This window comes from Elgaria multicarinata, chromosome 4 (genome assembly GCF_023053635.1).
Source record: "Elgaria multicarinata webbii isolate HBS135686 ecotype San Diego chromosome 4, rElgMul1.1.pri, whole genome shotgun sequence".
NCBI classification, from domain to species: Eukaryota; Metazoa; Chordata; class Lepidosauria; order Squamata; family Anguidae; genus Elgaria; species Elgaria multicarinata.
The window spans coordinates 80,866,257-80,981,288 of NC_086174.1; the positions used below are offsets into that span (position 1 = coordinate 80,866,257).

Sequence of the window (115,032 nt, forward strand, 5' to 3'; positions counted from 1 at the left end):
AACATCAAATCTGCCAGCACACAAACCATGATCTTTGGTCACTAGGAGAATGTGATCTGCCTCTCTTATCAGCACCTAGTAAATATTGGTTTGGGGAGTACTGTATGGATTTGAACACCAGTGTGTTATTATTGAAATGTATCAATTTTGGGGTACCTGTAAGATCAAGGGGTCCTCAATGTTTAGGGACCCATGGGCACATCTGGGACTTGGAGAGTTTGCTGTGGGCAGCAAAATGACTCCCATGAAGGATGTGGCTAGTCCCATAACGGCTGCTGTGGGGGCCTGGTGGTTATTCAAAAGTGGTGGGAATGAGCAATGGCAAGGCTAGAGGTTGGGAGGTAGGAGAAATAGCAAGATAAAGGGTTGCGTGTGGAGAAAGAACGAGGCTGGAAGCTGGGAGTGGAGAGAAACAGCAAGATAATGGGGCAAGTAGAAGAGAAACAGCAAGGCTAGGAAGCAAGCAAAAGAAGAAGGCTAGGAATGGGGAAGGGAGAGAAATAGTGAGGAAAGGGGTTGGGTAGAGAGAAATAGCAACGTTAGAGGCTGGTAATGGGGGTGGGGGGGGAGAGATCAAAGGGATGGGTTGGGCCAGGAAGTAACTCTCCTTCTCTTCCTGCCTGCTGAACAGCTGATCAGCAACAACGTCAGCAACAAGGTCAGAATCTGGCACAAAAAGGGTGTGTGTGTGTGTGTGTGTGTGTGTGTGTGTGTGTTTATTACAATTATTTTTTGAAAGAAGGGGAGAGCTTGTGGGCCCCATTGGAGGCCCCATGGGTCCCATACAAGGGCTTTCTCCTTTGTGGGGTTCAGTTGCATAAACACACACCTGGAATCCTAAAGGAGAAAGCAGATGGGGGGATTTTGAGTGGGGGGCATGGTCAGGAGGGGGAAAGTGAAGCGCCCCAAGATTGCTTTTCATTTAAAACGGACAAATGTTGAAGCTTTTTTACAAATATAGGCATGTAATGTGCAGTTTGCCCATGGTGTCAAGATATCATAAATTCTCTAGCTGCCATTGGCTCAGTGGCTCTCTGATGTGTTTTGCAGTCCTAGTGCCAGGTAGCTGACTGTTTCCTGGGAATGGGGCAACCTTCGAATCTGAATGCCAATATCTTTGATTAACGATTGCTAAATTAAATGGTATAAAGCACAATCCAGAGCAGAGTTAAGTGAGCTTCAGCATGATAGGCACAATTAAGTGACAACAGCCACAATTAAGAGCTCTTCCCAGACTGTGACTAAAGTATTCCACATACATACACACTATTCTGAAGGCATTCTTTTGAGCCAGGTATGCCAGATACAAAACTACTTAAGGTGCAATCCCATATATGTTTACACAGAAAAATAGGCCTACTATAACTCCCAGCATACCCCAGACAGGATAAGTACCATTATGAAGACATCTGGGTGCCTGGTTCAAGTTCATAAGTTAATGTATTCAACTCAGCAATTTCCACTTTTGTGTTCCAGCTTTTTGCAGTGTAGGTTGTTCCACAGAACTGTGTGGTCAGTGATAACAGAGCACCAAACATTTTTTCTTGGATGGGCTCAGACTCTCAATATGCAAAAAAAGAGAGAGAGACTTATTACCATATGGCATTTCCAGAACGTTTGTCATCTGGCCGTATTTTACTGTACTTGTGCATTGTGGGTGGGAAGCAATTTGTGTGAATAAGAATAAATCTGGGATTCCAACTTTAATACATTTTCTCCCATCTGGAACCACTACTAGGGTTATATGATGTTCCTAGAAGATGCCAGATAGCTCATAATTTATGCACACTTCATCACTTACTCAGTTGTATTCACACCTTTTGGATTGTGAATCTCCTTTTCCACTATGTGTTATACTTGCAATTTTGCTTCTCTTCTTCTGAGAGAAATTGCTTTAAACATTTTTGTCATCGTTTGGAAGGATCTTTGGCTTTTATGGTTGTTGTCCTCCCTCCCCTGAAAAAAAATATATGCCTGCATGTTCTTATTTTTAAAAAATATTGAGAAACACTTGCAATGTGAGTGTTGTGAAAATCCATTAAAATCCATTATTATTATTATTAGTATCATCATCATCATCATCATCATCATCATCATATTTCTGATTTTGGGGAAACCCATACTATCTCCCACATTGATATTCACTGAAGTTGATGTGTAGCAAATGGGCATAAGGTTCTAGCTTCATTGCTAGAAAAACAGATGCTGAAGTTCCTGTCTTTCTAGAAACACCACAGTCTCATCTGAAAACCCTTAACTCAAATCTCTGATATGTGGTGAGGAATATGCATTTTACCCATGCTCAGGAGCACTGCTATCTGTTCTTCATCTCTTCAAGGGTTAAGGTCAGGGCCAGCTCAAAATGTTTTGCCGCCTAAGGGAAAGGACAAGATCCCCCCCCACACACACACACCACAAATTCCACATACAGAATCCAACCAGACATTAAACTTTACTTCAGCACTAGTGACAGGATAGCATCTTCAGGCAGAAGACTTATAGAGGTGATGCAAGACAAATTGTGTGGTACATAGAGCATTGTCCTCCAACAGAGGGGAATGGCAGGGGAACTACCAATGCTGCCTTCCAGCTTCTGCCACCTGAGGCAGTTGCATCACTTTGCCTAATGACAGGACCAGCCCTGGTTAAGGTTTGGCATTGATAATAGATTCCACAGTTGAGTCCAGGAGACATTGCCAAAAATTAAGCCCTGGGAAATATTTGTCCCTCTCTGAACAGTTTTCACAAAGGCAAACTATAAATGTATCAAGTTTTGATTTCCTAGCCCTTAGAAGGAAGATAGCATTACGGTTGTGTGTTCCACACTGAAAATCCGAGCGTCTGATGGTGCTCTGATGGAGCTTGAAACTTTTGGTGTGATTAGGGGACATTTTTTAAAGTGTTGGATACCCATGGTGGTTGTTCAGAGCAACATCCTGTTTTCAGAAAATCACTCCATTATAGGCTATGGCAATTAACCAAAATGTTTACAGCTCTGTCATTTTTAAAGACAAGGAGATGAAACTTGGCACCATGATAGCTCTTAGGGAGGGATATAGACATGCCATATTTGAAGCAGTTCCCTTTATCCCTTGATTTTTAAGGATTTTTTAAATGTTTGACAGCTCAACTTTCAAAAGTTTGACAGTCAGCTGTTCTACTAGCCTATGGCAATTAGCAAAATGCTTACATTTTTGTCATTTTTAAAGATAAAGAGATGAACCTTGGCAGCATGATAGCTCTTAAGTAGGCCTTTAGGCATGCCAAGATTGAAGCAGATCCCTTCATCCCTTGATTTTTTAGGGATTTTTTCTTAAAAAAAACCCTCCTCATCCCCACCCCAAAATACACACACACCACACATCCAAAACTGCACAGGACATTTTATCCTTTACTTTGCTGATGCACAGTTGTGCATCTCCAGTTTATAAAAATAGAGGTCTGTTGTGTCCCCTGACCATTTGCTCTAATGGGGTGAAATGGGGGTGGGGTGTTCTCCCTATGTCAAACAAAATCCTTAAAAATCAAGGCGTAAAGGGATCTGCTTCAAACTTTGCATGTGTATTTTCCTCCTTAAGAGCTATCATGGCACTAAGTTTCATCTCTATATCTTTAAAAATGACAGAGCTGTAAGCATTTTGGTTAATTGCTATGGCTTATAATGAAGCGGTTATCCAAAAACAGGATGGAACTTCGTCAGATAATCCAACAGAACAAAGCAAGAAGAGCCGCTTCAAAATCAGAGTGAAGAACACAGTCAGCTGAGCTGAGCTCCGAATTTCGGAGCAAAGCAGAGCCGCTCTCCACATCCCTAGTTAGCATCATATATAAGTAAGTAACTGTTACCCTATAAACAATTTATTATTACCCTGTGATAATGGTAAAATGTTTCTCTTTGCCTACAATCACTTATTTCATATCTCCTCAGTTCCTGCCATCTGTTCTGCTGGGGCTTTTACACACACCTGTGATTTGTTAGGCACAGTGAAAAATCTCATTGCTGCTAGGCCTCAGTGCAGACTGATAGCACATTCCCAGCAGTGAACGGATGAAGCTGAGCTAAAGCAGGCTGCCCTGAGAGAGAATTCATTTAACATCAAATTGATTGTCACAGTCTGTATGAGAAAGGATCCGGTAAGCTGACAAAGCTGCTATTGAATGAAGCTCTTTGTGTATAGAACTCAGAAATGGAAAAAAATAAAATAAAAATAAAACGGATAAACTTTCTGAATAAACATCCCCTCTTGCTTTTAAATTTATCCCTGGCCGACCAAGTCAAGATGCAGCAAGGAAATGTAATTAGCAGGCTGAGATAATCATGACCTTCCAGTACCTTGCCTCTCCGGGCAAGGCCAGCTAGGACAAATTCAGACATAATTAGAGCAGCCTTACACTGCCAGATGTAAGGTGAAGTTTAATCTACTCTCTCCCATGTACATGTGGCATTCTGTATATCAGCATAACACCCAAAGGAAGCCAAACTCATGCGGCTGGCATAATAGATACTCTGGTGGAGAATGCGTCATTTAGATCATGTATGCTGATGGCAGCATTTGAGCAGATCATGATACAACACAGGGCTCCCCAACCTTTTTCGACCTGTGGGCACATTTGGGAATTTGAGAAACTGCTGTGGGCAGCACCACAAAATGGCTTCCATGGAGAAATGGCTGCTGTAAGAGCTTGGCTAGTCAAAAGTGAGGTAAAGAGGGGAGGGAAACAGTGAGACTAGAGGCTGGGAGGGAGGGGAAAATAGCAAAGCAAAGGGGTAGAGAGGAGAGAAAGAGCAAGACTAAAGACTGGGAGAGAGAATACAGCAAGCGAAAGAGGTGAGGAGAAAAATAGCAAAGCTAGAAACCGGGAGAGAGGAGGAAACAGCAAGGCAAAGGGGTTGAGGGGAGGGGAGGAGCAATGATAGGGAGAGAAAGAAGGCTATTATAACATATTCCAAGGTTTTAACTGATTTTTTTTTGAAGGGTCAGGAAGCAGAGAGCTTTGTGCCACATCAGGTACTCTTGATGTAACACAATTCCCATTGGGCTATTTTGTGGCTTGCTGGGATTGCTTCTTGGATCCTTGACTTCAGCTTGAATCAGCAGCAAAACCTGTTCTCTTTTTTTAGGAAGGGGGAGAAAGGGCAAACACCCTCCCCAGGATAAAATAATTGGTTTTCTGACAATCTTCAAAGATTATCTCAATTTTCAGGGGCTTTTTTCATCCTACCCCCTAAAACCAATGAAAACATCTGGGCTGAATATTTCAAAACAAGACACATATGCACTTCAAACATCACTGTTTTAATTGGTACCCATTAAAGCTATTGATATGTGAAGTGACCATTAGGATATTCTTCATTTCCATGATGGATGGAAACTTCCTTTTCAGAGATGGAAAGCTTGGAAGCCAAATTTTGCACCATGTTCCTGACTCCCATTGTGCTGTATACATGTGGACATTTGGCCTATGCAAAATTCTCCTTATATTCTCAGTATGTGGCCCCTTCGAGTAGAATAGAATAACAAAAATAGCATAAATAAATTTTAAAAACCAAAAAAAAAAAAAAAAAAAGAATAGAAAAGCAGACAAATTAAATATTTCATACAAGTGTGAGGGTGCTTCCAGACAGAGAAATCTTATCTCTCACAATCAAAAGACATTGTGATATTCTGATTTCTTGCTTAAAGGATTAAATGGGGTAAGGGAAATGACAGAAGAAGCAATGAGAAAATATGGGAGGGATGTAAGTTGAAGATGACACCATGTGGGCCCCACGTAAAATTCTGTGAATGAGGCAGGGCAAAGACACTATAAAACCCTCATCTGGAAGCATCCTGAATTATATTAGCAGTGGTCAATGTGGCATTTTGAAAGTACCCACTGTTTCTCAAAATGAGCAGATGTTGCAATCCTGACCTCATTATAACATGCATTTGTACTGTAGGAGGTATTTGTGATCACACAATTCCTAAATAGCAGCCCTACATCCTCTTTGGGCTAAGGCCGTATTTCACCAGCATTGTAAAAACAGGAAGAGCAAGAGTCCTGTATTTCCCTCATGGCAGCTCTTCCCTCCAACTTCCTCTCCAATGACCCCTCCAGAGATGGTTGTTTCCAGGTCTCACAACTCTGGAAATTCCCTCAGACACCTCTTCCTCATTGTGAGAACACTAGAGGAGTCGTTCTTTCAGTACAGCACCACACCCTAGTTTACTTCTTTCTGTGTGTTGACAGTGTAGCAACGTGTACCGATCTTGCAACTGACAGCTAAGTTTGGCTGTTTTGAATTCGTTAGCATTTAAAGTGATGGATGGAGAAGGTATACTTGCAAAATTCTGGGAACTCCTACTTGTGCTTTGGACTTAGACATGCTCATCAGCAGGGAACAGGTTGAAAGAACAACATTTCTAAGATTGTTTTTAATGATGTATTTTAATAGCTTTTGCGTAAGCAAAATTCTGTGCACTGTAAACTTTATCTCATTTGTCTTCACAGCAGCCCTCTGAGGTAGGTTATTTAGGGTAGATATGCATGTGAGCCAGCCCTAGTTTGTGAATGTAAGCAGGAGTGGGAAACCCACTGGATGTTGTTGGACTACAATTCCCATTATCTCTGCCCATTAAGTCATGCTAGCTATGAATGATGGGAATTGGAAACCAACAATGTATGGAGGGCCAAAGGTTGTCCATCCTTGTTTAATTAGTCATGCATATGGACTCTTGCATGGATAATCTAACATACTAGGACAGTAGCAACTACTTCTATCATCAGGTGTTTGAGCTTTCAGAGTTACCCTGTTCAAGTTCTGTGCCAAGAATGCTCCATGCTACTTTAAGAATATTGTTCAGTAGGCCTCCTTTTCCAAAGTATTGGAGATTCTGGGGAGCATTTAGAGAGTGATAGTGGAGGAAAGTGCATTGGAGATTTATAGGCTCTTTGTAATGATCTACTTACACATGTACAAGTTGAGCAAGTATGAAGAAAGCACATATGTCAGCAATGCTAGTCCCAAAGGAGCACCAGCAGCATGGAAGCCGAAATCATCCTCCAAAGACGTAGGCGTCAGTTTCTTTGCATATGTCATCAGAAAAACTGGTTTCTTCAACGCACCACAATGCTACAGGGCTATGAAAAACTGCACCTGCTGAATTCCCTCTTCTGCACAACTCTTAAAACTACAGAAGGTTGTCCATGATAAATACAGTTCCTCCTTTTGGACTTTTTTTTTAAGCTACACTAAAAACTATACCAAATATACAAAATGATACCTAGCTGCACACTGAAAGAAAAGAAAAGAAAGAAAAGGAAAGGTGGATATCAAACACTGAGTTGGTTTGCACATAATGCTAACCCATAGTTTATTTAATCCATGGTTAACTCATGGTTTGTTATCCAACCCAGGGTTTCACTAGCAGTTGATTGAACAAACCACAGTTTGTTTTCTCAGTCCCTGGGTTGCTTGCTTGCTTCCTTCCTTCCTCCTTCTCCGGCTTACTCCATGTATCCCAAATGCCTTTGCAATACTGTAGTACTGGCATGTAGACAGCTAGTTGTGTGTTTGTTTGTTTTTTACCACTCTTGCCCACTGCCTCTGTAGCCTGGTGAAACAGCTCATGAACACTCTCAATTTTGGGTTCACACATAACAACAACCCATGGTAAGCAACCCAGAGTTTAAACTCCAAAATAAATCATGGGTTCTCTTTATTGCCCAATTCACATGTAATGCTGAATTCTTGGTTTGTTTAACACAGGAGCAAGTGACCACTGCATACTGCCCACTTGCCACTTCCACTTTCCACTTATAATGACATCCAAACCTGGAACTCTGGGTTGTTTAGAGGTTAAACAATCCAGAGTTAACCCAACAATTACCCATGCTTTGTTGTTGGGTTAACTCTGGGTTATTTAACCCCTAATGCCCAGGGCACTCCTGGGCAGTTTGGGAAAGTGGAAGAGTTCACTGTTACATGCAAACTGGGTTATTTAAGAAAGCTTACTCAAAGCAGAAGCAATGACCACATGGGTGGCAGCGCACTCACTTGGTGCCTGGGGCCCAGCAATTCCTAAGTTACCCAGAAATTAGGCGTTATTTGTGAATCATGGTTTGCGAGTGCAGCAGGGTTTGCACAACATGATAACTCAGAATGCAACAACTCATACCATGGGTTAACATTATGTGTAAAACTGTGGGTTTTATCCAACGGTGGATTAGCCTTCACACAAGGTGTTTCCACTCATGCAAAGGAGGGCACTCAAGTCTCCCTACTGACCACAGCTCTCCAGGACATGTCCCATTCTGTTCTGGAGGTTTTTTAGTGAGGGCAGGAGGCTGGGTAGGAAGCATCAGTGAAAATTGGGCACCCCAACTTGCGGGAGTGGAAGCACTTAGGAAAAACCACCACTGGAGACAACCCTGGGTATTGATTTTATTCAGAACAGGTCCAGTGGGATACAAATTGTTCCTCCTCTATATACACTACACCAAGAACTTCACTCTTGTGTCCCCCACCGCAAAAAGTGGGAGGGGGACACTTTGAGATGTCTAACTGGCACAGTGTAATAGACAGGTCAGTTGTACAAGATAAAAAAAATTAAAGGAATGACGCTTCTACTGGGAAAGGAGAAAAACAGATATTTTCTTTTACTTTAAAAATGAAACAGCCATGCCAATTGAACCCCCACAAAATTTCCATTTCATTCTGAGCAACAATGGAGACCCCAATTTTGAGCTCTCTTTATCAGGGAAGACTAATCTTCCTAGCAGGAGCAACCAAGGCCTAATCTATACCAAGCAGGATATTGCACTATGAAAGTGGGATGAAAGCGGTAGATGGTGTGTATCAATGAGCTCCAACAGTTGTCAGTGCACTTCAATGCCACTATAAAGCAGTAGTGTGGCTCCTGCCTTTTATATACCGCTTTCATAGTGCAATATCCTGCTTGGTGTAGATGAGGCCCAAGTGATTGTGCTTTACTGGGACAAACTTCATATGCGAGATTAGCAAGGTGCTTGTCTTGCTTTCCATTTGTATGACAGCCCCTATTTGCCTGATTGGGAACCAGACAGCAGAGGCTATAAAGACACCAGTGAAACCCCAAACAGCAGGATTTAGCAGAACATCTGCAACCACTTTAATTATTGACCATGTTGGTATTTTTGGCAAAAGGCCTCAACCTTCACATTTCAAGAGGGTTATCCCAAATCTCAGATTTCATCAAATTACTTCGTAATGGGGAGGCTGGAGAAGCACTTCCTATTTACTGTATTTGGCTGGGATTGCCCTTAGGGATGGGTGTCTCCAAAGGTTTGCTGTGTACACTCATGAAATCTGGGAACAGGTGTAGAATTTGGCATTCGAAGAACAAATCTTTCTTTTTCTTTTTCAAGCTGCAAAGAAGGTGAAACACATCAGTTTCGAGGTGAAGTCTGAAGAAGCCGCTTTCAGTTTTTCTTCATCACTAAATCTATCTAAAGCAGCCTTCCCCAACCTAGTGCCCTCTACATGTGCTGAACTACAACCCCCAGCATCCACAGCCAGCATCAGGGTTGCTGGGAGTTGTAGTCCAGGTCATCTGCAGGGCACCAGATTGGGAAAGCCTAGCTAAAGTGTGATGGGGTTGCTGCAATGTGTAGTGTGTGTGTGTGTGTGTGTGTGAGTGAGAGAGAGAGAGAGAGAGAGAGAGAGAGAGAGAGTAACTGACAATGGGATTCTCCTTCCTGACTTTGCCCAGAACTGATTAGGGTTGCGACACGTGTAGGAATTGAGGGAGGGAGGTTGTGTAGCTGCACATCATCAGTGATGTCATAGGCTTTATCCAATAGGTGCCTGTGACACCCTGTGTAACTACTACCCTGTGGGCAAATCACAGTGGCTTTGCTAGCTTGAGAGAGAATCACATTCTCCAAGCAGGGAAAAGGTAATACCTTCAAAACACAGACTTTAGGAACCTTCCAAAGAATTATGCATTTAAACCCTAAAATAAGATTATCTCAAAAGGCCCAGAGTATGCGGAGACAGGCTGTGATTACTCACTGCAGAGGAGAAAGCCCTCTGCACATGCTTAGAGGGTCTGCATTTCATTATTCTTAATCTTATTATTGACTGATTCCCAGTGCTGAAAAGAATATCCTTGCCAGAAATTAAGCCCTGCAGATTAGACATCAGATTTATTAAATAGTTCTTTCCCTATGCCATCCTTGCAGAAAATGTGATGGCTTTACCATGTTTTCCTTAAAACATCATGTATACTACTAATAGTCATCTGACCCCATTACATTTGATCTTGTCACACCACACAAAACTCCCTCTTGGGGAAAAGTAGGTATTGAATTTCTAGATGTGTGCATTTATTGCTGCGTTACTATCATATATTGGGCTTTTGAGAGCATATAGCAAATTCCCCCAGTTGCTCCTGCCTTCCCCTTTTGTCTTTCTTGAGATGGCTCTGTTGTAATGCAAGACCTGTCAGTGTCATTTTCCCTTGGGAAGCATATTGTCGTGTGCTCCTTCTGTGCCCTGAGCTTTCCCTCCATCCTTTGCACTTATTTCTGCTCTGCTGCTGCTTCCTGTGCATCTCTCTCTCTCTCTCTCTCTCTCTCTCTCTCTCTCTCTCTCTCTCTCTCTCTCTCTCTCTCTCTCTCTCTCTCTGTGCTGTTGCTGCTGCTGCTGCTGCTGATCTGCATTTCCCTCTGGAACTTGCACTGTCAAACCATCCCTCATCTCAAGCAGCAGTGAATCACACCATCACCTGAAGAGGAGCAAAAGGAATTAGCCTGCTTGGTTTAGGAAGCGAGATCCTTCCCTGCCTCCACCCCACCCCCGTCCGCCCCTCACTCACTCTCCCACTCCCCGAAATTGAGCTCTGCTAACTGCCACTGGGTTTTAGAGCAGCTCCGTGGATGGGTGCAGGGAATGGTTTTTTAAGCACAACTGAACAGGAGAGAGACTGCTGCTGCTGCTGCTGCTGCTGCTGTAGCCAGTGCAGCAGGATTAGTGTGTGAGGGCAACATCGCCTGAGCAGAGCCTGCGCTTCCCGTGCCCTACTCGGTCTTCTTCATTCACCCGTCTCCAAAAGGGACACTGAGGAAACCAGATGGACTCCTAACCAAGCAAATCCTGTCCTGGATCTATCGCTGCTTACGCCTCCCTCGAGGAAAATGGTCAACAAAGACATGAATGGCTTTCCAGTCAAGAAGTGTTCTGCTTTCCAGTTCTTTAAGAAGAGGGTAAGGATGCTCTAAGCACAGGCTACTTCTATTGTTGGGATTATATATATATATATATATATATATATATATATATATATATATATTGTTTACTGCACTACTGAAAAAGAGATGCATGTGCATTTGTATGTTTGTTGGTTTGAGAACTAAGCACCAGTGTCAATAGCATGAAATTTACACTAGAAATTTAAGAGTGCACTAAGGGATATTGCAACTGTACTGGTTTCAAGTGTGTGGTGTGTGTGTGTGGTGGGAGTTTACGGCATTACGTAAGTACTGAATGCATTTATATCATTCATTGCTATCCCATGGACCTTTATCTGGAAAGCTTGCGATCTAGAGAAAGATAGCTGAAAAAGTGGTATGTGTTTGCACGAGAAGGGATGACAACGTGATCTGTGAGGGTTTTTTATGTTTAGGTTCTGGTTTCAAGAGCTCAATGGAGCTTCCATATTCAAAGGCAGTGTACTTGCAGATACTAAATGCAGTGGGGATACACAACAGGAGACAGTTCTTGCACTGCTTGTGATCTTTCCAGAGGCATCTGGCTGTCCACTACTGGAAACAGTGAACTAGATAAAAACTGAACTACGTAAGGCTTTGTTCTGATCAAGCAGGACTTTTCTTACAGTCTTATGTTCTACATGTACTATTATTAACTCTCTTTGGCCAATCTATCCATTTTTCTCTACTCCCTCTCTGTTGCCTGTCTGAACAACGGGAATGCTCTGTGACCTACTTCAGTTCCTCTTTCTGTAAAATGGGAGTGTGAATCTCCTTAAACATGGATAATTAATAAAGAGGGACAAGGGTAATATTGGAGAAAGCGATGCACAGAATATTGATATAAAATTTAAAAAATGAGACATGAATACCAGCAGGATCACAAGTTTCCAGATCCATTACCCTGTCTCTCACTCCATCTTACAGTGTGGCCAGTTCTCAGCCCACTCATTTACACCTACAAAATTGCTGCATTATATCGCCTCCATTCATCGCCTTGTACTCAGCTATTTGCAGGCTCAGCAGAACTGTGGCACTGCCTAAAATCTACCCAGTAACCACCATCTATATCCAATAGCAATCCCAGCTGCTGAGGCAGAAAAGAAGAATCGGAGGCAGTCGTTTGCTTTGAAAGACAATGATAGATGTACTGAAATCCTTGGGTTCTCCTCAGCTGTGTTTGCTCGATTTGATGTGTCAGAAATAAGTGTTATTTGTTTTAGATGAGAAGGAAGGCTGCGTGATGTGCTGCATGGCTGATTATACCTATATGAAAGTCTCGGGGTCTATGGGGGCATGTGCACCATTATCCACATATGGTGCCTTATTTGTGATTTCACAACATCCAGTTTCACTTAGGCATCCTGCATCCTACTGAATATTGCTAATAGACAAGCAATATCTCTCCCCCCACCCCACCCCGGGGATGGTGATACAAAGATTCAGGACAAATAGGGGTGAAAGTGTTTTTCAGCCAAGAAGGATGGAGTAGCTTCTACCTAATCCCTTGATGTAAGGATTTTTCTTTTTCTGAATGATTAGGACCACAGATTCCATTTAATGAATGTAGTAAAACCAGGCAGACTGTGCTGTTCATTCATTCACCTATTCCCATTCACCTTCTGTCTGCCATATATGGAGGAGACTGTCACTTCATTTAACCCAGTCAAATGCAGAGAACCTCTGTTCAGACACCAGAGCTCAGCTCCTTATAATTCGCATGGCATAAATTAGGACTGCATTACAACAGTCTCAATGGAGATAGTTCACTATCGATAAAGTAGGTATCTCCCCCCACCCACCCACACCACCATAGCCTTATATATTGAGGTTTTCCATCCTAAACACTGCAATCTTATGCATGCCTACTCAGAAAGGATGTTTAATAATGTTTACTTCCAGCTAAGTATTTATAGGATTTTGACCCTAGTTAAGAGTAAGGCTGCAATCCAAATCACCCTTACCTGGGAGTAAGTCCCATTGAAGTCAACAGGGCTTACCTTTAAGGAGACATGAATAGAGTTGTGCTGTAAGTTCTGAGTAAATTTGCAAGGATTGGGCTGCATATCTTGTACAACTTTCAGGACAGAGATTGAATTATACCACTGGCATGGAGAAGAGGAAATGTAACTAGTTTATCTTTGGGGGGAATTGCTTTGAATAATTTGCTTCATTTTATACATTTCGATTCCCCGAGGTCTTCTGTGATCCAAACCTATGTCTCAGATCCCATGTGACTATTCCTATAAATTATAAATAGGGTTATCTTCTAGGCATACTGGTCAAAGGCACAAAATTCTTTGCATTAAAGATGGGGCTGGGTGATTGCCTTATTGTGGATGGCCTTTCTATAGGTATTATGCAGCATAAAAAGTAACCACAAGACATTATTTTAAAATGCAACCTTATTGCTCTTGAATCCAAGAGTAGGTCTTTGAACCATGCCATTGCTATAGTTGTATGACACTGAAATCTCTTTATTCCTCCCATTGATATTAGAAATGGCATCCTGACTATCAAATGTCTCAAAAAGAAAATTTTCATTCCATTGTGATCATAACTTCTTCCTAATCTATCTCATCAATCTCTGCAGTCTAGTAGTATAGTTGATAATGGAAAGGTTACACAGCCACCATCTTTTATTTGTACAATTGTACCTTGTATTGAATTCAGTTCTAAATTAAATTCCATTTGGAGAAAGTTTTGCCATTAAAACAAGCCTCTAAGGAACACTTATAGCTGCAGTCTGTGCCAAAACACAGAGACAGGAAAATCATCTCATGATGATTTGCCTCTTATGCCTTGCCTGTCTAGAAGTCATTTCCCTGGGTACCCATCTGGATAAATGTATTCTATGTGAATGGTTAGGCATGGGTGAGACTCACAAACAGATTTATGAAATCCAGAGTCCATTTGGGAAGTCCATATTTCAAGGGTACGTTGATGAATCTGATCCACCGAGGCTTCCCCCATTGACTGATTGCTGCTTGGAGTAGGGATAATAGACATTGAGATTGTGGCATAGTGTGGAAGGATATATACTCCCTTAGAGTGACCATATGAAAAGGAGGGCAGGGCTCCTGTATATTTAACAGTTGTATAGAAAAGGGAATTTTTCAGCAGGTGTCATTTGTATGCATGCAACACCTGGTGAAATTCCCTCTTGAGAACATAAGAAGAGCCATGCTGGATCAGACCAAGGGTCCATCTAGTCCAGCACTCTGTTCACACAGTGGCCAACCAGCCATCAGCCGGGGACCAACAAAGCAGGACTTGGTGTAATAGCACCCTCCCACCCATGTTCCCCAGCAACTCTTCATCACAAGTTAAAGCTGCAGGAGCCCTGCCCTCTTTTGTATGTGGTCAAGAGGACAGGGCTCCTGCAGTTTTAACTGTTGTGATGAACCAGGAATTTCACCAGATGCTGCATGCATATGACACTTGCTGAAATTCCCTTTTCTAGTCATCTGTTAAAGATACAGGAGCCCTGTTCTCCTTTCCATATGGTCACCCTATACTCCCTCCCCATCTGCCATCCATGGTCCTAACCTAGCTCAGGTGGCTTATTTTAAAATGTGAAAAAGCAGAAGGAACTGAGCATCCAAAGTAGATCACAAAGGAGAGAACACACATTTGCGGGATCCAAAATAGGTTTTATTAGCAAGAAGCCCAACGCGTTTTGGCCTGTCCCTTATTTTGATGCCTTCTTCCAGTGGTAGAGAAAAGTGTTTCTCCCAGTAAAAAGGTTATCTCCTGTATTAATCTACTGGTGGCTCAATGGTATGTTGATGAGTCTGATCCCCTGGGGCTTCTCCCATTGACTGATGGTTGCTTGGAGTGGGGATGATAGTCATTGAGATTGTGGCGTGGTGTGGTAGGATGAACCCCACCCCCAATCCTACATGCCATGGTCCCAACCAAGCTCAGGGGAGGCTGTGGTGGCTATTTTTTAAATGTGCACATCTTTATATTATGTCAGTGTTCCTTTGCCATTGACATAATACACAGATTTCCAACCTCTGTACTGGCAGAGCCCACAGTGTGTGTGTGTTTGTGTGTGTGTGTGTGTGTGTGTGTGTGTGTGTGTGTGTGATATTGCCACATAATCCAACCATTTATTGTTGACCAGTTTCTATAATGACATTTCCAACACCTAGCAATACGAACTTCACAGTTATAGAAGACATGTCCTAGGGCACTCTACAAACATTTGATGAAGGTATTAAAGAGAAATATTTGTTTAAAGTTGCTGGAGATTGGATATCCACAGTGTGTGTGTGTGTGTGTGTGTGTGTGAGAGAGAGAGAGAGAGAGATGTTATATATTGTTTTATAATAGGGGGTTATGAAGCCCAACCACATATTCTGTGTTTTTCCTAGATATGATCTCTTTCACACAAGTTCACTCAGTGTGATATCCAATCTCCAGTGTCTTTAAAGATATATTTCTCTTTGATATTTTCATCAATTATCGACAGAGTATCAAAGGACATGTCTTCCATAACTGTGAACTTCCTATTGCTAGGTGTAGCAAATGCTATTATAGATGCTGGCCAACAGTAAATGGGTTGGATTGTGTGGGAAGACACACTCCCCCTTTCCTGTATATAGCATAATATATGTGGGTGTAGTTGGATCAAGATTAAATCATCTTTTCTGTATGGGATCACAAGAGGCATTTACCAATTTGCATCAGGCTTCCAATGTTACCTGGGAAGAGAACTGGCTGAATTGAGTTGCTTACCTTCATAGGGATCTGCCCCAACTTTGCGTTCTAATTATTTCTGTTAGTATGCTCTGTGAGAGTGTATATGTGCAAATTATAGCTAGAGGGACTTTTTTCCCTTTTTGTTTTTGCAGTGACTGATCACTGAGACAATATTGCTGTTTTCTACCATGGATTTCCAAACTGCAAGCACTTTGCTTATTGCTTGAGGTTCTTCTGGTGCGACACAGGCAGGATTAGCACACTATTGCAGCATGTGCCCAGACGCACAGCTTCCTGGCATGCTAACGCTGCACATATAGGAGCCAGCCACCTGCTTTAACTGTGATGTCAGCTGCATGTAACTTTGCATGGTTAGGTGACTTCTATATACTCTGCATCCATTTAAATCAAGCATTGATAAAAATCGTTTTCTATTTGTCCTTTCTTCTTGAGAAGGTTTTCAATCTATAGAAGAAATTAACTTAGTATTCAAGGTAAACAATGAAACTGACTCCAGAAAACAGAATAACTTTTTTAAAAAGGAAATGAACGTGTTCTAGTTCTTCTCTCTTAAACCCATATTCATAAGAGCACAAAAGCAATAACACATAATTCATTATTTATGTGCACCCTGAAGCAATAACCTGGAATGCATTCCATGCGCATTCTTGCATTCCAAGGGTTGCCCTCTTTTTCTGAAGTGCATGTCTTAGTATGAAAACAGGATGCAAAGGGGGGCTGTTTTTGTGTAATAAATAATAGTTGCAGTGAGATTCACCAGTATCAACTTGCTAATGGCCCCATTTCAGAAGGTGTGAGTACTTATGCAATGCCAGGTGGTAGTATTAGACACACTATTTTTTCCTCTTTACTATAGTAAGGTGGTGATTTCTTAGAGTTTTTAAAGTTATAATTTCCTATATCTGATATAGTTATATTTTATTTATAGCAGGTGTGGCATATCATATGATGTGGTATAGATATATTCCTTTATTACCTAGCAATTTGGGGAACGCAGAAAGAAAATGAAACATAATTAAACTTTCATGGTACATTAACAGCCTGATTGGCAAAGATGCTGGGGATCATGAGTGGGAGGGTGCTGTTGCACCGTGTCCTGCTTGTGGGATCCTTGTCAACAGCTAGTCAGCCACTGTGTGAACAGAGTGCTAGACTAAATGGGCCCTTGGTCTGATCCAGCATGGCTCTTCTTATGTTATGTCCTAATCCAAGAATTGTTGAATTTTGGACCCAGGGGTGAAATCTGCCCCACCTGGGGTCCCAATCTGGCCTTCCAGGGGTACATATATGGCCAACACCCCCTCCCTGGTCCTGCTCCTTTCCCACAGCTGCTGATTGTCTAGTGATTTCCTGACTTTTGTGAAGCTTTTCCGTCATTCTAAAAGTATGAGATGCCTCTCCTAATGCTTAGTTACTGGCAGTAAGAGGTTTAAGATAAAATATTCTGGTATTTTTGGTCATGCCTGTTTTGCCTTTGCCTGCTTGAGCCTTCAGCCCTGCCCACTACTTGAATATGGCCTCCAAGAGCCTCTCTGAAATTAAATTTAGCCCTTGAAGTGAAAGACGTTTGACACCCCTTGTCCAAATCTGAGACACATGTAGTTAATTGTGGTGAGGCATTGTGTTCTGCACATGTTCAAATTCTCCTTCTCTTTCATCATCATAAGAAGAAGTTACGGATTTGCAGTCTTACTGGATCATACCTGGTCTCATATATCTGTTTCCAAAAGTGGCCAGCCAATGCGTCTGAGTGCTCACAAACAGAGCATGGCAATGTTGGCCTTTCCCTGTTGTTTGTCCCCAGCACATGGGATTTAGGGGAACATTGCCTCTGAACATGGAGGTTCTGATCCAATTAGCTTCCCTGGCTCATAGCTGTCGATAGATCTCTCTTCTGTGTGTCTTATCCTTTTAGGAAACACACCTCAGAACTGACCTCATGCACTGAAAACCATTTCTGGGGCTGGCCTTCTTGCCTCAAATTGCACCCACCATGCAAGTCAGAGGGGCTGAATGGCATGCAACAGCAGCACACATGGAACGAAAGGCTAAGCCCAAGGACTTGCTCAAAGGAAGAAAGCTGCTCCGTCCAAGAGTGCAGAATTATTTTCCTGATTTCTAATTGCATATTAGAACCCTGTAACAGTATTTAAGAAACATTTAGCACAGTCTGTATGTAGTTAAGGAGCATTTCTGGCATAATTCATCTGAAAGATGCTTTACGCTCTGCTTCTTGCAACATTACTTTACAGAGCCAGGAATAGATCCAAGAAACTGCTGCAAACTAGACTCTTTAGGATGATAATGGCTTTTCCCTTGGGAGAAGGAGGGGGAAAGTGTGAAAATGCCAGCTAGATCTGGGACAGTTGCCTATTTTTAAAAAACTGTCTCGAGCTATAAAAAATAAGTGGAGGCACTTTCCCCCTTTTAGTCCTAGCAAGTAGCATTTAAAAAAGATTTCTCAAGAATAGGACTCTGATGGGCTGCAGCCCAAATAAGATGCAAATGTCTTTCCTATCATGCTTCCCTCCTGTTATTGGGCAACAGAATAATTGAAGTTTAATTGCTTCTAGTAAAAGAAATACAGGTGTTCAGCATCTCTTTGGCTCAGGCTTAGAGTGCTTTTATCTATTGCATTCAGCAGAGCAGACATCTGGGCATTCCAAGTGCTCAGCAGATGAGGAAGAGGACGGGGCGAAATGAGACATGCCCCTGAGAAACTGATAATGCACAACATTGGACAATTTCATGCAAGTTTATTTAAAAAAAAAGTCTAGTGCTATTTTTTATGCTTTGTTTAAGTAAAACTTAGTCAAATGATGGATGGGCTCTTCAAACTCTCAAATGACACAAATGTAGGGGGAAACTGCAAACACTGTATTTTAGCAATATTTCTTTTGCACTGAAGGCCACATTGGAAATAGATTCATCACTGTGGATTTGTATGCTTTTCTTACGGGCACTTAACGTAATTTGTGTTGCCAGACCACCATACCAGATCACAAAATCCAGTTCAGTGATATTGTTATCCAAAGGGGCCGGGGAGAGAAGACCCTGAGTTACAGTGCAACCCTATACATGTCTACTCAGAAGTAAACCCCACTGAGTTCATTGAGACTTGCTCCCAAGTAAGTGGGTATAGGATCTTAGCTGTAAATAAATAATAAATATATAGAACTCAAAACAACTGAATATCCAGTGAGTTGGGGTTACCCTGTTCCTGATTTTGGTTCTAGGATCCCCTCCCCAACCACATTTTCAAACTCATCTCTGCACTGGTTTGCACACTGCCAGTGCCCAGCTGCTAATTAGCCATGCAGGAGGCCACGGAAGCAAGCTTTGGGGTTGTGCAGCCTCGACCGTCCTCAAAATAGCCTGTCAGGAGATCCAAGATGTGCAGATGGTGATGCTAACAGGGGCTCTGCAAGCACACACTTAAGTGCCGAAGACTCTCCTCATAATTCATTTGAACGTTTGCAATGGATGAGCAAGCTTGAGCTTTTTCTTGGCCCCACCATATGGACACCTTGTCTGACCAGGATATCTTTGGCATATAAAGTGTTCTGCCTAAGCATGGTTAATAAAGTAGTGAATCATAGCTAGATCAAGTATGCTTTCCTTTGCTCATGCCAAGGAGCCCTACCCCTCCCTCTTTTTTATTATTAACACATTTTAGCCTAATCTACACCGGCCAGTTATCCCGGGATCAGCTCGAAGTCATCCCTGTGCGTCCACAGGGGATCCTGCGGTCCAGGCCCGGTGCTGCCATAGAGGCAACTCAGGCGGCCGCCTAGAGCGCCAAGCAAACTCCTAGAGTGGCTTCCAGGTGTGCTGTTCCAAAGCCGCCCCCCCAGCCTCCGCCCAACCCCAGCGTCCTGGCTCCTTCGAAGCCAGGATGCTGGGGTTGGAGGCGGAGGCTTCAGTATGGTGCGCCAGGAAGCCACTTCCAGGCGCGCCGCTTCAAATCCTCTGCCCCGCCCCCCAACCCCAGGGTCCTGGCTTCAAAGCCGGGAGCGGGAGGGAGCGGGCGAGCAAGGGGGGAGCCGTAGCGGTGAGCGAGCGGGGGTGGGGGGCGAGCGATGGGGGGAGCCGGAGGGTGTGAGCGAGGGGGAGCGGCGAGCAAGGGGGGCAGCGGGCAAGCGGGCGGGTGGGCGACCGGGGGAGGAGGAGTGAGTGAGCGAGCGAGCTGGTGGGCAGGCGAGTGAGGGGGCGGTGAGTGAGCGAGCGGGGGCGGCGGCTTCAGAACGCGCCTGCCTAGGGTGCAATATAGTCTGGCGCGGCCCTGCTGGGGTCAACTGGGGACGACCTTTATCCCAATTTTTCCCATGGTCCTGGGACAAACCCGAGGACTGCAGGTAGTGTTGAGTGCGCTCCCAGATCTTCCCTCCCTCCCATGAGTAGCGGGGCTCTTCAAACGAGCATGGAGCTATGTGGGAGGGCTCTGTGCCCATCGAGGGGAGGGGAGTTTCGCCATCCCTGGGATGGCTTTCGGCAGTTTTGGTGCTGAGTTTTTCTATTTATTTTTTCCAAAATATTACTTACTTTTGGCACATAATCACGCCCATACAACTGTGCAATGTCTCTTCTTTTTTTTAAAAAAACCACTGTGCCAGAATGTCCCTGCCTTTGAAAACGGTCCGGAAACCTCAACTGGTACAAAACAGGGCAGCACGGTTACTAAGAGGGACTGGCCGAAGAGACCACATCACGCCAGTCCTTTTCCAGCTTCATTGGCTGCCAGTCCAGGTCCGGGCCCGATTCAAAGTGCTGGTATTAACGTTTAAAGCCCTAAACGGCTTGGGGCCAGGCTATCTGAAGGAATGCCTCCTCCCGTATGTACCTGCCTGGACCCTAAGGTCATCCTCAGGGGTCCTTCTCTGCGAGCCCCTGCCAAAGGAAGTGAGGCAGGTGGCTACCAGGAGCAGGGCCTTCTCTGCTGTGGCTCCCCAGCTGTGGAATGAGCTCCCTAAGGAGGTTCGCTTGGCACCTACATTATATGCTTTTAGATGCCAGGTGAAGACCTTTTTATTCTCCCAGAATTTTAACAGTCTATAAATAAATTTTAACTTGGTGTTTTAAATTTGTAATTTTGCATTGCTGCTGTTTTTATCTGGTTGAGCTTTTATATTGTATTTTATATTATGGTTTTGTACTGTTGTTTTATACTTCGAATGTTTTTAATTTTTGTGAACAGCCCAGAGAGCTCTGGCTATTGGGCAGTATAGAAATGCAATAAATAAATAAATAAATAAATAAATAAATAAATAAATAAATAAATTTTAGATGCAGGGAGATGATCCTGGAAGCAGGTAAGCCTGGGATCCTCCCCCCACCATCCTGGAAGGCCTCTTGGTGTAGATGATGCCTTTGTTACCAGTAGCTGGGATTGCTGTGGAATAAGTTTCTGTTGGTGCTGAGTTGTTTAATGTGTTGGGTTTCAGAGTCCACCTCTGTCTTGTACTTGGTCTTTGTGGCAGGTTACTTGTCCTTTGGCTTGCCTCCAACTGCAGCCATTTTGTGGTGGTGCCCACAACAGTTTCTCAAATTGCCGAATATGCCCATGGCCCCCAAAAGTTGCCTACTCCTGAGCTAGATGGACCATTTCCCACCTGCTAGACCAAGTCAGTGTCATCCATATATTTTGAGGTATTACTACAATCTGTTTTTCAATAATAACAGCAATCCAGGAAAACATGCTGGACCATTAAAGCTGAAATCTGGGATTTCACTTACCTGGGATTGAGCCCCACTGAACCAAATAAGATAAGCAGACATGCACAGGTTCATGCTATTAGCAAATAAATTAAGTGCGGCAATGAAGATTATCGTTTGGTTGCTTGCTGAAGGGGAAAAATAAAACCATGAAGAAGGTTATTTTGAAACCAGGCAGAGGAGAATGTTGCAGAAAGAAAAAAATGGAGCGATCGTCATACCACCTACTCCCTCTTTTCATCTAATGTTAACAACATGTTCTCTTTTTATTCCTTTGCCTTTGTTGGGCCTTCTGGAGTGTGGTACTTTTGTAAGTTTCCAGCATATGCAGGTAGTGTGGCACATAGAGGTGAAAGGCAGAGGTCAAGATTTATTTGGCCATCTTCCAAGCATCATATGGAAAGGAGGCTGTGTCTGGCTGGGCCTATTGATGGCATTGGGGTCGTACAGTTTTCTTGGGCGTTTTGATGATATTTCCTGCCTACTTGCTTGGGATCTACCTGAACAGCATTGCTGTGGCTGGGAAGGAATCTCCTTTCCACCAGTACCCCTCACCTCTATCAGATTGGTTGATAATACTGAGAGTTTGTATATTTGCCTTTCCCTTATGGAATGTGGAATAGCCAACATTCCCAGAGCTGCACCCACATGGCAGCTCCCATATCAGCCTGGACATGGCGCCCAAAGGTAGAAATTCAAGAATCTCAATTGTCCTCACCTCCAGGTCTAATTTGCTTCTCAGTACGTGACTATATGTGCATATATTCTTCCCCTACCAACTGAAGAGAGTCCTTAGTGCCACTGATTAAGTGGACTTAATCTGTAAAAGGTTATGCCTAGCCTTCCCCAAGCTGGTGCCTTCCAGATGTTTTGGATGACAGCTCCCATCATTCCCGGCCATTGACCATGCTGGCTGGAGCTGAAGACCATCTGCAGGGCATCAGCTCGGGGAAAACTGGTTTATGCCATGATAAATGTGCTATGAGATTAAGGTGCTATGAGATTCTTGGTTGTTTTTGCTGCAACAGGCTGACACAGCTAACCCCCTGGATGGTGTTAACTTTACTTCACCCTTCAATTCACAGACAATTCCCCCACCTCTCCCCTCTCTGCCAAACAACTGCTTAGTTCTGTTCAGACTCCCTAACCACAGCTACACTTGTACAACCCTGGCTGCTGTCTATGCATACGTTTGGATCAGGGCTGCACTGTTTATCCCACCCTTCATAGCTAATGAATTACTTGGGCCACCTTCTAACCAAGTTTAAGTGCTTTTCAGTGCCATTGGGTTTCAATGGCCTGATCTATACCAAGCAGAATATAGCACTATGAAAAAGGCAGGAGCTGCACTACTGCTTTATAGCAGTATTGAACTGCACTGACAACTGTTGGGGCCCATTGACACATACCATATAGTGTTTTTTAAGTGCTATATCCTGCTTGGTGTAGATCTGATGAATGGGAGAGATCTGAGCACATTCCATTGAAACTGGGGAGGCCTCAAGTGCTTAACTTTGGCTGGATCATACTCTTAATGTGTTGGTGTTAGGCGGAGTTTCAGAATGAGACAGATCACATTTACTTTTACTGGAGACATCCATGAATAAATACTCTGAGATATCTGCTTGCCTTTGATGATGAATCAGTTCAAAGGGAATCCATAAAGAGCATCTCATGAATGCTGACGAGTGTCTAGAGGGCAAGTGTGGTGGAGAAAAGTCGGAGCCAGCCCAGCTTGAAGTCCAGGATTCCCTAATGAACCTTTTCAGGAAGTTATGCACATCTTTGACTTTGAATGCAGAAATTCTGATGACTACCTTTCAGTAAATAAGCATGCGGTCCCACAAGGAATCTCTCTCACTCTTGCTCTAACTCTCCTCCTCCTGACTAGATTTCAAGCAGTGACAGTATTTCAAAAGCAATCAATATATTTGAAATTCCTCGCTATTTCTTCCATAAACATGCACCTCCCTAATGACACTAGTCTGAATTAATTTCCTCAGGTGCTCCCTTTTAAACTGCATCCAAGCCTGATCAAAACGGAAAGGGAAAGCAACTTCTGTAACTCCTTGCTCCCCCTCCCTTCCTTCTCTGAGCCCTACTAAACATGTACACGATCAGTTTTCTCTTTTAGGACGGCTTCATATTTTTACTTTCTTAGGTGTCAAGCATCTGTCCAGGTGTGTTTTTCTAAGGACGTATGCTTCAACCAGAGATAGCCACTAATCAGTCGGTTCATGTGTTTATCCAGTAATCTTGTCCCCACAGGAACATGAAGCGAATGAATAGTTTTCCCTCAAGGCCCATGCAAGGATAACAGTGTTCCCTTTGGTGCTCACCCCTAGGCGAGAGCTCAGAGGCATTGCTACAAGGATATTCAGTTTCATGGTAATTTTAAAGAACCTTGGATTGCAAGTGTTGACATTCTTTCCCTCAATTTAAGGCCTTCAGTCTATCCCAGTGTTTATAAGCTCCCATAGTGTGCACTCAAGTATGGTTTATTATTCCTACTCTTTCTCAGCAAAATGTTACTCCACTTCCCTCATAACTAAAAAGTAAGGCATATTTACACAGTGGAGCAGTATTTGTACATTTGTACATATATGAAGCAGCTTTACTGAGAGCCAAACCACTCTTGACCACTTCTTGACAGGTCTCACCAGCATTGATATTCCAAGGACTTGGGCAAAGACCTTTCCCAGCCCTGCTGCCTGAAACTCTATCTCTAACTGGAGATGCCAGAAATTGGACCTGGGACCTTCTTCAGGCAAAACATGTGGTCTGCAGCTAAGCTACAATGACCCGTCTTCTTCTTGCCCCCCTCAAAGTTGTGGAATGGTTTCCTCCTTGGGATGGGTAATGGGCTTGCCTCGTTCTGATTTTCCAATCATGGGACCCCAGGTATTGCTGGACTGCAGCTCCTATCATTCCCCCCACGCACAGGGCATGCTGGCTGGGGATGATGGAGATTTCAGGCCAACACCTTCTGGGGAATCAAGGTTGGGAAAGGCTGATAGATCCAACTTCTTACCCTTTTCTAAGAAGAAAAGGGGAACATTACTCATCCACACCTCAGAGGACAGTAAAGCGAATCCTCCACTCACAGACACCTCTATTATTATTTTCTTTTTGAAGACCTTTTTATTTTCTCAGTATTTTAACACTTAATTTTAACTTAAATTTAAATTTTACTGTTCTAACTCTGTATTTTAATCTTATATCGATTTTTGCTGCGTGGTTTTATCCTGGTTGTGCTTTTATACTGTATTTTGTATTTGTGTTTTTAAATTGTTGGTTGTTTTATTATGGTTTTAATTTTTGTGAACCACCCAGAGAGCTTCAGCTATTGGGCGGTATAAAAATGAAATAAATAAATAAATAAAATTCTTTTTGAGAAAGCGATTTCCTAACCAAAGGAATCTAATTGTAGCAGATCTAGATACAGCGTATGAGCAACCAAGCCAAATGCATTGCAACAACCATATATTGTGACATGTTAGGTGGTTAACAATTCTCCGATTTTTGCACGATGGGGTAGGCTGTATAACAGATTTATTGAACCTTTCATGAGTTGCCTTACAAGGCTGGTAGACAGAATCAACACTCAAAAGTACACACAAAATCCCCCACCCCACCCTCATGCTGCCTGTTTAATGTAAGAAATAGGGGCTTCAGATCAGCTGTTACAAGGTCAGTTTCCTGTGGAGGAAAGAGCGCCAGGGACTTCTGATGCTTTTCTAAGAGTCTATTTGTTTACGGATCTCAAAAAGTAGTTGGCCTTCACACATATAAATCCATCAACACCGGTTCAGGTTATTGTTTACTATGCTGGATCATAACCCAGGCTGAGTATGGATGCAGCTAAATGACCTTGGGTTGATGGTTATTCATTGATGCTGTGGTTTGTATGTTCTGGCATGCACTGAAATCTTCACACAGCCTTCAAGAGACATCTTTTTTGTGGTTTTGTTTTATGTTTATGGAATTCTGTATTCATGGCTTGACATTTATAGAATTCTGGATGGGTTATGGTGGGAAAACAAACCCACCAATGGAGGAATTCAGGGTGCAGGGGACAGGTAAGGTTATTTTTGCCATCAGCTGAAAACTGATCATATGATTATTAGCCCTAATATGAAAATACAATAACGCCCATTGCAATCTTTAAAACAAAAAGGATGAAGCCCTATGCAGACGTTCTTAAAGTGAGCACAGTTCACAAAGGCTCAACGCATTGGATCTGTATTCTGCCAGGATAAGCCTCCCATATATAATGGGGTTGGATCCAGATTTATGCTGTATCAATAGTGCTAGCAGAAGTGGCCATCCCTATGCTCTCCTTCCCATGGCAGTCCTCCCTCTGACCCCTGAAAATGCTATGCAGAGAGTCAGGAAACTGGATCCCCCCCAAAAAAAAAAATCAGGCAGAGGCACATTCTGCAAGCAGAGCCCTTCATCTTGTGGCAAGGTCCCTCTTGTGGAAAGATCTCACGGAAGTCAGATCCTGGATCCCATCCAATGTGTGGATGTCAGGGGCTAAGGCCTTCAACTGTGATCCCAGTCTTCACACACACACACACACACACACACTGATTGTACCTGTTCTATGATCTTCATAAAACAGGGGGAAATCACGTTTCCCTACCGTCACTTCTCCGCCTTTGCTTCTGTCACGCAATACTTCCTCTTAACTGTGAAGAAAGAGGAAGTAAACAATGACCACGTGGCCCATTCAGGGTCGTTTTTATCGTGCCACTTCTCTTGCACACAGTAAGAGATTGCGGCAAGTTCCATTTAAAACAATAAATCAGACTTCCCATGGTCTTTTGTCATGGGAAGAAGGCCAGAAAGAGTGGGAGATGCATGGGAGGCAGACGGCATCGTGAATAGGACCGATGAAAATCCATGAGTGCCCAGTAACGAGGGTGCTATAAAATGTTTATCTGATAATCTGCTATGAATATCTGCACAGGATTTAAGTCAACACAGTTATATGCTCGTGTGGTTGTATCCTGAGGGTGTATCCATAACCAGACCATGTGTGGGAAAGCAGTGTGTGTGGGGTGTGTGTGTAAATTATTTAATGAGGGGGTGTGGCTTAGTGATAGAGCCCGTGGTTTGCATGCAGAAGGTCCCAGGCTCAATCCCCAGCATCTCCAGGTGGGGCAGGAAAAATTGCTGCCTGAAACCCTGAAGAGCTGCTGCCAGTCAGTGTCGACAATACTGGGCTAGATGGACTGATGATCTGACATTATAAGGCAGCTTCCTCTCTTCCTCTAATATTTGATTGCCAAGAAAGGGGAGCTGGCTGAGATGGCTGAGGAACTAGAGAGGAAAATGTTCAGAATTACAAACAGTCTCGATTCCTACCATGTTTCAGGCTGTGCAGTGCGCATGATGATCCACTTGTACAATGTCACTGCAAGGTTCTATTGTTTCACGCATCATGGTTGCTTTTCAAGGAATGTTTTTGACACTTCTGGTTCAAAGCTACAGTACCAGACTGGGAGCTTCGAAAATTGTGGCCTGGCGTGATAAGTGATCTACTCAGGAACATCACTTCATCTGCCTGTATGATCATAGCTGACTCCAATCCAGAATGTAACACTAGTCGATCAGAACCATATTGAATAGCAGAGGAATAAGCTTGGGAGATCTCCATAAATCATTCCCAGCAGCCTACTTGCCAAACCTTGAGAGCTGCTAGAATGGATTGAATTGCAACAGGAATTTCCTCTATACCTCTACTTCCATATGAATCCAGATGTTCACTAAGGCTGCCTGTCATGAGCACGCATACATACACACACATACACACACACACTTGGAAGTAAGTCCCATGGAAATCAGTGGGACCTATTTCTAAGTAGAAGTACATAGGTTTGGGAGGAGGGGTGCCTAAATTAACCCTTTGATATCAGTTGGATTTAAATAGCATGTGTGCAGATTGCATGTCAGATGGTGCACCTTGTGTGGTTTTAATTTACACACTCCTCTTACTTTAGTACAAGATAGGCAGCTTTTTTCTGTCAAAGGCCACATTCCCTCCAAGGTAATCTATCAAGGGATCGCTGGCTGTATTTGCTCCACCATAAATGTATGTATGTTACTGCCAGATTAATGTATGAACGGCTCACTGGACTATTGTTGAATTGTACAGATATTGTTCATAATATGATTTGTATTCATGATTTGTGCTGTGGAATGTGCTAAATATTTTTTTTTATTTTTTTTAAAGGGGGATTACTCTTACCAAAGGCCTGAACTGGATGAACACCGCCGTGGGTGGGGTGGATTGAAACTAGGCTGAGGGCCCCATAATTGCCCACCCCTGTTTTAGGACTAAGCAGGAAGTGAAGATATAAGCATGCATGAAAACTCTTCCCCCCTCCCCCACCACTGCAGTGTTTTAAGAGTACTATTTTGTGTGGGACATCCCCATAAAGGCATCCCCAAAGAGCTGGTTCACTCTGCTAAGAAAACATTTGCCTAAAACCGGTAGAAAAGTGTCAGCAGGGTCCTCAGGGGGGAAATGGGAATCTCCACTCATTATTATTTTGGACCTGCTTTTTATCTTGTAGTTTGTACATTTCATCTTGACAGTGGCTCACTGGTGAGTAACGTCACTGGTTATGTTCCCCTTGGGGTTGTGTGGGATGGCTACACTTTTAATAACTAGGCTTGCAGCTTTGATTTATTGTGTTGTTGAACGCTTCCTTTAATGCTTTTAGTGCTGGTTCCTCCTTGAGTCTCTAGTTTATACACTCCATCCTTCCTCTAATCCTCTCAGGGGGGAAATATTTCTGCGTTTGGCTTTCTTTCTGGCAGTTGGATTTGCTCATCTTGTCCACCTTTTACTTCAGCTCACAACCAGATTACTGAAGCAGCAAAAATGGCCTCGAGGACGCCGTTGATTGAAATTAACTTCGGAGTTGGCTGCGGATTATTGGCTCTTATCATCTCTCCGCCGAGCTCCCAATTTTGGGCTGCTTGCCTGAGGCGGATGGAGGTAATGATCCATGGTGATTTACCAACACTGCCTGTAATGACAGCCATTGCAGAGGTTTAGGTTAATCGGCATTTTTTCAAGGAAACAAAGTAACACCTGAGCTCACTCATCAGGTGGCCTCACAAGAAAACATCTCATCATGTTTTTGATTGTGAGGTAGTTTTTCAAATAACCTTGCAGTGGATACCACCATGCATTTTGTCCTTTGAATAATCAAACTCAAGACCCTGTTCATGTGACATATCGATAGGCATGAGGATATGGAGAGAAGAGGGGGCCGTGGCCACTGCGTTTACACAAAGGTCGGAGAAGCCATGTATATGCAGGTTTTTTGCGTGTAGGGTCTCTTCCTGTGATCAGAAACCCTGCTTTTTTTAAGTCTCTCAATTGGGCACGCAGAGCCTAAAATGTTAGATACACAAAAGGCCTGTTCAGACAACACGCTAAGCCATGGTTAGGCTGCTAACCCTTTTTACAGCAAATGGTTAGTGAGTGTGTTTAAACCATAGTTATGTAGCCACCATGGTTAGGAATGGTTGACATGACACGGTGAGTCATAATGTTTAGCTCAAAATGCTTAACCACTGTAGCTCAGCGTCTCATCGAACAGGGTCATAGGCTCTGTACACACCTTTGCATGATCAAGGGCAGTAGCAGAAGGTGCAATCCTGTCACAGCCTCCACACATTCCTATCCATGCATAAGTCACATGAGTAGGGCTATTTTCATAAGTTAAGTCAAGACCTCTAGATACAGCAGGGCCACTTACACATAGCCAAAAATGGGGAAATGCATCACCAAAAGCTCAGCCCTGCTGACAAGGGATAGACACATGACCGGGCCTGGCCTGGCCTGCCTGTTAACTGCAGGGCCTTATATTACATGCTCCTATTTCCACTTGAGCCTGGAAAGAGCTCTGAGGCCTGAGCACATAGAGGCCAGAGTTTACTAGATTAGATTGTAGCCTCAACCACTGAAGTTCCTGGAATCCCTGGCAGTTACTCAAGAGTTGGTGGCAGCATCCCTGGGCAGCTGGCCATCCCCACCATTAGGGAGAGTAAAGCACCCGCCTCAGGCAGCAAATTTTTGGTGTCATGAAAACACAGCAAATTTTTATTCATTTATTTTTCTTATAGTTTTACTGCCAGGGACTGGGAGAGGTGCTTGTGGATGTTCTGCCTCAGGTGCCAAAATAACTTGGTTGGCTTTGGATACTATGTACTTTGCTTGGGGGCAGGGTATGTGTGTGCCATTTGCTGCTCTGCCTCAGGCAGCAAAACATCAGGCACTACTAGATCTAGTTGCTCTTTTAATTTACTACAATGTCTCCATCATAGCATCACTCCAGGCCCTTGTGGGAAATTAAAATGATGCCCCCCCAACCACCCAACACTGCTTGGAGCATGGGTGCTAGGTAAACCTCACCATGGGCCACAAAGAGAGGTGCTCCTCCAGTTCATGTGGTCCTACCATATGACCACTTTGCCCAGGACCCGTGTCAGAGGTCAGCATGGTTGGGCACCTGCTGACAACACTGGGGCTCAGAAAGGCCTATCATGAAAGCTGCTGCCCCCACCAGGGCTCCTATCCAACACTGCTGCTACACCGACAGGGGCATTCACACTATGGTGGCAGCCATGCACTGTCACCACAATGAATCACTCACATTACCCCCTAACCCTGAACGTGTTTCCCCAGTGTGTGGCATGGGGCAGCGCTTCTGAGTAGGAACTCATCCATGCCTTGGTTCTGACCTGTGGCAGCCGGCCACCACCTTAGATTGGCCAAAGCATAATGCTAATGTGACAGTTGTGCATTGTATTTTGGGAAATCTAAAATGGCAGCCAGCTGCTGCAGAACAGAGTCAGGTTAAGGACTGGATCCGAAACACAGATTGGCCTCCATTCAAAAGTGACACCTCCCTCTGTGGAAATGCATCTGGTGCCCTTAGTCTGTATACCTATCACATGACCACTATCAACAGCAGATCACTCAGAAGCTGGACAAATTCCTACCTGTACATTGGACATGGGTGGCCACTTACACATTGTTCCAAAAGTCAGTCAGTCAGTTTATTGTGTTACAAGCAGTTAGCCATTATACACAAGTTATAAAAGAGAACAGTTTACAATAAAAATAATTGAGCATCATAAAAGGGGTCACTACCCAAACCCTTCATGCATTGTGTAGAACGTATCTGCATAGACTTAGCTAAAAATTTCGACACTCTAAAAGAAACATTTTTTTTTCATCTGATAACAAATGACAAACTTTAGCATGTGATGAGGAGCCCTTCAGCGATTTTAGCAAAGGAAAAATGTATATATTTCTAAGATCATTATACATAGGACATTCAAGCAAAACATGAATTAAGTCTTCAATAGAGACTGTGTTACATCCACATACTCTATCTTTACTTGGTAATCTCTTGTATCGTCCTAGCTGAACTGCTAAAGGGAGAACATTTAGTCTTGACTGTGTAAAGATTATCCTCAATTTAATGTTGGGTATATCCACCAGATAACTTGGTAGAGATAAATAAAATGGCGTGAAAGAATTATAGAAAGGGTTAGCTTTACAGGACTTAAGCTCTTCTGACTGAGACTGCATCTCTATATCCTTTAATCTTTGCAATAGCAGGGTTTTAGCTTTATCATGGCCCTGGGATAAGAGAAAGGGTACTGAAAATCCCAGATTCATTACAACACCTTGCATTCTATGCATCCATGAGTCTGAGCCCTCCTTGGCCAATGTCATCAGAAGAATCTCTGACAATGGTTGGAAGATGGATTTTAACCAAAAGAGCAGGGCTAATCTAAGAGCTTCTGCTCTATCGTTCAAAAGAGGAAATGCACCACCAAAAAAGATAACAAAGGGGTCATGGATTTGCAAAAAAATTGCATATTTATATAATTTATATTTGAACATGCACATTTAGAAATAATGACTACCATTTAAATGCAGTACCTCTCTCCACAGTGAGAGAAGACTCCCCATTAGACGGGAAGACTGTGAGCAGTGATCTGTGTGCCTGTTCCTTAGATTACTCTCCAGGTGTTGCTGAATATGGATGGGCAACTTCAAAGCCCCTGGGATCTACCACCTTATGGTTCTTTATCTTTAAACCATATTCGGCCTGGACAGCCCTTTTGGAGAACTGGTTTGGCACAAGCTCTCCTGTCGCCTGAGGCATGAGAGGGTATGTGCTGCCACTGCCACTTCCCACCCCCACCCCTTCCCGCTGCCACATCACATCTCGTTTCCTTACCTCGGCGTGCCCCCCTCCCCACAGTTCTTCCTCTTCCCTCAGCATGTACACCACCCCTTGCCTTTACCACTGCCGCCATGTTGGCTCTTTGGCGAGCCTGCCTTGGTCGCCATCTTCCTATTGCAAATGCCACAGTGGGAGAGGGGCTAGAGGGGCTCTCTGGAGCACCCGCTGGAGGTGGAAGCAGGGTGGGATGGTGCAATTTGCCACTCATCTCACTCTGTCACCTGAGAACGGCCCTGCCAGAAAACCTCTCAGGGATTGCATTACAGTGGTGGGTGGTGCAACAAGTGTGGGGCCGAAACACAAAAGATACCAACGTATTTTAGCTGAAAGCACTTACTACAAGTGCATAAGTCTTAGGAGAGGCGTTTCAACCTTTTAGAATGGCAGGGAGAATTCACAAAAGCTGGAAGACCACCAAATGATTGGTGGGTGAGAGGAAGGTGGTATGGCTAGGGAAAAGGGGACATGGCCTTCTGGGGAAACCCAGAGGGTTGGATTGGGGCCACAGGATGGCAGAATTTGGTTCTGTGGCCCCGAAATTTAGGATGACTTCAAATAAAGGACTCTCCACTGTAACGTAGAATACATCCCACCCCCCCATGTACACTTGCCACAATAAAATAAGCTGATATCATCCTATGAATGTGCCGCTTCCAGGGGGGAATGCAGATAAACCTTCTTTCAATATAATGGGAGCGTATCGCATTGAGAAATCCTAACAGACAAAAGCAGGCCTCAGGCAAGGCCCTGGTGGCATGCCCATGAAAACAAGTCCCTCCTGGAGAGTGTTTTAATTGCACTTGCCAAATTATGTTATATAGCATCTGTTATTAGCCCCAATGCACTGCCTGCCCTGTTAACACTCTCCTTTCTGAAAATCATGTCAGTTCTAAGGGAAAGTGAGCCATTTTGTTCTTCTAGGTCACACTAACCCAAAGTAAAAATAAAATATAAATCTGTCACATAAGCATGAGGCCATGTAGATGGCAATGTGAAATCCTAGATGATTTGCTACCTGGAGGCCTCTAAAACTGAGAGTCCTCTGTTATGTAATGGCACATATTTTTAGTCTAATTAAGGTTGTACCCTGTTGGCATGCTGGGTTGGCATGGGGAGGAGGTTGTTTACCAAAAAAGGCTTTGGAATTCTCTCGCACATATTAAAAAAACAACCCTGGGCAAATGAAGTAAGGAAGTCAAAACAAGTAACCTCAGACATAGACTTCTCAATGCTCAGACAGGAGATGAGGGAGGCTCCAGACCTGAGATTCCAGCTAGTGAATCACTAGACTTCATCTTTGGTTTCCAAAACAAGGATTTTATTGCATTGGTTCTAGTGGGGTTCTATTAGATTTTTATTTTAAGAACAACAACACCCAAACTCTGGGCAATATGTTCCTTGCAGTTTGTAACCATATGCTTGGGGAAATTCCAACCTGGGAAGATACAATGAAGTGTAAACTTCTCAGGCAAAAACAAATAAGTAAATAAAGTGTCACTGCCTGTGTGATGGCGCTGTGAATTGAACTTAGTGGAAGTTGGGTTTTGATGTTTCTGTGCCTTCTGCTAATTTTTTCCAGGTTTTTTTTCCTTTTCCTTTTTTTTTTTAGTTTTTTAGATGAGCGTGGAATCCTGTAGAATCGCTTAGTCATTTCCATGCTAGCAAACTGTATGACAAGGGTCTTGATTCACCAGTCAGCCTTTCCCAGCAGTCCAGTGGGGGATCTTGGGAGTTGAGGTGGATCTGGAGTTTGTCCTTAAGCAAGAGTGCATGTTCAAGACTACTTAATGCAGATTAGTTAAGCCTAACTCAGGGGTGCAGAACCTCTTTCAGACTGAGGGCCAAATTCCTTTATTTATTTATTTATTTATTTATTTGTAGCACTTATATACCATTCTACTTCTAAACAGATTCTGGAGCGGTGAACAATAAATGATAAAAAGATAAAAGAAATAAAACACCATATTGTTGCAAACCATCCAGAGAGTTTTGCCTATTGGGTGGAAGAAAAATGAAATAAATAAATAAATAAATCTTATTTTAAAACAGAGTGCCAATAAAAACTGTGGATGGTCAGTCAAGGAAGGCTTCCTGGAATGAAGATGTTTTCAAGAGGCACCGGAAACAACACAGTGTTGGCACCTGCCTAATCTCCAGGGGCAGGGAGTTCCAGAGAAAGGGGGCCACCACACTGAAGGCTCTTCTCCGAGTGGACTCCAATCAAGCCCTAGGTCCATGCCTTCTGAATGATGACCTCAGTCTGATAACCTCAGCGACTGGGAAGGTTGATAGGGGAGAATGTGGTCTTTCAGAGAAGCTTCATTCCTGTGGTGGGCAGAGCCAGAGGCAAAAAGGTTGAGGCCAGAAGCACAAGGGGTGAGCCCAAAATACCCCCCAAAATTAGCTCTTACCACCAACAACTAAACTTCAGGAGAGGCATTTCAACCTTTTATAATGGGGAGGGGGATGATGCACAAAATCCAGGAAATTAAACAATTGTTGGGGGGGAGCCCAGGGGAAGGGGGCAGTGCCATTCCCTTGCTTTTCCATTCCTGGTAGGCAGCAAAAAATAAGTTTTATTGAGCCCTTAGAGAGCTGCCACACGTGGCTACATTCAGCTTGGTGGGTCACGAGTGGTGCAGGCCTGGCTTATGGCCTATTACACTGCCATTATATAAAAAACAGAGGGCAAAGCTGCCTGGGGACTGCTTGGGATGACACGGGATTTTGCTCATTATGCCTGCATTGTATCGAGCACAAAGGCATTTTTAAAGCTCCCATCAGGAAGAGATTATGCTTCTGTTATGTACAGTACCGTGTTTGGCTTCCCGTGCACATAATGCATACTGAGAGAGCTGTGTAGTACATCAAAACAGACAGTGATTCAGTGGAAACAGTGCCTGCCCACCACTAACACCACTCTTGTTTCATCCTTATTTGTTCATTTGCTTAGACAAGAGTCCTCTTCTCTTCATTTGGAGAAGTATGGGGAAAATAAGGTACTTAAGACAAATAAGCAGTTCAGGAAGGCGGTTTGTAATTCCAGTGGTACTTAAAAGTACTTAACAGGTTCAATTGAGCCTGTTCAGGCAACACACTAAGCCATGGTTTTGCAGCAAATGGTCAATGAGCATGTTTAAACCATGGTTACATAGCCACCCCAGTTAGGAATAGTTCACACGACACACTAAGCCATAATGTTTAGCTCAAAATACTTAACCAACATGGCTTAGCATGTCATCTGAACGGGGTCATTGCATCCATGACATTTTTATTCGGGGTAAGGCACCTGGTTCTTCTCTCAACAATTTTATCTGTACAACAACCCTTTGAGATAGGTTAGTTAGCTTCAGAACAGGATTTGAGTCAAGCCTAGTCAGACACTCTATGCCAGATGTGGGAAATCAGATGATTTGGACTATAATCCCCATCATCCCTTATGGTTTGTCATGCTGGCTGGGACTGATGTGAGTTGTAATCCAAAATATCTGGAAGGCACCTCTTTTCTAAGTACCATACCACACTGGCTTGCACAGAAGTTGGACTTCCCAGCTCAACAAAGCACTTAAGCCTACTACATCTACACACTTTTACTTAGAAAATCCACTCTTCTTTCTTTGAAAAACTTAAGTATATGTTTAATGTCATTCATATGTTTAAAGGTGAATGATACCTCAGAATATCAATTACTCCCTTGCTTTCACCTGGAGGAGCATGCAGGGTTACTGGCATGGAGGTTGAATGGAACCCTCCTATACTGCTTCAATCTGCATGAGGAATCAGGGCTGGTCCAAGACATTTTGCTGCCTGAGGTGAAGAACAAAATGCCATGTACAGTAGCTGACTGGACAGGCAGTTTAATATTACTTCAATGTTAACCAGGATGCAATGCTTGCACTTTTTGATTAGCAAGGAGGTTGGCCTCATCTGCTGCCCCCACCCCTCAGAATTTCCTGTTCCCTCTGAGTTTAGCTGCAATTTTCATAGTAGCTGTGGGAATAGGAGGGAGGATGAATTTTCCCAGTAAAGATATATTGTTCCTTGTTGTCAGGCAAAGTATTTTGGGGTGTCTTGGCCCTGAATGGTCAATTAAGACCGATTAGCTTTACAAAAGACCTTCTCCTGGTGGTGCTGAAAACTGGAAGAACTGGTTTGTTGATATGGATCAACAGAGCTGCCTACATTTTTGGACTCTACTTGAGGGTGTGACCAAGGGATACACCTGCACTTCAAAATTTACCACTGGATAGGACAGCATCCTCTACTGACTGACTAGCCTAAGGGGTGCAGGAAAGCCACGTGGTGCATGCACATGGCTCAGTCGTTTAACACCTCACTCTAACACCTCACTCCTCATTCTCCACCTGAGATGCTTGCCTCACTCTGCCTAATGGTAGAGCCAGCTCTGAGAGCACTGGACACCCAGAAAAGGACTCTATGGCTGAGTTGAGATGACATATTAGGCAACAGAGGGGGGAATCACACTCACAGTGCATTCTTTTTCCTGTACACTTCACACGACATGTGGGTCCTTAGCCCTAATAGTTGGAAGGCATTGTGCAGTGATTCCCACTTTTCTTACTTAATGTATTTTCTGCTGTCAGAAAAAAGGCAGAAGGAGTGGTGGGAAAACACAGGATGGCTACAAATAGAAGACAACTATGTCTGGGCACCAACACAAACACCATAACATGAATGGGGCAGACCAATGGCATGATGAAACCTCCATCACAAAGTACCCTCAGTGAACTTTGAAGGTCTGAAACTGGATCACCCCATTTCTAGTCTGGCAAGTTAACCACTACATCTCACTTCCCTTTCCTCTGTTAAAGTCAACATTGGAGTAGCGGCTCAATCCACAGAACCTCACATATTGCAGCAGGCTACATGTGGTTCACTGCAGACAAGGTTCCCTGTCCTTTCCCCTGTGGAACAGACAGCTAGTACTGGGTTGAGGAGTGGAGGAGAAAGTCAAAACGTCCTGAGAGACATTGGGTTGACTCAATCTCAAGGCCCAAAGAGACACACTGACCTCTATTATTTAGTCTCATGCCATTTGGGGGTGGCACGCTCTGTGAGATTATTTCCGAGAGTGAGCAAACTATTTGGGTGATCCATTTTCTCTCTAAAATAATAAGTGACTATTAAGCAAAACGGCATACTGTACAGTTTGGAATGAAACAGTCGCCTGTTGTTATCTGGCAAACTTGTTTTCTCACAGTGTTGCATTTCCAGTGGGGCAAAACAGAATGAAATGTCAGGGAGACACAACAGAAACCGCCATCGTGCGGGCATTAATCGGCCTGTTTAATTAGCCAGCCGTGCACAGCTTGGACAATGTATCTTTCATTCAAGCAATCTTTTTCATAGTCCTTTAAAGTGGATTTCATGACAGCTACCCTCAAGGTGTCTGCGAGATTGTTTCCATGGGCACAGCATACAATGCACACCTTTACATTTGCAAAATAGTCGAGGTGCGATTAGATAATGCCATGGGAAGGAGAGAAACGGATCGGATGTACTGAACTAGACTGGAAGGGACGGGGGAAACATTTGATATCACCGAGACACAGAATACACATCAGCAGGCCTGGATCGCAAATAAGCTATTAGTTACTGTCTGGAGGGGAAATGCATATTCATGTCGGGGGATGGTGCGTAGTAGCGTAAGAAGTGGATGATTGAGAGCGATGAAAATAAATGGGGTGAGACAAACAGAAACATGAATCAGCAATGAGAGTTTTTAGAGCCTCGAAGTCAACTTGACGCTGGTGTTCCCAGAGGCATCGCGAAAGTGGTTCAACGAATTCTTGATGGCCAGGAAAACAAATTGGAAGCGGTTATGAAACTGTCTCGAGCAAAGCAGCCAAGAGTATTTGCATGCCTGGGGCTGTGCCAAGAGTCACCGCAATCTGGCTTCCTAGAGTGGGAGGTTCGCTTTCATTTTCATTTCTAAGTAATCTGTTTTAATATTCAAAGGCTAAATTCTTCAAGCACATTTGGTTGCCAATGTGGAGAGGGGGGAAATACAAATGCCTTTGAGGTAGTCCTGTGGTCATAAAATGTTGCCGCCACCCCCCTCCCAAATTCCTTGGACCTGAACAATCTTTTGTCCTCAAAGTCCCACGCTTCTACACCAAGCAGTATATAGCAAAATGAAAGCGGTATAAAAAAAGGCAGAAGACACACCAAGCAGGATATAATGGTATGAAAGCAGTATATTGTATGTGTCAATGGGCCCCAATGGTTGTCAATGCACTTCAGTACCGCTTTAAGCAGTAGTGTGGCTCCTGCCTTTTATATACTGCTTTCATACCACTTTCATAGCGTTATGTCCTGCTTGGTGTAGATCTGGCCTAATTGCACCATTCAGTTGTTCTCTGGATGCATGTGCAGAGGGGAACAGAGCCATATCTGCTCATGTTCTAGTCTATTCCAGAGGTAGTCACCCCAGTGCCCTCCCAATGTTTTGGATAACTTCCATTATCTCTGCCTATGCTGGTTGGGGCTGATGGGAATTGTAGTCCAAAATATCGGGTTGCCTGCCCCATTGTTATCGCTCACGTGGAATTCTGATTGCGTCTTTTTGTTCACCTGTCTTTCCCGTGCTTCAAGAAGACTATTCATTTGATGATGATGCCTCCTCCTCCTCCTACCTGCCATATTAATCCAATTAAAAATGTCATCATCACTTCTTTTTTGATGGGGAAAAAGGGTTTTGTAGTGTTTTTAAACACTTACAAAACTGTTCAGAGAGGGGAGGAAGTTAGTTTTGTAACTGACACAAGGGCCGGCCAATCTGTATTTTCTGCCAAAACCCATAAGAATGGACTCTCCTGGATCCCAATCTAGATGCAAAGGTTGCATATGTGTCTCAAGGGCAGTGGCTTTCATTGCACTGTGGAAGCTGTGCACATCTAGAGGCAGCCTAGGTGGAGCTGACCACCCTCAGATTGTAGAAACGGGACTAGATGGACCATTGCTCTGATCTAGCTGTTGTTACAAAGCACGTAACAGTGCAATACTATACATGGCTACTCAGAAGTAAGTTCCATTGAGTTCAACGGGTGGGTTGGTATAGGTGATTGGGGTATAGGATTGAAGCCTATGGAAGCAATCCTACAAACACTCACCTAGGCATAAGTCTCATTGAATTCAGTGGGGCTAACTTTTGAGGAGACACACAAACATAGCACTGTCAGAGGTTGTCAATACTAAGGAAAATGGCTCATACAGAATATATATAGAAGAACATCACTTTAGGTCTTTAATGATCCTTCACTTCAGCACACTGGAATACTATGGGTTGGATCCAGATGTACTCAAAGTAGACCCATTGAAATCAATAGGCTTAAGTTAGTCAATTCAGTTCCCATCTATTTCAGTGGGCCTACTCTGACTAAATATGGATTCGCCTGTATATATATAGATATAGATATAGAGAGAGAACTTTGAGAAGAAGTTCAACCAACTATTAAAATGATGATGATGATGATGATGATGATGAAGTACTTAACAATTATTATCTCATTTGCCTTCATACAACAGCCCTCTGGGTTAATCTAGACTGAGGCAGTGATGTCTCCAAAGCTACCCAGTCAGCTGATGTTTGATCCCAGCAGGGTTGTGCAAAGTGGGTCTTCTCTGCCTTGAAATTTGAACTGGAGAGGTGATTCTCTGCCTCGATTTCAGAACACCCCCTCCCCCTCTCTCCACCTTGTCAAATTACCCATCAAAGAACAATTCAGTATTCGGGTAACTGGTATTAACTGAAATGCTTACAGCTCCCTCAGGAGGGCTTTAGGCCTGCCAAGATTTAATCAGTTCCGTTCATGCTTTGATTTTTTTTTAGGAATTTTTAAATTGAAATTAGCAAAATGCTTACATCTACGTAATCTCTTTGTAGATAAAGAGATTAAACATGGCAAGCTCTTAAGGCAGGCTTTAGTCGTGCCCACTTCGAATCAGATCCATTGATTTTTTAGGAACTTTTAATAAAAAAATTCCCCACTCCAGCCTTCTCCAACCTGGTGCCCTCCAGATCTATTGAACCGAGCCCCCACCCCTGCACCCAGCCACTGAAATAGTCTGCATGTGCCTGACTCAGGTGTAGAAGCTTTCTCAGGCCTTAGCTAGACCAGGCTTTATCACGGGGTGAACTCCAGGATCGTCCCTGTGCGTCCACATGATGCACAGGGGATCCCAGGATCAGGGAGGGATCATCCCTCCCTTGCCCCGGGATAGAGCCCTCCACTTCAGGCCTACTTTTTCTGCAGTCTCAGTCTCGTGTGGCCCGTTGCCGCGGGTTGACCCAGCTCTGCACCCATGGGGGTAGGGTGAAGGGAGCGGGGTAATTAAGTTAATTTTTTTTAAAAAGACCTACTTTTAGTGCAGGAGCGTTCGTGCACTGCGTCTCCATTAAAAATAAAAAATGGCGGGCGCAACGCCTTTCTTCCTGACGGCATTGCACTTCACATGTAAATGGAGGAGGGATCTCACTTTAATCGCAACAAGAGATCTTCCCTCCTCCATCCTGGATTATCAGGTAGGTCTAGCTAAGGCCTCACTCACCATGCCAGCCAGCCAGCCAGCCCAGCAACACTTTCACACTGTGGAAATGTGGATGATTGACTTCTATGAGTCCTAGCAGAAACACGCTCCCACCCACCCCCACCCATGGCCAGAATCAGCAGCAAGTTAGTGTTTCCCACTCCCCCAAACACTGCGATTAGAGAAGAACATGGTCAGGGACAGTGTTGTGGCTATTCCAAATTGGTTAGCCACTGAAGTCAATATCAAACACACACACACACACACACACACACACACACACACACACGGATAATTCCGGAGACTTTAGAAACTCTGACTGGGCACCTCTCCACTCTGATATTAATCGCTGGGTTTGGAAGTGGCCAATCTTTGCTCTGAAAGATCGAATGCTCCATGGATTTTCGCGGTTACCAGATAATTCCGGGGCAGAGTGCACACCCCTAGAGCCCAGGTCTCTCACAACCAAATCCAACAGTCTGTATGGCATTACACCAACACAATTCCAGATACAGGTCAGGTATATATCACATGGAAACCACAGGCAACCAGGAAGGATGTGCCTTGCAAAATATTAACACTAGCACTATATTGCACTAGTGAAAACTACCAGTTACCCCAGAAAACCCATTACACCAGCAAGCACTATTGGCATTGTGTTAGAGGTTGTTGACGCTATTGTAACAAAATTTACATTCATGGTAGTTTTGCATTGGATCCTGCTCTATGTGTTTGCAAGTGTCACATGGTAGATGTCTGCAACCAACTATTTGGCTGATAAATTCCATCCTGATCCTATGCATGTTTGCTTTGAACTGAGGTTCAGTGAAGCTCACGTCCAACTGAGTGTGCATAGGATTGCAGTTTTCAGAATACACTCATAGCAATTACTTTCATTGACCAACCAATTTTTTCTGTTGATTGTTTGAATATCATAACATAGTTCACATCTGCAACATTGCTCTCGGGTTTTGTGAATGAGATGGATTTATGAATTAAGGCATAAAGGCTGGAATGAAACCCTAAGTGTGCTGAACTGTCAAATGCCATTGGTCAATACATGAAAAAGCTTTATCTGTTTACTATTGTATAACAGGAAAAGCCATGAATAGGGGGAAAAATAATCCTGTGACAACTCATCAAATCTCCTGTAATCACACTTTTGGCAATGTTCTGGTCTAAGGAATTAATGTGGCTGAATAGCATGTGTTGTTTTTTTGTTTTGTTTTGTTTTGTTTTTAAATACAGACAAAACCTCTGAAGAAACCTGAGAAAAACAGCCTTGCTAAATAAGGGGTGGGGGAGAGCCCAAGTTAACATTTTGCAAAAGCATGAACATCTTTTATTAAGATGAAATGGCACACCTGGCTTTTGGGCAATTGAGAATGTTTGTGATTGTTGCTGTTCTAATTTGGGTTGGGATTAATAATGAAGGACTCTCCAACCCAGCCAGGACAGATCAGATATTCATCTTAACTGAAACATACCTAAACTATTTGTACTTGCGTCTCCTGGCATAGCTAGCCAGAATGGCCCTTTTAAAGAAATATATATGTGCTCTGGTTCGGTGCCCAACCTGTAGTGCTTCTAGCTTTCGCATGATGGAATGCATTTCCATCAAACCTAGGAAGTAAAAAAGGTAATTCAGAAATGAAAGAGGATGTGTTTTTTATGTTTATGTATAAAAACAAACAAAATCAAGGTGTTCCATCTCTTTTGCAACACACGGAAGCATTTGTGTATCTCAGGAATTCTGCAATGGTTTGTCAGAAGCTCTTATAAGTGGGGCCCAGCCTGCATGTAGGATGATCATATGGAAAGGAGGACAGGGCTCCTGTATCTTTAACAGTTGTATAGAAAAGGGAATTTCAGTAGGTGCCATTTGAATGCATGCAGCACCTGGTAAAATTCCCTCTTCATCATAACAGTTAAAGCTTCAGGAGCCCTGCCCTCTTTTGTACCTTTTGTAGCCTACCTGACACTTTGAACAGCTTGACAACTTTGATCTGCTTGATCCGTTCTGCCTTGCCAAATGTTATGTTGTCCCTTTGATCACAGATAACTATGCTGATTTTGATATTTTGCCTTCATAATTGCTTGCAACTCAACCCACATTGGTTGTCATATCATGAAAGTGCTGGGTCAGGTGCCTGGTCCCTGAGCATTGACAAGGCTAAGCTTTACCGGTGGCAGATGTCTAGAAAGGAGAGGTGGACCATCTACTTTTGCTTCCCTAGACTTTTACCACTGGTAGAGCCTAGCCTTGCTTCATGATAGGACAGCCAAGTATGAGTTGAGTTGCAAGCAGGAAATATTGTCCAATGCCTGCATTACCACAAACCAAATGCTTCTTCATAGATCTACTCAGCTTCCATCTTCAATATGACAGATTAGTTCAATGTCAGCAAAACCAGAAGTTGCTAGGACTTCCTAATAGGAAATTGATTCCCACCTTTCTCATGACCACCATGAAGTATCTTGTAAGAATTAACCTCTTGTAGTTGGGTTTTTTCCCCACTGGGTTGATGCAGTAAGAGTAGTACTTGCAGTGATCACTTCAGCAGTAAAGTCTTCTCAGATTTGGATTAAGCATGCCTCCGACCTCAACCGTCTTCTCTTGGCATTGATGCAGCAGGGAAATAAGCCAGTCAGTACTTCTTGAGCTTTGTCTACATTTAAAATATTTTTGGTCAAATCTCAAACTTAAATTATACCTCCTTTTTCCACTCAGTGTTCCAATGATAATAGGTGGATGTTTTTGCTGAATTGTTTCAGATAACTATAGTACAAGGTAGATTTCATTTCTAAAAGCTGAACAGGCTGCTGAGAAGTATATCAAGTAGTCATTAACTCTGCTGTCTTAAATGTAAGAACTTGAAAAGTTGGCTCAGTTTCCAAGAACATTTGGCCAAATTCAGCCTTGGGTGAATTGACTTTAAGACCCTTTTTGTGGGTTATGGGGTTCATTTGGAGTGGCTCACAGGACTGAAACCTAAACTACATCTACTAAACGAACAAACCACATAGGGCTTGGCTGAACACATGTGAACCTGACCCTTGCCTAACCAAACACTATCAATTCGGGTTTAGTTGATTCCAGCAGTAGGGCAGGCAAATCTACATCAGCTGGACATGATGTACGTTTCTTCAGAGTTTTGGAACCAACTGTGTTTGCACATATTTCCTAAGGTCATCAAGTTTCCCATTCATGCTTGCCTTCTTAATCCATCCAGTTGCAAAAAGTTGGCAATGGTCATTTTATTCCTCTGTTTTTGTGTCACAGGTTAAAAATAACTAACAAATCCAATTTTTTAAACAGAAAGAATGACATGTTTAAGATGAGACATCAGAAACAACCAAAAGTGACTAACACCGACCAATTCTTGGAGTAAGAGGCCTAACTTTTAGGTATAGAATTAGTTTGAACCCTGCAGGAGAATTCAACAGCTATTTTTCTTTTTCTAAGTATCAGATGAATTTAATGGAATTCTGCATCACTTACTCCAAGCCCCCTGGACATTCGTATGCAGCAGTGTGGTGGGAGGACAGGTGGGTTTTTTTGGATTGGAGTCAGTTGAGTGGTAGAGGGGCTGACATCTTAGATGTCCCAAAATGCAATGCCCAGTGTGTGAGAGGGCTGCACTGCTGTCAGAAGGCCAAAGTTGCTGATGCAAATTATTATTATTATTATTATTATTTATTTATATAGCACCATCAATGTACATGGTGCTGTACAGATTACACAGTAAATAGCAAGACCCTGCCGCATAGGCTTACAATCTAATAAAATTGTAGTAAACAATAAGGAGGGAAAGAGAATGCAAACAGGCACAGGGAAGTGTAAACAGGCACTGGGTAGGGTGAAGCTAAACAGTATAGAGTCAGAACAAACTCAATATTTAAAAGCTATAGGGAACAGAGAAGTTTTTAGCTGAGTTTTAAAAGCTGTGATTGAGTTTGTAGTTCTCAAGTGTTCTGGAAGAGCGTTCCAGGCGTAAGGTGCAGCAGAAGAAAAAGGACGAAGCCGAGTAAGGGAAGTAGAGGTCCTTGGGCAGGCGAGAAGCATGGCATCAGAGGAGCCAGACAAGGGCAGAGTAGCAAGTGTTGGCCCCCTGCATAGGGCAGCCACTTGGGCATCGCGAGAAAAGAGAGTACCAATTTGCATAAAATGTGCAGATGCAAATTTAGATGTTGTTGTTGTTGTTGTTGAAATAGGAATGCATCTCAGTATAGTGTAGAAGACTATGATCGGGTGACCTATGTACCTTGTCCAGTCTGCTCTCCAGCTGCTGTTAATGAGCAATGTCAAGGCCCAGCTCTTCCTTCTGATGCTTCTTTATCTTTAAACTGGTCTTGGACTGGACAACCCTTCAAACAAGATGCCTTCAAAACAGAAGATCATCCTCTGTAAAAGAGGATACGTGTCCACCCAGTTGTCCCTGTATGCTGTGTGCTGAAATGAAGTATTGCATGTTGTTTGTTTATACAATTATTATTTTGTAAACCGCCCAGAGAGCTCCGGCTATTGGGCAGTATAGAAATGTAATAAATAAATAAATAAATAAATAAATAAATAAATAATTTTTCCTGTCCTTCAGCTCCCAAAGCCCCCCTCCCAGTATCTTATGTTGCCCACTGGGTTTCCAATGGCAACCCAGCTTTACCCAACTACTTAGGGAAGCGAGACATTATTCTTTGGCTCATCCTATGTTGTTTTTTGTGTTTCTATCAGAAGCAGAGGCAGTCTAGTTCAGCCTTCTTTAACCTGGTGATCTCCAGATGTTTTGGATTTCAGTGCCCAGCAGCCCCATCCAGTATGGCCAATACCCATAAATGCTGGAAGTGTGGTCTAAAACATCTGGAGGACACCAAGTTGGAGAAAGCTGGTATAGCTGCTGGACCATGAGAAGCCGATATGCTGGAGTAAGGAATGAGCTCACACATATGTTTTTTTCTTGGATTGGCTAGAGTTCTGATGGCCAAGTCTGAGAAACTCTGATTCCAATAATTCACATCTTCAAATAGACCCTGAAAGCCATAATGGAAATGTGTAAGAGCATGGCTAGTAAATGTCATCAGGATAAACTTTCCACTGTGCTGTGATGCAGATTTAATAAGACTTAGATGTACTCCATCACTGAAAAACTGAAGAGACATTGATACACATAATTCAGTGCCTTTGATAATATGACTGGGTTGGAAAATAAAGTGTGTGTGTTCAGCCAAATAAATATTATTTGTCAAGATACCAAGCTTTGGTAAATAGGTCAAACATATACACATTTATGATTTCACTCTTAATAATGAGCTTAACAATCAGAGACTCCATTATTTTTGGCAAAATAAATGTCATAAAAGCCTACCAAATTATTTTTCTTAAAAAATCAAAATAAAAAATCAGTGTGCAGTTCTTAAACCAAAAGCAAAAAAAAAAAAAAAAAACCACTCTGGATGCAATCTCCACGCCACTCCAAGCATCAAGAGAGCAGTGAAAAACAGACTTTGTACCCTATTAAGGAATGTAAGAATTATAAAAACAGAAGGAGATAGATCAAAAACACATTTGGGTTTTGCATCATGGAAAAATTGGTATTCATTGGTATTCTGTCGTGTGTGTGTGTGTGTGTGTGTGTGTGTGTGTGTGTGTGTGTGTTTTAAATCCTGTGCTTTATTGGAAAAGCACAGATATTATGTGAGTCATGTACCCATATGCAAGAGCTCTGGGCTCACACAGGACACAAAAAGACTGAGGTCTCAATGCAAGATCAAAAGAGTCCAGTTTTAAACTAATCAACAGAAATTTCCTGGAGGAGGAGAAAAACACACAGAGAAAAAGCCTTTCAAATGACAGGCATATGCTGCTGGGGAATGAGTCCGTTTATTTGTTTTGTGTCCATAGAGAGGTATGTTTATGTGATTTCCAAAAGACCAGCACAACACCAAAAATTTGGAGTTAGCAACTCGTCAGAGTCACCATTGGAACCTTGCTTCATTGTATTTGTTTACCATGCATCCTTGGCAACCAGTTACCAGGCTGTACGCACATGGCTGCTACAATAGGCACAATGATTCATGAAACAGTTAATTTCTTCTTTCATACTATGAGCCTGCTATAATAGGTACAACAAGCCGTTCCAATTTACACCATGTGCAGTACAGGAAGTTGCATGAGGTATGGCTCAAGCCATCCTGAGTTACTGAAACTAATTGCATGCTTCTCTCAGTCATCAGCTCAGAGGCTATATGAGATGTCTTAAGATTGGTCCCAGTTTATAGCCATATCCAACTGCCCATTATATTCTTTTTTTAATGGTCACAGTGTGTATGTTAAAAAGAGATTTGGTGTTTTCAGTGGAGATGTTTCAGTGGCCTTCTGAATCAGAAAGACAATAGAAAGCATGAGTACTATATGCATATGGATCTTGTGTCGGCAGGCTCTGTGTCTTATTTATTACATTTATATCCCACCTTTTTTCCTCCAAGGAACCCAAGGCGGCATACATAATCCTCCTCCCCTCAATGTTATCCTCACAACAACAACCCTGTGAGGTATGTTGGGCTGAGAGTCTGTGACTGGCCCAAAGTCACCCAGTGGGTTTCCATGGTTTGATGGGGACTAGAACCCAGATCTCCTGACTCCCAGTCCAATGCCTTAGCCACTACACCACAGTCTACACCACACTACACCACACTTCGCTTCAGCCATCAGTCTTCAAGCCCCTGGTCATAACTCCTCCTATTGAGTAGGATGCCAGGAAGAGCTATACACATCAGGCAGTATCGGTGCTTCATCCCAGTGAGTTCTATGGGACAAAACAAATGAGCTCTTAGAGAGGCCAAAATCCCAGCCCTTTCTCCAGAAACTCAGTATGTGCAGTGTCAGCTGCCCTCCTAGCACTCCTGGGGAAAATAGCAGCTGAGGGGGAGGGGGCGGGCAACCCTGTTCATGTTGGCCAAAGTGTGGAAGGAAAGCTCAGACAGTGGTCCTGACCTTGATCAGAGGCCTCCCTATGGCAAATGCACATTTAATATAGAGTGGCGTTTGGCTGAGTCAATGCACCATTTTATTGCCTCAGTGATAAATTACTGGCCCCTCTGGAGGAAAATAAATCAGTGGATGTCTGGGCCCACTCAGTGGGATTAAGCCAGTTTAAAGGTAAGAACACTGATGAAGTAGTTTATAGGTCCCAAAGGATGGGAACGATGCAACTTGCAGTCCAACACATCTGGAGGGCACCAGGTTGGGGAAGGCTGTTGGAATCCAACCATCAGTACTGCCAAGAGTGGTGGCTCAACATAATGGAAAGGCCTGAGCATGAACATGTGCAATTGAACATGAAAGTGGTTATTTTGTGAGCAGAATGAGAATAAAATGTGTTGATTCCAAATAGGAGTGCATATGATATCGAATACGTCCCAAAGTACAATACTTTAGTGAAGTCCAGTGTTGGGAGGACTTATTCATTCTCCCTTTCTCTCATTTCAACTTAACTTTCCGGCTGTTGATTTTACATTTTCTCTGAGATGGAGTCCAAATGTTGCTCATGATATTCTACTTGTGTTTTAAATGAAATAGAGCTGATATCATAAAATGCCCAAGGCAGGTGTAAATCGCGGGTCTGTTTTATGCTGACAGGTACGAAGGTGGATCAAGAGCCCCATGGTCAGCATGGAAAAACATCAGACAAGCAGCCTCAAATACCCGGGATCCACTGTGATGCATATACCTCAAGGGGAGCCTGACATTGAGGCTCCATTATGCCAGATGTGCTTCAGTGACCACACTTTTCAAAGAGGGATTGTCCCACCGGACACAGAGTCATGTTCCTGGGAAGGCCACAGGAGCTGCAATGTAAGCAAGACGCTTTCTCGCATGTATTTACAATAGGGGTGTTGAACGTCTTTCAGTCCCATTGGAGAAGCTGTTGGGGGCTGCATTGTAGCAGTGGAGGGGGCTGAAGGCAAAAGGAGTGGAGGCCAAAATGCACCCAACACCAGGATATTTAAGCTTAAAGCTTTTACTGACAGTCACTAAGCCTTGGAGAGACATCTTAGAATGGAGATGAAAATAGGCAAAAACTGGGAAAGCACCAAACTAGGGGTGATTGGTGGAAGGTGGTGGGCCAGGAGAAGGAAGCCATGTGGGTAAACCCAGGGGGCAGACTGGACTCCACTATGTGGCCTGCAGGCCTGAGTTTCAACTCCCCTGATATACACCATGCTTAGATCTCCACTGCATGACCAAAGACATTAAAGAAATCACACACTAGATTTCTATGGGAACGGGGCTAAGTAGCAAGTGCCCTGTGTTCCACCATCTCATATAGAGTGGTGCCTTTCCATGTCGTATTAATTTGGAAGGGATCAGAGGTCAGTGGTAGAAGTAGTGGAGGTTGGTGGTTCGGTGGGGGTGTGAATTCATTACAAGTTTCAGTCAGAACCAGCTAGAGCTCTAAATGAGTTGTGCAAGGTGTTGAACCCTAACCCCAAAATAGGTTTAGAACCTTGGATGGCTCCTTTAAAGTTCTGGCTGGTTGAATGAATTCACAGCCCCACTGGAATCAGCGCCATCAGCCTCCACTCGGCAGAGCACAGGTTTGGCACACAGAAGGTCCCAGGATCAGTGCCATGCATCTCTAGCAAAAAGGGACAGGTAGCGGATGAAGGAAAAACACCTGCCCTGGAGCGTTGCTGACAGTCAAAACATGCAATACTAAGCTAGGTGGACATAGGGATCCTTTCTACACCTAAGGATTATCCCAGGAAAATGAAGAGATCGTCCCTGCCTGCTCCCGGGATCCCCTGTGTGTCATTTGCATGCACAGGGATGATCCTGGGATGATCCCTGGGAAAAAGACAGGTGTAGAAATGGCCATAGTCTAGGGTGACCATATGAAAAGGAGGACAGGGCTCCTATATCTTTAACAGAAGTATTGAAAAGGAAATTTCAGCAGGTGTCCTGGTGAAATTCCCTCTTCATCACAACAGTTAAAGCTGCAGGTGCCCCGCCCTCTTTTAAATCTGGTCACTCTAGTATAGCTCCTGCAGCTTTAACTGTGGTGATGAAGAGGGAATTTCACCAGGTTCTCCATATATACAAATGACACCTGCTGAAATTCCCTTTTCTATTCAACTGTTAAAGATACAGGAGCCCTGTTCTCCTTTTCATATGGTCACCGTACCGTAATCTGACCTGGTTTAAGGCAGTTTCTTGCTTTCCTAATGGACAGCACTGAAAGCAAACTCAACAGACCCATTCGTCCTTCTTGCTCTTATTTTGTGGGTTCTCCAGGATTATTTTCCATGGCAACTTTACACATATGGTGGGGACCTTGTGGCAATCCTCTATCCCAGGGAATTGTGGGCCATCCCCTGTTCTTGGCATGAGAATACAGCCATCAAATTGAAAAAGCAGAGAGTGCCATCCTCACAGCACCATTAATGGCTAAAACTGACCTGATAGTGTGCCTGATAGCATGACCCAGCCTTTCCCAAACTGGACTACAAACTGCCCCCAGCCAGTGTAACTGCTGTGCTGTCAGGGAATGATGGAGGTTGTAGTCCTACACATCAGTAGGGCTGCAAGTTGAAGCAGGCCAGTAGACCCCCATTGAGGCAAAGCACATGTGAACTGTGAAACCTGATCTGTGCCTGACTGGAGGCCATTGAGAGCCTCATATAAACTGCTTGGAGTTTTGTTTTAAAAAGAGAGGTGGTATTAAGGCTGAAATCCTGTTTATACTTACCTCCATGAGACTTTCTTCTGAGTGAGATGCATAGGATGATGCTGTAAAATAAGTAAAATATTTATTTTAATAATATGTTAGTAGGTCAGTCCAAATGGAATGTTTTTTTCTTAAAGACTTCCAAACCCATATAGTAAACGCAGCCAGATTACTAAAAAATGTACCTGCTTCTGGACTGTGGATTTTGGATTCCAAACAAATCCACATTGTGAAGAAACGTTCAAGCCAAGATGGGCTGACAAATTCTGTTGTGAGGGGCTTTTCTTTTCCCCCCTGAAGAGTGGAGGGAGGTGCCTAATGATGCCATGGAAGGAGAAGAAAGAGCACGAAAGGAATAAAAATATTGGCTCTAATAAAATATAGTTATTCTGCAGGAGCTGGGCTCCAACGATTATTCCCCCCCCCTCAAATATTAACTTTTAACAAAATAATTAAACAAATAAAAGATGCTTGTGTCAATTATTATGCCAGCTGCAAATCTTAAGCATTCTTGGGCAAGCTACATGAAAGGGCCTCAAGAACTGATTTTCATTACGCTTTGCACATTCATATGGAAAAGATTTAGCTGAGTGCAATTTTCTCCTCAGCCCTCTTTCCCATGGCTGGAGGCAGCCAAGAGATGTTTAGTCAGCAGAAGGAGGCACAAAGAAGAAATGACATTTTCTAATCTTGCCACAGTTTGGAAGGGCCACTTAGGATGACCGAGCGTGCATACGCAGGACTGAAAGTGCATTGGGTTTGCTCATGGATGATCAGAAGCAGGCAGAGCCTAGATACCCAGAGACTAGTATTCAGACCTTAAGGCAGCCTTCCCCAACCTGCTGCTCTCCAGAAGGCCTGGACTATAACTCCCATCATCTCCAGCTAGCATGGCCAGTGACCATGCTAGATGGGGGGGTTGATGGGGGTTGCAGTCCGACAGATTGGGAGATTCTGAGAGGCTGTACTAAGGACTCAAGCCCTCTGCATGCAGTTATCCAGAAGTATGGGAACCACTGACCCCAGACACAATCCTGCACCGCACAGGTGTGTGTGGATTCAGTTAAGTAAGTGTGTGGGTGCAGCTAGTTGCATGGCTGTATCACCCCTGGGGATGTCAGGGGAATCTGGTTTGTGAGTGGAGCTCAGTGAAATTTTGCCAGCTCGCCCCACCCCCCACCCTGGATGCGAGCTCGCGGATCCCTGAGTTGGCTCGACTTGGTGTGGTTTCAGGCAAGTCAGGCAAGCTTGTGGTTTCCCGCTTTTGTGTGTGTGTGCAAATTCCGATTTGCGCAAATTCACAGTGGGGAATATTAGATCAAAATTGCAACTTCCACAAAATCACCACCATAAATAGTGCAATATCCGCAAAATTGCAGGCATAATTGGTCCCTTACGTCTGCATTTTTACACAGATGGTATTATTAATGGCTGCAATTTTGCACAAATTGTGTTTTCTGTCAATATTCCTAACTGCAAATTTGCACAAAGTGTACACAAAAAATAAAAGCTGCGGGCTCTTGCCGCATGCATGCAGACTGTCTGGTGGCTCATCCTGCATGTATGTTGGGATCAGGCAGCCAGCAGGAGTTCAGTGGGCGAGCAGAGCACAAACAGGACTCAGGGGAGTTCACCCATCCCTAATTCCCTAATCATCACCTTGGAGGAAGGGAGAATTCTGATCAAATGGAAATAAACCACACAATCAACCCCAGTGTGTGTGCAAGTGTGTGTAAACATGTATCTATGTGTGCACACATGTATGTATATGTATAAGTATGTATATGTATTGGGAGAGTCTACTTGGATGAGACAGTTCAGTAACTAGTACTGCCCATAAGGTTGGAATATTCACACATACTCGCCAGTGACATGGGATTATATCATGGGAAAATGGCTCTCCTGCTTCTGCGTATCTTTATTAAGAGGGGCATAATTTCCCTAAGATTTGCAGCACCAGCAAACAATTTTTGGTGTGAGGCAGGTTACCACAGTTGTGGTATCAATGTGATATCATAAAGACTGGCAGTATGAGGTCATTCATAGAGCATTCAATGAAGGCATTTAAGGATGGCTGTTTCTGACAGTTCCTTGAATCTTCATTGCTGCATGCAAATATTTGCAAACATTACCCATAAGCATAAATTAAGTGCATATGAAGCAGTCTGGAGAATCCTGATTATGCCACAACAAGGCATGAATAAAAGACATGAATGAATGTTTCAGGGCAGTGTTTATACAAGCGTCCTTACGGGGCTGAAACATACTCTGTCAGTAAGTCTGCTCTGTGCCATCAGCCACAGAGCACTAATGTTTCAGACCATCCTCACCTCCAACCCATCTGCAGTGCACGGTGTGGGCAGGAGTGGTCATAGGACCAACGAATCAATCCATGAGTAAAGCCGCTGTGAAATTGTGCCTTCTATGGCATGCCACATCGCCTTTGCTTTTGCTAGTTTAGCCCTACATTACTGAAAATGGGGGATGGGAGGTACCTATGCCGACACATCCCCCTAACAGGCTAAAAGGATTATTTATTTATTTACAATATTTATATAACACAACCCATTGAGGAATTTCGGAGGGGTGGACAAATCGAATCACTTTAAATGTTCCTTTTTTATTATTATTTAACTTCATGTGAACATTGCCAATTAAAGTGTGTGCTGCATTACTCCATGCTAATAAGCTTACTTTCAAAACAAAGCCAATGACACATTATGTAACAGGTGTAACTGTAAATCACCCAGTTTTGAAAGAGTTTGCAAAACAAGTTTGGAGACCAGTTTTGCTTTCAGTTGAATGTGGATCTCCCTCCCTCTCTCTCTCTCTCTCTCTCTCTCTCTCTCTCTCTCTCTCTCTCTCAAAACTGGCTGTTCAACTCTTGAACTAGCATGGGAATGTTTAAGCCTTTCAGTAAAACATACTTTACTGTCATGTTTGTTTGTTTGCATGCTTGCTTGCTTGCTCACTCAATATGATTGGTAAAAGTACAACAGTTTAAAGTAATGCTAGGAAGAAGTGGGGGAAGGCAATCTCATGATCTTTAAGTCTTTGAGGTAAATTTACTGAAATACTTCAATCACGAACCCTACACATTTTCCCCATAGATTCAAAACTTCTCTCACACTACCAACAGCTAGCGAACGCTGTCCATTTCTCTCCAAATAGCTTAATAGCACAATCCTATGCATTTTTAGGAGGATATAATTCCCACTGTGTTCAATGGGGCTAACTCCCTAGTAAGAGTTTTAGCCTAAGTTGGTCCCATTTATTCACAGTTATGGTGTCATTCAAAAGCAGCTGGCATAGATGCAAATCAATATTCTTTAGTGGAGCCAAACATTGCCTAGGGAAAGTGGGATCAAATGTTCCTTCACTGCTGTCAGTTATGTAGCCCAACAGCTCTATATGGTGGCCTTCCCCAACTTGGTGCCCTCCCAATGGATTGGACTTCAAGTTCTATTAGCCCCAACCAGCCTGGCCAATGGTTAAGAATGCTGTGAGTTGTAATCCAAAATGTTTGGAGAGCTCCAGGTTGGGAAGACTGTGCTGACATCCCAGGCCATGACTTCGGAGAAGCCGAACCAATGGCAACTAGGAAGCACATGTCTTAGACAATTGATTCACTTGCAAAAAAAAAAAAAAAATGGCGCCATTCAGAAGACACTTTAAACCACGGCTTTAACCACCTTAGTTAAGCCTGAAAGCCAGGCTGTGTTCAGAAGGCACCTTAAAACGTGGCTTAAACCACGGTGAATAAGGCTTCTTGCTTTAGTCACCATAGCTAAATCTATGGTTTAAGATGTCTTCTGAACTCAGCCCAGCTTTCTGGCTTAATCATGGTTTAAGGTGTCTTCTGAACAGGGCCACTGTGACATCAGAGGGCAAGTTGCAGATTCAAAATGTAGCTGAGCACATTATGCACAAATGCATGATGTAACTTACTGTAACCTGGTGCCTTTTTTTTCTAGGCCAAAAAGCCACTTTAGGTGAGGCTATTGAGAATGAAGCATCAGTGAGAGGGGGAACTTCATTCTTTCCCTACTAACTGCTTTTCCTTTTCTCAATTTTCCCCTTCCAAAGAGACCCTCCAACCTAAGACAAGGTCATAAGGCATCTTGCTGCCACCTCCCATTATCTGCCACCTCACTCTGTCTAATGGTAGGGCTGGCTCTAAACATTGTACATTCATTTGGACTTGCTACAAGTGCATTATGCGATTAACAAAAGTCCAGTTGTGTGTGCTGTTCAGACAAAGTAGTACTTTGTCCATCTTCTGTGCAAAGCTCTGTTCAGGCAATAAGCCCAAGCAGGATAAATGAAGCTGCATGTATTGGCCCTTCCTCCAATGTCCTTGGGTTCCCTGTTCCCGACCTTGTCAGGTTGAGTGCCAAGGTCTGGGGGATGGAGGTTCTACTCATATTCACTGAAATGCGCATAGAACTGTCCACATGATGGGGACTACTACTTGCTGCACAGAACTAAAGAGCTCCAAATTGTAAAAGGCAGCGCCCTAGAACTAGAATCTATTGGGATTGGGTTCTAATTGAATGTTTTGAAAGGGCACTAAAAAGCATAGCTAGCCAAAAGCAAATTTATGATTATATATACAAATAATAATACCAGAAATAAACTAGATGTTAAAGGATATCTGATATTTTCATGTCAATACACTTAATTACATAGCCCGTGTGACGGTGATTTAGGATTTCCAGATTGGGCTTTTAGATATTAGATTCAGTTTGATCTATGAATCTAGGTAGAACAATACTATGGTTTTAAACACAGACATCTTTCAAGTACTAGAAACCTGGCCACCTCAGTAATTTCACAAATTTGCACATAGCTCTTTCTCTTCTTCATATCCTCCACATCTGTCCATTGTACTTCCCTGCTCCCAGTAAACAGATTAAGGGTGCAATACTAAGCATATTCAGATAGGAAAAAAGTCCTGCAATTACCACCATACCCAGCATGGCTGGTTGGAGGGATGCTGGGAGTTGTAGGGCTTTTTTCTGTCTAAACATGCATAGGCTTGCACACAAAGTGTGCTTCGGCAATTGTTAAAAATGTAACAAATAAATAAATAAATAAACCATTTGCTCAAAGCCAGAAGCTGTCATTCCATAACCAAAGTGATCTTTAAATAGCTAAATGTGCTGTTAGATAAGCGGTTAGAATATGGGTCTTTCAATGTTCTTCAATTTTAAATGCAAGAGCAGCTGGCTTCTTAACATTTTCAGTTTATCGGGGTTAGTGAAAGCCTCTAAATCACTCTTAGAGTTGTCAAGCCAACATTCTGAAATGGAAAATTCAGTTTTGCAGCCATCGCTTTGGGCTAATTCCTAAATAGTCACTTCTCAACAATCAGACCGACTGTTGATATAAATATTTACTAACATGTTTTCAATGGAATCTAGGGCTGCTCATGTATATGCCTCTGGGATGTGTAAAGGGGGCAGGGTCCCATTTACATAAATGAGCATGTTTTTTAACTGACTTACTATCACTTACCCTACAGTAATCCTTCTGAAGTGAGCTTTTCTTTTGCTCTTAAGTAAGTGCTTGTTTACAAAATTCATTGCTCTGGTGTAGCATCTCCTAGACCCAGTATATCCATTTCAGTCTCTGGTTTGATCACATTTTCAGGGCTGAATCAGAAGTCAAACTGAACTGAAAGAGTCAATATTTCTGGCAAGGTCAAGGGCTTTTTACTCACCTCTCTTTGAGCCCTAGATAACAGATAAGCAATAGCAGGTTTCTCTTAACCTTATCTCTACTGATTTGAGGCTACAGTTCTGCAGTGACACACAGAATTGCCCATGCAAGGAGTGTGTGATTGAAACACTCTGCAATTGCTTGTCCATGTAGATAGGGCCATTGTAACGTCAGGATAACAACTCTGAGATAACAACCTCCGACTCATGATTGCATGAGCCTTCTGTTCCTAAGATGTTCCTGGGTTGTAACTATTGTTTCTAAGGATAAGAAGAAGGAAAAATAGGGTGATCATTTGGGGCTGCCATTCCCATTGTGTCTTTTGGACACTCCACATATTACTTTTTAAAGAAGTGCACCATATATGTTTAAAGTGAACAGATAAAAAAGTGAACCATGAATGTGACAAACATCTGTTCACAAGCATATTATTATAAAAACATACATAGGGGACCTGGGATTGGAATCCTGCTGAGTGCATATTTTGTGGCAAGGCCAGGTACATTACGACATAATGTACATCATGGTCCTTTATGTAGGTTTTTGTGAGCATCTGCTTGTGTATCCGTGTGTGTACAAACTTGGTTAAAACATTGTTTATTTGTTCAGTTAAAGCACTTCTAATGCTCTTTTCCACAATTGCTGTAGACACTGACAACAACATTTCATGCAATGAACTAAACTAAAAATAAACACTAAAACTGTGAAGATTAAAATCTACCACAGCAACACCATCAAAGCCAAAACACATGCCACTCTTTCTCATTCCACAAAGCTGGGGCAGCCACTAAGAAAGCCCTGTTCCTTACCATTAAAACTGTTATTTCCCTAAAGGAGAGTAGTTAGAGCATGTGCTTAATTAAGATCTTGTGGATAAGTTAAGGAGAAAGCACTCTCTAAGATGTGTTGGTCCCAGGCTATGGTGTTCTTTAATACTGAGAACCAGCACTTTAAAATTGAACCTTGAAGCTCACTGACAACCAATGTAAATATCTCAGAACCAAGTGAATATGCTCTTTCCTGCCAACATCTACGAAGAGGTGGGTTCTGACATTCTGCACTAGTTGCAGCTTGTGAATCATCTTCAAGGATGGTCCCATGGATAGTGCACGGCAGTAGCCAACCCTTAAGGTAGCAAAACATACATAACATTTTTAAGGTCTCTCCAAAGGGAGCACATCTGGCATATCAGATATAACCTTCAAGTTATCTGATGGAATGTCTCATCCCTTAATGTCCTACTTAATGCCTGAGGCCTTCCTCCAGGTACCTCTAACAAATGAGGCAAGATGGGTGGCTTCAAGAAAGATGACCTTTTCAGTGGTGGCATGCTCTTTATGGAACGATCTCTCAAAGAAGCTTGCCTGGACATCAGTGTTATGGTCTTTCTGGTGCCAGGTGAAAATCTTTTATTCTCTCAGCATTTTAAGATCTGCTTTTAATACTTTTAATATTTTATTCTGCTGCTAGTTTTGTTTTGTTTTTATGTGCTGAGACGGTTTTATTCTTTGCCGCTGGTTTTATCTCAGTTTTATTCTGGACTGTTTATTTATTTTATTTTTACATTTGTATTTTATGTTCTTAATGTATTGTAAACTGCCCAGAGGACTTTGGTTTTTGGGTGGTTTAAAAGTACAACAAATAAATAATAAAATAAACAGATAAAAACATTGCTGGCCACTGCTGCCACCTTCTTCTCCAATGCCAGTAGCAGCAGATCCAGGAAGATGCCCAAACTAAGTACCAGTTCTGACAGAGCAACACATTCACCATGAATAGCAGGTAGATTAATGGGCTCAAGTTACAGGAAGCCAGATTCCGGCTGGACATCAGGAAAAACTTCCTGACTGTTAGAGCAGTACAACAATGGAACCAGCTACCTAGGGAGTTCATGGGCTCTCCCACACTAGAGGCATTCAAGACACAGCTGGACAGCCATCTATCAGGTGTGCTTTAAGATAGATTCCTACAATGAGCAGAGGGTTGGACTTGATGGCCTTAAATGGCCCTTCCAGCTCTGCTATTCTATTATTCTATGAGATTGTATATATCCCTAGCCATACTGGAGATGTATTGCCTTAGGGTTCTTAAGAAGAATGAAAAGAGTTTTTTTTTTCCTTTGTTGGATCAAAGTAGCTGGGAAAGAATCAGCTGTGAGAGCAAAATGTTTGTTCTGAGGACTAAATCAAAATAAAGTGTCTGCTTTCATGGTATTATAATAGATTGATATAGGGTTACTATGGATAATATTTATTTAGATGCGTCAGATATACTGAGTACAAAAGAGCTGCTCAAATGGGAATGGCAAAGAACAGCCTGCAAATGGGCAGGCTGAAATTATGTGTAATTCCGATGAATAACATAAAACTGTGCAGCACCCAGCTGGTGCTCCTCCTCTCCCTGTTTCCCCCCTCTCCCCAATTCTAGATGACGGAACAAATGTCACACCATGGACAGATTATCAATTGGTTGCATGAGTCAGATCTAAGACATGATAGGTCAGTCACCTACTGTGAAAATAAGCAGTGATGCGTTCGTAAACCAAATCTGAATCTGTTCAAGTGTTCTAAGGCATCGAGGCACAAGTAAATACCAATGGCATAGGGTGGATTGCTACCTCCATTCAAATGGAAAAGTCAAGGGGGCAACACTAATTTGGATAGGCAAAAATGAGCATATGGAAGTTAAGGGCATTGCTAAGGAATAATGCTGACTTGATACAAACACACCAGAAGTACCACCACTCCCACTAACATATGGGTATGTTGCAGATGGATTTTTGTGTGTGTTATTTCTACATGGCACTAAGGGACATATACAAGACTATGGGCAATGTCCAATGAGGACATTGCACTTAGGCAATTGACATAGTACTAGTGTAAGCAACCTCTTGTGCAGCATCAATGGTGTAAGCTGACACAATGGGTTTTCCAGAGAAACTTGTGCTGCCATCTTATGTTATTGGCATAAGGCCACTTACGTTAGCACTACTTTAGTTGTGTAAGTGCAGTGGCCCCGTTGGATACTGTCCCTTGCCTTTATTGTGGATTAATTTGATCAGAATAACTACTTTTCTGTTTCTCTCCTACTCTCAGGCCTTAGCTAGACCTAAGGTTTATCCCGGGATCATCCCGGAGTCATCCCTGTTCATGTAAATGACACACAGGGGATTCCGGGAGCAGGCAGGGATGACCCCAGGATGATCCCAGGATAAACCTTAGGTCTAGCTAAGGCCCCAGTCACTAGTACACAAACACACAAAACCATTTCAAATTCACGAAGGAGAAAGCTTCTAATTGGAATTACAGGAGACCGTTGCTGAATGGGATTAATGTCTGCATAACTATTGTAGAAGGATCTTGGCCATCGGGATTGAGATGGCCAGATAAGATATTACTAAATTAAGTTCGGTATGGAACCTCCGTTTTCATTCTGCTTTCAGCTATCTCAGAAAATCAATGTTTTGTCAGTGTTAAAGGATCATAGTGTAGAAGCCGCCTATGTCAGTGTTTCTCAATCATTTTGAAGCTGGGTGCAGGAAGCTGTGAATCAGGACAAACATTAATGGTTGTTTTTACAGGAGTTTTGCCCTTTCTCACACCTCTGCAAGCCCCAGTCTGTTGTCTGGTGTTGAGCCAAAGGACAATTCCTGATCATGAGCTCAGGGGTGGTGGTGGTGGATACGTGGGGGAACCTCAGCTGCTATTGTTCTTCCAATAGCAGAAACCGAGCATTTGAGACCCCTTCACAGTTTGAAAAATGATATCTACATTATGTTCAATACACATAGGTTGAAATGAAAACCTTCTGCTCATATATTTTGTGCCCCTGGCCAAGTTCTTCATCATTTAATTTCTTTGTGATTTACAAATTTAGCACATTTGATTTTTAAAAAATTAACACATTTTTCCTGTGAACGTATTATTTCCAGTTTCCCAGTTAGCATAGAGGAACTGTGATTACTAAATACAGGCCTCTTTCATAATATAATGTATTCCGTAAATCCTATTAGATTATTAGGTAACATAGTACAGATTGCCCAACCCAGTCATTTGAATGCTATTCTTTCTTAGTGCCTTTTTGTAATCTGGTATACTTGATCTAAATTAAATTATGTGGTTCCTACTTCCTCATATAGTTTTGGTGATGGAATAATCAATGAAGTATATCTAACAGATGCTAAGAAGTACATTAATATATTGAGGGGATCCCTGAAACTCTAGGAAAAACACCCCGGTTTTAAGGAGTGTATTTGCAGTATAGAATTTTGCATCTGTTTCATTAACACTTTTTGGTATAAACAAACCTATTGCCCATGTTCGCAATACACAGTCACATGTACTTAGGTGCCATTGAAATCAGTGGGGTTTAAGTATGCCTATTTCTGTACTCGATTGAAACTGTTGTGTTTAGAAGCAATTTTAGACATCAGCAGCTATGGGCATCTTCCTGCTCAGATTTCAAATCTTTCATGGAACTATTACCCAGGGGACGTGCAGGACAAGTGATTTGTGAACTCATGAAATATAATTCAGTCCAATGCTATCTCAGCAATGAATTCGTAGCACTGGCTACTAACTCTCTGGCCCCCACTGCACAATATGTGGAGCTGCTTTTAAAGATGGTTTAGACCTTTCAAGTGATGCATAATGCGGGGCCTGAGCACTGTTAAGTGCTAGGCAATCAGATCATATGACAGCTGTATTGTACCAGCTACGCCATTAGGCAATGTGTTTCTGGGACCAATTTAAAGTAATAGCCTTGGTTTTTAAAGGCCTAAATACTTTGAGTCCAGGTACTAGAAGGAGCACCTTTACCCATTCCATCCTCCTCATACTCTGAGATCAACATTGGAGGCCTTGCTTTTCTGCCCACCTGTCAAAATAATTAAGATGATGGACACAAAGGATAGAGCCTTCTTGGTAATATCCCAGTCCCCACCCCCACCCCATTTGTGGAACTCTGTTCCAATAGATGTCCACCAGGCCCCATCATTGTAAGCCTTCAGGTGGGCCCTAAAGACTTATTCATTTATCTTAGCATATAATTGACTCAGGTCTTTATTTGGCGTCAACATGTATATACTGTAGTATTATCAGGTTTTAATTGTCAATTTTTATTTTTGTCATTGTTTTTATCATTGTTTTGTGAGATTAAATTCCGTATGCTGCTGTGGGAGGGTTTCCACTAAAATGTAGCTAATCAGTCTTTTACATACATACATACATACATACATACATACATACATACATAAAATGGAGATCATAATGCAAGGCTATGCTTACATCGTTGTTCCATGAATCCCTCTATGTGAAGTCCTGAGTTTTAGAGAAAGCAATTTAGAAATGTTATTTAGTGTTTTGGAAGTTTCTGTGTGGAATGTTTTCATTTCATGTGCCACTTATCTCATCAGAAATGCTTTTCTGAATTGCATAAGGCTATTTGGAGTTCTCTCTCTCTCTCTCTCCCTCTCCCTCTCCCCAGCTTTCTCTCTTTGGCCTTAGCTAGACCAGCCTTTATCACAGGGCGAACCCTGGAATCATCCCTGTGCATCCAGATGACGCACAGGGGATCTCGGGATCAGGGAGGGATCATCCTTCCCTGGCCTCAGGAGACAGCCCTACTTTGGGCCCACTTTTTCTGTGGTCCCGCGGCTTGAGCCGGCTCTGCACAATTACTCGCATGGAGCCGGGAGCTGTGCCCATCGGGGCTAGGGTACGGGGAGTGGGGAAATCATTTTTTTAAAAAAACTAGCTTCAGTCGCTCGAGCGCTTGTGTGCTGCCGGCCCTTTAAAAATACAAAAAATGGCGGGTGTGATGCCTCTCTTCTTGAGGTCGTCGCGCCTCACATGTAAACTGGGGCGAGATCTCACGTTATTCACAATGCGAGGTCTCCCCTCCTTTCCCCAGGACTTTACAGTAGGTCTAGCTAAGGTCTTTCTCTCTCTCTCTTTTTTTTGTGTGTGTGTGTGGACATTTCATGCCAAAATGTCAAAGTGAAATGAGATCCTGATTCATTTGCTGTCATGAGGTTTTAAAGAAATAAATGATCATAGTTAAGTTGTGTAAATGTAAGCACTGTTGCTGTAGTTCTTGCTAAATGAATTGCTAAATGAGTTACAACAGGAAGCAACAGAGAGGTTATTTACATGTAAACTAAGCATCAGTGTAACTGGAAACTGGTGAATAGCCGATACTGACAGTCCCTATTTTTTGGTAGCTGTCAGTAGCAGCTGTCTTTGCTCTTATTTTGCTTTTAAAGACATGTTTCAAAGAATACACACACACACACATGCCACACTCACCTGTGCTCTAGAGGTGTCATTCTTCATATTTCAGTCCTCCTTCTTTGGCTCTCTGGTAGTTAAATCTCTGAGTGGACTGGAGGCATTTCAACTGTGATACACATGCATGTACATACATGTATGTGTTACATGTACACTAAGGCACCTTATAATGCACAGCCTCCTATGCTACATTTTTCTGCTGGAAACTGTAAGAATATATTATAGGACCAGTTATCGCCAAGTAAAGTAATACAGTTCAGAATGTAGCCAAATGTATAATGGGGCTGGGGTCTTCAGGCAGCGATCCTTGGTGCAAAAACGAGGGTATTATACAAGGATACAAGTGTCCCTGTATTCATCTGTGAAATGTTGGAGGAGGCTATGAGGAACTGTATTCATGCACTATTAATTACAGAATCAAAACAGCTATCACAAGCCCAACAAAAAAGTTTTGAAAAGTGTATACCAGTCATTACATGATTCTTTTTCATTGCACACATGAAATGTGCAAATTTCTAAAAGCAGCTGTGTGCACAGAGACATTGTGGGGCCTACTTGTATGCCAACCTCCATTCCCCTTTACTTTTCGCATGGCACAAGCGAATTCTGTGGGGAAATAGTGTTTTAGAACTTTGGAAGGGACTTTGTGGCATCAGTATGAATTCTCTCATGCTTATACTCCTCACACACTGAGCAAGCATTTACATTGTCTACTTCAGCTTAGGGAATTGCTAGACACCCTCACTCTGTCAAGACGTTACAGATTGCATAGCTGACACACTGGTCCTTGTTAAGAGCTGGGATGAAACATGGAGGCCTGAAATGCTTCAATTCCAGGCCTCCTCACAAGAGTGGCTTCGGACATTATGTTGATGCACAGACAACTGGAAATGCCTTGATCTTCCTGATCCTCTGCACCCCCCTTTTATCTAAATTCGAACTTTTACACCTATCTCACCCACCTGAGAGATGTGAAACTCAGCTGGGATGTACTCATGGAACACTATTTTGCAATAGAAATGGCTGGTGCCTTGGGGGCTGATCTGGAAAGGGATAAAGACACCCACATACCAATCTACGCTTACACTAGAATAAAAATGGGAAAAAAAGCTAAAGTAATGACTGCTTTGGCCCAGCGTTTCAGAGAAACAGGACATGTGAGACAGTTGTACTTCTTTTTCTCTCTGCAGTGAAACCACTCTCAGTTATAGCAGATTCTAATGGCTTTTCATATTCTGTCAGATTTTATTATATTTATATCCTGCCTTGCCACCAAAAACATGGCACTCAAGGTGAAGATTGTATTCTTATCTTAATTTGTGATATAATTTGTTGCAAGTTGATCTGAGGGGACTTCTGACAGAAAAGCTATTTATACCTTTCTATACTATACTATACTACACTATACTATACTATACTATACTATACTGCATCGTACTATACAGTACTAATAGTGGTACAGAACTGGCAAGAATTTTCCATGACGTATTCTACTAAGTAGTCCTCAGATTCCTTATTTCTCAGGTAAGAATCATTAAGACAGATCAAGTGACTACTTCAGCTCTGCTCTTGTATTTCTGTAGGTCAAAGGGGAATTGCACCTGGGAAACTGGAGACTCCAGGTTCAATGTTTCATGACTCAATAGGCTGTGCAGGGTTTTTGTAGCCTGATCGGCTATTGTCTAGCTAGCATTTTAAAATATTTGACCAGTTTCAGTTATCTCCCAAAGCTTAAGTGTGCCAGACGATCACAAAGGAGAAAAGACTCAACCATCTGATTACCCAAATTGACTTAGTCTGAGCAATGTCAAAAGAAACCTAAACATTGGCGCTTGGAAATGCAATTTGAATACACAAAGAGGCTCTCTTTAAGCCCACCTTTTCGGGAAGAAAGGTATTTAAGTGGCAAAAATGAAGGAGTAGGGGATGGAAATCCTTGTGAAATGTGACAAAGAGCCAAGTTCAGAGGACAATTAATAGAAGTATAGCTTCCAAATCATGTGAGGTACTGGTTCCTCTCTATTCGGCCCTGGTTAGGCCTCATCAAGAGTATTGCGTCCAGTTCTGGGCTCCACAATTCAAGAAGGACGCAGACAAGCTGGAGCGTGTTCAGAGGAGGGCAACCAGGATGATCAGGGGTCTGGAAACAAAGCCCTATGAAGAGAGACTGAAAGAACTGGGCATGTTTAGCCTGGAGAAGACAAGAGTGAGGGGAGACATGATAGCACTCTTCAAGTACTAGAAATGTTGTCACACAGGGGACGGCCAGGATCTCTTCTCGATCATCCCAGAGTGCAGGACACAGAATAATGGGCTCAAGTTATAGGAAGCCAGATTCTGTCTGGACATCAAGAAAAACGTCTTGACTGTTAGAGCAGTATGACAATGGAACCAATGACCTAGGGAGGTTGTGGGATCTCCCACACTAGAGGCATTCAAGAGGCGGCTGGACAGACATCTGTTAGCAGTGCTTTAAGGTGGATTCCTGTATTGAGCAGGGGATTGGACTCGATGGCCTTATAGGTCCCTTCCAACTCTGCTATTGTATGAAGTCCTTCACTGTCTCATCCTACTATCTGCTTTGGCCACCAAGCAGTGTTCTCTGGGAAAGGAAGGAACTTCTCCACCCTCAATCACCACGCACTGAGCATCCAAGTAGTGTGTTTAGCCACCCATCCACCATGCACCCCCATTGGGAATTACTCTTTGGCAGAAGGATAACAAGCTAGTCAGCTTGATTGACAGGGCTGGAATAAGGTTTTGCTCCAACATTGTAAAGTCATCTTATGAACTTTAAATAGAAAATATGACTTGAGGCATGATAAAAATGCTTCCTTATGTATAAAGGATCACACTATCTCATTCCTCCCACCTGCATTCTTTAAAGGCTTCATTGGAGTGAGGAAAGTTTTTAATATTTTTCAACCATAATAAAATGGAGCAATTTTTGTTTTGTTTCTTATATTCTATAGATGAAAGAACTCTACAGTAAAGATGATCTATTGGCTCAACCTGATCAGAGAACTTTCTGGACTAATGATGACCCAGGTAAGGATGGAGTATACATTGCCTTTAAGCAAGCAAAGATAAATCCTTCAGAGTCAGAACACTTCCCCCTACAACAGCCTTCCTCAACCTGGGGCGCTCCAGATGTGTTGGACTGCATCTCCCAGAATGCCCCAGCCACTTGGCTGGGGCATTCTGGTAGTCCAACACATCTGGAGCGCCCCAGGTTGAGGAAGGCTGCCCTAAAATGTTTATTGCAGTTTTTAAAATTCATAAAATGTGTGTATATACTATATAAACTAACACAGCCTTTTGTTCAAGTGGGATATGAGGACTGTGAAGGAATTATTTTGGGTTACTTTGGTTGAGAACATAAGAACAAAAGGACATAAGAAGAGCTGTGCTGCATCAGACCAAAGGCTATCTAGTCCAGCTTTGTGTCCCTACTGCGGCCTACCAGATGCTCAAATCAGATGCTCACAAGCAAGGCATGAGAGCAATCGGTGATGCAGTTAGGTCATTTTAGATTCTGGACCTCATGGTCTTAGGTGGGCGGGTGGAGGGCTTTAGATGATCATGTGTATTATTCCCACCACTACCTAAGAAGAACATCAGTAGAGCCTGCTGGATCAGAACCAAGGCCCACCCAGTCCAGCATTCTGTTTCCCACAGTGGGCAATCAGAGATGCCTCCGAGAAGTTCACAAGTAGGATATGCTGAAGGCAACAGCACCCTCCTGCTCATATTCACTAGCAACTTGTATTCAGAGGCATGTTGACTCTGATCCTGAAGAAAGCATATAGCCATACTGTTGCAGACCTCTGTGTATTGTCCCTTGAAAGACAGCCTGACAAGGGGAAACTCAGTGTCATATAACCATTCCATGCTTTACAACTTCTTTTACATTCCAGATATCTTAGAGAGTGCGAGAGAGAAAACAAGACAAAACACAAACTTATTGGGCAACTCTATTTTTTTAAAAAAAAAAATGGGTTGAGGGAAATAATCTGAGCATGTACAGTTTCACATTTTAAACTGACTTCAATCTTAACAGCAATATGACTGCAAAAATTAGATGGAGTTTGTTTCTGCTGCCCTGATGCTAACCAGATAAGCACAATTTTCTTATGGGGGTTAATCTAATAAACTCTATTCAGACAATGCACTAAACTGGGGTGGTTAAGTGTTTTCAGCTAAACATTATGGCTTAGCATGTCATGTGAACCATTCCTAACCATGGTGGCTACATAATCATGGTTTAAACATGTTCACTGCCATTTGCTGCAAAAGTTTTAGCGGCCTAACCATGGATTTGTGTGTTGTCTGAACAAGCCTATAGAAATATTTAAATGAGCATCTGCAACCATACAGATGTCCAGCTGACCAGCCCCTGACTATAAAATGTTTTTGAAATAAGGATAAAGAAAATATTCTGTAGCCAGCCGCAGTAGGCCCATGTCAGACCAGGTGCTGAAGCTGGGCCTCTTTGTGACTTCCCCCAACACTCTCCAAGTGGCCATTTGGGGCCCTATCTGGGCTGTGGAGCCCTGGACATGGCCCCAAGGTCCAGCCCTATAGGGGGGGAATAGTCCTCTCCCAATTGCTCCCTATTGAGCTATATTCAGAGGAATGCTGCCTCCGACCCAGAAGGTAGCCTACAGCCATCATGATTGGCAGCCATTTATATTCCTCATTGAGAAATGAGGGACTCCAAGTCATTGATCTCCTATCATCAGCTCCTGAGAGGACCATCAATGTCCTGAGAGGACTGTTGGGCAGCCCCTCCCCCACTTTCCCTGGGGTTATTTAAGTCCTGCCTTCCATGAGAGATGGCAGCATTGAGGAAGCCCAGGCAGGGAGTCTGTGCCATCAGCTGCTGAAGAGACCTTTGATTACTCTGGGAGAACTAGGCTGACCATATGAAAAGGAGGACAGGGCTCCTGTATCTTTAACAGCTGTATTGAAAAGGACATTTCAGCAGGTGTCATTTGTATATATGGGGAACATGGTGAAATTTCCTCTTCATCACAACAGTTAAAGCTGCAGGTGCCCTGCCCTCTTTTAAATCTGGTTACTCTAGTATAGCTCCTGCACTTTAACTGTTGTGATGAAGAGGGAATTTCACCAGGTTCTCCATATATACAAATGACACCTGCTGAAATTCCCTTTTCTATGCAACTGTTAAAGATACAGGAGCCCTGTCCTCCTTTTCATATGGTCACCCTAGGAGAACTATATTCTGGTGTTTGTTTCAGTTTTTATTTTTGTTTTGGTGATGTGCTTGTTTGTTTAAGTATTTCAAAAATTGTAAACGTTCTTGGATTCCATGGCAGAAAGGTGGCATAGAAATGCATTGAATACATACATACATACATACATATCCTTATCCTCCACAAATGTGTTGAGACCTTTTTAAAGCCATCTAAGTTGGTGATCATCACTATATCTTGTCTATGCTTTTTAAAATATGACAAGCTATGAACCAGGCAGGCAATATGGCCCATTGCATTCAGTGGGTCCTGATCTCAGGGAAGCATAGACAGGATTTCAGCCTTCAGAATGTAAGAAGAGCCATGCTGGATCAGACCAAGGGTCCATCTAGTCCAGCATTCTGTTCAGACCATGGCCAACCAGCTGTCAACCAGGAACCTACAAGTGGGACTTGACTGCAACAGCACCCTCCCACCCACGTTCCCCAGCAACTGTTACTGGAAGTAGCATATAGTCATCAGGATTATTAGCTATTCACTTGCACCCCAACTTGCTCATTTGTTAGAGTGTCTGCATAGAAATTTAGCAAAGTTGCTTGCACAGTGAGTGGTCTGGCAATTTGTTACCAAATTACCTGGTCCCTCAAGCAACTTTTAAGAAAACCTGAAACTGAAAACTGCATAGGGAAGTGACCGGGAAAATGCTGGAAGGGAATGTCTCTTGGGCCGATAAGGCACAATAAGGCTAATGATCACTTAAGCAATCTGAGAAGGGTAGCTGTTTAACTGCCTCTTTAGTTTATCATGTTCTAACCCCATTCTGGCATTTTTACAAAAGTGCAATAAGTGACTTCAAGGCTCCACCATTTGTTACTGTTCAGCTGATAGGAGCAAGAATGGGTGGATTCTAATGATCAGTATCTCACTGAAATGCTTAAGTTCTCTTGAGGTCCTTAAGGCTTTGTTCACATGCGATAACTTTGGTCCAACTCCTTAGGGATTTTAAACATGGGATATATGTTTTTCAATCTGTTCCCCAGGTAGATTGATTTACATAGGTCACTTGGAGGGGAGAGATTCCTTAAAGAAATATCCCCATAAGACAAACAAACATTTCCTTAAGGAAAAAATAATTCCTTAAAAACAATTCCTTAAAGAAAGATAATCTTTTAAAGGAATTTCTCCTTAAAATAAACCAAAAATTGGATTCGATCACAGCAGAGCATATATTCATATGAAAGTGGTAAGAGTTTAGATTCCTGGCCTTCAGCTATAATATAAAGTAAAGGCAATATGTGTGAGAACGTTTTTACTACAATATGGGGGACATAGTTTGGTTAACAAATTCACTCTGCAGGTCATCCACTAGAATTGCCATCTTTTCCAGGCAGGACAAGTGTCAGAGCTGTGTGACAGGCAGAAATTCAACTTGCAAAGCATTCCTGCATCACTATGTAGTTATGATGGGAAATGTTTGGCCAATTCCCAAAAGACATCAGAGTGGTGACAAGCAACTTCATGTCACATATAGGGGTGTATCCAACGTTAGTCCTACTTAGAGTAGACCCATTGAAATGGATCCAGCTTAAGTTAGACTAATGCTGGACACAACCCATAATGTCAATGATGAAGGAAGAGACACAAAAGATTTTATAATTATTTGTAATTACTGGGATGTAATCAAGTTGTGTATTTAATGTCTCCCTCTAGTTGGCTTTTTATTTTTACTAAATAAAATATTCATAACAAAGATTTGCATATGTATCTTCACCTTTATTCCTGGGTTGCAGTTGTTTTGCCCAGATCAAACGTCAGGATTTAGGGAACCTAGGAATCAGACTCAGTCGCTGGTTCTGCATGGGTGGAACCTACTTAAGGTGACCATATGAAAAGGAGGACAGGGCTCCTGTATCTTTAACAGTTGTACAGAAAAGGGAATTTTAGCAGGTGTTATTTGTATGCATACAGCACCTGGTGAGATTCCCTTTTCATCACAACAGTTAAAGCTGCAGGAGCCCTGCCTTCTTTTGTATCTGGTCAAGAGGGCAGGGCTCCTGCAGCTTAAACTGTTGTGATGAAGAGGGGATTTCACCAGGTGCTGCATGCATACAAATGACATCTGCTGAAATTCCCTTTTTCTATACAGGTGTTAAAAATACAGGAGCCCTTTCCGCCTTTTCATATGGTCACCCTGAACCTACTTCCATTCTCTACTCTAGCCAAAACAGGCATTACCTTTAGTTTGTGTCTAGTAGGTATACCTTATTTTCATTTTCTTTCTCTGGAGAACGTGCAGGGCTCTGATCCAGATCTTAAAAGCTCCCCCTACCATCCATGTTAGGGTTCCAGTTTGCACTGGGACCTCTGTGTCTATTCTAGGCATGTTGGAGAAATCTGCAACAGCATCAATTGAGTTCAGATTTCTATGAATACAACCCATGGATTGTGGAGCGACCCAGCTTTCCCTGAGTTGCACGGATTCCACAGAAGTGCAGCAGACTATTTGTTTGTTTGACTTTTACTTTCTGGAATTTTACACAAATTTAGTTGTAGAAAAATACATTTTAAAAAACCAACCAAAAATGACCATTTCCCCCATGGGCTAAGGCATGAAAACGCACATCAGGGTGTGTGTTGTGTTGCGCGATTTGAGGGCAATTTGTGTATTTTCACAAATGTGAATTTGTGCAAATACGAATTTGTGCAAATTGAAGAAATTAGGGGGAAAAACCTGATTCCACCAGTGAGTGGATGACAGAATGAAAGGAACCTGCGTAAATGCAGATGGAAAGGATTTTTCAAAATTCCTACATCCCTAGCCTACTCTGGAGTAAACATGGGATGGAGCCAACATGGGGAGAAAGAAGTGTATGTGTTTGTGTGTGTGTATGACACACACACACACACACACACAGAGAGAGAGAGAGAGAGAGAGAGAGAGAGAGAGAGAGAGAGAGAGAATCATAGAATAGTACAGTTGGAAGGGGCCTATAAGGCCATCGAGTCCAACCCCCCCCCTCGATGCAGGAATCCACCCTAAAGCATCCCTGACAGATAGCTATATGCCTATGGGACATGCACACACACACACACACACACACACACACACACACACACACACACACACACTTTGGGTTGAACAGCTGAATGTTTGTGATGCCCCATACCATTCAAGTAAGTGAGTTCATCCTGCAGTTCATCCTGACCTGATATTGTGATTACATAAATTGACAGATAGCAGCAGATTATCAGATTCAGGTTCTGTTTGTCCTGGAAGCCCCCTGGCTCCAGATGAGTGTTTGCTCCTTAGGCTGCTTAATGGTATTTGCACTTTAGTGCTTCCAGCGGGACTTTGAAGTGAGCTGCCCTTTGAATCATCCCGAGGACACCCATGGCCCTGAGCTGTGGGTAGACAGTTTCACTCCTGAATGCATCTTTTCCATTGGAATGCGCCTTTTGTGTGGCGCATGTTTGGATTTCTGTGGAGAGCAGCCAATTGGTGGGGAATAGGTTTGCTGTTTCTGGCGCTTGTAGTTTTCCACAGGACTATTCTGTGTTCTTCATGTGCCGGTCACATGAACTGGCAAAACTCCTGAAGCTGGTCTGCAACCGTCCTTTGGATGATGGACAATTACAAAGGCTTTTCCTCTTTGGCTGCTCTACCCTTTCCCCCACCATGACTTTGCGGGGGGAATTGTAACATTGGGAAGGGCTCAGTGGTGGAAGGAAGGCGTGCTTTGCAGGAGAAGGTGCCATACCAGGTTCAGTCCCCAGAAGGACTAGGAATGACCTCCCTCTAGAAAGCTACTGCTAGACATTGTAGACCAAGGGTGGGCAACATATGTCCTACAGACTGTTTGTAGCCCACACCCTGGAATAGACTGTACTGCACTAAAGGACCAATGGTCTGATTTTGCATAAGTCAGCTTCCTATGTCCATGTGGGTACAGACATCTCTTTCCAAGAAGAGGAGGAGAGATCATAAAAGCTAGTAGACAGAAATCCCTATAATGCTCAGTGTGACTTCGAGTAGACTAACATAAGACTGTTCTGTCTATAACTAAGGGCCAAATTAAATGTGATGTTAGTTGTGTGAATGCAATAAATGTTGTCCTTTTTTGTGGTATGTAAATTACAGCCATAGGGAAATCTGAGCCACCTTGGACCAAGGAGGTTTGGGTCCATTACACAGTAGCAGCAGCAGCAGCAGCAACGCCCCGTGCACATTAATTGTATTCATGTAATTAACACCACATCTAGTTTGGCCTTGTTGAATTTTATGTCCAAATATGTTCACATGACCTCTGGCGGTGGGCTCCAATTTGTGATGGTCCACAAAAAACAAGAAACCCAGAATATTGCTCCTGAGTATAACAAAGTTTCAGATTTAATAACCTCTCCTCTTTTCTCTACCGTTTTCTCTGATTCTAAATTTCTTTATCAACCAATGTTTCTATTTGCAGTTGAGGGTACAGGGCAATAAATTTAGTACTTAGGCAAATGAAAATCAAATTGGGTGGTAATAATGAGATCTTCAAATAATGGAAATCAATTTACCCAAGACATCTTTAATCCATTTCATTCTGATTATCATATACTGAGAGATATGACTGGAGGCAGATAATAGCTGCAGGAAGCCAAGTTCTTGTGTGCATAGGACATGGGATGTAATCATTTGCTGAAAATTAAACAGCAGCATGGATGATGCAGTGAGTAATAAAACCATCATAATCTAATACATAAACAATGACAAAGCCAAACTGTGGCTAAAAATAATAGTGATGACAAATAATAGAACTTTGTTCAGAAAGACAAGTGTTATGTTGCCCTGTTTAAAATGTGCATGCTGTCCACAAAACTAGACACGATGCTAAACTAGTCACTGGAAATTGCATCTCCCTCTCCCTCTCTCCCTCTCAATACCTCTGCAGGAAAGGGACGCAATCACATAGCGAGGGAAGTTGATCCCATCTTGCCATTTTGCTGTTCCAAGAAAAACTGACACACCCACATGAGTGGCTTTTTTGTTGTGGGAGGTAGCAAATAGCAGCCTGTGGGAGGCGGCAATTTTTTTATACAATCAGACCAGATTTTTGTTGGGAAAATGGCATAGAATGAAAGGGTTACACACTGCCCTCCCCACGTGCCATGGTCCCAATCCTAATCACAGGCCCTTGCAGCTATTTAGTGGATTTTAAAAGAAAGGGGGGTAGCCCTGTTGGAGCAGCATGTAAAGTGCTCTGACAATATTTTTTTTATATATAGAAGATGCCCAGTGATGACATTACCAATGATTTCACCTTTGCCCTTCATCCTGCTCTTGTGACATGGCTGTAGTCCTGCTTGTTAGCAGAACTCAGGCTACATGTCACTGACCTGAGGCTAAAGGGTTAACAAACACCTACAGGGTGGGAGGGGATTGCTACAATGCTTGTCTTGCTACTTCCTGTCTCCTCCCTCCTTCTTCCTTCTTTCATTCTGCTGTTTTACCCACCTGCATGGTGTGCTGACCACGATGGGGGAACCAAGCCATCCCATCGTAGGATATGTTAAATGTTGCTAAGTAAAGTTTTCTTTTAAACCACCTGGAGTGTTTCTATTGTCTGTACGTGTGGCTACTCACAGGGAGCTGATTAGGTCGACAACACTGCTGTGGTCATCTTTCTTCGCAACCAACTTAACAGATCTGTGCTAATTGATACATGCGGCGCTGTTATGCATGTGTGATATTCCTTTTTAACAAACGCTAAGGTTTGAAGGGAAGCATTCAAAACATAATTGCTCTTGGTGCAGCCAAGGTAATTGGCCCAGGGAACCATGACCACTTCAGTGAGCTGTGGTTGCAACATCCAAAAGCAAACATTCTTCAAATAACTGGGTCAGTGCTCCAGCCATTGTATGACTGCAGAACTTTCGTCAGTGTGACCTCAGATGGGCTGAAGCACAGGAGGCCTACGTAGGCTTCTCAAAGGAGAGCGTGGTTTGACATATACATATGTAATAAACGTCTGTTAACAACAAAGTGGGGATCACTGCAGTAGTTACAAAGACTCACATGAATGCTTGCTGAGGTGCTTAGAGATAGAATGTGAGTGATTTAGGAAAGGATTTAGGCAAGCAGCTTTCAGATAAGGTGCATAAGTTTTCTTTACAACTTACCTTCAAACAGATGAATCATGGCTTCAAGCCTGACTACATAAACAAGTTAATTCCTTTCCGTCATATGGCGTATTTCTTACATTTTAAGCCTGGCTACATCTCAGAAGCAGGGCCTTCCTAGACGAGGCCTTAGCGCACCTTCTGTCCCGGCTTCCCTGCTGTGCGTCCAGATGACGCACAGGGGAATCTGGAGACAGGCCGCGCTGAGGCCTCCTCCAACGCGCCATAAGCGAATTCGCTTATGGCGCGCCTTTTCCCCAGCTCCGGCCTCAGGCCGGAGCTGGGGAATGTCTAGGGATTTCCGCAGCTTTTCGCGGCTCCTCGCTTACTCGCAAGGAGCCACGAAAAGCCGCGGACCTGGCACAGCGCCTATAGTAGCGCTGTGCCCATCGGCGGGGGGGGAAGGCTGGGAGGGTGGGTGCCAGGGTGGGTGGCACGGGGGGAGGGCGGGTGCGATCGCGCGCCGCCCGGGCAATGCCTGGCATGGGGCGGCATTGCAATGCCACCCCATGCCAGGCATTGCCCGGGCTCGGGCGGCGCGCGGCGCGATCGCACCCGCCCTCCCCCCGTGCCACCCACCCTGGCACCCACCCTCCAGCCTTCGCCCCCCCACCCAGTAAAAAAAAACCCAAAAAAACCCACTTACCTCTCCGGAGTCTTCGGGCCGCACCCGGCCCCTTTAAAAAATTTTTTAAAATGGCGGACGCTGCAGGGACGCGACGTCCCTGCTCGTCGTGCGTCTAGTAGCCTGGGGGAGGCGCGCTAACTTCAGCGCACCTCGGCCCCGCCTCTAGCAAGGCCCTCAGAAAGCAACAATTCACAGTATCTTATCTCAGCAATGACAAATTGCAGAAAATGTGTTGAACTCAGGGATGGGCTATAACCAGATAGCTGGTGTTTTGTTTTCATTTTCTAAGTAAACTTTGTTCCGATTCATGGGCATAATAAAATCTGGTCATTCTTAGGTCTGACTGCATAAGTAAAGTGATGGAAATCAGGATTATTGCAGTGGTTTAGAATAGTGCTGGGCTGCAAGAAAGGCAAATGGCTGCAAGAAAGGCAAATGCTATTTTGGGCTGCATTAAAAGAAGTATAGCTTCCAAATCACGTGAGGTACTGGTTCCTCTCTATTCGGCCCTGGTTAGGCCTCATCTAGAGTATTGCATCCAGTTCTGGGCTCCACAATTCAAGAAGGACGCAGACAAGCTGGAGCGTGTTCAGAGGAGGACAACCAGGATGATCAGGGGTGTGGAAACAAAGCTCTATGAAGAGAGACTGAAAGAACTGGGCATGTTTAGCCTAGAGAAGAGAAGATGGAGGGGAGACATGATAGCACTCTTCAAATACTTAAAAGGTTGTCACACAGAGGAGGGCTGGGAGCTCTTCTTGATCCTCCCAGAGTGCAGGACACGGAATAATGGGCTCAAGTTAAAGGAAGCCAGATTCCAGCTGGACATCAGGAAAAAATTCCTGACTGTTAGAGCAGTACGACAATGGAATCAGTTACCTAGGGAGGTTGTGGGCTCTGCCACACTAGAGGCATTCAAGCTGGGCAACCATCTGTCAGGGATGCTTTAGGGTGGATTCCTGCATTGAGCAGGGGGTTGGACTCGATGGCCTTGTAGGCCCCTTCCAACTCTGCTATTCTATGATTCTATGATTCTATGAACATATTCAGCCTGTACATTTTGGGCATTATTCAGGGTAGGCAACCTTTTGGGACTATGGTCACACTTGGCAATTTGATAAACTGTTGTGGGAACCCCCACAAAACAGCTGCTGTGGGAGGTGTGGCAATGGACAAGTAACCTGCCCAAGAGACTGAATTCAAGGCCAAGGTCAGGCCTGAGCCCCAACACACCAAACAACTCCTTTGAACCCATAGTTTTCAAAACCAACAAAAACCTATTTCACATTGATCACAGCTACTGGTAAGAAAATGTGTTAATTTTAAAAGAAAAAGTGGGGTGGGGATGGGACGCCTTGGCAGGTGCCAAGAGAGGTGTCCGGGGGTGCGTTGGTGCACCTCATTGCCTATCCTTGGCTTAAAGGGTCCTATGGACTTAGCTTGGGGAAAGGACATGCCCAAGGGTGCATGTCCTCTGCAAAATCTGTCCCCATTTGGGTCACAGGATAAATGGAAGCAAGCCACCTGCCTCCCTTTCATGTGTTTGCCGGTTTCAACTGGATGTGGGATCACACCTGCATGCTGCTCTCTGCTCCTCGTGTTCACTAGCAGTATGAGGGTAGTGCACCTGCACAACCACCAGTCTCTTGTTTTGGTAGGGCCTTTGATCCCACATCAAAGGCTTAGGGAGACATGGCAATTGAAAAGAAAAACTCCAGCAAACAGATGGATAGATGTGTAGAAGAGATTAGATTTCAATTGTACATCGTTTGAATGTGTTTCTTGAGTAATGGAGCAAACTGAATGTGCTTCAGTATAGTAGCATGTGAAGTATTTGTTGAAGTATTTGCCACTTTTACAGATATGCATTGTTCTCAGTGACAAAAGTGTCACCCCTGATTCTGTTTCAGAGTCTGTAGAAGCTTCCTATGCAATATAATATACTAGTATACATCCTTCATTAGATAGTTCACAGTGCCCTGAGCTATATCCCTTAAAAGGTTGTCCCCAATGTACCATAAAGAAAATTTCCTTTCTGGATCCATTGGCAAACTATTAGAACCATAATTCAAGATGATTGCTTCCTAGTTTATATAGCATCAACAAAGGAAGTTTAACAGGAAGAAGTATTTGCCAGTATGAGTTTGTTTTTGTTCTGTTTTTGTTTTGTTTTTTGCACTGCCGTGACTTGTTTTGCAATGTCATTGCTATGACACCTGTGCTGATCCTGTTAGTCCATTTTGGATTGGCATGGATCACCATGGATATTAGCATTCCCCAAGATGCTTGTGAGGGCTGTTTCATACAGGCACCACAGGCACATCCACCTCTGAGAGAGTGCCATGCCACTAGGCTTCCAACAGAACCAGGAACCCATGAACGTACTCGGTGTATTGACGTCACGTCTGTATCACTTTGAAAAGGGCCCAGTGAAATTGTGCAAATCATGGTGGTGATGTGGACAGCACACACGTAGTGACATTGGTCCACAGAAAGAGTGTCTCCTTGCAATCCTGCCCTGGTCATTGTATGAGGCCACCTGCAATATGAACTGACCCATACATACCCTGATATCAGTGCCACCTGTGCACAAAATCCAGGCGTGTGCCAAGAGCAAGTACAGAAATGTTCTTGCTAGATGCTCCACATGTATGAAACTGGTTTACTCTGGAAGAGGGCCTCAGGCATCTGACATAGTACACTGCTGCCTATGAAAGCTCATAGCACGACAGACCAGTTATAGTCCCTGGGGTGCTACAGCAATCTTTTTGGCTGCCATAAATCCAAGTGCTCTTCAAAGTATTAATATTGCTCTCCCACCTGTTTGAGGATAGATTTTAGTATCTTGTATTAACAGGATGGAGATTTAGTGATTGGTAGATTTTGGAAGGGTTTTTTTACACCCCAGTTCTAAAATACATCATCAAAGTAAGTTCTTTTGAAACCTTTTACCTGCAGCTAAATGTGACTTTAGTTAAATTGTTTGTGTGTGCTTTTGTTTTCAATATCCAGGCTTTTGTGATTCACTAGGCTACACATAAATATGCAAATAAGTATTTTAATGACTGGGTTTTCAATGTCAGTATCTCAGAAAACTGGACTTCTCATCATTTGTCCTTAGAGGTTCTTTAAAAATAAATAAAAAATCTTTCTGCTTTCTCCTAGTATAACTTCTCATCACTACACCTATAATACCTGGGCATTAAGCTTCTTATTGAGAATGCCACAAACCTACTATATGGATAGCAGCAAAGTGAAATAAAATAGGCAGTGTATTTATATTTGGCAGAATGTGGCACTCAGATCAGATCACTAGGAGCTTTTTCAGCCAATAGTGGGCAGTATTCAATGGTGACCACCTGCGAGCAGCCAGACCTGCCAATTCACTTGAGCAAGTGATGCCCACTGCTTGTGCAATGGAGATGTAGTGCTTCCACAGGCAACCCAAAATGGTTCATTTTGTCCCTGATGCGTTTTGATATCTACATGGAACTGCTTGAAGAGATCCTCCAGGAATGGGGAATGGGTTTTCATCAGTATGTTGATGATACACATCTCCATATCGCCTTCTCATCACATTCTGTGGAGGCTATGGAGGTTCTGAATCAATGGTTTGGAGTCCTTTAATAGCCAGGTGAAGGTAAACAAACTGAAATTAAATCTACCAGCCCAAGGATAGGATGTCACATTATTCTAGTTGGGGTGAACTCCCCATGTTCCTAGCCTGAGACTGGGAGTACTCCTGGAGTTCTTCTAGGTGAAGAACTCATGGTTATTGCTAAGATTGTGCAGTTATTCTACCTTTTCTTCCTTAATACTTGTTTTTTACACTAAGAAAAGAGATGGGAGAAATAGTTGGGTAACACAGGAGGGCTACAAGTGGTAGACAATATCATCTGGACTCTAAACAGACTATGAGCATTTTCAGATGGGTGGTGGTGGGGAGCTTGGCTTCCTGCTTCTCTTCCTCAATAGGGCCAGGCAGGATCACACCGGGAAGAAAGAGGAAGCAAGCAGCAACCACATGGCCCATTCAGTGGGCATTATTATAGCGCAACCTCTCCTGCACACAGTAGGAAATAGTGCCAATTATTATTATAGCCAAGAAGAATTGGATTATCCGGGTCTTATTTGTAGCGGGAAAAACACAGAAGGAGCAGACATGCACAGGAGGATCGCTGCATCGTCAAAATGACTCACGAAGATCTGTGAGTGGCCAGTCACGAGCATGCTATAAAATGCTCATCTAAGGTTGCTCTATGTTTATTGACATTAGCTCCCATTAAAATCTATGGGACTTCACTTAGTCATGATTGATTTTTCACATTGATTTCAGTGGCACTCAAGTGCAACAAAGGCTACAACCCTCAGCATATGTAATAGGGATTTTAACAGGGCTCATGTCCAAGTAAGCATATTCAGAAGCATGCTTCACAACTTTTTGATAGTATGTCAAAAAATAGACGCCGCTAAAAAGACAGTGTTTTGTTTTAGCTCTCATCCTCTTCTCCATCCCCCATCTCAATATGTGGATGGTAGCATTGGCAGCTTAATTTACCCAAACAGAATTTATTTGCAGGGCAATGTTTTACATTTTAGCAAATGATCAAATTACATCCCCTTGCACATGTACACACGAAGAGCAGAATTTGAAGAAGAAGCAGGGTTCTACTTTGGGAAAAAGAGGGGTGGAAACCACAAGGTTGACAAATCACAGGGACCCACAACTAGTGCAATAGGAAGATGCTGTAGCAAATGGAAATGAGCAGGAACATTAATTTCTGAAACAAGGTAGGTCAGTGAAGCTTGAGCTGCACTGACCTATCCAGTTCTGGAAATGAGTGTTTGAGCTCATTTCCAGGATTGCTTTAGGAAGCACTAGTGTCCCATTGCACTAGCAGTGGGTCTCGCTGGAGCAATGGAAACAGCAAAAGCAGGGCAGAAGTCTTGGATTCTGCCCACCCTAAGTGAAGTCCTAGATTTCTACATTGTCTCATAAAAGCATCTCTGATTGTTACTGTCATGCAGTGAAGATCCTAAGCATGTTTGCTCAGAAGCAAGATTTACTTTGTCCATTCTCATTCCTTATTGTGTTTAGATTTAAAGCCTTGAGAAGAGATAACCAAGGCATCCAAATTATCCTGGAAATGTGACCTTTATACAAAATAACTGTTAAACTACTATGTTCTTCTATCTCTGTTACCAACTGCCATTGGAGAGAGGGTTGTAGTTACCATTGTACATGCAGCACAGTTATTGTGACACCAACATTGATCCTACTGACCTATTTGGTTCAGCAGGGATCTGCATAGAGATTATTATTGTTATTAATAGTAGTAATCATATTTCTTTCATTTCTATACTGCCCAATAGCTGAAGCTGTCTGAGCAGTTCACAAATTCAGTGAACTGCTCAGTTCACTGAACCCCCCATGTGGCTTGTAGGTATGTGTGTGCATAATATGCAGTAAAACCCGGGGGGGGGAGGTGTGAAGGATTATAGGTAGAAAGAGACCCCTGCCTGAGACTTTATGGGGCCATTAGTGCAGGCATTCACAACCTGGGACCCTCCAGACAATTTGGACTTCAACTGCCACCATTCCCAGCCAGCATGTTCAATGATTAGGGATACTCGGAACTGTAGTCTAAAATATCTGGAAGGCACCAGTTAGAGAAGGCTGCACCAGTGGTTAGAGTAGAAGACTGTAACTGCCCTAGATAAGCCAGTGGTCTGACTCAGCAGGAGACAGGTTCATATAATTTTCTCCAGGCACAGAGCTAATATTGAGATTGCCACACTGATCCATGTGGTAGATTTAGGCTTGCTTAATCACTGAAGATGCTGAAGTTCATGTTTATAGCTTTCTTTTCCCTTCATCCCAGAAAACTATTTTGCATAGAGTGCCAGCCTGGGAAAGCCCTTTGCTGACATGGGTTCTCACCTTCAGGTCCTCAGCTTGTCCAACAAAGGTATTACACCTATTTATTTCCAAGAACAGACACTCAAGTTTCCAAGAGCCTCCTTTGATCTGTCAGCCTTGGGTTTCTATGAAGGATGTTGGGTAGGTTTGGCAGGCCTGTGGAATAGTAAGTGACCATGCTTTAACACAACGGGAGTTTAAACCAGTGGAACATCATGATGCAGTGGAGGCTGGTGGCTCCGATTTCGGTGGGGCTGTGAAACCATTCTGGGTTTCAGTCAGAACCAGCCAGCACTCTAAAGGAGCTATCCAAAGTTCTGAGCCTATTTTGAGGTTAGGGTTCAGCACCTTGGATATCTTCTTTAGAGTTCTGGCTGGTTCTGGTTAACATCCAGAATGGGTGCACAGCCCCACCGAAATCGGAGCCACCAGCCTCCACTGGATCATGACGTGGCGGCGGCAGCAGCAGCAGCATTAGCCCCTGCCCTGGGAGTCCACGGCGGCCGCAGAGTAGTTCCGCCTCCTCCAGAAAGGAGCGTGAGCACGAGCGCCCCCTTGCCGCACAGGAGCCGAAGCCAGCCGGGGCCTCCTCCTCCTCCTCCTCGCCTGAGCGCCGAGTGTGGTGGGTGCGGAGGCGCGAGAGGAAAAGGGACGTCAAGAGGCTGCCGGCGGAGGCGGGAAAGCCCTCGCTGCGTATCTCTCGCCTTCCTCTTCGGAAGTGCCGAAGTGCTAGGAGGGGAGCGGGGGCGCCTGCCTGCCTGCTCCGGCCTCCCCCTCCGCTCGCCGGGCTGGGAGGAAGCGGCCGTCTCGAGCGCTTGCCTCTTTCCTCTGAAATGACACATGGTCGGGAGCCCAGCTGTCTCCCCCGGCGGCTAAAAAGGGAAGAAAGGGGAAGTCGCGTGGGCGGGAGGCGAGGGGGAAGCCGAGCGCCTCCGTCTTGCCGCCGCGGCCCAACGATCGCCTTCTAGCACCGCTTTGAAAGCCTTTGACGTAGCCACAGCACACCCACCGCAGGGCGTGTCCTTTCTCGCTGCCCGCGATCTCCAAAGGCCTTATGCCGGAGCACTAAGAGTCAAGTCAAGCCCCCACACCGCCACACACACACTTCCAGCTTAACAGATCTGGGGATCAGCAGCAGCTTGATTCCCCTACAGTGAACCGCTAAGCAGGAGTGGGCAACCTGGTGCCCTCCAGATGTTTTATACCTCAAATCTCATAGCCCCTGATCATTGTTCATGCTGGCAGGGGCTGATGGGAGTTGTAGTCCAAAACATCTTGTGGACACCACCATGCTACCTGCCTCTGCAACGAAACTGCCCCCCCCCCAATCTCAGCCTGCCCTGAACCTGCTCCTAATGGCCCCAATCTACAGACCACAATCTCTACAGTAGCCCTGTGGACTTTAAAGAAGCCACCCAGGCACTGAGGATCGCAGACTTCTTCACCCTTTGTATTTCCTTCCCCACTCTCCTGCCTGCCTGCCTTCCTCTCTCCTAAATTGTGTTTTGATTCAAGTCTTCCTAGAATCCTGTTGTTGCTGCATCAATTATAACAGACCTGCATTTCAAGTTGCCGCACTGGGTGCGCATGTGTGTGTATATAATAAGCAAGTGATGATTTCAGTAAATTTCAGGGTTATGTTGCAACAACGTGGCTAATGTTGAACTCTAGCTCTCTGGTATGTAAATCACCTTTAATACAAGGTTCATAAACTGAGCAGCCAGATCAGCTAGTTTCTTTATTTCATCGCCCGCCTCCTTTTAAGCTGACTGGGAGACGACAGCCAAAAGGAGACGTTTTGTTGGGAATTACAACAAACCAAAGGATTTGAAAGAACAGAGTTACGGAACTGCTCCTGGCTGTTTTGTTGGGATCTTAAGGAAGAGAGAGGGAGAGAGAGAGAGGAGCCTGTCATGAGAGGGAAAGAAGAAAAGTCTTCGCTGAAAGGTTGGTTAAATATTATTTTCATGGTAGGTTTTCGATTGAAGGTTCCTAAAGGGGGGCTTTTGCAACCATTTACAACTTCTGACATACTGAAGGAAGAGAGTGTTTGAATCTCTGGACCTGCGATGGACATAATTATATTATGTTCTGTTTAAATAGTTCTATCAGGTGTAGCAAGACAAGGATTGAAGCTCAATTGTTTTTGGTGTACTGGTTGATTAGTTCAGGGACAGTCACATCTGAAAGTAAACTCAGCGGAGGAGGAATTGGATGGACATAGGACAGGAGTCGTGCAAAGCACAAGTAGAATGTCTTAAAGAGAAGCAGTGTGTGCAAATCTATGGGAACGCTGCCGTAAACTCCACTGGTTATGTGGTTGCACGTAAAGGTTTTAAGTACAGGAGGTTTTGTCTAAAAGTAGAAGGAGCAGGAGATGGACAACAGCTGGATGGTTCAGTTTAAGAAAACTTCTTTGGCATGAGGAAGTACACACAAATCACCGAAATATGTGGGATGAGGGAAACATCCCTCTTCCCGATCTCTCAGGAAGCAATGAATGTGGTCTTTGCTTTCTAACCTAGGAAGCTGCCTTACACGGAGTTAGTTTAGCTCAGTATTGTCTACACTGACTGGCAGCAGCTCTCCAAGGTTTCAGACAAGAGTCTTTTCCAGATTTACAGGGGGATGGCAGGCATGGAACCCAGGATCTGCATGCAAAGCAGGTGCCCACCTGCCATCCCCACTTGGGCCAGTCCTTGTGAAGCAAGGGGACAGGACTGCCCTGGGCATTCCTTCTCTTTTAAAAGGTATGGGTATGGTAAATTGTAATTTTATTTGTTTATTACATTTTTATATTGCCCAATAGCCCTCTCTGGACGGTTCACAAAAGTTTAAACCATAAAATAAAACTGTTACAAAGCCAGAGTAAAAGGCAGCAGCAGTGCAAATCAACGGGAGGGGCTGTAGTTCAATGGTGGAGCTCATGCTTTGACTGCCCAGTGCCTCAGGTTCTATCGCTGATATCTCAAACTAAAAAGGACCAGGTAGCAGTTGACCAGACAGACCTTTGCCTCAGAGCCTGGATCAGCCTTCCCCAACGTGCTGTCCTCCATCTGTTTTGGACTACAACTCCCATCAGCCCCAGCGAACATTGCTAATGGTCAGGGGTGAAGAGTATGGCAGGTCAAATCATCTGTCAGCCTCTGCCGCTAGAGATGAGCTCTTAGGGGGCTTCCAGATGAAGCTTTTATTGCCTGTCTCCAACAAAGAATTTGAGGCGGGGTCCAGACGTCCTCGTCTTCCATTGGAACCTCCCACGTTTTTCCACGGCTTCTTCCCTGTCTTTTTTGTACCACAAAACTTGGCATTTCTAAAGCAGCTTCCTATGTCCATAAACGCTGAAAGTAACAGCGGGGGCTAATAACTACTATTCTACTATATTCTATGACATGGGCAGCCGCAGCCCGATGAGGCGGCCTACAAGGAGACTTTCAACGACGACGTATCTGCATGATCCATAAAGCAGCAGCACCGTCACCGTGAGAAGGGAATGAATGAACTCAGGAAGGAAAGGCGGTTCCGGGGCCAGCCAGGCTAGGCCGCCTTCACGGCGTTGGTCGCCTACGGCAGGGAAGGAGGAGCCGAAGCGGCGGGGGAGCATGCGCGCTGGGGAAAGGCCCCTGCCTTCGCCCTCGCGCGCTGTTGTTAATGTGCTTCCCGGGAGGTTGACGTTGGCGATGTCGGATCCAGGGAGCGGCGCTGCCCTGCCGGTTCTTGGCCTGGAAAAATACTCGACGGGAAAGGGCGGGAGGAGGCGATGTGTCCTGCAAAGCCACGGGGGAGCAAAGCGGTTGGAAAACTAGAACGTCTTCAATTCGGGGGAAGGGCTCGATTTCATAGTGGGGCAATCACGTATTAGGAGGGCTGTGAAGTTTTCAATGAGGTCTTCGTTTTCTCCAGCCCCGACTTCCAATAATAATAACAACAGCAGCAACAACAACATCTGGATAAAGCCAAAATGCGAGTTTGGCAATCTTGCATTCACAAAGTCATCTGGCGGAGCAGCGCTTCATTCAGCTGAGCAGTCTCTCCAACCCACCCACTCCTTCAACCTTAACTTGGACTTGCAGTAGGCTGAAGCTCCTCTTCCAAAGCTTGCTTTTTAAGTCGGGCGCCGCTGCCTGGCTGCTGAGTCCGTTTTGGGCAGCAGTGGACAGCAATCCCCCAAGGCGTCGGCCTCAGCTCCAGAGCTTGCAAAGAGCTGCTGCTGATACCTGTTACACAAATGTTCTCGTGGACGCGCGCGGAGACACACGTGGACGCGCGCCGGAGAAAATTGTATTGCGAAGACCCACAGGAAAGCGGAGGGGGCTGAGCTGGTGTGAAACAATAACAACAATCCCCCAAACAAGTCCAATAATCAGCAAATCCTCTGGAAGCTTTTTCGGCAATGCTGAGTCATCGGGGGACCTAAAGACAATGCTAGGAATGCATTCCACCGGGCAATTCGATGTCATCCCTTTCAGTACGTCTGTGTAACTCATCCCACTCACACTTGCCTCGGAGAAAGCCCCATTGAATTCAGTGGTGCTCCCACACACACATCCGCCCGAGCAAACACGTGTGCACACCTGTCCCGTTCATTGCACTTGTGTATGTGGAAAAGAGAAAAAGATAAGCGGGACAGGGGGAATCAGACTTCCCCAACCCGGCACTGTCCAGATGGTTTGGACTACAACTCCCATCATCCCCTGCTGCTGGATTGGGGAAGGATGGTGGTGGTGACTTTTGAAGGGAGACAAGAAGTCCGCCACATTATCTTTAAAAACTGTGTTAATAAGCATGCATGTTTATTTTGCAAACTCTTGATCAGACGTTCACTAACCTCCCCCGTTCCATGGTGCCTAAAGTTGAAGGAGGGGAGGTATGTATTGCTGGCTGGGCCTATTGAAACCATTTGTGTTGCGTTTTCAATTGGGTGGAATGTAGCACCTTTGGAATGTGGTGGACCACTAACAATCGGACCTGAAGGCAGCCTCATCCCCACCCCACCCCCCAGCCCGGCTGTCCTCAGAAACAATGTAGTCCCAGCGTAGCCTCCTCTCTCGGGCCATGGCTAGACCAGGCCTATATCCTGGGATTGTCCCGGGAACATCCCTGTTCATCCAAATGACATACAGGGGATCCCTGGAGCAGGCAGGGATGATCCCTCCATTTGCCTGGGATAATCCCTAGGTCTAGCTAAGGCCTCCATCTCTCTGTTGCCAATGCCATCGGTTGCGTGCCACCTGCGCTTCAGGTCACCTGTGGGCGGCCTCCCGGTCAACTCCATTCATAAACAAACCTCGCCTGTTCTGCAACGCTGCCGCTGTTGCAGTCAGAGAAAGAAAGAATGTGCCATTCGGGCACAGACTGTTCTTTAAAATGATTGTGCAACTTTTTTGAAAAAGAAGAATTGCAGACTCAGTGAACTTTTTTCCTATCTTTCCTTCCGTTGCTTTTGCAAGCATGGAGATTTCCATCACTACCTCCTTCTTCCATCAGAGGAGACTGCACTTCCAACCACCCTCATCCCCGCCCCCCTCCTACATACGTGGTTTGTTTTTTGTTTTTTTTTTTTGGTCTATTCTGGCCCAATCTTTCAAGAAGGCGTTTTCGGGAATATCCCAGGCAGCCAGTCAAGTCCGAAACCTTGCCGATCGCCTCCATGGGTCACTTGTTTGTTGAAGTGAGAAAGCCGGGACAGGAAATTTAGTTCCCCTGAGTCACTCTCCGCGGTTTCTTGACGGAAAGGCCATTCCTTATCAAACCTTCATCCCAGGCGACCGCGGCTGCTGTTGCTGCGGACCTAAAGATCTAGCGGCAGGGCGAGCCTTGCTCTCTCAGCTGGCCCCTTGAATTGAAGGGGTCTTCATATTTGTGGGGCGGGGCGGGCGGCGGTTTGCAGTCATAAAGTGACATCAGCAGTTCTGATACGGAGAAGGAGTTGCCGAGTCTGCAGGGAAGGAAAAGGGACTGTTGCTTCTGGCTGGGATTTTGGTAAGACACTCTGATGTGCAGGCAACTTTTTTCTTTTTAAAATGCCTCCCTCCCCCTTCCTTGTATTTAAGCTACTTGATGGCCTTCAGCCACACTGACAAGGACCTTCTCTCTGTCCCCACCCCCACCCCACGACTTTGATGAGTTTACACTTGCTTGGCAAATGCTTAATTCTCTTTCCTCCCCCCCCCCCCGTTCTCCGTCCCCAGACGCCTCCCTTCGGTCAAGGTTTCCTTTGAAGCTGTTTGTTTTCAGCCTTGAGGTGGTGCCAGCAAATGCAACCAATGGACAACTCCGCTCTCCCTCGACGCTCTTTTGCAATTAATAAATACCATCTGATAAGCAGGGATCGCTTTCTGACTCCCGCGGTTACTGTTTCGCTGTCTGAATGACATTTGCTTTGAGGTGATTGGGGTTTTTTTTAAAGGAAAAGACAGCGGGGAGCGAGAAGGAGTAAGAAGTCCGAAGACTCCCGAAGCAGTTGCGTCTGCTCTGAGAGTGCGATTCGTAAGCCACTTACTCCAGAGGAGTGCTGCTCACTGGAATCAGTCCCGTGGACTTCTCCCCAATTTGCGAAACGTTTCTGTAGGGGCCTGATTCTTTGCGTGTTTACCCAGTCATTGCCACCGAGGTTAATGAGATTTACTCAGGTTTACTGATTTAATTTGGGAAGGCCTCCAGACTAACTTTAAAAAGCAGGGCAGAGCTTACTGGCTAAACCGAAAGATACCCAGCCTACCTGGGATTCACCACTCCTGGGAAACCCTTTACCCTAATCCCCACTGTGTGAGAGTGGGAGGAGATTAGTTGTGGTTATTCACCGATTGGTAAAGCACTCCTAAGTATGCTCAAGGACACTTTTTATTACTTTATTCCATCACTACAATGGTACTTAAAGAACAGTTTCCAGAGCTAAGTAATGGTTAGACAAATATTCAGAAAGCATAGCTCTGTCAGTGATGATTAGCCATAATGGGTATGTTCAGGGGCTGTAGTCCTCAGATTGCTGGGAGGAAAACAAGAAAATATAGATCAATGTCCCAATCTGTTTCTTAGTGTCCCCGGGGGTCCCTCTTGTGCAAACAGTAACTGATCTTTTCTCTGATGCAAATGGTTTCCTGAATATTTGGTTTGAAATAAGGGATGGCCTATGAAGGACCTCTATGGGAATGTAAAAAGTGGGACAATGAGGAACTTCCTTTCCATAGAGTTTTGGCATTAAGGAATAAGCAGATGACATCTGCCAAGTCTAACCCACGGGCAGAAAATACCTGAGGCTCCAGGCACTGCTAGGCACTTAAGATTCTTGGCTCAGACCCACAGGACACAAATTTGCATACTATTTGTGTATGCTAATTTATATATATCTACATGCACACTTAGAAATAATTGCTAAGACTTATTTATATGTCAGAGTAGGTAAAGCCAGCCAATTCAGTTCTAATCCAAATCACCTCCATTAAAATAAATTCTTCCCTTAATTTTCACCTGGCTCCAGATAATCCCAAATCAGTAGTTCTTCTGCAATTACAATTAATCTGCAATGGTCCAGGGAGGGGGGGATGCATAAAGAGAGAGAGGCTGGTAGGTTTCCCCCCAAGAGGAATTCACACACACATACAGCAATGTATGCACCAAAGTGGAATTTCAAAGTGGGTGTTGCAGCATTTGGAGAGAGTTAATCCTTCCTTCCACAGCTGCTATTCCCTGTGAATATAACACAACAACAACCCACCTTCTCCTGACTCCAAGGACCCCCAGGTTCTCTGGGGAATATATGTGAGGGCTCAGCCCTAACAGCAGTGTTCCTATCCCGAAGTTAAGTCCTACAACAACAAACAGTGGAGGCTGGTGGCTCCGATTTCGGTGGGGCTGTGAATCCATTCTGGGTTTCAGCCAGAACTCTAAAGGAGCTATCCAAAGTGCTGGACCCGTTTAAACCTGGACAAACTAGCAACTGGCGTATGAGAGGCAGCAAAAGTCACAAACTGATTTCGGAATAAATTTCTTGGACCCGTGCATGTCTGGAACGAGGGAAATCCCAAGGTTGTACATTTTTTGTGGAATATTGGTTAGTCCTAATAAATACTGTTGCCCAACTGTTAGTTTGCCTCCCTCCCCCCGCCCCATGGAACAGCAGGGCTATGTTTATTATTGTTGTTGTTTATATATATCCTATTGGGGAGTTCGTGCTTTACATCCGTGACGTACTCAGTTGTTTAGGGCGATGTGAGGAGGAGGAATCCTGAGCGCCTGTTGGCGAGGCAGCACTGTTCTATTTCTCAAAATAGTGTAGTTTATAGGAGTGGAAGAGGGTGGGGAAGGATAAATAAATAGTTCCCCCTTTTTTATGCTTCCCTGGGGAGGGGACAGAGAGGAACGAAGAGTTATGTGCAATCCCGGTGCTGTGTTGCATTGTCTTTTCCTGACTGCTGCAGAGTTATTATCTCAATAGAGGCGGTAAAAAAAAGAAAAGAAAAAGGGCTGGGAGTCAAGCTCGCTCCTTCCTCTGAAGCGGCTTGCGCGTCTCCTTGTAACGTCAAGGCAAGACAGGGGAAGGCGAGGGGAAGGGCGGGCCGCGCGCTGCCCAGGGCCGGGCGCCAGCGCTGTGTGTCTCGAGGCAGTCCGGGGCGCCTGGAGCGGCGAGCGAGACTCTTCCTCATTGTTCCCATCGGGCTCCGCCCCTTCGTTCTCTCTTCCCTCCCCCTCCCGGCGGTGCTTATATAAACCCCTCCGGCGAACCACGGAGCTGCAGAACTGAGCTGACTCAAGAGAGGCTGGTCGTTGCCCTGCTTCGCTTGCGCGCCTTTGCCCCGCACGCTTCTCCGTGCTAACTGAACTAGCTGCCTTCTTGGCTTGATCCGCTCCATTCCTCCTTCCTCGGCTTGGATTATTGTTGTTGCTGTTGTTGTTGCTTCTACTCATTGACGCGCCATTGCCCACTGCTGCGATGACGGTCAAAGCTGAAGCGTCTGGATCGACGCTAACGTATTCCAAGATGAGAGGGATGGTGGCGATTCTCATTGGTGAGTTGAAAGGAGAAGGGCGGGGGGAAGGAAGGCGAGAGACGGCGGTGTGTACAATTTTCTAGGAGCCAGAGATGATTTTGTGTGGAATAATTTGTTTGTTTCAAGGCCGGGGTATGTGTGGAATAAATTCATTAAATAATGGGGAGAAAGAAAGAGGATGATTGGGGATTGATCGGTAACCGTCCTTTTTTTTTTTAATTGTGTTTTGCAGCTTTTATGAAACAGAGAAGAATGGGGCTGAACGACTTCATTCAAAAAATAGCCACCAACTCCTATGCATGCAAACAGTAAGTGTCTTTTGCTCTCCTAAAGACAGTGTCTGCAAAATGTAACTTCTTTCTGAAACTTCTAGAAACATAGTTAAAAAATTATATATAACCCCTTTCAGCCAGAGAGGGGCAATTGAAATGTATGTGTGTTGGTTTTTTTTTTACAAAAACAAGCAAAATATTTATAGTGTTATCCTAAGGAGGCTTACTCAGAAGTAAGTTCCACTGAGTTCAATGGGATTTGCTCCCTTGCAAGTATGCTTATGATTGCAACTTCAGTTGTGTTAAAATTGTGTACAGAGAATGGGTTGTAGCCAATAATAGTCTAGAGTAAGTCATTCATTTCAATGAGTCTACTCTAAGTAGAACTAAAGTTGGATACAACCCAAGACCCTTATGATGCCATTAAAGCTGCAGTTCTATATACACTTAACCTGGAAGTAAGTTTACTGAACTCAATGGGACAAAACTTCTAAGTAGATATGGGACTGTGCTGTAAGCATCCCTTTTGGCCTCCAACCAGAGATAGTTGAAGTATAATTTTCTGGGTGTAAACATGCCGGAGTTCTGAAAGGATTGTGTGCAGCTAAGTTTCACTCTTTGGCTGAGGAAAAATAAACAGGAGAATGGTGGCTGGTCTAGATTTCCTGATCCCTCAGCCCCTGACCTTTAATTACAGAGGAAACTTAAGTCTCTTTGCTCAGAAAGGGTTTGTTCCTGTCTCCTGTTTCATCTTAGCTCTGAAACATAATAAGCTGTTTTAGTTGCTTTTTGTAACCTACCAACCTGAAATTTCTCATGTAGTTGTGTTAGCATGCCCCCTTGTGGTGGGGGACTGTTGTGCTCTGTGCGTTGTGCAACTAGGCTCATTACATTACGTCTAATCTCTGCAGCCCTGAAGTTCAATCTATTCTGAAGATCTCTCAGCCTCAAGAGCCTGACCTTATGAATGCCAATCCTTCTCCTCCAGTAAGTAGCCTCTGTTCCTAGAGAAGAGTTTAATGTGTCAGTAATAGAATCGGGCTTTAAAAATAGTCTTTTTTCCATTAGCTATCAGGGCACATTGTAATGATGTAACTTGGAAAGGAGCATTTGTGTTTAGAGGAATTTATTTATTTATTTTAAAGGTTACTTTGTTTCATTTAAAGCAGGAAATGTGGCAAAATCTGCATGTTAACTTTACGAAGAATGTTATTCTTTGTTCCATCTGACCTATAAAGCATTTTTTTAAATGTATTTAAAACATTTTATACTGTCTTTTGGTAAATGCCACCAAGGTGGTCTTCAAGAAATAAAAACAATAGTATAAACATTACAACCAGCAATACAATTTAACACAATTTGCTGTGTTTCTTGAAGCCCCACCTCTCAAAACCCTTACTTTAAACGATTATGTTACTTAGGTGAATATACATAAAATAGTCTACCTCCAAATGTTTTAGTACAAATATTAAGGATTATTGTTCATTTTTGTTCACTGCAGCCCAGTCCATCCCAGCAAATTAACCTTGGGCCATCCTCTAACCCACATGCTAAACCATCAGACTTCCATTTCCTGAAGGTTATTGGAAAAGGCAGTTTTGGGAAGGTAAGCTATGCTTTCATTTGGCCCGTTTCCTTATTGCCTGTAGCGTTTAAGGTAAAACTCTAGTTTTTGAGAACCAGGTAGATTCTGAAGCCATTTCTTTCTTTTTTTTTTCCTTTCTTACTTTTTTAAAAAAGTTTTGGTGAAATTCATAGACTAGCAATGAGTATCACGCTATTTGGAACAACAGGATGAGCTTAGCAAGTGGGCGGTGAATGGAAGGCTGAAGGGGGAGCTAGGCTGTTATATGAAGGTTCAGGGCTGGATGTTCTTGGAAGGCAAGCTTTTGATTTTTAAAAGTTGTGTGGAAAAATGGGATTGGATTGTAGGAACTTGAAGGCCCGACTGTCCAATTCCTTGCCTTAAGGCAGTGCCCACCCATTTTGTTGATATACAGAGTCTTAACATTGCCAGCTTCTCCAGCTGTGCAGGGTAGCACTAAGCCCCCAACTTGGTGCCCTGCAGATGTTCCACTCTGGCTGGGAATGATTTGAGTTGCAGACCCACACCTCTGGAGGGTGCCAAGCTGGGCAAGGCCGCACTAAGAGTTGGCCCCATGATGGTAGGAAAGACGTAGCTGCTTTTAACAGTTGTAACGTAATCCCCTTGCCCCACACCTAAGCAATGGGTTGTTTTGGTTTCTTTCAGGTTCTTCTTGCAAGGCACAAGGCAGAAGAGCATTTCTATGCAGTGAAAGTACTCCAGAAAAAAGCAATCTTGAAAAAGAAGGAGGTAAATGGCAAATTATTCCCATTTTTTTTTTAAAAAAAAACAACCTCTGATAGAGAAAATAATGATAACTGGCCTACTGGTACGCTGCTGAATATTAACAGATGGCTTCCCTTACTCTTCCCCCCCCCCCCCCAGGAGAAACACATAATGTCAGAACGCAACGTCCTCTTGAAAAACGTGAAGCACCCTTTCCTGGTGGGACTACACTTTTCTTTCCAGACTGCCGATAAACTGTACTTCGTCCTAGACTACATCAACGGTGGAGAGGTGAGCAAAAAGAGCAGACAGAATCACAGTGGAGGTGTGGAGATGAGTTACCCTTGCTGAGAAGTACACGTCAGTCCTGCCATGTGTACAAAAGAGCACTGTGTTGTTTCCAAAGCAGGAGGAGTTACTCGATTTACTGTCTCCTGCCTGCCAGTCTCTAATTGCAGGAAATAGCCAGAGGATTACTAGGGCCATTTCCGACAATTATTCCCTCTAGCTATATATGTAGTGTTTAATTAAATGCATTGTTAAAAGACTTCTAGATCAGTAACAGGCTTCCCTCCCTCTCCCCCTCCTGTCTCTTGCAGTTGTTCTACCATCTCCAGAGGGAACGTTGCTTCCTGGAACCAAGAGCTCGTTTTTATGCTGCTGAAATAGCCAGTGCACTGGGTTACCTGCATTCTCTGAATATAGTTTATCGGTAAGTACTCGGTTTATGTGCACTCACAGTTTCTGTGAGAATTAGGCTGCAATGTGTAATAAAACTGCTGTTTCATAAATGGGAGGTTAGGAACCTTGTGAGCTGGGCTGCCAAGTTACTAACCTGTGGGGAATGAGATCAGTGTAGCACAACATTCTAAGGGCCATTTCACTTCTGGGTTATGGTTAAAACCAATGGGTGGTTCACACTTTTGCACATAGACTAAATTCTTGTGAGCTCCTTAGAGATATTTTTTTAGATATGGGAAGTAGCATATAAATCTATTCAATAAGAAAGAAATTGTCTTGGTAGGTGGCCTTAAAAAAATCTTGAGGATTCTTGGTCAAAGCAGTCTGTTTCAGGGGGGGAAACATTTTTTTTTAAAAAAATGTGTAAGTTCATTACTTAGAATAGAAATAGTAAGAATTGAGGCTGACTGGCTGACATTTGTGTTTTCCTTTCCTTTTGCCACAGGGACTTGAAGCCAGAGAACATTTTGCTTGATTCTCAGGGCCACATTGTCTTGACTGACTTTGGACTCTGCAAAGAGAACATAGAACACAATGGCACAACTTCCACATTTTGTGGCACTCCAGAGGTAGGTTTGTGTTCCACTTTTATCCATATGACAGTGATGTATGTGCCCAAAGTACACAGATGGGGCAAAAGGAGATTTTATGCTGCTTGGGTGAAGTAAACAGTCTTTGATTGATGAGCCCTGCTGACAAGCCAAAAAGAAAGAAAGAAAAGCAAGATCATATGACTGATTGGAATGTCTATAGAAATCAGCTCTGTGCATACAAATTGTACTCTAAAGACTGTTGGTGTGGTCGTCAATACAGATGTGCAGGCCTCCCCCCTTTCATTACATTGGTTCCTTTCAGTAGAGCATTTAAAGACTGTGGGGTCTGAGCATAGGCTTGGTGTTGTCATTGCCCTTAGCTTCTATTTTAATCTAATGTTTCCATTCCTCTTTTGTGTCCTCTTTCACAGTACCTTGCCCCCGAAGTCCTTCACAAGCAACCCTATGACCGTACTGTGGACTGGTGGTGCCTTGGTGCAGTTTTGTACGAGATGCTCTATGGACTGGTAAGTAAGAGGAGAGAACCACTGATGACATTGGCATGCCAATCTAGTGCTTCCCCGGCATAGTCAATATACCAGCACAGAGATGGGCCAAATCTTGGTTTCACTGAAAGTTCAACTGAAGTTTTTTTGTTTGTTGATTTCGGTGGATCCAATATTTTACATGGTGGGACTCTTGCTTCCAACAGTCCTACTCCTTAGTCTTTGTGACCTGATATAAAATATATTCATATAGTTGCATAAGAAATAGGGAGATGTAATATATCCTTCTTTGGCCATCATAGACTCTAACCTTCCCTGTGTGCCTTGCTTTTGGGAAGGCTACTACCCTGAAAGGCAGCCTAGAAGTATGAGTTTCTAATGTCCAGCTTATTTGACAATGATTCATACTCCTGATATTAAAGATCTCTGTTTTCTCCCCTCCTTACAGCCGCCATTCTATAGCAGGAACACGGCAGAAATGTATGACAACATCTTGAACAAGCCTCTGCAGCTGAAGCCAAATATTACCAACTCTGCTAGACACCTTTTGGAAGGCCTTTTGCAAAAGGACAGGACCAAGAGGCTGGGTGCAAAGGAAGACTTTGTAAGTATCCTACTGGGAGCTTGGGGGAGGAGGGGAACGAAGGAAGTTGGCAAGACGGCACCAGTCTTCTTCAATTACTCTTGTCTGAATTGATCCAATTTCTACTTCCTCAACAGATGGAGATTAAGAATCACATCTTCTTCTCCCCAATTAACTGGGATGATCTCATTAATAAGAAGATTACACCTCCTTTTAACCCAAATGTGGTAAGTATCTCCTAATTATAGGATGGGCAAGGAGGGTTTTTTCTATTTATACCAGGGGTGTCTGGAGGCTGAAGATAAAAATAATAACAGGCAGGTTGTAATATGCTTAATATATTGTAACCCTGAAGACGCAATCAAAGGTTCTTAAATGCTGTCTTCCATTTATCCATGGGGAGGAGGCATGCAAGTTGAAAGTGTAGCTTGCTCCAAATGCACCTTTCATGGCTAGTTCTGCATTTGAAGCTTATCAAAACAACTTTACCTTATATTTGATCTTTGAGGTGGGTCATCATTGTTCCCAGCTGGGGAACAGCCTGGTCCCAAACACATCTGATTAGAAACCCCCTTGAGTACAATTGGACTGACTCAAGTAGAAAACTTTTGTGGTCTAAAGCTGACCACAGTTGCCCTGTTGAGTCCAGTGGTACTTCAGGTTGGCAATTCTAGGAAAACTCCTATGCATGTTTATTCAGATGTACATTTCGCTGTATTCAGTGGGGCTTACTCTCTAGTAAAGGTGCTTTAGGATTTCAGTCCCAGAGTTTGAAGTAAATGTGCCTAAAGTTGAGCTATTGGTCTTTGACATCCAAGGCCTACATACATACACGTTGACCATCTCTGCTGTTGAATAAACATGGGCAAAACTGCCTTTTGGCAGTTGATGATCTGCAAATGAGAAATCTGTAGTAGTGATTGCCATTGGCATACCGCTCTATCCAGAATCGACCAGGGATAGATAACGTGTGTTCCCCCACCCCCTGCCTTCTGATTTTGCTGTAATGCAACTCCCTCCATTCCTGACCATTGGCTAAGGTGGTTAGGGCTGATGGGAGTTGGAGTCCAAGAATGTCTAGAGGGCCCCTGGTCCCCACCCTCAGCTTAGAACCTAGTCCTTGTTTGAAACTAGTTCAGGGGTGATACAGTGAAAAGGAGCATGAGAATGTGTTTTCTTTGTTTATTTTGGCACGAAGTGGTGAGGTTTTTAAAAACTAGTTTTATGATGGGTGCCATCAGGGTTGTCTCCAATGTTAGTCCTACTAGGAGTGGACCCATTGAAGTGGGTGGATATAATGTTGGATATAATCCCATGAGTCCTCCCACCTTCCCTCTAAAAACATATCTGAGCATTCTTCACTGTCCAGCATCAACAACAAAACCTCTCTTTGTTTCCTCACAGAGCGGCCCTAATGACCTGCGACACTTTGACCCTGAGTTTACAGAGGAACCTGTCCCAAACTCCATTGGCCAGGCATCCGACAGTATCCTCATCACTGCCAGCGTCAAGGAAGCGGCAGAAGCTTTCCTGGGCTTCTCCTATGCTCCTCCCATGGACTCTTTCTTGTGAATTCCTATTAGCGATTTCTTTCTATTTTTTTTTGGAGGCAGGGGGGAGAACGACCCTCCTCTTGGCCTTCTGGTCTGATGACTTATCAGTTGTCCAGTCATCTTGAAAGATAACATTTTGCACATTTTCCTACTGTGTGGCAGCTTTGCAGCCTTAATTTCAACTGTACTGTTGTTTGCTGTTAGCTTTTTTTGGGGTGGGATGGGGGGTTGTCGTCCGTTTGGAAGAGCACATTTTACTCCTTTTTAAACGAACCTGCAAACATTTCACTTCCAGTTCTTCCCACTCACGAAAGTGGTGCTATATCTCCTTTGGAGGTTTGAAAAAACGAAGGAAAAAAAACAGCGACTGCTGCCATAGACTGCCATAGATTGTAAGCATAAGAACAACATGCTGTGTATATTATTATTATTATTATTATTTGGAGAGAATGTTCTGAAAAGCCTAGTTTGAAGATGTTTCTGGATGTGATGAGGATTTTACGAAAACGTGCCTTTTTTCCTGATGAGATCTTGTGAGCTCCAGTGCTTTTCCTGTCACAGACTGTTTCTTGATTCACGCGCGCATGTGTGGGTTTGCTATGTGAACAATGGTATGAGTGTGGTATGCATAGTTTGCAGATGGACTTAGTTCAGAAGCATCCGTGTGACACTTGCAGGACTTTACAATGTGGGGCATTGTTTGTTCCTTCCATATTTGGAAGACCATAAATTAATACGTGTAGATAATGACTTTTAAAATATGTAAATCTATACAGTTAATAACTAAAGTTATCGAGATAGGCTTCAATGACTTGTTTCCCAAATGCTTGAAGAAAGTGTTGCTGCTATGGAAATACATATGTATATGTATATATATATAAAAAAATATAAATATTTCTATTTTTAGAAAGGGTTTCTATGGACCAAAATGCCCCAGCTGCAGTCTGTCAAAGCTGTTGGTTTATTTCACATTTTGTTCATCTGTAAAAAAAAAAAAAAAGGGCATTATTTATGGTTTGTAAAAAAAAAAAAAACATTGTTTGCATTCCTAGTTGTATGTATTTGTAAAATACCTGTACAGTTGGTTGCAATGCTAGATGTATATTTAAAAGAAAAAAAAACTTTAAAGGCTTATAATGTATACCACCATTGTAATGTACTTAACATAATATGTACCATTTTGTGACCAAACACATTGGTTTGCAGTAAAAACTTGGACAATATTTCTATAAACGTTGTCAGTTCTTCCTTTATAAATTCAAGGCTTTCCTCCTTACCATAATTTTTTCAGCATTTTCCTTCACTGTATATGTTAGAGACAAAAACAGCGCATTACCCTAGTAATTAAGACCACGTACATAGGGTTAGCAAAGGTTTTCACTCTTTGCTTAAAAGACTTGCCAATGAAAAATAATCCATTGCCTGCCCTAACTCCTAATGGTCCAGCTACTGAACATGTTTTATAACTTGGTAGAAAAAGCTCCCACCATGGAAATATCCTTTGGGCAAAATTTGTTGAAACTGCTCAACACCTTTACTTTCTTGATACTGCTATCTGATATTGCTGCTTCCCAGCTGCCTAATCAGATGCCACTAGACCATGAAAGCATTTGGGGTGGCGTTGATGTACCTGCCACATTTTGGCACATGTTGGAACAACCATAGAGTTCGGAGGTACCTTGGAGGTCATTACTTCTAGCTCCATCTAAGTACAGGATCTGTAGTGCAAGATGGCAACTACAGCATTCCCACCAAATGTCAACATGGCCTATGCCTAAACACATCCTGTGAAGGAGAATTCACCACTTCGTGAGGTAGTTTGTTCCACTGCCTAACCGCTCCTGCGATTGTGAAATTTCTCTTTTAAGGTTTAGCTGAAATCTCAGCAACTTCCACCCATTGGTTCTAGGTCTACCCTTTCAGGCAACAAAGAAGAAATCTACTCCCATCTTATGCATGACGCATTCAGCCCTTTAGTTCCAATTTTAGTATATGTGCTGCTGAAGCGAGCACACAGCCCTTCAGATATTTGAAGACCACTTTTTAGTGTTCTCTTTTCTAGGCTCAAGTTCAGCACTTTTGACTGCTCCTCATAAGACTTGGGTTTCTAGATCTTGACCATCTTGGTTATATGCTCCAGTTTGTAAATCTCCTTAAACTGGGTTGCCCACAACATGACACAGCACTCCAGAAGCAGTTTGACCAGACTACAGGAGTTCCATTTCAGCATTCCCCAAGCTGGTGCCCTCCAGATGCGCTGGACTACAACTCCCATAATGGCCAATGACCATGCTGGCTGGAGATTATGGGAATTGCAAGTCCACCACAACTAGTGGGTGGCATGTTGGGGAAAGCCAATCTAGAAATTCTTAGGTGCTATGCAGAAACTAAATCCCACTAGTATATGGGGGGGGGGAGTGTTGGGGCACATTGGTTTATGTGACTACAGTTATAATGTTCTGTTTCAAAGAGCAGAAATATCTGGAAGTTTAAGCTGGACGAGACTCCACACCGGGCCATCTGGTCCAAAGCTGGTTGATCCCCACACCTCACTCGACACAGAACAAAAACAAGCGGAGCATGTCACAAGCAGAGATCAGGGGGTTTGCACAAATATGTTTTTAGATTAGCAAATGGCATCTGATGATTCAAGCAAGTGAGTCAACCCACATGCTTTGGGGGAAAGTGTGCACAGACGCACCCTTCCTCCCCCTGCCAGCCCCCCCACCAGTACATTAGCCAATCTGATCTGAGAGAAAAAGCATATCTAGGCACAAATGCAGCAATGAGTCAGACTTCAATTACATGTGTATGTCTAAAAGTTCTAGTTAATTTACATATCTAGACGCAATCTCTGTTCGAAATAATTTGTCCAAGAAGGCAAGCGAGCCAGTGATGATTGCCTAAGGTCAAGAGCAGAGGTGGGGAAAGATACCAGGCTCTTTCTTCTTTTCCCATCACCCTCTCATAAGCTGTGTCAGGTACATTCACACAGGTCTGTGGGTTGATTGTGCATCATCTCTGTTACTTGGTGATGAAGTGAATTGCAGATCAGTCCACTGTATCATATAACAAAAAACATAGTGCACACTTACAGGGCTTTTGTTTTAATACAATCTACTTTTAGAAACATTTAGATTTTAAGGAGAGAGAGCCAAATTCCATGCCACAAATATCCAAATTTTGTAATGCATCGTTCAAATGAAGACTTAATTCACATATTTTTGCATAATTTATTCTGCCAGAGTTATGAAGAATATTCGAGCCCTGCCCCCTGGCCATGGGAAGCCTTTCTGGGATCACGATTCCTCACCTTGTGTGAAATTTCTCTGAGCACATTTTTCATGCTTATTTTGCAGCCATGAGATCTAGAAACTTGTTGGTTTCTCAGGCAAGTCTTTCTCAGGACACCGAATCCTTCTCTTGCATATGACGTGATTGGAGACATTCAGAACCCACAGAGTTTTCTGATCTTGCCTACATTCATAACAAACAAAGCTATTACTTATACATAGTTCTTTCATCTAATCTACTGTTCTCAGTTCCCTGTGGGATGGTCTGCCAAGGGGAATTGCTAAAGCAGAAGTATGGGACAGAGATCGGAAATTAGGAGAAGAAAAGGGGAGAGGCTGGGCTAAACTATACATGCTACATGCTACATTAAATATGTTGTGTGCAAATGATCCTAAGGGGCCAATTTTATGTGTGTTTGGACAGAAAAAACCTACCGCTGGGAGCTGCAGGACCTTTTTCTGTTTAAACATGCATGGGAGTCCATCCCCTCTTTTTTTTTTACCTTCAAGTAAGCTTGTGGGGCTTCCATCTGAATTGGGACCAACATGCTGTATTCCTGTATGGACAGGTAGGGGAAGGTGACATTTCTCCACTCAGCTACTTTCCCCACTAAATTCGCCCCCCCCACCCCCATAGGGGGCTAAAAGAAATATGGAAAGGGGAGAGAGAGAGAGAGAGAGAGAGAGAGAGAGAGAGAGAGAGAGAGAGAGAGAGAGAGAGAGAGAGATCATAACAAGGACATAGTTTCTTTTTGAACGCTCAGGAAATTTTTATTAAAACGACCAGTGGAGATCCCTCTGCAACTTATTTGAATAGCAATCTGATCTTCCTATTTCAAAATGTTCCTGCTCAAGAGTATAGGAAGAATTGGTGAGTCACTAGAAGCAATCTAGTTTATATAAAAGAGGACTTTAATGCCCAAGGCAAAGGGCTGTAATTTGCCAGTAATGGTGAAAGCCACAGGATCTTGTCTTTATTAAACATTTCTGCATAGAAAAATAGGTTCATTGCTTATTTCCTGCTGTAGTAAATTATTACGGACTCTGAGAGCTAAGCAAATTAACACTTGGAGAAGACATGGTCCCATAAAACGTTATCTGTGCCACTTGGCAGCTCTGCTTGTGGTGTATTTGGCTAAGAGGGAACACGGGGAAATATTTAACTGGGAGATGCAGAAATGCAAGGTATTTGTTGCATCTGCAGAGAACACCGTCAACCCACCACCACCACCCCTTGCTGAGAACAGTACTGATTCCTTTGGGCAACATGAAGGTTGTTCCAGAAGAAGACGTAAGACACAATCCAAACAGAACAAAGCACTTAGGACTCACTGATTTCAATGACAACGTTAAACAGTATGGTCAATGATGGGAGTTAAGCTCAACACAGATAGAGGGCACGAGGTTGAGGAAGGATGCTAAATTCCCTAGTTTTTATGGGTTTGGACATTTGTTCACTAAAGCATTAGGTACTTTCGGATGGAGAACTCCTAGAGCTACCACTTAAAAGTCATTTGAATGTGTTTTATTGTTATAGTCTATTTTAAATTGTTCTGCAAATTTAACTTAAGTGTCATTTTTATTTTTTTGAGGTGGTAGAAAGGCAGGTTTTAAATAATTCAATGAAAATTGTCCTTCTATTGTATTTCCCCCTCCTTAAAGGTGGTTTGTTTTGTGGGAAGTAAAAGACGGGAGAAGCAGTGGTGAAACACATGAAGGATACAAATGGACCCTCCATAACATCCCATGACTCAGGTAGGGTGATTGCAGAATAAAAGCCTCATCTGGAAGCATCCATGTTCTTCCTTGTAGGAGATTTAGGGATTGCACTGGAACGTTCTGCTGAACATTCTGTAGTCAAGTGAAATGTAGCTAAACAGTGACACTCTGTGGGTTGCTCAAGATGTGCAGCCTAGTTACTTGCTCATTGAGAAGGAACAAATACAATAGGGATCCTCTCATCAAAGCAAACCTGCAAATAGCTCAGTTCTGAGGGAGCTAAAGCTTTGGGATGGCACCTCGAAGGTGCACATTACAAATTCTATGCAGACATTGAAAAGGCATATTAATAGTATGTTATTATTTCACTTCTAAGATGGCAAAAGAACACACAATGATGTCAGAATCCACAAATGATGTCTTATTTGGCCTTTAAATATATATTATGTTGACAGTGGCCCCTTTTACAGAACTCAAAATGTTGAGAAGCACTATATGACAGGCATTCTCGAACAGGGCTGCTGCACTTACACAATTGGCGTAGTCATGGCTCAGTGTTCAGTAGAGCATATGTTTGGCATGTAGAAGGTCCCAGGTTCAATCCCCAGCATCTCCAGGTAGGGCTGTAGAAATTCCTGCCTGGACAGTCATTGCCGGTCAGTGTCAACAATACTGGGCTAGATGGACCAAGGCTCTGAGTCAGCTTCCTATGTTCCTACGTAAACGACCTCCACTGTAACACTAGTAATGTAAGCTGTTGCGACAGGATTTCTGGGGAGACCTGTTGCTCCAGCTTAGGCGATTGGTGTTACATTAGAGGTCACTTATGCTATATGCAAATGAGTGCCAGTGGAGGCTGGTGGCTCTGATTTTAGTGGGCTTTAAATCCATCCTGGGTTTTAGCCAGAACCAGGCAGAACACTAAAGAAGCTATCCAAGCTGCTGAACCTATTTTGGGGTGGGCTTCAGAACCTTGGATAGCTCATTTGGAGTTCTGGCTAAAACCCAGAATGGATTTACAGCCCCACCAAAATCAGAGCCACCAGACACCACCAGTGAGTGCGCTGTGATACGATATGAACTGTGAAAATGGCAGTTGCATTACCATAATGTCCTTGCAGCCCAACCATCATGAAATCCCACTGAGTTCAATGCAACTTACTCCAAAGGAGGTGTGCATAGCAATGCAGCCCCATGACTGTAATAAGTGAGAGTAAAATGGACCCTCCACCTTTAGAAACCGCTATTGGCAGAGTCTGCGGTCGAAGCAGGGAGCCTGACTGACACTAATCTGTTCCCAGTGCCTGCTCTCAGTACAATGCTTTCCATTATCCTTCCTAAATATAGAAGGTCTCTCTGTGCAGGTTTAAAGGGTCTGCTTATGTTCTCAGAACATCCAGGCGCTTTTTCAATGGTCCTAAAATAAAGTACTAAGCCATATCAAAAGGGCAACTTCTCTATTAGAACGCTATAAGGAGTGCTATTGTGTTCAGGTTGCCATCCTATGCACCCTTATCTGGGAATAAATCCCCTTGAACTCAGCCAGGCTTTATATATATATATATATATATATATATATATATATATATATATATGTGTGTGTGTGTGTGTGTGTGTGTGTGTGTGTGTGTGTGTGTGTTTATTAAAGATTTTAGTATATTTAACATACCATAAGCATTATAACACAGTGTAATACAATACACCACAATACACCTCCCTCCCTCCCTCCCCCCAAAACAAACCAACAACAAGGGGAAAAAAAGGATATTTAATGGAGTGAAGCCTATTCTCCTTATTAATTTTTAAATTCTTGATATTATAAATTTACTATAGATTTATTCTATATCGGAGATGTCATACCATTTATACAGTCCATATCTTCTTCGCTATAATTGACATATATGTCAGCCACTCAGGGTCTATTGTGTGTGAAATACATTTCCACCATAAAGCACTAAATGCTAGTGGCTCATCTTTGCCTTGTACTACTCATAACTTATGTATTATCTTTTCACAAATTGCGGTAGACCATATGTTCTTATACCATGCCCCTTTCTCAAAATGATCCAAGTTTCTTCACTGTTGTACAATTGTTTGTCTCACAGCTGCTATTAAAAAAACTTACTAATTGTTGGACTTCAATAGATTCATTTTTATTATATTAAAATGGCAATAAAAATAATTCTGGAGTAAAATGAATATATTCCTTTGTTATCTGTAATAGTTCTTGATGTACCATATGCTAGAACTGTTGAACCTTTGGGCATTCCAGAGGTGATAATATGTGCCTCTGATGGAACACCCTTTCTAAAGATGGTAGTGCATGTGTTGCGCTGGTAACTGTGAGGCTCAACTTCTGCAATGTGCTCTACATAGGGCTACCTTTGTGCCTAGTCTGGAAACTTCAACTAGTGCAAAATGTGGCAGCCAGGTTGGTCAACGGTACATCTAGGGGTGACCATTTTACACCAGCTTTAAAATCATTACACCAGCTGCCAATTAGCTCCTGGGCAAAGTATAAAGTGTTGTTTATTACCTTTAAAGCCCTATATAGTTTGGGTCCAGGTTACCTGCGGGATTGCCTTCTCCCATACAATCCACCCCGCACATCTGGGAAGAATTTACTTAAGTCAGCAAAAACTAGATTAACAACTGTTACCCAGAGGACCTTCTCTTCTGCCACTCCCAGACTATGGAATGGCCTGCTGGGAGACATCCGCCAACTCAACAGTCTTTCTGAATATAAAAAGCAATAAAGACAGATCTCTTCCGGCAGGCCTACCCAGTTGAATTTTAAGATGTCTGTCTGTTATTTTAATAATGTATTAGTTTTTATATGTTTTAATCAGTTTTATGTATTTTATAATATTTTGTATTCTGTTGTTCCCCGCCCCAATCCAGAGGGAGAGGTGGGCAAATAATAATAATAATGTGAGGCATTTGCACTGGGTGAGGCATTTGCACTGGGGCTCAATACCATCGATGTAGAGTCTTCAAAGATGTTTCCTTAATGGCTGTTGAGACTGATTTGTAGAGTTTTTGTACCCAAAGCTGATTCCATTGACTATCTGGTATATTAAAGACAAAGTCAGTCTCCCATACCATTTTCAGTCCTGGCTTACTTTTGAGTAGATATGTGTACACAATTACACAGTAAGAAATCAGCCTAAGAGCAATTGACAGAAATCAGTGAGCAAAACTCTATTTTATCTCTTCTCCCTCTTTTCAGAATGGTACCTGGCATCTAAAGAACTTTACAATCCAGAATATAAATATGCAAATAGATACTCTTCCATAAGAACTAGAGTTGCTAATTTCTGACCCAAAGAGTCACCATACAAGCACAACGTCTGTCAGTTTTATTACTCTTATTTTCCCCCTTTTTATTAATAAGAAACCCTGGAGTTTTCCCTCCTGACCAGCAGGGGCCGCTATGCCAAAGAGCCAGCTAGGAAGGTGGACCTGTACCCGCTATTCCATATTCTTTTGTCTTTGTCTTAGGTCAAGATGGAAAATTGAACTCTGGGAAGGAGACAGCAGCAATATTGCTGGGCAAAAACTGGTAATATAATTAAAAGTGCCGTTTGCACGGCACTTTGAAGATAAAGTCGCTCAGATTCGTCATGAATTGGACACCACACTTAATGCAGCACCACTAGTAGAGGCGTTCAGAGCGCCGTCCGGCTCAGTTTTATTGGATGAGTTTCAGTTATTGAGGCCCGAGGATGTGGACAAGGTGCTTGGCCAAGTCCGGTCGACCACCTGTGTGCTTGACCCTTGACCCTCGTGGCTCATTACATCAAATAAGGAGGGGATCGCCGGCTGGGTCCAGGAGGTTGTAAATGCCTCCTTGAGAGAGGGAGTGGTGCCGGCCTCTTTAAAAGAGGCGGTAATTAGACCACTCCTGAAGAAGCCTAATCTGGACCCGGAAGATGTTAACAACTACAGGCCGGTGGCAAATATCCCTTTCCTGGGCAAGGTGCTTGAGCGGGTGGTTGCAGGACAACTCCAGGCACTCTTGAATGAAACGGATTATCTAGATCCATTTCAATCGGGTTTCAGGCCTGGTTTTGGAACGGAAACTGCCTTGGTCGCCCTGTGGGATGACCTCTGTCGGGAGAGAGACAGGGGGAGTGCGACCCTGTTGGTTCTCCTGGACCTCTCAGCGGCCTTCGATACCATCGACCATGGTATCCTTCTGGATAGGTTGTCTGAGCTGGGAGTTGGAGGTACTGCGTTGCAGTGGTTCCGCTCCTACTTGGATGGCCGATTCCAGAAGGTGGTGCTGGGGGATTATTGCTCTGTGCCGTGGCTCCTAAGCCATGGGGTTCCGCAGAGCTCTATTTTATCCCCTATGCTGTTTAACATATACATGAAGCCGCTGGGGGAGGTTATCCGGAGATGTGGACTGAGGTGTCATCAATATGCGGATGATACCCAGCTCTACCTTTCCTTTTCATCAAACCCAGGTGAGGCAGTGACTGTTCTGAACCAGTGCCTGGGCACGGTAATGGACTGGATGAGGGCTAACAAACTGAGACTCAATCCAGACAAGACGGAGGTACTGTTAGCGGGTGGTTCATTTGTCCAGCGAGGTGATGTTTGCCCTGTCCTGGAAGGGGTTGCACTCTCCCTAAAGGATCGGGTCCGTAGTTTGGGGGTGCTCTTGGATCCAGAACTGTCACTTGAGGCACAGGTGAACTCAGTGGCAAAGAGCACCTTTTATCAGCTTAGGCTGATATACCAACTGCGCCCTTATCTGGACAGTGATAGCCTAGCTACAGTTATCCATGCTCTGATAACCTCTCGTTTGGATTACTGCAATGCATTATACGTGGGGCTACCTTTGAAAACTGTCCGGAAGCTTCAGCTGGTACAAAACAGGGCAGCCCGTTTACTAACAGGGACTGGCCGGCGAGATCACATTACGCCAGTCCTTTTACAACTTCATTGGCTGCCAGTCCAGGTCCGGGCCCAATTCAAAGTGCTGGTATTGACATTTAAAGCCCTAAACGGTTTGGGGCCAGGTTATTTGAAGGAACGCCTCCTCCCATATGTACCTACCCGGACCTTAAGATCATCTACAGGGGCCCTTCTCCGTGAGCCCCTGCCAAAGGAAGTGAGGCAGGTGGCTACTAGGAGGAGGGCTTTCTCCGCTGTGGCACCCCGGAGGGGAATGAGCTCCCCAGAGAGGTCCGCCTGGCTCCTACACTGTACTCCTTTCATCGCCAGCTGAAGACCTTTTTATTCACTCAGTATTTTAACACTTAATTTTAACTCAAATTTAAATTATACTGTTTTAATTCTGTATTTTAACCTTATATCAATTGTGCTGTGTGGTTTTATCCTGGTTGTGCTTTTTATATTGTATTTTGTATTTGTATTTTTAACGTGTTGGTTGTTTTATGATGGTTTTAATTTTTGTGAACCGCCCAGAGAGCTTCGGCTATTGGGCGGTATAAAAATGTAATAAATAAAATAAAAATAAAATAAAATAAAAGGGCTAGTGGGTGAACATAAGGCATCAGGATGACTTAGTGGATAAAGTGGCAGTTACAGCAGTTGGATAAACTCTGGGGGAAAGTGACCACGTCATACTTGAATTCTTGATTATGAAGGAGACAAAAGTTGAGTGTAGGCATACACGTACTCTGGATATTAGGAAAGCTGATTTTAATAAACTCAGAACTATGATAAGTAAGGTCCCATGGCAAGTGAGCCTAATGACAAAAGGAGTGTAGGATGGGTGGGAGTATTTAAAAAAGGAAATTTTAAAGGCACAGTTACAAACAATTCCAACAAGGAGAAAAGATAGAAGACAACAGAGGAAACCAATGTGGCTCCACAAAAACAAAAAAGGATACATATAGGAAGTGGAAGGAAGGCCAGGCTACAAAAGAAGAGTACAGACAGGTGGCACAGAAGTGCCGAAATGGCATCAGGAAGGCTAAAGCTCAGAATGAGCTGAGATTAGCGAGGGATGCTAAAAGCAATAAAAAGGCTTTCTTCAGATACGTGAGTAGTAAAAGACAGAGGAAAGAAATGGTGGTTCAACTGCTTAATGAGGATGGCAAATTGATAACAGATGACAAAGAAAAGGCTGAAGTGCTCAATTCCTACTTTGCCTCAGTCTTCTCCTATGACCCCTCTGGAAAAAGTGAAGCAGAAGTTGAGGGGGCAGGATTACAGTTTGAGATTGATAAACAAATGGTCAAAGAACACCTAATTCCCTTGAATGAGTTCAAATCTCCAGGGCCCGATGAACTGCATCCTAGAGTAATGAAGGAGCTAGCGGAAGAACTCTCAGAACCTTTGTCTATTATCTTTGCAAAATCATGGAAGACGGGTGAGGTGCCGGACAACTGGAGGAGGGCTAACGTTGTCCCTATCTTCAAAAAGGGCAAAAAGGAGGAACCTGGGAACTACAGACCAGTCAGTCTGACATCCATCCCTGGGAAAATTCTGGAGCAGATTATAAAGAAGTCAATCTGTAAACACCTTGAAATCAATGCGGTTATCACTAGAAGCCAACATGGATTTGTCAAGAACAAGTCCTATCAGACTAATTTGATCTCATTTTTTGATAGGATAACCTCCCTTGTGGACTGTGGGAATGCTGTGGACGTCATATATCTTGACTTCAGCAAAGCTTTTGACAAAGTACAACATGACATTCTGATTAACAAACTAGCTAAAAGTGGGCTAGATGGAACAACTATTAGGTGGATTCACAGTTGGCTACAGAATCGGACTCAAAGAGTACTTATCAATGGAACCTTCTCAAACTGGGGAGAGGCAACGAGTGGGGTACCACAGGGCTCAGTCCTGAGCCCAGTGCTCTTCAACATTTTTATTAATGATTTGGATGAGGAGGTGCAGGGAACGCTTATCAAATTTGCAGATGACACAAAATTGGGTGGGATAGCTAATACCCTGGAAGACAGAAACAAACTTCAAAGTGATTTTGATAGGCTGGAGTGCTGGGCTGAAAACAACAGGATGAAATTCAATAAGGATAAATGCCAAGTTCTACATTTAGGAAATAGAAACCAAATGCACACTTACAAGATGGGGGATACTTGGCTCAGCAATACTACAAACGAAAAGGATCTTGGAATTGTTGTAGATCGCAAGCTGAATATGAGCCAACAGTGCGATATGGCTGCAAGAAAGGCAAATGCTATTTTGGGCTGCATTAATAGAAGTATAGCTTCCAAATCACATGAGGTACTGGTTCCTCTCTATTCAGCCCTGGTTAGGCCTCATCTAGAGTATTGCGTCCAGTTCTGGGCTCCACAATTCAAGAAGGATGCAGAGAACCTGGAGCGTGTTCAGAGGAGGGCAACCAGGATGATCAGGGGTCTGGAAACAAAGCCCCATGAAGAGAGACTGAAAGAACTGGGCATGTTTAGCCTAGAGAAGAGAAGATGGAGGGGAGATATGATAGCACTCTTCAAATACTTAAAAGGTTGTCACACAGAGGAGGGCTGGGATCTCTTCTCGATCCTCCCAGAGTGCAGGACACGGAATAATGGGCTCAAGTTAAAGGAAGCCAGATTCTGGCTGGACATCAGGAAAAACTTCCTAACTGTTAGAGCAGTATGACAATGGAATCAGTTACTTAGGGAGGTTGTGGGCTCTGCCACATTAGAGGCCTTCAAGAGGCAGCTGGACAGCTGTCTGTCAGGGATGCTTTAGGGTGGATTCCTGCATTGAGCAGGGGGTTGTACTCGATGGCCTTGTAGGCCCCTTCCAACTCTGCTATTCTATGATTCTAGGATCTGGTAAAAATGCTGGTCTGCAGCTTCTTATGCAGCTGTGGTGTTCCTGTAAATGTGTTCAGTTTGTCATGAAATGTGGGCTATCCAACCGCTACCAAAGCCCTGGGTGTTGACAGTTAATATCGATCGATCTTGATAGTGGAGGGCCTGAGAATGAGAGAGTATGTTCAGATAGGGTTTTATATATTTATTTATTTAAATTGCCTCTATACCACCTGACATCCCAGCATCTCTGAGGGTATACATATAAATATATAAAGCACAATATAAAAATCAATACAAAAGCTGTATAAAACAGTACCGTAAAAACACTACAAGGAAAGCAATAAAACAGATCAGGGTGATGATCGACTGAAAGCCGGTGTGGTGTAGGATCTTGTAAGGTGCCTCAGGTACTTTGAAAGAAGAAAAAAAGAGGGATATAAATGTAATAATAAGTAAAATGATAATTAAAAAAATTAATGGCTAAGGTAAATATACTGATATTATACTGTTAGTTCTACCCTACCCTGTGCCTGTTGGCATTCTCTTCCCCTCCTTATTGTTTTACTATGATTTTATTAGATTGTAAGCCTATGCGGCAGAGTCTTGCTATTTACTGTTTTACTCTGTACAGCACCATGTACATAGATGGTGCTATATAAATAAATAATAATAATAATAATACTGATATTATACTGGCTAAGAACAATGATTTTAATGATGACTTAAGTGAGGGTGAAACCACATTAAGTATAGTGTAATGGTTCTTTTTCTTAATAGATGTTCTTTCTGTGAAGGGGGAAGTTTTGCAGTTAACTTTTTAGTGCATGGGAATTTAGGGTATAGCTAGCCTTAAGATCTCTATAGCCTACTGTGTGGTTTCCTGTTCCTCTCCTTCCTTCCCCCCTCCCTTTATCTTTTTCTCCATTGCTGGAAGCACATGGCTTGCTCTCTCGCTCCTGCCAGTGTTACAGAACACAAAGAAATGGACTGAACAACCTTTTTCTAAAACTATAAACCGTGAGCAACCCATTTTACCTTATCTTCACTAAGGAAGAGTGGGGTCTCTTTTTTTAGCCTTGTGTGTGTATGTGGGGCTGGTAAATGCTCATTATGTTTTGTCTTTTGTTTTTACTCTGCTAACTGCCTTTCTAACAAGAAACAGCAGTATCATATAATTCCCATTATCTCCTCTCCCTGCCCCTCACCTGCCCAAGGCAAAGCAGCCAAGAATTTTGAGTATAGGAGTGGCAAGAGCATGGTCTGGGGCCAATTCTCTTCTAGGCTAGCCATTCGTGTTCTCAAAATTCCACATCCTCCATCTATGTGGGGGAAAGATTTTTTTCTTAGACACACACACATATGAGGAGAGGGGGAATTACAGAACTACATGGAATGTGTAGTTTGGCCCTTCAACCCACTCAAAGCCAAGGCATAGGCTGTTTGTTTGGGGCCTGCAGGATAAACTTTATTTGAATTCCAAAAGACCCTTCTGAAAGAGCCGGCTGCTCTCTGAACACTTGCCATTACTTGGTCTCATTTTTCCACTTGCATTTCCTAAGATTGACTGAGGATGTGATTCAGGTCTGGAGAGTTTACCTTTCTTGAACAGGGAGAATTGGATGAGTTGCAGTAGTCCAGTAGTGATAGATTTAAATTAGGGGTGTGCACGGACCTCCCGCTCCGCCCCGTGGGCCGATCCGAAATTTTCGGATCGGCCTGCTCCGCACCGCTCTGCCCATAGTCCGCTCCTCTTTGCCGCGGAGCTCCGGCTCCGAATCGGAGCTCCGTAGTGGAGGGGAATGGCGCCAGGTAAGGCCCCCTTCCTCCTCTCCCTTACCTGCGTCTGTTCACGGTCCCTTGGCTTCTTCAATTGAGCCCGTGGTTCAACCAGGAAGTCTGGGCCGTGCGGCCTAGACTTCCTGGTTGAGCCGCAGGCTCAATTGAAGAAGCCAAGGGACCGTGGACAGACGCAGGTAAGGGAGAGGAGGGGGGGTTACCGGGCCCTGCCGCTGTCGCCGCATGGGCGACAGCGACAGCGGCAGGGCCCGGTAAACCCCACTTACCTTTCTTGCGGAGCTCTGGATCAAGGCGATGGATCCGCCTTCACCTCGATCCTCTTCGCAACACTCCGCCAGCCCCCCAATCCTCTCCGCCTCCGCTTTAAGGGGAGGCGAAGCACCCTGCTCTGCTTCTAATTCACCGGTCCGATTAGAAGCGGAGCACATCCCTAATTTAAATGTGGTTCTCTAAGACGTGGGTTCAAGACTCACTCACTAGTGCCATGGAATAATTGGTGGCTTGGGCAAGCATCTCAGCCTCAGTGCTTACTTTGAAATGTGAAAATAATACGAATGTGATTAAGATGGTAACGTGTTTTGCATGTCAAAGGGATGTTATGTTAATCACAAAAATGGTAGTAAATAGTTTGAAGTGAAACCTCTCTGAAACGTGTTACGTTGCCTAGACTGTGTAAAAAAAATGTGGCTTTGGTGACACCTAGTGGAAGAAAAATGAATATATTTTATAAAGTTCACATCACACCTGATGAAAAGCTCTGTTGCTTTTTCATCCAACTGCAGAAATTATTGTTGCCTGTTTGCACTAATTTTTAAACAGCAAGTGGTGCCTGCTTGAGGCATCTATAAAGTCTCTATAATGCTGTTTATAATTAGCAGAAAAGGGGAAAGCATAACCACAGTGGTGCAAAAGCACCTGCATAGAAATGAACGAAAAGAGAGACCTGAAAGGTACATGGTGAGCAATATATTAAGGCCTAGGGGCTGTCTATATGGCAGCGGGTTGATGCTGCGATGAGCAAAAAACCTGCGCTATTGTTGTTGCGGGGTGGTGGCAGCTAATCCTGCCACTGCAGCGAAAGCACGGGGGGTTTCTGGTGCTGGGCCTGCCCCCTGTTCTCTGTCCGGGCAGATGGGGAACAATCAGGGGTCGCCCTCTGCCCGGCCATGCCTCCACTGCAACTCCACAGCGAGGCTGCATGGCAGATATGGTGTTCTTGCTTCGCTCCAGAGAAAAAAGTCAGGGTAAGTCCCCAACTTTTTTTCTTCAGAGTTTAGAAGGAAAGCCCTGCGGTGGTTGCGAATTCGTGGCTGCCTCATATAACTGCTGCAGTGCAGCTTCACAGCCACTGGGGGGCTTTGGGAGCATATAGACAGCCCCCAGTGTGTTTTGAGTCATGAGATATTGTGTTGGATATTGTATATGCTTGTGGATCTGAGGGAGCAGGGGAGCTACTGCTATACAGGAAGAGAAAAGCAATGGAAAGGATCCTGCTACTGTACACAATCCAATTAATTGACGCTACCTGGGATCAATCCCTAGGCATCAATAAGCCCATAAATAAGTCCAAAGACAACCAATAGATAGATGTTGGCTCAGGCACTCACATCCTTTGCAGGCTGGTGCTGATCTGTATAATGTACTTGTTCTGTGCTGATTTTGCGATGCAGCTGTTCTTCTAGATTGTGTTGTCCACAGGTCAACGTGAAAAGGCAGCTCTATGCTTCTTCGTTGTGGAGGTACTAGTGTTATTTGCCAGTGACGTTGGCAGCATAACCTGAATGCGTGCAGTTCTTTAAAAAGCCCAGTCAGGCCAAGGTTTTGAGCCATATTTATACCCATGTTGAAAGGCTCGTGTCTGGCCGTCCACGAAACCCACACTTGGTGTGTTTGCTGTAGGGAACAACAGCATAACAGCAGTGTTTTCTCCAGTAATCATAATGTGTAGAGATGCCATAAGAACTAGCCTGCTGCTCTGCAACCGCCAGTTGTAGAAGAGTGGAAGATACAGTCGTTTGTGAACAAGAGGCTTTGCTCGGTGGAGAGGTTATTGCTCACAAAGTCATATGTTTGGTTACTTCTGAACATAGTTAATTGCACTTTTCATTCCCTCCCATGGAGAGAAGAGCTGAAACGGTGACCTGCCACGTCTTTGTTGGCTGACTGCAAATGCAGTGTGTGCTCTGGGTTTACGATATATTCTTCCCCAAGGGTTCCTTAGCTAAACTGCATGGACATGCCTGTATTTCCTCTCTTTGTTTTATATTCATTCTCTGCAGCCAGAGCCCTTTCTAGGTCCTTCCTACGCTAGAATCACAGCTGCACATGAATAATACTGATGCCTCAGCTGTTCACTCAGTGCATCATGAACAGGCTCCCTCCAACTACTGAGTTACGTATTCCCTGCTTTTCTGTGCAATACTAGTTTCTGATTGAGCATGAAGTTGTCCATTTTAAGAAAAAAGTACAGTTCCCATTGGGACTCAGTGGTAAAAAAATCACAACTTTTAAAGTAACTCGGACAGGCACAGATGTCCACAATGTATACATAGGACACATGTTTATAGCTGAGAACATTGCTCTGGAGCCCACTTGGAAATAAAGATGATGCTTGAGGCCAGCCTCCGTGTTTGTTTGTTTTTAAACAACTTTTTAAAAAACATTTTTTTAAAAACCAGGGAGCCAGAAGGGCACTTTGGAGGGGGCCATGGGCACCACCTTGGGGACCTCTGACTTAATGTATTTGCAATCAGGCTTGCAGAAAACGAAATCCCCCCCGCCCCGCCCCCAAATTCTTTTAGCTGAATACAGAAGTAAAACAAGACAAACAAGAACAGCAGATGATAAAATGCATTGGAGTAGCAAAATGCCTGTCATTATGATGGGCAGATGTATGTGGAGAATAGATTATGCACACATTCTCCTGCCTGTGCATTGAGTTCAACAAGTGAGGCTTTCTTCCAGTCCCCCCTGCTGTCTGAGGTTAGTGAGTGACCACCGGAAAGGGGGCCTTTTTCAGTGTCTTGCCTGGCAACTTCTTTGCCATCTTGCAAGGCAAAAACTGCTTTATTCTCCAAGGCATTTTAAGCTTTGCACTTTTAATTGCTGATAAATCAAATACTAGAGAGAGAGAGAGAGAGAGCTGTTTTTATTCTGACTTGTATTATTTACTTCCCTAGTAGGAACCATTTGGGTGTGTGTGTGTGTGTGTGTGTGTGTGTGTGTGTGTGTGTGTGTGAATGAATGTGAGAAAGGGAGAGAAAAGAGAGTTTATATGTGACCAGTGGTGCAGCTAGGTAATTTTAAACCCTGTACTTCCTGGTCTTATGAGGGGGCCCTTTTAGATGGCGATATGTATGACTTGCAGGGGGAAAGAGAACTAACATTTCTCTTCCTCCTGCAGATGTCATTCCGTGCTTCAGAATATCAAACTGTTACCCCAACCCTTATTTAAAACAACAACCTGTGCAGTTGTACAGTTCTGGTCACCATGCTGAAAGAAAAAGAAATTGTAGAGCTGAAAAAGAGCAACTAAACCGGTCAAGGCGGTGGAGCACTTCCCCTAAGAAGGAAGACTACAACAGCTGCAACTGTTTAGCTTAGGAAAAGGATGCTAAAGGTGGACATGACAGAGGTGTACTGAATTATGCATGATGTGGAGAATGTGGATAGGGAGACATTTTTCTCCCTCTCATAATACTAGAACTCAGGATCATCCCATGAAGCTGATTGGTGCAAAATTCAGGACAGATGGAAGGAAGTACTTCTTCACACAGCAGAGAGTTAAAACATGGAATTTGCTCCCATAAGGTGTAGTGATGGCTTTAAAAGGGGGCTACATAAATTCCTGGAGGAGAAGGCTATCAATGGCTACTAGTCTGGTAGCAGAGGCAGTAAGCCTATTTATATCAGTTGCTGGGGAACATGGGTGGGAGGATGCTGTTGCATCTGTGTCCTGCTTGTGAGTTCCTGGTTGACAGCTGGTTGGCCACTGTGGGAACAGAATGCTGGACTAGATAGACCCTTGGTCTGATCCAGCATGGCTCTTCCTGTGTTCTTAACCTCTGACCATGTGTAGTTTTGCATTTTAAACTCACTTAAATCATGGAACCATCATGACTACAGGAATCAGATGGAGTTTGCTTCTGATGCCCTCATCACCTGCCACTCTCTGGGTCCTCATGTGGGAAAGTGGGGACTGGGATGCAGGGTCTTGGGGCTCATCTACACCAAGCAGGATATTCCACTATGAAAGCAGTATATAAAAGGCAGGAGCCACACTACTGCTTTATAGTGGTATTGAAGTGCACTGACAACTGTTGGGGCCCGTTGACACATACCATATACTGCTTTCATACCACTTTCATAGTGTTATATCCTGCTGGGTGTAGATGTCTCATGGGCCCCAACAGTTGTCAGTGCACTTCAGTACCATTATCAAGCAGTAGCGTAAATCCTGCAGTGCACTTCAATATCGCTATAAAGCAGTAGTGTGGCTCCTGCCTTTTATATACCGCTTTCATAGTGGAATATCCTGCTTAGTGTAGATAAGGCCTTGGACTTTGGCCCGAAGGTAAAGCTCTAGTTGCTCCACTGTATGTGATTTTTGTGTGTACCTATAGAAGTGCTGGATGCAGAGGTAGAATTTTGTCTTATGCTGTTTGTACTCAACTCACTTTCACCTCTGGAAAACATATTTTGCAGGCAGGTGCTTGTATTGTTCCAGAAACAAATACAAGATCACCAGACATGACAGTGATCCAGTTCTCATGATCACCATGAAATAACCACCACTTATTTAAGCCAAGGT

General features: G+C 43.6%; 1 protein-coding gene across 4 annotated transcripts; it reads left to right on the top strand.

Moving 5' to 3' along the window:
• The first annotated feature begins 11,142 nt into the window (after positions 1-11,142).
• On the top strand, positions 11,143-96,860 carry SGK1 (serum/glucocorticoid regulated kinase 1). 4 transcript variants are annotated; one of them, XM_063124650.1, is made up of 15 exons: positions 11,143-11,226; positions 48,139-48,354; positions 65,208-65,294; positions 81,291-81,318; positions 89,381-89,456; positions 90,332-90,407; positions 90,922-91,026; positions 91,672-91,755; positions 91,891-92,022; positions 92,331-92,443; positions 92,918-93,041; positions 93,437-93,532; positions 93,960-94,115; positions 94,232-94,321; positions 95,499-96,860. In XM_063124650.1, the coding sequence occupies exons 1-15, from the start codon at positions 11,158-11,160 to the stop codon at positions 95,664-95,666; spliced, it is 1,620 nt and encodes a 539-aa protein (XP_062980720.1). In that variant the 5' UTR covers positions 11,143-11,157; the 3' UTR covers positions 95,667-96,860. The 4 variants fall into 4 exon arrangements, with proteins under 4 accessions (XP_062980720.1, XP_062980718.1, XP_062980719.1 ...); XM_063124648.1 differs by lacking the exons at positions 11,143-11,226; positions 48,139-48,354; positions 65,208-65,294; positions 81,291-81,318 and adding an exon at positions 81,902-82,105; XM_063124649.1 differs by lacking the exons at positions 11,143-11,226; positions 48,139-48,354; positions 65,208-65,294; positions 81,291-81,318 and adding an exon at positions 85,920-86,140.
• The last annotated feature ends 18,172 nt before the right edge of the window (positions 96,861-115,032 follow it).

What these genes read in the sequence shown, in the direction of transcription:
- SGK1 (XM_063124650.1), top strand. Translation starts at nt 11,158, where the DNA reads ATGGTCAACAAAGACATGAATGGCTTTCCAGTCAAGAAGTGTTCTGCT. An exon ending in CAATCTTGAAAAAGAAGGAG is followed by an intron (nt 91,756 to 91,890) that starts GTAAATGGCAAA and finishes CCCCCCCCCCAG; the next exon opens with GAGAAACACATAATGTCAGA. An exon ending in ACTACATCAACGGTGGAGAG is followed by an intron (nt 92,023 to 92,330) that starts GTGAGCAAAAAG and finishes TGTCTCTTGCAG; the next exon opens with TTGTTCTACCATCTCCAGAG.